The sequence below is a fragment of the Eubalaena glacialis genome, chromosome 8, assembly GCF_028564815.1.
Source record: "Eubalaena glacialis isolate mEubGla1 chromosome 8, mEubGla1.1.hap2.+ XY, whole genome shotgun sequence".
Classification (NCBI taxonomy): Eukaryota; Metazoa; Chordata; class Mammalia; order Artiodactyla; family Balaenidae; genus Eubalaena; species Eubalaena glacialis.
Window position 1 is genome coordinate 77,247,145 of NC_083723.1, and position 144,179 is coordinate 77,391,323.

The following is a 144,179-nucleotide window of genomic DNA, read 5'->3' on the forward strand; positions in this document are numbered from 1 at the left end:
GCAGCTGCATTTTCCCTCAGAGCAATTAACCATTCTGGGTGTGGGGCAAAAATCTAAGAAGCCAAGAGAAGGGCTTGGGCAGAGGGCCTCTACTAAAAGGCAGAGAAATTTCTCAGGGAGGAAGAAATGAAAAACAGAGGCTTGAAAGGTGAAGGTCTCAGTAAGAAGGAAGGGGTAAAGTATGTGCCCAACACCCAGCCCTCAAGACATTTGCCAAATTTTCAAACTGAACAAGGCAGGAAGCTAGGAAGCCAAGCAGAAGGGCTCTGAAGAACAGAATCAAGTTTGTGTCAGTCTTGTACTACTGAGGAGACAAGGGTAGAAATCAAGACTCACCTTGGGATGAGCCCAGTCAACTCCCAAGATTCTGCTGGAGCCCTGGAAGGCTATACTTTTGGATGTTAGGTTTGAGGTGCCTGTGTTAGTTTCCCAATGCCGTTGCGAATTACCATAAACTTTATTATCTTGCAGGTCTGGGGGTCAGAAGTCTGAAATGGGTCTCAGTGGGCTAAAATCAAGGTGCTGGAAGGGATAGTTCCTTCTGAGATTCAAAAGGGGAATCTATTCCTTGTCTCTTCTAGCTTCTAGAGGCTGCCAGCATCCTTGGTTGTGCCCACATCACTCCAGTCTCTGCTTCCATTGCTACATTGCCTTCTTCTCTGACTCATCAAGCCCACCTGAATAATCCAGGATAAACTCTCCATATCAACATCCTTAACTTCATCACAGTTGTAAAGTCACTTTTATGATAAGTTCCAGGGATTAAGGCATGGACCTATCTGGAGGAGGCCCTTATTCAGCCAACCACAATGTCTGGGTCGGGTGTTGGGGGGACCCAAATAAAGATGTCTAAAAGGCAGTTGAGTATAAGGCTTTTGAGCTCAAGGGTATTTGGACTACAGATATAGCTATGAAGTCACTGGCATGTGTGTGCTAAAGTCATGGGTGTGGATATTGCCAAGGGGACAAAATGTAAAGAAAGGCATAACTTTGGGGAACACTAATATTATATAAGTGAAACTGAGGGAGGTCATCAGATCCCTTAAATCATAACTTGCTTGATAAATAATATCTTGTAACCTGTCTTCAATCAAGCTTGCCTCAATTGTTCTTGCAGATTGCATACCTTTCAAGCTTCAAGTAGCTTAGACAATATATCACAAGACTCCTTAAATCACCTCCTACAGATAACACCTCTGATATATGAGTCACTATAGTAACAGTTGCTCAAATTGTTTTTCAGGAACACGGAGCTTGTCTTGCCCAGATCAAACCAGTCGAGACCATGGACTGGGTGACTGTCCAGTGGATAACCTTTTGACATCAGAAGGCCAAAAACTTCACCCTCAGATCATGTAAATGCCACCATTTTCTGAACATGCATCCCATGAAGAAGCACATAACTCAGATATGCCTGTACAGAACCCCAATTACTGTACATTTTTCTTACCTTTAATCATCTTTCCCCACACCTCAGACCACCCTGCTTCCTTATCCTGTAAGTAGCCTGTGCCCCTCACCTTCATGAAAGTGGATTTAAGACTTGTTCTCCTGTCTCCTCGCTTGGCTGCGTTGTGTATAAATCATTTCTCTGCTGCAAACCTTGACGTCTCAGCATTTGGCTTGCTGCAAGTCGGGCAAATGAACCTGGTTTGATAACATAAGGAGTGGGTGTATCAGCTAGGATTAGAATCAGCTGCATGAAACAGAAACAAACAACAATGGCTTAAATAAGAAAGACGTTTATTAAATTGTTAAAGAAGTCTGGACTAGGATGGCAGCTTCACCAGATCACCTATACACCAGTTCCACCTATCTTTCTGCTCTGCCATTCTCAGGTGCATAGCTCCATCCTCAATGGTGCAAGCCAAGATGACTGCCAGAGGAGTTCTGCAATCCCATCCAGGTTCTAGGCAGGAAGAAAAGGGACAAAAGGGCAGTTCTCCTAGCTGAGTCAGCTCTTCCCAGAAGTCCCACATGACTCACTTTCACTTGACTCACTGACCACACCTAGGGAAGCTGGACAGTGTAGTCTTTTATAGGTCCATTACCACCCTAAAAAAAAATAAATAAATAACCAAGGTTCTGTTACTAGAAGTGAAGAGGAAAGTGGATATCAAGGAGGCAAAAAGCAGTCTCTTCCAGAGTGGACAAAAAGAAACCTACAAATGAGGTTAAGAAGGAATGTTCAGTGAAATAGGAGAGGAACCAAAAGTAGGGAGCTTATGGCTGTGTCCTGAAGGGCAGTTCCCCATCTTCCAATGAATTAAAAAAGAAGGTGGATTTAGATATGGCACCTGCTGTGAAGAAGGCCAAAGAAAAGCATTACCTCTCCACTTTCAAGGTATTCTGCTGGAGAACAGGCTTGGGTAGAGGGGGCAACTGCTCCCCCTGAGAGGATCCATTAGAAAATCACATACTGGGCTTCCCTGGTGGCGCAGTGGTTGATAATCTGCCTGCCAGTGCAGGGGGCGCGGGTTCGAGCCCTGATCCGGGAAGAGCCCACATGCCGCGGAGCAGCTAAGCCCGTGCACCACAACTACTGAGCCTGCGCTCTAGAGCCCCATGAGCCACAACTACTGAAGCCTGCGTGCCACAACTACTGAAGCCCGCAAGCCACAACTACTGAGCCCACGTGCCTAGAGCCCGTGCTCCGAAACAAGAGAAGCCACTGCAATGAGAAGCCCGCGCACCACAACAAAGAGTAGCCCCCACTCGCCACAACTAGAGAAAGCCCGCGTGCGGCAACAAAGACTCAACACAGCCAAAAATAAAATAAATAATTTTTTAAAAAATCACATACCTTTCCTGAATTTTTTGTATTTACTAATATAGGGCTTGGTTGTGACCTGCCTGATTAACTTTAGGGTGGAAAATAGAAGAAAGCTATCAAAATCTTCAGGCATGATAGCTACAAAAAGAATCTGGCATATATTACAGCCTACATTTTGTTTTATTATGCTAAAAAAAGAGTACTCAAGACCTTGATTTATGATACAAAAGGCCCTTCTTCATTACCTATCTTGAGAGATAGTAGGTTGAGAAGGGGTGAAAACGGCAGGCCCTTCCTGTCTTTTCCCACTAAGCATTGATTCTTCTTTTTTTGGAAAGCAAATATTTTTATTCCATATTCTGGAGTTAAGAAACAGCTTTTGGTGTTGTTTTTCTCTAACATTCCACTACTTATCCTTAATAGAGTCTCTGTAGTCCCACTCCCATTGAAAAACCAGTTAGCTCATCATCTCTCTGTGGTGATAAGGAAAAGAGGAGTATGGACAGCAAAATCTATTAGTAATTCTTAAATCTTACTTTATGCAGATTTTTTTCTTTTTTTGAAGTATAATTGACCTACAACACTGTGTTAGTTCCAGGTGTACAACATAGTGATTTGATTATTTCTATACATTACTAAATGATCACCATGATAAGTCTAGTTACCATCTGCCACCATACAAAGATATTACATTATACTGACTATATCCCCATGCCGTTCACTTCATCCCTATGGCTCATTTATTTTGTAACTGGAAGTCTGTACCTCTTAATCTTCCTCACTTATTTCACTCATCCCCCACCCCACTTCTGACAACCACCTGTTTGTTCTCTGTATTTATGATCTGTTTCTGTTTTAGTATGTTTGTCCATTTGTTTTGTTTTTTAGATTTCACATATAAGTCAAATCATATGGTATGCATCTTTCTCTGACATTTCACTTAGCATAATACCCTCTAGGCCTATTCATATTGTCACAAATAGCAAGATTTCACTCTTTTTTTATGGCTGAGTAATATTCCATTGTGTAGCTATAGCACATCTTCTCTATCCATTCATCTACTTATGGACACTTAGGTTGCTTCCATATGTTGGCTATTGTAAATAATGCTTCAGTGAATATAGGGGGGCATATATTTTTTCAAATTAGCGTTTCTGTTTTCTTCAGAAAAATACCCAGAAGTGTGGAATTGTTGGGTCATATGGTAGTTCCATTTTATAATTTTTTGAGGAAACTCCATACTGTTTTCCATAGTGGCTGCACCAACTTACACTCCCACTAACAACACACACGTTCCCTTTTCTGCACATCCTTCCCCAACACTTGCTATTTCTTGTCTTTTTGATAATATCCATTCTGACAGGTGTGAGGTGTTAGCTCATTGTGGTTTTGATTTGCATTTACTTGATGATTAGTGATGTTGAGCATCTTTTTATGCACCTGTTGGCCATCTGTAAGTCTTCTTTGGAAACATGCCTATTCAAGTCCTTTGCCCATTTTTCAATCAAGTTGGGTTTTTGTGTTTTTTTTATGTTGAGTTGTATAAGTTATTTGTATATTTTGGATATTAACATCTTATCAGATATATCCTTTGCAAATACCTTCTCCCATTCAGTAGGTAACCTTTTCGTTAACAGTCTCCTTTGCTGTGCAAAAGCTTTTTAGTTTGATGTTGTCACACTTGCTTACTTTTGTTTTTGTTGCCTTTGCCTTAGGAGACATTTCCAAAAGAATATTAAGACTGATGTCAAAGAGCATACTGCTTACGTTTTCTTCTAGGAATTTTATGGTTTCAGGTCTTACATTTAAGTCTTTAATCCATTTTGAGTTTATTTTTGTGTATAGTGTGAGAAAGTAATCCAATTTGGTTCTTTTACATGTAGTTGTCCAGTTTTCCCAATATCACTTATTGAAGAGGCTGTCTTTTCCCCATTGCGTATTCTTGCCTCCTTTGTTATAGATTAATTGCCCATGTAAGTGTGGGTTCATTTCTGGACTCTCTATTCTGTTTCATTGATCAATGGGTCTGTTTTTGTGCCAGTACCATACTGTTTCAATGACTGTAGCTTTGCAATATTGAAATCAGGGAGTGTGATACCTCCAGCTTTGTTCTTTCTCAAGGTTGTTTTGAGAAAGACAAAACAAGTTGGGGTCTTTTAGGTTTTCATACAAATTTTAGAATTTGGTCTAGTTCTGTGAAAAATGCCACTGGTATTTTGATAGGGATTGTATTGACTCTCTAGATTGCCTTGGATAGTATGGTCATGTTAACAATATTAATTCTTCCAATCCATGAGCACAGTATATATTTGTGTTGTCTTCAATTTCTTTCATCAATGTCTTACAGTTTTCCAAGTACAGGTCTTTTACCTCCTTGCTCAGATTTATTCCTAGGTATTTTATTCTTTTTGACGCAATTGTAAGTAGGACTGTTTTCTTATTTTTTCCTTCTACCAGTTCATTGTTAGTGTATAGCAATGCAACAGATTTCTGTATATTAATTTTGTATCCTGCAACTTAATTCATTTATTAGTTCTAACAGTTTTTTGGTGACATCTTTAGGATTTTCTAGATATAGTATCATCATCTGCAAATAGTGAGTTTTACTTCTTTCCTTACAATTTGGATGCCTTGTATTTCTTTTACTTATCTGATTGCTGTGGATGGGACTTCCAATACTGTTAAATAGAAATGGTGAAAGCGGGCATCCTTGTCTTGTTCCTGAATTTAGAGGAAAGGCTTTTAGCTTTTCACTATTGAGTGTGATGTTACGTGTGGGTTTGTCATAAATGGCCTTTATTTTGTTATGTTCCCTCTATACCCACTTAGATGAGTTTTTATCATGAATGGATGTTTAATTTTGACATCTATTGAGAGGATCATGTGATTTTTATTCTCCATTTTGTTAATGTGGTGTATCCCATTGATTTATTTGCATATATTGAACCAACCTTGCATCCCTGTAATAAATCCCACTTGATCATCGTATATGATCCTTTTAGTGTATTGTTGAATTCAGTTTGCTAATATTTTGCTGAGGAGTTTTGCATCTATGTTCATCCATGATATTAACCTGTAATTTTTTTTTTTTTTTTTTTTTTTTTTTTTTTACAGCTTTGTCTGGTTTTGGTATCAGGGTGATTCTGGTCTCATTGAATGAGTTTGGAAGCATTTCTTCCTCTTCAATTTTCCAAAATAGTTTGAGAAGGATGAATTAACTCTTCTTTAAGTGTTTGGTAGAAGTCACCTGTAAAGCCATCTGGTCCTGGACTTCTGCTCATTAGGAGTTTTTTTGTTTGTTTTTCTTTTTTTAATTACTGATTCAATTTCATTACTGGTAATTGGTCTGTTTGTATTTTCTACTTCCTCCTGACTTGGTCTTGGGAGTTTGTATATTTCTAGGAACTTATCCATTTCTTCTCAGTTGTCCATTTTATTGGTGTATAGTTGTTCATAGTAATCTCTTATGATCCTTTATATTTCTGTGGTGTCAGTTGAAAGAGGCTTCTCGTTCATTCTTGATTTTACTTGGGCCCTCTCTCTTTTTTATTGGATAAGTCTGGCTAAAGGTTTATCAATTTTGTTTATCTTTTCAAAGAACCAACTCTTAGTTTCTTTCTTTCTTTCTTCCTCTCTTTCTGTCTCTATTTCATTATATCTGCTCTGATCTTTATTACTTCCTTCCTTCTACTAACTTTGGGTTTTGTTTGTTCTCCTTTTTCTGGTTCCTTTAGGTGTAAATTTAGGTTATTTATTTGTAAGCATTGGTTCTTTAAGTATCTTTTTTCCCCTTAATATTATTACGTGCATACCAAAAAATTAAGTCTCCTAACCTAGTCTGATTCAGGAGGCTCATAAGTTAAAAATCTTTCTCATAGATCTCTTCCCAGTCTCTAACCTGTGTACACAGCATACAGTGTTTGTTTGGTTAGCATAGTGATATTTTCTTATATCACACACACCACATCCAAGAATTATATGAGGTGCTGGTTTCCAGAACCAACATTCTTTAGCCCTATAACTACTGAATATCGCTCAAGACAAGTTAGCAACCATTGTGAGGTAAGAAGCTTACAGGTGGACCCTGCTATCACCTGGATTAAGCCTACAGATAAATCTTTCTGGGACAGGGAATAGTGGTGGGCTGGAGCCAGCCTCCTAAACATTTCCTAGTCTAAACTGCCTCTAATGCATGTATTTCCATATTGATTTGTCTCCTTTCTTGAGATTACCCTCAAAGGTTCAGGACAAGTTGGCTAGGGCTGGCATAATCCTAGTAAATACAGTATTAAAAACTATGTCTTTGTTAGGTTACTGGAAAAGTTAGACATATTTAGACGATGAGTCTATGAAAATTAGGTGCCCATTTAACCTTGTGACCAAATGTCTCAGACCCCCTCAAAAAAGCTCTCAAAGTAAATGGCATTGGTGAAGGTTGTACTTCATTGATTCTTGGTCCTGGTTACTAATAGAGAATGAGACATCACCTAATGAGTGAGTTATTAGAATTATGGACCTGAGCCATGGAAATAAATCTCTAATTCCAGACACTTCTCTCCCACTAAATCACTTCAGTTAAAAAAGTCATCCCAGTAAGCGTCCTCTCCCTTCCATGCAATCTGCCCAACTGCTAATTTGACAAATTGCCCTGTCCAACCAGTTCAAAATTAGCTAACGTTTAAGGATTTACTGAGTGCAAGGCAACACGCCAAACACATTCACTTGTGTATGCCTCACAATAACCCTAAGGACTAATACAATTAAGGTCAGTTTGCAGATGAGGAAACTTAAGGCACAGAAGAGCTAATGTGTCTAAGATCCTATTAAGCAGCATCAGCAGAGAAATCAGACCCTTAGGCTGTCTTCTTCCAACATTAACCAGTAAAAAGAACAAGAAATTCTTGTCTTACAGACAATACCATATGCCCCAACTCATACCATAGGCAGGTGACTCAGAAATCTATAGATTTCCCCTATCATCCCAAACTGGAAAGATTTGTCATCTCTTGGTCCAGATGTATTACCCCTGCCTGATTCAGGTAGGTGTCCTGAATTTCATTAAACTTATAAACTGAATAAGAAAAGCCATAATTTCCAGAACTTAGGCAGTGAATTTGTTCTGTTGGAGTGTAGCTCTCAATGCAAAGTTCCTGCACTGAAATGAAAGCAAGCATTTATCTCTTTCATTTTCTATGGGAGAGGGAGGCAGAGGACAAGGGGGTTGGGAATGGGTGTTAGATTGACCATGCTGGGGCGTCCGTAACATATGGAGCTACGTTTCGATGTAACTGAACATTCTGAATCATAACTGAATTAAGAACAACATTGTTGAAGGTAGGGACAAAAGGTTTTATGATGCCTAGAACTTCACAGAAAGTTCTGTGAAGTTCAAAGGTTTTGACAAAAACCTTCCTTGTATTCAGGAAGTAGAGAATTCCTATCTGAAATGGGAGGCAAGGCCATCTGATGTGAGAGCAGGGGAGACCAGTGAGATAAGCTTGAGGAGCATGATGACCTTCTAAATTAACCACGAGGAAAACAGGGAGAGAATGAATATATAAAAGGACAACTGCACAGGGTTTCCGCCGATTCAGTTGAATCAAAGATAAGTTTACAGGGGTGCAATCAATAGAAGTGTGTGATTTTCTCAAACAGTACCCAGATCAGGTGTGGAAATGGAGAATGCAGATCCGGAAGATACCAAGACCACAAAGCCTCTGCTGTGGACAGTGTGAAGAACATGCAGACTCCACTTGTGAGGGCTGCATTAGTGCAGAGGCCTGGAGAAAGCCCTGTCTTTAGCAACAAAAGGAGGTGTGGGAGTTCTATAAAGAGGCTAATAGGGACTTCCCTGGTGGCGCAGTGGCTAAGAATCTGCCTGCCAATGCAGGGGACACAGGTTCGAGCCCTGGTCTGGGAAGATCCCACATGCCACGGAGCAACTAAGCCCGTGCGTCACAACTACTGAGCCTACGCTCTAGAGCCCGCGAGCCACAACTACTGAAGCCTGTGTGCCTAGAGCCCGTGCTCTGCAACAAGAGAAGCCACCGCAATGAAAAGCCCGCCTGCCACAATGAAGAGTAGCCACCGCGAGCCACAACTAGAGAAAGCCTGCAAGCAGCAAATGAAGACCCAATGCAGCCAAAAATAAATAATTAAAAAAAAAAAAAAAGACTAATAGAGATGACTCACTTAACATGAAGTTTCATAACCATGAAAAGGCAGTGTCAGTACGTGTGATACTACCAAGGTAACGTACCTGTGTCTGTGTGACCTTTGGCAGTAACAACCTGAGCCTATTTACTTAGCTATAAAATAGGGACAATTCTTGTTCCATATACCTTATGAGTTAGTGAGGATGAAATGAAATGTGAATATACCTTATAACTATAAAGCAATTTAGTGATGGGACTAGAATTTGGGTAAAATGTCATGCTGATTTGGATTACTAACAGACAGTTACAGCTATATGTGTATAAAGGTTTTATGATGCCTATGTATTTTATTCCATGAGTATGTGAAATTAATTTAAATGAGGGAGGTAAAAAAAATAAGAGCAGTCTAGGGTGTCAAATGTCCTAGAGTCATCAGAGCCATTTGAGAGTAGAAAAGAAAGCCAGACACGACAATTAGGTAACTGCTAACCTAATTTTCCACTATGTGACTTTCAAGGAATTTGATGAGGATATAAAATAAATTATTTCAGTGCTTACCAGTTAAGAGCTTTCAGAGGCCACTCAGTGAACACTCAACAGCAATCTTATGAGGTACAGGTTATTCCTATTCTCCAGATGGCAGAAAAAAAAGTAACTGCAAAGCTCTAAACCAGGGGCCGAGAACTTCTTTCTGTGAGCGCCAGTCACTATTTTAGGCTTTGTGGGCCATACAGTCTCTGTTGCAACTACTCAATTCTGATGTTGTAGCACAAAAGCAGCCCTAGATAAGACATAAATGAATAAATGTGGCCATGTTCCAATAAAGTTTTATTTACAAAAACTTTGGGACAATGGGCTGCTTACTAACCCCTACTCTAAACACATATTTTCCAATCCCAAACCCAGCATTCTTTGTTACACCACAAATAAAATTAACTAGTCCAATGGTCGTTTTTCAAAGGACACTGTTCCAGCTATAGACACATATTTAATGGCACCAATGTGAACACAGGCACATTTCTAATGAATAAAGAAAGAGCAAAAAGGAAGCAGCCCATTAATATGTCTGGTAAAACTGGGTTTGACTATGACCAAACTGTGGTCAAAGTATCTTGGTGGTGGTTTCAGCTATGTCACTCAGCTAGTTTTTTCCAGTGTGGACAATCTGTTTTTTGGTTTTTTTTTTTAATTCTTTAATCTTTCTTAGTATACATTTTTTTAACATCTTTATTGGAGTATAATTGCTTTACATTGTTGTGTTAGCTTCTGCTGTATAACAAAGTGAGTCAGCTATACGTATACATATATCCCCATATCCCTTCCCTCTTGCATCTCCCTTCCACCCTCCCTATCCCACCTCTCTAGGTGGTCACAAAGCACCGAGCTGGTCTCCCTGTGCTATGCAGCTGCTTCCCATTAGCTATCTATTTTACAGTGTAGACAATCTTCATTGGCAGGTGTTGAGTGCAAGAAAAATGGTAACAAATCCAGAGGGATGGAAAAGGAGGCAGTGCATGCTCCCCTCCCCTGAGGACTTTATAACCGGGTCACTGGAGCAAGAGCACCTGACTATGGCCACTTTGGGTCCAGAACCCCTCAAGTGAGCTCCCAGGCAGGAGGGCTCCTCACATGTGGGAAGGGAGCAACACTCTGGAAAGGGTATGGGCTATGTCCCACCCCAGGCTACTTGCCTCCTGCCCACAGCATACCTCAGCCCCTCAAGAGGAAAGCGTCACAGCTCACTGTAGGGGTGTTTCAGGACTGAGTTACTAATAGGTGTTAACTAACCCTATCCCTCTCCAAACCCAGGTATCTGCCATATGCCTCAGTTCCCCTGCTCTGTGATTTGCTAGGCTGGACTACCAGGTCCTGTTAGTGGTCCAGCTCAACTGAGTAGTTCCCATAGTTCCCTGGGCCTAAATAAGGTTAATTTCACCTCTCATCTGTATAATAGTGCAGTTGGATTCTAAGAATCTCTAAGATCTCTTCCAGTTCCAATACTGAGACCTCTAATGTGACTAAAATAGCCAACTTTAGTTCATATAGGCATCAGCCTTGCCTGTATGAACTGTACCTTAATAGCCACTCTTATTCTGTGCTCAGCAATCTTACTTGGTATCTCAAGGTACTCTAATATGAAGAGCCAAAAGACCTCATCACTAGAAATGAAGCTAAGTTGTAGTTAAGTTGGTTTTGGTTTACTCTTGTGTGATCTTGACTGATATGAAACAGCTTTAGCCTAGTCAACTGGGGAGGGTGAACCACTGGTAAGGCCTCTTCATAGACAGCATGTGAATTTCATCACACCCTTTTCAATTTACAACAATCTTTAGGGGTTAAAGCGAAAATGTACAATATAATGTCTATAAAGAAACTGAAGAAAAGTTTCAGGAAAAGGATGACAAAAAGGTGTATCACTGGCTTCCCTGGTGGCGCAGTGGTTGAGAATCTACCTGCCAATGCAGGGGACACGGGTTCGAGCCCTGGTCTGAAGATCCCACATGCCGCGGAGCAACTAGGCCCGTGAGCCACAACTTCTGAGCCTGCGCCTCTGGAGCCTGTGCTCCACAACAAGAGAGGCCGCGATAGTGAGAGGCCCGCGCACCGTGATGAAGAGTGGCCCCCGCTTGCCGCAACTAGAGAAAGCCCTCGCACAGAAACGAAGACCCAACACAGCCAAAAATAAATTAATTTAAAAAATATATATATATATTAAAAAAAGTGTATCGCTACATACCATGAGAGTAACACCTAACTAAAATAAATTGCCAACTTATGAATGGAATATGTAGAATGTATGGTAAAATTATAAAGGTGAGCATATCAGATTTAGAGACAGGAATTGGAATCAGTGTTCAAGGGCACTTAGTGTACTTGTAAGAATCCTAGATTAGGAAAACAAAGAGTTTAGAGGAAGCACTTTTGTTATAGACCACGCATGGTTCTAGTTCTAGACCTGTGCTGTTAACACTCTCGTCATCTGTGGCTATGCAAACCTAAACTGATTAAAGTTGAATAAAATCAAAAATTCAGTTCTGTAGCCACACTACCCAAATTCCATAACTACACCTGGTTGGTGGCTAACTGGACAGCACATATTCAGTCTGTCATCACAGAAAGCTGTACTGGATAGTGCTATTCTAGACAAAATCCAGAATATAGGGGGCACCTGGAAGAAACACTTCTTAAATACACCTGGCTCTCACTTTTGATACTACTCACCAAGCCACCTATGAAGAGACACTAGGAATGAAGACACGTGGGTTATACAGTGCTAGCTTTTTGGCTTTCTTTATTTCTAAGAGAGCACACACCCCTTACAGCTAGGAATGCCCCTTCTTTTGAATTAACTATAGGAACTTATAAATCACTAGAGGCACTTATTGAGTACAACTGGCCTAGAAAGCAGCAGGGACTCATCAATCCTCTGCCAGCATAGGCCTTAGTTGACTTGGGAAACACAGAAATAAATCAGTTCCCTGGTCTCCATGTCTTCCCATATTGGTCCAGAACTCTCTCAGAAGCTAACTGCTACACTGTCTCTGGATATCGCCTGAATTACAGCAGGCTTCCTTTGGCTTCCCCAAACTGTTTCTGCACATGTTTCCAGACTGACTGCTTTCTCACATTTCTCCAATGACTGAAAATAAGAGTCACAAGTTACAAAGTGCTTTGTCAGGCCTTACAGGCCTACCTACTCATCCCCATCACTTTTGATAAGGCTTCTTCCTGGTTTCCTGTTACACAAAGAGATGGCTCTCACCTCCGGCACAGACTTACTTCCCCCACCGAGAATTTCTCTCAGCACCCTTCATGGCTTAGTTCAAGCTCACCATTCCATAAAATTTCTAGGGACTACTCTAAACATGTACAGCACAAACTGTGTATGAAATAATTTAGTACATATAGTACAACCATGTACTGTACATACCACAAAACTATGGCCAGAAACACATTCTTCTTTCTACCTTTGGCATAAATGCTGCAGTGCTCATTCTGGCCAAAGAAACTGGGTGGATTACTGAAGTGTTCTAGTGCAGGCTGTCCTAGAAGACCAAATAAACACAATCTAGTACTATGACTAGTAACAATGCTGCGTATTTTGAGGTATTATATTTTTCAACCATTTTGGTATGTCAGTAAATCAAGCACATTAGAAAAATCATGATCTGTGACTTTGTTTTCAATTCTCAAGCCTTATGATCAGATAATTTACAAATCTGTGCTAATGATACAGCTCCTCTACCTTAACCCTTCTGAGTTGGCAAAAGCACCATTACCAATCACACATCTACAGTAGTTCTAGTTGTGTTTCTGAATACCTGTTTAAAAGACAATCCTGAATTTTAACTTAGTCTGACTTTGTAAAGAATTCACAAGCAAGTTTCCCAACCTATCATGTCACAGTGAATTTTAAAAGCATCTGATCTTAAAGATCATCTATAAAATGTGAGAAGTACTAAATATTCTTTATCTGATGCTATACATAAACCACACTAAAATGCCCTTCATTAAGTAAAACGCAATATTTTAGATGGAGAATTTTAATTAAATTGGCATAGTTAAGACCAAAAAGATAAAGTGGACATTGTCAGCGTATCTTCAGCCCTTGCCTTAACAGGTGAATGAACACAACTTGAAACACAGGTGAATCTTGCTGGTCTATGAGACAGTGAAGGGAGCTTCTCAATATTTAAATATATTAATATAACCAGTTATAGAAATCTAAATATAAAACCAATCTCCTATAGGGTTTGAGAAGGCATTCACCATATCCCTGAAAAGTTTAACATTCCTTATTCAAGTTTAATCATCTCTTTAGAAGGGGAAAACAGTGATAGTACTTGCTGAACCAGAATTACTATCAAAATTCAAAAAGCTGACCATATTCATTTAGCCACAAGCCAATCTTATTTAAATCAGGACAGAAATATTACATCAGCTATTCATGATCTGAATTCTAGTGTATGAGATCAATTTAAATATGGTACACATAACAAGTCATGAGACATTTGTTTCATAATAAATAAGGCAGTGGCCAACTATTACTCATTAGTAGCTTTTTTGAGATAAGCTATCAAGTCTGCCCTTTCTCCCTTCTTCTTAATGCCAGCGAAGATCATTTTTGTTCCAGGGATGTACTTCTTGGGATTCTCCAAATACTCCATCAGCGTCTCCTCTCCCCAGGTGATGCCTAAACAAGGAGGGATGTATTGTTAAGTATGTCACACTCCTGAAAAAGTGTTTACCAAAGGTTACACTCATGCAATTTGTGCTTGTGTTAGTTAACAATGGTCCCCCTCTTACCTTTGTTCTTGTTGGCATCTGTGTAAGAGAATCCGACAGCCTGACCTGTCTTTCGCCCAAACAGACCATGGAGATTTGGCCCAGTCTTGTGCTTGCCTCCTTTTTCCACAGTATGGCACTGGGCACACTTCTGAACAAAAATCTTCTTGCCCTTCTCAACATCACACATTTTTAAATCTAAAAATGAAAGACTCAATTAATTAATTTTTTTCTCCAAGTAAAAAAAGTGTAAACTAATGATCAACTCCAGCCACTAACTCACTGCAAACTTATGACATTATATACCAGGTTGAATTTTGTTTTACTTAGTTCACTTGCAAAAGATTCTTTAATACAAAAAACACTATCTGGAAGAACTTCCTTAAAAACACGTCTGTGTGTGTGTGTCAACTAAAAATTGGAACTTGACATCTGCCTCTACAAGCATTAAGGCACAAGCCACTGCAGCTGCTGACCTTCAACACATCCTGAAGAGTTCAGGGTAGAGATCAGGAATGAGGCACTCTGTGGTCTGGGAAAAACTGGCAAAACAGGCCTTTAGATAAATAACCCCTGGTTGGGGAACCAAGATCCCACAAGTGCATGCTGGGGCCAAGAAAAAAAAAAAAAAAAGAAATGCTGTCTCCCAGTCTCTTGTCCTCATTTTGCCCCAAATAGAACTTACAACTCTTACGTTGTGCACTTTTTTCCAGTTGACATAAGTGATGAAAGCAAATTAGGAACTTACTTCAAAACCATTTCAAAAGATGACATCAAGGTCACAAAAAGTCACGAATCTGAATAAGCTGAACTGTGAATATATTAAACCCAAACCACCAAAATTCCAACTTTTAAGGCGGTCTAATTATTCATACTACAATTTAAAGCCACCTCTCTCTGAAGATAAGGCAAAATACATTTTTACAAAAAGGGAAATAATGGTTGATTCAGCCTGCTCAGGTCTCTCTAAATTGCCTTGCTGTGGGTGGGAGGCCAGCAGCAGGCTTTTGAGGTCTCCCCGGGAATGCCCATTCTCCAGCTCTGGGATCCCCGGGGGAGACCACGAGGTCATCCATCCAAGCCAGTTTCAAGGAGACTGTGATGAAACCTACCTCTCCGAGGTGCCTGAGCGGGTTAAGGGGGGAAGCGACAGGTGGCCAGGAAAAGTAATGACTTATTGGAAGAGCAGCAGCTTTTGCTCTCTTGGAAAGAGGACGTGAAGCACTGCGCACCGTCCCCCGACTCCCGCCCTCACTCCGGAGGAAATCTTGTCTATCATTGCCATAGCCCCGCAGTCCCGACAACGGAGGGCCCGAGTCTCGGAAAGAACCGCGAACAAGCCGCCTCCGAGCTTTCAGGACCTTGACCGAGACCACGCCACGACCAAGTTAGGGTCCCGCCCCACCTCACGCCGTAGCCCGCCGGGCTGGGCGCAGTCCGGGGTCCCCCACTCCCTGTCCCCCACCCGGCCCCCGCCCACGGGCCTCAGTCCACCCGCGCGCCCCCCACGCAGGCGCGCGCCCTCATGGCTCGGTTTCTCGCCCGCCGTGGCCTCCGCGCCCCGCGCCCACCGTTCTTTCTCCGTGTACGACTAAGCCGTTCCCGCTCGCAAGCCAAACGTCCCGCTCTCTAATCCCAAGGACACGCCGGTCCGCGCCTATGTATGGGTGAAAATGCAACCAAACTGGCTCCGCCCCCTGCCCTCCTGACGTGCGGCCCGGCGAACTGATACGTAGTGACGTCGCCGCCCCCCATTGGCTCGGGTCTGCGGGGCTGAGTCAGGACCCTGCGCGCGCGCTGCCGGCTAGCACTGTGAGGGGAACAGCGTGAATGCCCCTCCTCTCCCGGCCTTTCCTTCCCGGCATTTACGACAGGCCATTAGAGGTACGACACCGAGGTTGTGCCGGGAGGGGCTGACATCAACCTCGGGCCTCAGGGTGCATGCGCGTGCCGACTGGGAGGGTGGAGCGGCGTCGAGGGGTGGATCAAGGGCATTAGCCTGTAAGGTAACGGGTCTCCTGCTGGTTGACGTAATGCTGTTTGAGCCGCACGTTTTGCCTGCTTAGAGGGAGACGGTCAACTCTGACAAACCTAGAGGTCTCCTGGCTATCATCCCTTCACCTGGCAACCTTTACCCAGACTCGGTCGTATTTCCGCGGCTGGCGCCAGCTGCACCCCAGAGAAATAATTCGGAACCGGGAGTTAAAGAGTTGGACACGAGCTCCTTGTTCTTGTTTTGCTTCCACCCTGTGACTTTAAGTCACCTTCTTCCAAATCTCCCCTCGATGGAGCCCAGAAGACTGGGGCAGGTGCGGCAGTTGAGGCAGAGACTGGATTATAGCTCTGGTCCTTCAGCTGCCGGCGTCTTTTCTGCCAATACCTGCTTCTCGCGTTTGTGTGTAGAAAGCGAGGAGTGTGTGCGAACAGCTTCCAGGAAGAAACATTTTTACGTGGTTAGAGAATTTTTGGAAATCTAGAGAGAATTTGCATCCCAGCTAACCTAGGCGAAGGTCATGTTCAAGTAAGCTAGTGTGGTTGGCCTTTAGATAAATAATCCCTGGTTGGGTAACTAATATTAGAAATTCTAATTCTAATATTAGAAATGGCAGTTTTGATCACTACAACTTCCAGTAATCATACTTTTCCTCCAGAACTAGCTCCCCTTCCTGACATGCTCCGTTTTGTCAGTGGGAAATTTCTCGACTCCCTTCTCCCTCAAATTAAGCCCCCGAGTTCGAATGCATTTTTCCTCCTTTCCCATATTCTGTCTAACGCTGCCATATTCATTCAGTCAAGTGTTTATTGAATGCATATTATGTGCCAGGCACTGTCTAGAAACGTGGAGTAAATCAGTGGGGACTTCTTCTCTGGTGGAGCTAACATTCTACCATCTTCCTCTCGCCTCCAGATTAAGCAATAGATACCAGGAGGTTAACCTAGATTGCCTCAGATCCCTCTTAAATCACAGTTCCTATAATTTTTGCTCCAGACCATTTATTTCCCCATATGACTAGATTATTTTTATTGTTTTCTGTGTCCCGATTTCCCATTTCCCTCTCTCTAATCTCACACACTGCTGCCACAGAAGTGTGCTATAAAACAGAGCAGAAATCACAACTTGAATATTCAAGACATTTTGTGCCTTTTGGAGGGGACCAAGATAGTGTTTAAGTATACTACTGAAGTAGGCTCATTTGGCTAGGTACCCAAGTTTTTGAAAGACCAAGCTTAGCAACACTTTGCAAATTCAGCCTATACTTCTGAAGCCAAGTCCTGATATTGCGGCCCATATCCCTTCAAGGAATACTTGGTCCTTAAATAGGTAACTGTCCTATTAAAATCTTCTGTGTTTGTGGTATCCGAAGTTACTAGTCTTTGTTCAGTGGACTGATGGGGAGTAACAGCATAGTGCTGGTACTGCAGGTCATGTAGAAGTAGCAATAAATCAACTGGCCTAGTGAATTGATTGACATTTCAAGTTTATTCCTATGAGGGGGAGAATAGAAAACCAGAAGTTCTTAACACTTTTAACTAAGGGAATTGTGGATGAAGAGTCTTGTTATTGAAAGTAATGGGAAAATGAGGAGAAAGAGAACAAGAGCAAAAATGAACACTTGGCACGTTCCTGTAGTAAAGCAGATACCATAACATTTGTGCTTAGTAGCCGTGTATTCAGGTTCTAAAGAGATTCATAGTGCCTACAGTGTATTCAAGATACCTGAGATAATTAGTTGAGGAGAACAGTAATATTCTGCAAGTTGCTCTGTTTCATATTCATATATCTGTTCTCTCTACCTCCATCTTTTCCTAGAGTAGTGGCTGGTAAGAGGTATAACCATTATAAAACAAATGCCTTAGATTTCTCCTTCCAGCAACACAATGGGTGACATATTTTTAAAAACCTTCATGATGAAAAAAATCAAGTAAAATACCACCCCCTCAAATCAAAATATAATGAGGTTGCAGGAAAGTGAGGGAAATCTGGTTGGGGGCCAGGGGTGAGGCAGGGAATAAGAACTGAAAACTGTGATAAGCATAAGCTGATTTCTAGAGCCACCTTATGGACATTTGCTGAAGTGAAAGAGCCTTAGGCTTTAAGAGCAGCTCTGTGGAAGTAAAGCTTATACAAGGGAGGAGTGGGGGAGAGGGGAGGGGAAGGTTGGCTGAGACCCCTGCATAACGCTGGAACACTTGAATCTAAAGGATAAAATATAGTCTGCTTACTGGCAAAGGGAAGAACCAAGTTAGTCTTGTCTGGCTTGGCCTTAGGCACTGGGTGGGAAGAAAAAGTATCCCCTGATAATTCATAACCACAGGTCTGCCCTCATGCAGGTTTAGGGTTTGATTTTATTTTACCTGCATGGTCTGAGGAACCTCTAGCAGAAAAATGAGCAAAGTAATTGTGTATGGGCAGTGTATTCTGGTGTCTGGCAAAAACAAACTCAAATTTCCACAGGAATGTCTCAACCCAGGCCCCTTGAATTCCCACACTCTTAAGAAATGCCAAGCATGAGATGATGATGAGAAAGAACAAAGAGAAAAATTACAGTCCATAGGTGTTGGAATTATTAGATATCGTTGGGGAAGTAAAAACCTTACCAACAAAGAGAGACCTCTTTACATCACTGTGGAAAGAAAGCAAACACATTTATTGTTGAATAAGCACATTATAAAATAGCTGTATATAGGTAATCCACAAGAAACTACCAAATCAGAATAAGACCTCACACAATTTATACAGCTAAGCTAATTATAATCCTTTTCTCTCACGCTATTTTTAGCTAGCATATAACATGAGGCTTTGGGATCAGTAGCACCCTATTTTCCATTTGGCAGCACGACTATCACTTATTATTTGGATTAATGGTAACCTGTTTTCCATAGGAGGATTTGACATCACAGTTTGTGGCCAGATCCTTCTTAGTTAAGTTTTTATTTTTTCACATTCCTTCACCCTAAGTTCACTTGGGATTTGTGGTAGCCATTTGTTTAATTAGTTGTCCTCATCCAAAAGAAAAATAAAACTTTTACTTTCCTGAGAAACAAATGGTTACACCTACATTAAGCTCCCAAGGTGAAGCTGTATCTTCCTAGGTGTTTACATTTCAAAACAGTTGAAGCCCAGGCCTTCAGAGAGACTTATTTACATTCCAAAAGGTTAGAGTGAGAATTTAGGCTCTTTAGATTTTCCTAGGAAACACTCTTAGAAGGAGGGAGAGAGCGGAAATGGTTTCTTTTTCCTGTATAGACAGAAAAAATAATTTTTATTTATCTTTACAATGTATAGTATGAAATGACATTGAAAACATTTAGATAAACAAAAGAAGGAAACAAAAACATGTGCAACAAACAAGGGACTATCAAAAATAATGTGGCAGATTTTAAAAAGAGCCAAAGATAATTTCGATAAATGAAAGTTATAATCATTGAAATAAACTTAATATAGTATGATAAGCTTTATAGAAAATTCAAGGACAAGCAAATCTAAGCCATAGCTACAACTAAAGGAAATGATAAACACAAATACATACTGTAATTCTGAGAGAGCAGGCCAGGGAGTGGAATGAGGAGGAGCATATAGGTAGATAGAGGGTTTTAGATAATATTTGAGTGATTGGATTATAGATTAATTGGTTTTTAAAAACTATAAAATAAATAAATATGGCCAGCCATCCCACATTAAAAACTCAAAAGAATGGGCCACAAAGCACATTTTAAAAACAGGTTAAAAAAAGACACAAATGAAAGAAATAATGAACTGGAAGGTAGATACAAAGAAATTACTAAAGGTAATATAGAAAACAAATGGTAGACTATAGAAAAGAGAAATTAGAGAAGTTAAGACATAGGAAAGATAGAACAAGGAGGTCTATTTAGAGTTCCAGAACAATAAAATGGAGAAAACTGGGGAGAGACCTATGTTTGACAGTATAGTGTCTGAGAATTTTCCAAAACTGATGTAAGACATGAGTCTCAGATTCAGGAAGCACATGAATGCAAGCAGGATAAACAAAATCAACGTTGAGACACATGTTGGTGGAACATCAGAACCCTCAAGACAAAGAGGAGTGTTCAAAATAATCAGGTATAGAGACTTCCCCTGGAGGTCCAGTGGTTAAGACTCTTTGCTTCCACTGCAGGGGGCACAGGTTTGATCCCTGGTCAGGGAATTAAGATCCCACATGCGGTGCGGCCAAAAAATTAAAAAAAAAAAAAAATCAGATGTAAAATATTATCTACTTAAAAAATCGCAAATAGATGTATAACAGGTTTCTCAATAGCAACAATGAAAACCAGAAGTCAGTAGAGTAGCTGAACAGTAAAGTAAAACAGTAGAGTAAAAAATAGAAGTCCTTAACATCTCAACTGATTGAAAAAATAGGTGTAAAGCCAGAATTATGTATCTAGCTAAACTTTTATTTAAGAATGAAGGCAAAAAATATTTACAGAAAAGCAAAGTGAGAGTTTATCACCAACAGATTCTTACTAGAAAAACCTCTAAAGAATGTACTTCAAAAAAGGTGGAAAATTATCCCAAAGGAAGCCTGAAATTCAAGAAGGAAGGGTGAAAAAAGTAAATATGTGTATAAATCTAATGAAAACATTAACTGTATAAAAAATAAAAATGTCTAATTTGGAAAGTGAAAGCCAAAGTAGTTAAAATATTCACTATAACATTTAAGATGGGAGAGTATGATCAGAGTTTAGTTTTAAGTTCAGTATATTGTTCTTGAAGTAGTCATGTTAAAACTTTAAGCATAACCACTAAATGGATAGGAATAGAGTGTATAACTTCTGAAACACTTAAAAGTAAAATGGAATTTAAAAATTTACCCAATCCTGAAGATGTTAGGGAAGGAGAAAAATAAACAGAATGTCAGAAGTTCTGCTTCCAGGAACAACAGAATAGTTAATGCAGACGAACTCTTTGCTGAAGACAATTTGAAAAGCTGGGTGTTTTAGTTATCTACTGCATAACAAGTCACCCTAAAACTCAGCAGCTTAAAACACAAACATATTTATCATCTTACAATTTCTGTGTGTCAGGAATCTGGAAGCAGCTCAGCTGTGTTCTGATTCTGGCTCAGGGTCTCAGGAGTTTGTACTCACAAACTGTTGGACAGAGAGCTCAAATAGGACTGGAGAATCCAATTCCAAGCTCATTTGTATGGTTGTCAGGCCTCAGTTCCTTGTCAGCTCTTGGCTGAAGGCCTCTGGATGGGACTGCTTACACTGTAGAAGCTTGCTTCCCCCAGACTGAGAGATAGAGAACCCAAGACAGAGGCCAGTCTTTTTTTTTTAAATTAATTAATTTATTTATTTTTGGCTGCGTTGGGTCTTCATTTCTGTGCGAGGGCTTTCTCTAGTTGAGGCAAGTGGGGGCCACTCTTCATCGCGGTGCGCGGGCCTCTCACTATCGTGGCCTCTCTTGTTGCGGAGCACAGGCTCCAGACGCGCAGGCTCAGTAATTGTGGCTCACGGGCCCAGTTGCTCCGCGGCATGTGGGATCTTCCCAGACCAGGGCTCGAACCCGTGTCCCCTGCATTAGCAGGCAGACTCTCAACCACTGCGCCACCAGGGAAGCCCGAGGCCAGTCTTTTATAACCTTTTATAATCTTATGATATACCATCACTTCTACCATTGGTCACAGAGACTAACCCTGGTACAATGTAGGAGGGGCCTTCCCAAGTGTGTAAATACTATGATGCAGAGATCACTGGGCACACTGGGTGATATAGCCATATGCTTATTTATCTATAGATATCTAGATATCTACCTATATCTCTATAATATCAATTCAGCTCTTGCAGAGGTTGTGGAACCTGGTACCTGGTAAACAACTGTTGCATTAGGTCAGCATTTCAAAGGGCTACACCCTGGGTGTGAGGGTGAACTGGAAGGAAAACCGTTCTTACGAGGTCTGTAGCCTGACTTCTTTTCTGGTTGGCCAAGGGAAACCTAAAATTTTGAATTTGGAATAAGGAATTCTGTTGCCTTCAGCCACCTGGCAGAACCAAATGAAAATTCTCTCTGGAAGAAGATAAAATCAGACTAGATCTCAAATTATTTCTACAATAAAGTTTTAAAATAAAGTGCTCAGCAAAGAAAGAAAGATAACTAGATACACAATTTGAGTGAGAACCAGCAGAAGCAAGGAAGAGATCATAGGGACTCCAGATTTTGGAATTATCAGACAGAGTATAAGACATCTGTTTATTATGTTCTAGAGATAAAAGCCAGGCTTGAAAATTTTAGAAGGGAACTGGAAAGTATATTTTCAAAAAATATGACATAACAAATGTGAAAAAAATCAAATAGAAATTTTGGAACTGATAAAAAACAAAAGAGAATACAAGATTAAAAAAATAATACAAAAAAAAGAAAAAAGAAAAAATTTTAAGAGGATACAGTGATAATGTATAATGTACTTTTCGTGGGGTCCCAGAAGGAGAGAAGAGAGAATGGGGTAGAAGCAATATTTGAAAGATATAAGTCCAGAGATTCAAGAAACCCTGTGATTCCCAAATCTGTAAAAAACCAAAGACAAAGATAATAACTTAGAGCAAAATGAGAAAAACACATTCGAAGACCTTTTAGACAGTTAAGTTTTCTACAGCAACAATAGAAGCCAGAAGACAGTATATGGATAGCTTCAACGTACTGAAAGAAAATAACTGTCAAGTTAAATTCTTTATCTGGCAAACATATCTCTTAAGAATGAAAGAAAAATAAAGACATTTCAAACAAAAACTGAGCTTGCTACCAGCATATCCACACTGAAGGAAATTCTGAAAGGTGTTCTTTAGACACAAGGAGAATGATTCCAGATTGAGAGATCAGAGACGAAGTTAGAGATTAACTCATTTTTTAAAAATACATGATCGTATTGACATTTTATTTTATTTATGTATTTATTTTAATAAATTTATTTATTTATTTATTGGCTGTGTTGGGTCTTTGTTGCTGAGCGGGGGCTACTCTTTGTTGTGGTGCCCGGGTTTCTCATTGCGGTGGCTTCTCGTTTTGGAGCACAAGCTCTAAGTGTGCGGGCTTCAGTAGTTGTGGCATGCGGGCTCAGTAGTTGTGGCTTGCGGGCTCTAGAGCGCAGGCTCAGTAGTTGTGACGCACGGGCTTAGTTGCTCCGCGGCATGTGGGATCTTCCCAGACCAGGGCTCGAATCCATGTCCCCTGTATTGGCAGGTGGATTCTTAACCACTGCACCACCAGGAAAGTCCCGAGATTAACTCATTACTGACCAGGGGGTTTTTGCAGAAACTAATGCCCATGACCGGTGTTTTTTATTTTGGCTGGCCAAAAATTAATTCTGTTATTTCACTATCACTTTGCAGGTTATTTACATTCAATAGTTACACCTGACGCACCTGTAAAGCCTTCAAATTTTCATGAAATGTTGTCTTCAGTCCACTCTTCTGTAGAAGCAAAGGAGCATTCTCTAGCACCGTGAGTTTCATTTTCACTTTCCACATCAGAATCAATCACTAAGGTTTTTTGTCTTTTTCTTGGCCTAATATTCACATCGTCGGAATCAGAGCCATATTCTGAAGAACTATCATCTTCTGAGACATTAGTATATATGTTGCTGAGACAATCAGAGAAAGTATCTGCATAAAATTCACTGAAAAATTCTTCTTCACTCAAAATTTTGTGATATATCATTTTTGAAAAATTTACTTTTATAATATACACAAGGTTGGAACAAAAACCTAATGGAGCAAAATGTGAATGATAATGACAATCACAAGTTGTATAATGAACCCTTGATAAATGTTAAGCTCTAACAACTTCGCATGGTGATGTTAATTGTATCACTCTCTAAAAATGTATTAATATGTCTCCAGTCAATAATGTGTTTAAGAGCAATAAAATAGGTAAGTACGTGGTTGAATCCAAATGAACACTGGTCAAATAGTAATGTCCTTTGTAGTTGAAATATATACATGACAGCAATAGCATATAAGTCAATAGAAAAGTAAATAAAATTGAAATATTCTAAGATCCTTGCATTATCCAGGAAGAGGGTATATTTTCTTTCTTTCTTTTTTTTTTGGCCGTGAAGCTTGTGGGATCTCAGTTCCCTGACCAGGGATCAAACCCGGGCCCCTGGCAGTGAGAGCGATGAGTCCTAACCACTGGACTGCCAGGGAATTCCCTATTTTCTAGGGAAACTAATAAGGTAATATATCATAATAAAATAGTATATTTTCAAAGTAATGGGAAAAATAAAATGGTGTTTAATTTTTTAAACAAAGACAAGAAAAAAGAGAAAAATAAACAGGCAGGAAAAAAAAAACACCACATTGTGGGATGGTAGAGTAAAACCCAATTAGATCAGTTGTTAAATGAACTTAATTCTGTAGTTTTTTGTTGTTGTTGTTTTGTTTTGTTTTGCTTGTTTTTTTAAATCTTGGCCAGGCCACACAGCTTGCAGGATCTCAGTTCCCTGACCAGGGATTGAACCCGGGCTGTGGCAGTGAAAGCGCCAAATCCTAACCACTAGACCACCAGGGAACTCCCTAAATTCTGTAGTTTTATTTTTTTTTTAAGCATTTATTTATTTATTGATGGCTGCATTGGGTCTTTGTTGATGCTCACGGGCTTTCTCTAGTTGTGTCGGGTGGGGGCTACTCTTTGTTGCGGTGCGCGGGCTTCTCATTGTGGTGGCTTCTCTTGTTGTGGAGCACGGGCTCTAGGCGCACGGGCTTCAGTAGTTGTGGCACGTGGGCTCAGTAGTTGTGGCTCATGGGCTCCAGAGCGCAGGCTTGGTAGTTGTGGTGCACAGGTTTAGTTGCTCCGCGGCATGTGGGATCTTCCCAGACCAGGGATCGAACCCGTGTCCCCTGCATCGGCAGGTGGATTCTTAACCACTGTGCCACCAGGGAAGTCTAATTCTATAGTTTTAAGACAAACGATTTCAAAAACATTTTTTTTTTCCAAAAACAAATATTTGCTCTTTACAAAAGTGTATCTAAAGCATAAGAATGTTTGAAAGTAAAAGAATGGACTAATATAACAGATAAATGTCTGGTAAGAAAGATGAAGAAAAAAGGCACTAAAAATTCATGTGAAAAATGACAAATCATGTAGACACTGAAAAAAATAAGCATTATTTTATTGAAGATTTAGATCAAATGAAAATTCCTTGAAAAGTAGAATTTATCAAAACAGACATAGGAATAAAGAGCAAACAAATAATACTATTTAAAAAAATAAAAGAGGGGACTTCGCTGGTGGTGCAGTGGGTAAGACTCCGCACTCCCAATGCAGGGGGCCTGGGTTCGATCCCTGGTCAGAGAACTAGATCCCACATGCATGCCGCAACTAAGAGTTCTCATACCACAACTAAGGAGCCCACATGTTGCAACTGAGGAGCCAGTGAGCCACAGCTAAGGAGCCCGCCTGCTGCAACTAAGACCTGGTGCAACCAAATAAATAAATATTTTAAGAAAAGAATAGAAAAGAAAAAATTCTTTAAAATTAAAGAAATTGAATCCATAATTTAAAGTCTTCCCACAAGGAAAACTCTAGGCCCAGATGGCCCCAGTGGTAAATGTACCAAACATTTAAGGAAGAAGTAATCCCAGTAACTAATAAATTCTTTTGGAGGACAGAAAAAGAGTATACTTACGTATGTATATGGAACTGCAGCTTCAATTAGCATTATAGCCTTATTAAATTTAAAATAATATATTCTCATTCTCCTAAATCCATCTGTCTTGTGAATATGCCACATAGGTGATTTAAATGGGATGTGACAGGAATAATTACCCCTGCATTTTTCAAGTCTTGGATGGTGGCACTGATACTAGTGTGCCTTCCTCAACCCCTTCTGCAAGATTTGACATTAACTTTATTTTGGGGAGAGAGGGTGCTCAATATGTTACTGAGTCCAAGTTCATACTGCTCACTGCATGATAGGCCAATAAATCATGAGACGAGTCGCTGGGGCAAGAAATAGCGACTTTATTCGGAAAGCCAGCAGACAGAGAAAATGGTGGACTAGTATCTCAAAGAACCATCTTCCCTGAGTTAGAATTCAGGCTTCTTTTATACTAAAAGGGGAGGGAGTAAAGTCCTGGTTCTGGTCAGACTCCGGAGGGGATGTGTTAATTTCTTCCTGCCTGCAGCCATTCACAGATAGGCCTGGTCAGGATGTTTCCTGTGAGCAAAACAATTTGTTGTTATACTAAAAAATTTTAGCTTAACGCTCATTACATGGTAGGCAGGATTCTCAGATGTATGCCATCATGTATAATTTAAGCTTATAGGCAACATCCCTTTTGTGATTAACTTGTAGCAATGGCAATAGAATTCAAAGCTTAAAGTAAAAGAAACAGATCCAATATGGAGTCAGATTTGTTCTTCCTTATTACAATGATACTTCCACTGACCTTTTCTTTCTTTATGGGTTAGGGAGCCAAAGAAGGGATTCTGCCAGTTGCTGAGTTTATCTGTTCCAAAGACACACTCAAGAACTGGGGAAATAATTACAATTTGGTTCTTATCAGCTCCATCAAGAAGTAAACTTGGCCTCCCTCCTCTGACTGGTGGCTCACAATGGTCTTCTGGGTCTAAAGGGATTATGAAGAGCCATTGCTTAATAATCTTGAAATGAATAGGTGTTTCCTTTTTTGCAGTGCACAGTTACCCCTTGGATCTCTTTGTGAAAGGTTAGGTAGAAGATTTATAATAGATACTTGTTATTTGCTGGGTCTTTCCTCACCTCATTAATCAGTTTCACCCTCATTAATCATGCTCAGGAATTGTGAACTAATTCTGACCTGAGTTTTGGCAAGGGATTATGAATCTGTTTTGGTGACTCAAGTTGGATCCTTTTTAGTTTTAATGTTTTTTTGTTATACACAGCACATAGACCTTACTGTGCTGCTTGTCTGTTTCAATCCTGAGTAACCCAAGAGCAATTGACCAGTGCCCAACATCCTTCTGTATCAAACTGCTCTGATTACCCTCCCATCCTGCTGCCTATTACAGTAGCCATTCCCATTTTGCCTCTGAAAGTTAGTGGTAAGCTTGGCTTTTGCTAACCAGGGATTCTATTATCCCCTTTAAAATCAGGGAACCCATTTCAATTCAGTATTCTCCCTTCAGTTAACAGATACTTCATTGTGTTTCAAAGAAGTTTGTAATCCCTTCACAAATTTATTTTTTAACCTTGTAATTTACTGAGCTGTAATTCACATTCCATACAATTTAAATTATATAATTCAGTGATTTTTAATATAGTCAGAGATATGAGTAATCACCACAACAGTCAATTTCAGAACATTTTTATCACATCAAGGAGAAAACCCCATATATTTAATTATTACTCCTCTGCCCCTCTATCCCCCCATTCATATCACCCCAATCCCCCAGCCCTAAGCAACCATTAATCTATTTTCTGTCTCTATAGCTTACTAAATCCTGGATTTTTGTATCAATGGAATCATGTAGTATGTGGTCTTTTGTGGCTTCTTTCACTTAGTATAATGTTTTCAAGGTTCCTTCATGTGGTAGCATATATTAGAACTTCATTCCTTTTTATGGCCAAATAATATTCCATTGTATTGATATACCACAATTTGTTTATCCATTCATGCATTAAATGATATCTGGGTTGTTTCCAATTGGGACTATTACAAATAAAGCTACCATGAATATTCATGTACAGGGTTTGGTGTGAACATAGTCTTCATTTCTTTGGGATAAATGTCCATTAGTACAATTTATGGATCATATGGAAGTTGCATGTTTAGTCTTTAGGAAATTGGCAAACAATTTTCCAGCACTTGCTAGCAATGTTTGAATGATTCAGTTTCTCCATATCCTCACCAGCCCTTGGTGTTTTCACTATTTATTTTAGCCATTCTCATAGATGTGTCATGATATCTCATTGTGGTTTTAATTTGCATTTCTCTAATGGTTAATGAATGATGTTGAATGTCTTCTCTTGTGATTATTTGCCATTTGTATCCTCTTTGGTGAAATGATTCTTTATGTCTTTTGCCCATTTTCTAACGGGATTGTTTGTTATTTTACTGTTGAATGTTTAGAGTTCTTTATAAATTGCAGATATTAGTCCTTTGTTATATATATGGCTTGCAAAATATTTTCTCCCAGTCTATAGCATATCTTTTCATCCTTTCACCCGCCAAAGTTTTAAATTTTGATGAAGTTCAATTTGTCAGTTTTTTCTTTTATCGATCGTGTGTTTTGTGTCAAGTCTAAGAACTCAAGCCTGAATGAAGCACAGACATATTTTCTCAGTAAGGTACATCACAGACTTCCTGCACTTAGAAACAGTGCACATGCACTATCTTGGGCCATTTTACACAGCAAAATCACCAACAAAGGGCACAAAATGTAAAAAACGTGGCATGAAGTAGACTGCAAAAAGGACACATGTTTACAATATGAGAGCTGAGACAAGAAGGGAGAGCATTGCCTTGTTCAACCTTAGCTGGGAACTCTTTCTCCTGGAGAGTTTATGTCTGTCAGTTTTCTGGTAGCCTAGCAGGGAAGGGAGCTGCACCTCTCAGCCCTCAGGAGTCACTGTGCTGGTTTTCCTCTTTTTGCCTCTCTAGATCCATTTCCCCCTTCTTTGCCTTAGGACATTGTAATCTAAGGACTGCATCACCTGGGTCCCCTTGCTCTCTGACTTCTGGTTGTATTTGGCTAGTGGGAGGCACTGTAACAGTGGGCCCTTCCCTTTTCCTGAAGGGATGGGAGTGGTCTTGCAATCGCTAGTTCTGGGAACCTCATTGGAGTCTCCCTTAACCCTGCCCACATCTTGTAAAGAGTCCTTTCGCTAAACTCCCCTCAGTGAAATCCTTTGAGGGTCTGCTTCCTGCTGGGATACTGATTGATACAAATACTTACTCCCCTGTTTTCAGAACAGTATCCAGTCCTCAGCTATGCCTGGTGTTCTCCACACCAGGAATACTCTTTTTTAGCTTTCTCTGGAAAATAATCCCTCCAGACTTCTATCAGGGTGGGCAGTTGTCTAGCACTGGGGAGTGGGGTAGGGTGGGGCAGGGAGAGATTCTAAGAATCAATTGTGTCTTAGCTTTCACCCAATCTTCCTTAATTTAGCAACCCTCCATCCCTGCCCTACCCCCTGCCTTTACTCCCAGACATGGGCACTCCTGGTACTGAGCTCCAGAGCCTTTTGAGGATTCTGCTGTATAAACCGGGCTGTTTTGCCCACTGCCAGTATAGGGTTCTAGTGTCTTTAGCCAGCAAGGATCTATCTTTCATCATCTCCCTTCTAAAATGTTCCTAGTGTCCCAGCTCTGCTCCCCCAACTGACCTGGCTAGTTTATGCTTTGGATAAAACAAAAACAAAATACAGTAAAAACAAACAACAAAAAACAAACAAACAAAAAACAAAGCCAAAAAACTTTCCTGTAGTTTTAATGTGCTCTTTGGAGTGAGTGAAATTAGACGCATGGAGTCAATCTATCTTAATCTGGAAGCCTCCATAAAGATTTTTCAAAATTGAGTTTATGATGAGCAAGACTTGGAGTGTAGATATTCTCTGCCACCAAATGAGGCCAGATCTATTAGCTTTAACAACCAGCAGAGTTAGGAGGAGAGCTGACAACCTCTTATGAGAGTTGAGGAGGATGTCTAAGACAGATGTCTGAAGAGAAGGTTGCATCACTTCTGCATAGAGGCGGATGGAGTGAATACCCATAGTCAGAATGCAGTTCTGCAACCCTGTGCCCCAGTGCAATCCAGGGAAAAATGTTCAGTTAAAATTCCAAATTCCTATACTGCAGAGCTGCATCTTCCAAAGTTTTTTCTTTGGGAGTCTAGTCTGATGATATGCTCTGTGATAAAAGGATCAGATTAGTTTGAGAAACATGTGCACTCTATCCCCCTCACTTTAGACATTTGCAAATATGTTTACATGTTAAAGGCTATGGAGAATCCTGTGATTAAGTCATGTGATTGGCTTTCTTGCCCCCAGTTTTCCCCAATGTTATTTTATCATGTAACTTTTTACTTCCCACAATACCTAATATAATATAACTAGTGCTATAGAATAAAATTTGGAAAAAATTCCATAATTTTAGCCCAGAATAGTTGTAAAGAGGGTGTAACCAAACGACATGTTGGTCATGAAACAAAAACAAAAATTTAGAAAAAATCTCAACAAAACACTCATAGAAATTACTCATGAACTTTCCATGGTAAACTGTGTCTAAAAATGTACCTCTTGGCATAGTAAATGAGTTGACTCACATTTAGGGGTTAACTAAACTCTTGGTGGACACTTTCTAAAAATCATGATATTTAGGGACTTCCCTGGCAATCCAGTGGTTAAGACTCCACGCTTCCACTGCAGGGGGCGCAGGTTCCATCCCTGGTCAGGGAACTAAGATCCCGCATGCTGCGCAGTGTGGCCAAAAATTAAAAAAAAAAATCATGATATTTGGCTTTAGAATAATTGATATCAAGCCATCTGCTATGGTCTGAATGTTTGTGTCCCCCCCTAATTTATATATTGAAATCCTAACCCCCAAGATTATTAGGAGGTAGGGGTCTTTGGGAGGTGATTAGTTCATGGAGGCCGAGCCCTCATGAATGGGATTAGTGGCATTATAAAAGAGGCCCAGAGAGATCCCTTGCCCCTTCTACCATGTGAGGTTGTGGTGAGAATACACCTGTCAATGAGGAAGTAGACCCTCACCAGACACCAAATTTGCCAGTGCTATGACCTGGACTTCCCCACCTCCAGAACTGTGAGAATAATGTTTGTTGTTTATAAGCCACCTGGTTTATGGTATTTCATCATAGCAGCCCAAACAGACTAAGACACCATCCTTTCTTGCCACAGAGTTCATCAGTTACTAATTAAAGCCATTGCTACGTCTTCACAATGAAATCATTTTTTCTTCATAAAAGAAATGGTTATGTTTCTCTATCAGAAGGTTAAAGGAAAAGAAACATCCAACTTAGAATGCGTGCATGCAGAGCATTTTGGGTTTCGTCTTTTCTACTAACTTATTTTGTCCACATGTTTACATAAAGGAATAGGGCCCACACATTTACTTTATTAAGGTAATGTAGTTTGTAGAGCGGTCTGTCCCTCAATTAACTAGGTTTTGTCTTTGTACCTAATGTTATTTTGTACAAACATTTACATATAGGGACAGTGTTCATGTATTTATTTTATTAAGGCACTACAGTTTGTATAGACATTTGTCAATTATTGGGAATTTGAGTTTTTTTCAAATATTTTTTGTAAAACTTTGTCATACACATTGTTTATCATGATTTTAGAAAAATTCCTTGGTGTATAATTTGAAATGAGATTAAAGACTATAAATTTTTCTGGTTCTAATATTTTATTGCCAAATGGTTAAACTTTTGAAGAAGTCAGAACATCACCTTTTCTGGGTTCTTCTGACCAGATCTTAACTTAAGTTCCTGAAAACATAAACCTCATTAACAAGCTCATTATGGCTTCTCCAGAAAACAGAATCCAGCAATGAGGAAGAAATTATTATATTTTTTTCTTTCCTTGCAAGAAGCTGGGTTTTGAAGGGAAGGATGAATATCTCAATCATAGAAATAATAGGAATTATGGCCATAGAATTGGTGTTTCTTCCCTGAATGCTCTTTATCCCTGAGGTCTTTATAGTCTTCTAGAATTGATTTATGGAAACATTTTTGTGCACCAGTTTTTGAAAAAGTGTTCCTAAGCTCCAGCAGGTCGGTCTGAGGCTTGGCCACTCCAGCTCTAGGAATCCAACACAGAATAGGTCTTGTTTCTTCACCGTTTTCCATATTCAAGGTCAACCGTTCTGGCTTACTTAAAAAATGTTCTAAATCGGAAGCTTCTGAGTCTGGTTTATTTTGTAAAATGCTAGGCTTACTAAGGCTAACGGGGTTTTGGCACATATTATACTGATTTAAATGTTGATAGGGAATGTAATGGTCTGGGTTGCAGTAAGGTATAGGTTGGGGTTTTAATGACAGCTGTCTCCAGTACAAATCTTCTGTCTTTTCAGTATCTGTGATTTTTGGAAATGGTTTTATGTCATAAGTATTAGCCAGATCTTTTGTTGGATAACAAGATGGGAGTGCATAGGTAGATAGCAAGCTTTGTTCTTCCTTAATCTTGTCTTCAATTTCCTGGTTTTTATGAGTCACATCCGCAGGTATGTTATCACTCAGAGCCATCATTTCTGTAGAACTGGATACAAAGGTATGAAAAGCACACAGAACTCTAGGAGTACAATCTGGACAGGAAGGTGGTCTTTGCTGGACAATAGCCTCCAGAGGACGTCGGTTCTGAATCAGTCGGGCAATTCGTCCTTCCAAGGGTCTCGTGGGCTTTAAGGCAGGATGGAATTTTTCTTGCTGTGGTGGCGGGATAAAAGAGAAAATCAATTAATTAATAGATCTAGCATAGTCAGGATACTGCCACAAATGGCAGGTCAAAAGTCATACCCATTTTCACTGTCTGAGTAAACATATGATGGGTACGAGCATACATTGCAATGTTCTTTGATGTTTATTTAAAGACATTGAAATTTGGATCCTAATAAACACACGTTTTTATAAGGAAAGGGCACATTTTTACTTGGCTATAGAGAAATTCCTCCACGTAGGAACTCTTTGCTTTCAAACTTTCCAAGATATAAAAGAACTACTGGAATAAACCAGATGATGTTTTATGATGATCATGCCCATCACCAACAGATGATGTTAAAAGTTACGTGCAGTTATTTAAATCTCAGCCAAAGCCTTCTTTATTAGGCCAAGGCAAGGGTTCTTAAACCTCGGTTGAATCAGAATCAGCTTTGGAGCTGGCAGAAAATGAGATTCCTAAGCTTGGTCCTCTGAGATTGTGATTCAGAGGGTCTGCAGTAGGGCTCAGGAATCTGCTTTCTTAACAAGCATCTTGGGTGATGCTAAGGCCAGTGATGTGTTATGCTTGGAGAAACACTGGTCTGAGGGGGGTTTGTCCTATCTGGGCTTCTTTTTGAGATGTTTTATAAATATTTTGAACTCAGTCATGTCTGGTAACTGCAAAAGCAGTGAGTGTATTTAAAGGGCTATTAATAGATATATGTCTGTGGGCGGGGGGAGGAGGAAGAGGGAAGCGTTGACTTGGAAGGGGCATGAGGGAACTTTCTGGGATGATGGTAACGTTCAATATATTGATAGGGGTTCGGGTTACAAAAGTGTATGCATTTGTCAAAACTCATTGAATGTTAAGATTTGTACAGTTGTATTGAATGTATATTTCACCTTAAAAGAAAAAACTAATTGAACTCTGATTAATGATTTGCATACTGAATGTTTAGGGTTCAAGTATACGAATGTCTGCCATTTACACTGAAAGGCAGAAAAAATAATAAAGTGTTTTTATGGGTCTTTGGCGTGATGGAGAGATGGATAGGTATGTGATAAAATAAGTATAGTAAAATGCTAATGGTAGAATCTAGATGATGGGTATATAGGTCTTAACTGTAAAATTATTTAGACTTTTCTGTATGTTTGAACATTTTTATAATATGTTTAAGAAAAAAAAAAGAATGGATGTATGACAGTGATGGAATCGATAGCAAAGATAATAAAAATAAGAACGGTGAGAAAATAATAACTCTAGTTTGGACTTAGAAAATAAAATGGATTTAGGAACATCCTTTTGGAACCTAATCTGTTCATAGTTGGAGGAGTTTCCATACAGTTATCAACAAATTTTTTATATCTTTTAGCTAATCAGGTTTGAGTAGATATTTTGAAAAAAAGAAAAAAATTCTAGCTCTTTGAAATGCATTGTTAAATTTGTCACAAACAAAAAAGTATATAGTATATCATATCCTACTTTGATAGTATCCCTGTATGCAAGAAGCAGTCTTTAGTACCTTTATGGTATTCTACTACAATAAAATATTTCATACACATATTTATTACCATGAAAACATGCCTTCCCAGGGTCCATTATTTATGTTTGAATTAGAAACCAGCAAGATTCACTGAAACTTTCTTTTAAACGTGCAACTATTTTAGGCATATTTTATCTTGTTATTGATAAAAATTTAGGTGTTGATTTACTTGCATGGTAATTTTGCATATAACATACTTGACAAGCATCCTTTGTATAACTGTACATGTATTTCCTTGTAAAAATGACAAAGCTGCTTCCTGAGGGGTGGACTCTACAGGGTCAAATTTGTGGAAATCTGGACAGTTGCTGAACACACCTGACAATGTTAGAGCATACGTATAGTCTTTTCTAGCCTTAGAGCCTGCTTGTTGCAAGTGAAAAATAAAGAAAATTAAAAACCCTTTAGTGAATGATAAAGCACAGTCTGTGGAACTACTTTTGGTGTTACGATTTATATCGCCTTGGGAAATACTGAAGCTAATGTAAAATAAATGTGTTCAGTTCAGTCTAAAAAGAGTTCATATTGAAATACCTTATAGTTGTTTTTTAGGTATCTTTCCACAATCTACATCTTTGAAAATATTAATCTTGTTTAAAAAACTGAGTTTTAGAGGATAATATTTAGGTCCCAAATAAAACAACATAAATGTATACTATTAGGTCATTTTATTTCATTTACATAATTAAGCCAAGAGATTATAACTTCTATCACTAAAGGGCTTGATCATTTCTTTCAGGCCATTTCACATAATCTATTAAGAAATCTCTTGATATTTGCAGAGAATTTATTGGCTTTTGATTGTAATTCAGCCAACTGTCAATTATTGTGGATATCAGGAAGAAGCCTTTATCTCTTCAAAAGCAGTGATAATGTGCAAGATATAAAATGTGCAAAGATTCACAGAATTTATTAAGAATCACATTATATTACTAGGTAAAGTTTCATAAACCAATTCCTTTGTAAATTTTAGCAACAGTTGCATAGTAGAAAATCTGTAAAAAAACAAAACAAACAAAAAACAAAACCAGCTCTGTGATGAAGAAAAGAAACCTTGCTTGTCCTTCAAAATAGTGAAGTTTGAATCAATTCAGAATTAACTTCTGAATTGAGTTAAATTTTCCCTTTGCTGGCTTGGTCACCAATACTCAGGAAGCAAATAAGAAGTGGGCAAAGCAAGAAGGACCTCAATACCTGGATACTTTCCCCCTAAATAACTGAGAGTTGACTGCAATTACTTACAGGCTCTGGGTCAAATCCTATCTGTCCAGTTAACTCTGCTACCTCCTTTTCATGGTAATCATCCAGTTCAAGGGGATTCATGGGCCCCAGACCTTAATGGAAACATCACATCTTATTATTTTGTTAGAGTAAATGAAGAATGGTACTTAAATTTAGACCTCTTATAGAAAAACTCACCTGTTCCCCTTTATAATTAGAACCGATAAAATGAAAACCAACTTAACCTTCCAATTACCCGCTACGAGGAACTTACCACCCACCTTCTTTCTATTAGTACTTAGATTAAGAAACAGGGGAAAATAGTAGAAGATAAAAGCTGTAACAGCTCTAGTCAAAATTCCAATTTTGTTCTTTTTACTCATATTAAAGTGAACTCATACCTGTAAAATCATGATTGTACGAAGTGATCCAGTGTGACCTCTCAAGATTTCTTTGTATGTTGGCTTCTTTTAGAGAGTTAATAGGGTCCCACGAATTTAAAGAAGTGGTAGGAGCGAAGGTTTTAGGTGGTTTTGGGTAGAATACTGGCTTGTTTTTCTCAACACATTTAGGAAGCTAGAATATGAATATAAAAGATCATTGCTGTTGATGTCATCTAGTAAAATGAGGGCTAATTCACCATCTCAGCAGGAAAGAGGGCAAAGGAAATTCCAGGCTGAAGTCAGATACTACTTTTTCCTTCATTAATTACTAATATTCTGCAACTGTAACCGTATTTAGAGTTAAACACAATATTTTATCAAAGGAGGTCTTTTCTAAAAGTCTTTTGCTTTAGCAGGGAGTCTGAAAATATACTTTGGAGAAATGTCCCTGGAAATCCTCTACCTCCAGTGAAATTTTATTAGAGATATAAAGGTCTCTGAGGTACTCCTTCGGCTCAGCTTAGCCAAAATTGTGTGCCTCCCACTTCTCCTTCCCTGCCTGAAATGACACCATATGATATCTTTTATGGATTTCTGACGAAGGTTAAGTCACTCAAATTCAAATAAAATATTTCATTCTGTAGACATAACTGCCTTACAAATAGAGTTTGTTTTGTATTTTCAAAAGGATGTATGAGCATAAAAGTGAATGAATGAGTTTCATTGTAGTCTTTCTTTTTGGTTACTTAGAAATTCACTTTTTCTCAGATTGATGATTCTCAATAAATATTTACTGAGCACCTACATGTGTAAGGTAGTGGCAGAAACAAGGATGGATCAGAAACAAATCTTGCCATCTAGGAGTGTATTGGCTAGAAGAGGAGATGAGGTGTGAACGCAAATGACTATAAGATGAAAAGTAACTCTTTGCTATAAGAGAGGTTAAGACAAAATAATCTGGAAGATCAGAGGAGGGAGAGATTGATTCCAACGGAACAGGGAAGTGGAGCTGGGCGCACAGAGGGTGGGAGGAGAGAAGAGGCCATGTTAGGTTATACCACAGAAAGTAGGCCTTGAATGGCATGCAGAAATGGGGAGACCAAAGGAACAGTAAGAGCAGAGGTATGGATGGTGGTAGAAAGTATGGAATGAATATTTCTTGAACCTTCTGAACTTGTTGTCCTCACAGTCAGGCCTACCCTTAACATTTGCAGGTCCTGGGGCTTTAGTACAATGAGAGCCCATATTCCATTAGTCTAAATAGTTCAATTTATAAATCAAGCAGATAAACTGTTAAGTAAATATGTTTCATTCTCCTACCTTGACAAAATACCTTCATAACAACCTGGAAGACCAGGTTCAAATTTAGTCTTCTTAGACTATCCTGAGTTCTGCACTGGGACATGGTGGTTCAGAAAGAGCCAACCGCGGGCTTCCCTGGTGGCGCAGTGGTTAAGAATCCGCCTGCCAATGCAGGGGACACGGGTTTGAGCCCTGGTCCAGGAAGATCCCACATGCCATGGAACAACTAAGCCCGTGTGCCACAACTACTGAAGCCCGCGTGCCTAGAGCCCATGCTCCGCAACAAGAGAAGCCACTACAACGAGAAGCCCGCGCACCGCAACAAAGAGTAGCCCCCGCTTGCTGCAACTAGAGAAAGCCCACGTGCAAGCAACGAAGACCCAATGCAGTCAAAAAAAAGAAAAAGAAAGAGCCAACCACTGGCCCCTGGCCTCAGCACTCCTTACTGCTTTCTTCCTACCCCCAGTTCCATCCCAAACTATGAGGTGCCTTGTACATGAGGGTACCCTACCCCTCAAGTTCAAGCTCCATATACCTATTACCTCTGCTTCCAGAAAACAGCCATCTCTTGGCCACCCATTTGGCCTGGAGGTATATACTAGCTTGGCAGCATTGTCAACGAGAATGGACCTGAGGAAGAGACCCCGTGAAGGCCCTGAAACTGGGTTCAAAGCCCTTTGTCAGGGAATCTGCAGTCCAACATCAGTCCGGGGCAGGAGACTGGGGAGCATGGGCTCCATATGGACATATCCTCTTGTCCCCATAAACTTCCTGCGCAATAGGGAGGGCACAGAGGAAGGCCAGAGCTGTGACTTATAAAGCATGGGGCCTTCTTAAGTTCCTGGGCCTAAGGATGCTGCTGCTTATAGCAACCCTGTGAGGTTGGAGGGAACCCCATTTTACATACATAGAGTAGTCATGATAAAAGGCACTTGGTAAAAAACTGTCTCAAAAAGTATTAAATAACCACCTCTATAAACCCTTCATAAATATGTGGCCTGCTTACTCAGGGGTAAAGAAAGCCCCCTTTATTTTCCTTATCTTTATCATGATTTGCAAAGCCAGCTTACTTAGAAATAAAAAGGACTTTTTTCAAATATTGTTCTGAGGGGCTGGATTAATTTTGTGTCTTAATCTGGTCTAACTAACAGCGGTGATCTACTGATACGCAGTCAAAGGCACAGAGGAAGAAAATAGGGAATGTGAAATTTTATCGTAGCCTAAGGTGTCTTGGGAAGAGCCAGGAAATATTTGAGAGTGGAGAGCTGGTCAATTTTCAGTATGTTAAGGTAATGTTATACTGAGAGGACAGTGAGAAGAGGGGCTGCTGTTGATCATCCACTCAATAGGTATTCATTGGTTAAATATACTATTCACAGGGTAAGGTTAGTATCTGATATGCAAGGTAAGTACAAAGCAGGAAGGAATTCCAATTCTTGAGATGTTAGTATCTCAGCAGACACTCTAGTCTACAAAGGAGTGATGTTAGTTGTTTTGAATTTGGAATACATTCTCAGAGGAGTAGTGCTATATAAATGGTTGTTACATTCCTAGCATAGCCCATAAAATCTGTGTAACTAATAAATTATTTAATAAACATTTACTGAATACCTAATACATGCAAAACTATGTGCAAGCTTTTGAGGGCCCTGGGCTAGGCACCAAAACTTCATAAATTGCCATAAAATAACATAACTTAATACAGCTATAATGTGTTAAATAAAACAAAAAATTAAATGTAGTGTTTTGTTTTAGTCTTGAGTGATGGGGCTTAATAAGGTTTAATGGGGAGCAAGAAAAGGTTTATTGTGGAGACCACTTTGCCCTTTGGAGAGATGTTAGCATTGGGGACACTTATTGAATCTTTATTGGATCATATTTCACTTAATTGTATTGTATCAGCACCATTTTCACATTAAGAAGTCATGATTAGGAACTTTGTCATTTGCATATGAAATGAGTAGAGGAGGGAGAGCAAATAAGAGACTGGCAGAGATATGTTTCTTTGGTATCTAGTTAGGACTTTGGAAGAGAGAGAGTTAAAGGCATTAGAGGATGTACAGTGGGAGGAAGGCTGCCTGGGACAGAATGGAGGAAAAGCAAAGGTGGTAAGACAGTGGATAGGGAGCATGCATGGCAGGGAAGAGTGTGCTCATTTGTTTCCTATTCCGGATACGCTGGTTGTTGCTGGGGGCAAGCAGGTGGGAGGGTGGCGATGGAGAGGTGTACTGTGGGCAACCAGTTATTTGACAAGATGACATGTTCCTAAAGGAGGTGCCTGTGTGCTTGCCCAATTCATTATCGGTATTTGAGCATGAGTGTGGATTATGGGCGCTATTGTGGAGAGACAGAATCGTCCTAGGAGTGAGGAATGTATCTCTATGAGTAGGAAAGACACTTTAGATTGGAAGATGGCAGCTGGTTCAAGAAGGAAAACCACACTCCTTTGTAAGGGTGACACAAGTGAATGCTCTTTCCAAGGGAAGCCAAAGATCTTTCCAAATACTTAGAGTTAAGGAAAATTGGTAGTAGACTCAATTAGACTTAGAAAATGGTTAAAATATTTCAAATAGTCCAAGATTAGGGAGATTTATGGCACTTGCCCTCTGAGATTATATCTCATCTTACTCAAAAAATGATTACAAGGTAGATTTCATCCTAAAGAATATTTTCATATTGCAAAACTAAGACCAGATGCTTAATTTCTTGAGAAATAGAGAGGACGGGAGTCTTTGGCCACTTGAGCAAGTAATGACCAAAAACAGCACAGAAGAGTCAAATATTATCACCTATTTGTTTGCCAATTATAAAAGGAAAAGGAATGTTCTGATTGGCTTCGTAATGGCTGGAAATGGCCAATGGGAAGAGATGGCCAAGGGAAGAGAGTGGTAGCAGGAGAGGCGCAGGTTAGCGCGGTGATCAGTGATGACTGGTGGGGAAAACTGGGCCAGGCCAACGAGAAGCACAGGCTTCACATACATGTAATGTAAAAGGATGAGGGCAAAATGACATTTAAAATACTCTGTCAAAATGAAGCCCCAGCACTTAATTTTTAAAAGGTTAAACCCTTTTATTTAGAATATTCTCTTTTCCAAGACTACCCATTTCTTAATGTCATAGGTCAACAAAGTGTTACAATCATTGGAATAAAAATACTTAGAGCTGCTAACATTTAGTATGTGCCTACTATGTGCTAATATGGTACTGAGTGCTTTTACATGCATTTCATTTTCAAGACAGCCCTATCAGTAGATTTTATTATTATTCTTGTTTTATCTGTGAGGAAACTGAGGTATGGAAGGGTTAAGTATATTATCCAGGGTTATACAGCTGATAAGTTTTAGAGCCATGATGAGTTAATAGGTACTCCCTTCAAGCTCAGTATCAATTTTATTTTTATTTATTTTTCCAGGGAAGTACAAAACTTGATTAGGATTAGGGATGAGCCAGAGGAATGACTGAAAGTTTGAAAATTAAGATCAATTAGAATAGATTTAAAAAGTGGGATTAATCATTAGAAGAAGGGTCAAATAAATCAGTCAAAAATATTTACATACAAAGTATTGTGGGGAATATGCATATTATATTCTGTTTTCAAAGAGCTTGTAATTTAGGTCAGGAGATATAAAATACACGTGAAAAGTTACTGGTTATAAGTGTTGTAGAGGCGGAAGAGAGAAATCACTTCTGTTGGAGCAACAATGCTTTATAAATGATAGCACTCTCTGTTTTCCAGGGTGCTTTCCTATCTTTCCTATGATCCTCTTATCCTGTGAAGTTTGTAGGACAGATCTTACTGAAATGATACAGATACATTTTATTAAAGCTCAGAGAAGAGAAACAATATGCCTAATACCACTTAGAGAACAAATGGCAGATATAGCGGGAACTAGAACACAGGCCTCCTAATTTGGTTCACTTTCTGCTGTGCAACAGAAACAATGAGGGTTGAGCTGAGTCTTGAAGAAAGAGCAAGTCTGAGATAGGCAGATGGGCCCGAGAAGACAGCATTCTAGGAACAGGAAGTGGCCATGAACCTGGTCAGGGACCAGCGCGCAGAGCCAGGCTGTAGGAAGGAAAGGAGGAGGGAAAGCCAGAACCGAAGCCAGTAAAAGCACTGGGATTCACAGTGAGGTAAAGGGGAGCTAATCAGAATTGCCAAAGGGGGTGACATGAGGACAGCAGCATTCTAATAATCAGGTAGAAATGAGGGGAATTGAAAGAATAACTTCTCTTGTTTCTGGGTTGCTTGGATATAGATTTTGCTTGAAAGAATGAAAGAGATCCCGTCGAATAGATGATTTTTAAAGGATTTTTCTTGACATATAACTTTATAAAAAACAAACAGGAAATTGCTTACTTCATAGATGACTGAGTGACATTGAAATGACCACCATACTGTGACTTGCCACAGTGGTCTGTCCAAGAAAAATTCAAGTGTTTCCAGCCTTCCATCATTATTTCTTGCCTACCTCATAGATTGTTAGATGCAAGGAAATAATATATGGAAAACACTTGGCACTGCCTCTCACAAACTAACTGGCCAGTGAATGTTAGCTACTGTTATTTTCAAATGTATAGATATTTTCCTTCATAATTTAAAAATGTTCTCTTTTTACTATGTAGATTCATGGTACAGAGGTTAAGAACAGAGACTGGAGTCTCATGAGCCTGAGTTCTGTGATTGTGAGATAGTCACAAACTCCCTAAGCCTCATCTATAAAATGGGAATGATGATATTAACCTTTTGAGGGTATTGTAAGTACTGAATGATACCCTATATATAAAGGAGTTAGTGTGTAGCAATTTCTTAATAAATGGTGGCTATTGTTTTATTTTTGATTCTGCACAAATGTAATAGTTGGGACAGTAAACTGCAGATCTTTCTGTAAACCTCCCGTTTACTCTGTTCATATTTGGAGTTAGATATATTATGAATCATAAGAATAGAGTTGGGGGAAACAGTGAGTGATCTACAGTCCTCCTCTACCTTCTTTTGGAGGGAACTTTTTGTACCTATGGAAATGTAACATAAAGCCAAAAGTATATGAGATCAGCTAAGAAAACAAAAAAATGTGATTCATGGTCAAAAATCTCAAATTTTCCATCCGGATAGAAAATAAAAGCAATCTATCTTTTGGATTTTTATAAACATATAAAGTAAAAACATTTTACCTTACATTTTAAACACACATTTTAAAAGATACTTACATCATAATATACACCCTGACCTGGCCAAACCAAGGCTTTCTTCTTTGAATCCATGGGAAAATCAAGCAGTTCGTATCTGTAAGGATTACCTGAAATTTTCCAGAAAAGCAGTCTTCTAATTAATGGGATTTATGAGTGCAATAAATAAAAACAAGACAATAGGAGGTAAAGAGGAATTTGGGTACACACTTTAGCTATAAAGTTATAGCTTTGTTTGAATTCTTCCCCTTAATGAGCAGCGTGTGGGCCGCACAGAGTGAGAATGAGTCTCTAACCCTAGTGCCTTCAGCAGACCTAGGGGGCACCAGTACTGCACCTTTCTTGTTAATGAAAGGAATTCTTAGGTAAGTTATAAATGTTCCTAGATCCTCTTTCTGGTCTCTGAAGGCTCAGCCAATATATTTCTATACTACTACCTGTTTTGGGTTTTCCCTGTTTAAATATCAAGATATAGAGTTAGTACTTGCTTACCAAAAAGGTATTGAAAAAGAACATTTAAAGAATATAGCTTTTTAGGTATTGGTGGTAGTTGGATAAACTTTACCAAACACAGCCTGGCTTCCTTTGGTGCTATGATAAGTTCCACATTAAAGTATGCTCTGAACACCCATCCCCATAAGTAATAAGAACAAAGGCTGGCATTTATTGAACATTTACTATGAGCCAGTATTGTACTAAGTGCTTTATATATATCATCACATGCATTTTTTGTAACATTACTATGAGGAAGGTACATTATTTCCATTTAACAAATGAGGAAACTGAGGCACAAAGAAAATAAGCAATTTTCCCAAGGTCACACAACTAATAAGTGGAATAATTCAAACTCAGGCAGTCTGGTTCTAGAGCCTGCACTGTTAACCTGTATGCTACTTATTTCTAATAAAGAGTTAAAAGAAGTGGAAGAGTAGAAAACTCAATGTTGTACTAGTTCCTGGAAAGCTCCTTTATAAGGCTTATTAGAATATACTCATCTTTTTAAAATCCCCTAAAGGTGACTAACTGGTCAAGGACAGGTAGTTGCCTGAAACAGAAGATTAAGGTGGTAACTTACTTCTTCAGTCCCTGGTCTACAACTGCACTGAAAAGTGTTTTTATAAACTCAACACACATTTCTGTGATTTCTTCCTAACTGTATGCACTTCATGTAATTTCAGAAATTATCTAATTTAGGGCTTGAAAAATATTAGTTTACTTTGATGATTTACCTAATAAGATGATAAAAATTTCAACTGCTTAGATATCCTATCTTGTATACATCCTATGCATATATACATACATGTATATATATGTATGTAACATTTAGTGTCATACCTATATATGTATGTATCTATATATACATATATTTGATACAGCTTTCACCACCTTTTATCAATGGAAAGGTTCACACATACAGAATCATTATATGGTAACAGAGTATATAATAAAAATAGTAGCTGCTAACACTTAATCTCTGTTATCTGTGAAGTAGGTACAAATATTCCCATTTTACAGATTGGGAAGTAGAGGCGGAGAAGTTAAGGAACTTTCCCATGGTCCATGGTGAGTAAGTGGCAGAGCCAGAATGCTACCCATACAGTTGGACTCCCTAGTCCATGCTCTTAAACACTCCACCATAATATCTCTCAAAAGTTATTGCCTCCTAATAGGATGCTGATGTTGATATTGATGATGGCATTATTGTGTTCCTATATTTGGGTCCAAATATTCATGTACAGAGGAGCTGCATTATATAGCACAGTTCTTGTGTCTAACCTACCTCACAGCCTAAATTCATTCAACAAATATTTATCTCTGTCTACCATGTACCTCTTCTGTCACCTTCAGTTATCTTCCCTCTAGTATCTTGTCTTTCTCCATCGGTTTCTTCTCTGTTTTGAGGTGTCTAGTGTGGGATGGAATTGATGGCTAGTGTATGAGCTTACCATCCTCTCTAATGAAACATACCTGGGAAGACCCCAAGGTTCGCATCCACGAAAAGACACTCCAAGGTGTTAAGAGGAATTGATCAAATTGTTCTCATTACTTCCTGAGTCTTATTTCAATGATGATCTTTTCAGTTTTATCACAACAGCTACACCCATGTCTAGACTCTGATGCTCTGAACCAAACATTGACCTTTGTGCTGATCACTTGAGCTAGGATGGAATTTTTAAAAGCTAAACCATAGAGAGAATGGTAAGGAAATAAAAATTGAAAATACCAGTAGAATAAAAACAACTAATTCTACAACATTTGGTTTCTGGTTCTATCGTGGGAAGCTCTGTCTAAAGAAGAAAAGGGCATCTGCAGAGAATCTGATTTCATTGGTCTGTGATGGGGTCCTTTCTTTAATTTTATTATTGAATAAACTCCAAATATAAAAAGAATTAATGCTGTTCTGATTTCAAATCACATTTTACCTCTTGTCTTCAAAACTGCTGCACCGTAAGGCCTTGCTGGCACAGTGGGAGGAAGTGGCTGTTGGCTTTGGGCTTTAACGCCAGTGTAGAGACCCTCAGGTGATGGAGACATCGGGAACGTGGCTCCGCTAGAGCTATGTGTGTGGTAGAGGTGTTCAGGCGGGTACGGGCAGCAGATTTCTCTGAGATTTAGTTGAGCCAACAAAACAAAACAGAATACAAAGAAGTACAGTTGAAACAACTTAATCATCAAATATTTATTGGGACCCTTTCTTTGTGGCAGGTACTGTTCTAATCCCTGGGATATGACAGTGAGTCAAAGTCCCTATACTCATGGAATTAGCATTCTGGTGGAATATATACCATAAAACATATGAAATTTTCTTAATTTTTCTAGATAAGTAAAAAATAAGTTTTATTTTTAAAATAAATCATACTGAATTCTTTATCAGTGCATAACTTTTGCAACTGATATAAAAATATGAAGTGGAAGATATATGAATTTTGTAGTTTTTGGAACATTACAGGAAGAATTTCTAGTTGCTTTCCATTCCTGCCCCTTGTTTTTAGAGGATCCCAGTACTTTATTTTATGGAATCCTTTTAGGCATTCAATTTCAATGTGCAAAATGATCCCTTACCATCTTGGACTGAACTTTCAACCAGGCCATCTGTTTCTTTAAGCACTCAATCAACAAAATATGCCACCTGTTTATGTACACAGTGTACACAGTAAGTACTGTTTAGAAATCAAAAAGCCAAAAATAGCTCGTATACTGAAAGGAAAAAAACCCCAACAATTTAAAAAGGCCATGGGGATACAATTTTCCTATCATTTGAAGAACTAGCAGAGTTCTTAAAAAGAACTAGGAGAGGTTTAAAAAAAAACTGTGTGAGAGCTGTCTAAATTAGAAGAGAATCAAGATTAGGAAGTCCATGGAATAGAGAAATGTTATATATAATTAGAAAATAAAGTAAAAAATCAAAGACCAGTGTTAGTGGGTGAATTATGTCCCTCCACCAAAAAAATGTGTATGTTGAAGTTGTAACATACAGTACCTCAAAATGTGACCTTATGTGGAAAGAGGGTGATTGCAGATGTAATTAGTTAGTATGAGGTCATACTGGAATAAGGTGAACCCCTAATCCAATATGACTGGTATCCTTATAAGAAAGAGAAATTTGGACACAGACATGCACACAGGGAGAATGCCATGTGAAGATGAAGGTAGATCAGGGTGATGCATCTGTGAGCCAAGGAACACCCAAGATTACCAGCAAACTGCTAGAAGTCAGGGGAGAGGCATGAAACAGGGTGTCTCATAGCTCTCAGAACGAACCAACTTGGCTGAAACCTTCATCTTGAATTTCTAGTCTCCAGAACTGTGAGACAGTAAATTTCTGGGTTTTTTTTTTCCCCCCAGCAAATACAACCAGAGAGAATTCAGACTTCCAACAGAGCACATGCAAGCAGTGAACAGGAAACACACAACAGGAGTACAGGTGCTCTGGGCTCTTAAAGGAGAAGAGCTAGAGAAAGGGTTTCAAAGATGAACTGCATTCCTAGTGCTCACAATGAGAGCCCACAGAAGCTATGGGAAAGCTGTGTAATGTCTGTATTTACCAGGCCAAAATAAATGTACAGGTTATGCCGTAAATGTTCATGTTAGGGTCTTGTTACAGAAATTCTTCTTTCACTATTACCCATCTAAGTATTGGCAGAGTTTATATAATAGCTTCTGCAAGTCACTATGGATGGTGTGACTATGAAATAATGAGAATAATTTCTATAAGAAACATATTTTTAAATGTCTCATTGCTTTTCCATCATATGATATTTTTCAATCCCAGTCATTTTTGGTTGGTTTGGCCATGTGTTCTCATGATGCTGATGCAAATCTGTACTGAATTTAGCAGCCTTGGCATCTTGGTGGGCTCTCTGAAATACCTCGCAGTTCAAGATTCTTAGCAGTTCCTGGTCTCTTACAGACGCCACAAGAAGTTAAGATTGATTTGTAAGAGAAAAAGCCTGGACTCCAGGCAAAAGTCATTTTTGAGGCCAGTCAGCTCTTTCTGTTTTTGTGTAAAGTGATTCGGTTTTCTTGCTCTTGTCACTTGAACACATTTTTGAATTGGCTATAGCATTATTTTACCACTAGTCACTAAACACTTTTCCAGTTTATTTACTTTGCTTAGAAAGTGCCACATCAAGTACTAGACAGCTTGGTACAAGGTATTGAGTATAAGGTTGTCAATTCTGTGATGACAGGAGAAACAGAATCAGGGCATTCCTGAATTCCAACTGACTGATGTCCCTGGGAGTCATGAAAACACTGGTGTGGTGACTGCTCTTTCATTGAAGCAATACTGGCTGTACTTCATTTTATATGCTACACAATAATTTTCATTTGTTCTAAATAAATATTTCCAGTGTCCAATTCAATGGATTCTATGGTGAACTAACCCCCCTTTGTGAGAGGAAATTATTTCCTCTTAACAATCTGTTTGAAAATAAGTGAGCATTTTTATAGTTTGAGCAAACTGTTTGTGTGAATAAAGCAGGAACGAACATGTCTGTGCTCATGGAGAGTGTCCAGTCTACTTGAGTCAGGAAAGGATGGAGCTTCCTGTGGTCTAGTAAAACCCATGTTCTAAGGGAGGTCTTACATGTGCAAAGCCTTGGAGGCTTGCCTCATTCACCTTCAGGTAGAGCAGTCAGGAAGCAGGGAAGAAAGAAACCCTAGGGATGGTGAGGAATGAATGAGAAAGGCTGGGCTTCCAATATTGTCCAATAGCCAGGAGACACTGAGTCATAAAACACACTAGAAAGAATGGCTAATGGAGTAAATCGAATGCGAAGATTGTCTCAGTGCTAATTAACTTTTTCTGGGCAGAAAATTCATTTTGATTCTCTTGGGTTCTTCCCAGTATGTGCCAGGTTGAGCTAAGGTGTAAGAATCAGTAGTTATGTGGAATCAGTGGGATTAAATTTTGAACTTCTGATACCTTTTCCCATGGGCTTGATGTGGTTTAAGGAAATGTGGTATGAGTACTTCACAAAACGGTCATGTCTGCCCACTGTCCCTAGAAAATATCTCAGTAGGTAATCTGGGAAGGTCCTCAGACATTGTAACTGCTGCATGGGCAGGAATTATACTCAGAGGACATTGCCTTTAAATGTTAACTACAACAGTAACTATGATGCTAATAAAGCACTTATGTGCCAGGCCCTGTGCTAACTGCTTTATCTACAGAGAATAACCTGCTGATATGCATTTAGCCCCAGGCCAGAGTCCAGGGCAAGGTGACCCTATGTTTTACTAATTTGATGTTGGTAAGAACTTCCTGAACAAAAGCCATTACATTTGTTTTCATTATATCTTGTTTTTGTTACAGAGACACCAAAAAGTAGAGATTAACTTGTTAATTTAGAAAATAAGTTCTAAAGGCCAAGAGCATGTTAAATCACAAAAAAAGAACCATGAGGATTCGATAAGCTATTTCTTTCTGGGGATTGGTCCCCTTGATAGGAAGTAAATCTGCAAAATGTATATCGGTAGTTCTTGGGATCTTCTGGTTTTGTCTGTGTCCTGGATTTTCACTTTGTGTAGAAGGGGTAAAGGTGGGAGTTAGGAAGGTAGGGAGAGGCCCCAATTAATTCTTATCACTTGGGATTGAGGCCAAAATATTTTTCCCCTCAGATTCTAGAAATGTATATTTCCTAGCAAATAGCATTAAGTTATAGCTGGTAATGATTTAGGAAAATGTTTTTTACTTTTAAGACCTGAAAGCTATGGACTCCGCGTGTCTTGTGTCTATTACATTATGAAATTTAATTTAATATCCTGTATATATTGCAAAGGTTATTTTTGTTTGTTAAAAAAATTGCAAATTATACCTTCAACTAAATTTTCAAGTTGTAACCCATTCACGTTTTGAGTACAATGACCAGAATGTATATTTATTCCTTTAAATTAAGACTGTGTAGAAAATAATTATATTATATTCCTGTTATATTAAATGATTTATAAATATTACTTTTCATTTTGAGTCCCTAAATAGAGAAGAAATAATAAGGAAAAGGCAGAATATCAAACACTCACTTAACTACATACACATTTAAAAGGAATTCAGTTTCTCTTTGAATCATTCAGTTAGAGGCATGGGCTGTCTCTGAACTCAATCTTCCCTGTTGAGCAGGTCTACCAAGATTTTTATCAAAATCTTACACAGCTCTTCCAACGGGATGTTTGAGGAGTTGAGGTCAAAGGAAGAGACTTTGGAACTTATCAGGCTACAAGCAGAAATGTGACCCGAGAAAAAAAAAAGAAACAACAAAAAGGGCTTTACTTTTCATGTCTCTACAAAGAGAATTTGAAAAGTCCAAAACAAAGGTCTTCACATAGTTGCTTTTTAAAAAAGAACCCCAAACAACCTAGACTTTAATTTTAATAGCCTTTTGAGCAGATTTTTGCTTTAATTGAAACACAGTTTTTAAATGCCAGCTTAGTATTTCTGGTTAAGATTGACAGGGACTCCAGTAGTATCAGGCACACCTAGTACTCAGATTGTGGATTCTCATACCATTCTCCAGTGGAAGGAGCTGCGCTCCTTGGAGAAATGGCTGGTTCTAGGGCTGGGGCAGGACATATATAAGATGAGCCTGGAGCATCTTGTAGTGCCAGAAAGTAAGGAAGTGCTAAAAGGAAAAAGAAAGAAAGAAAGAAAAAAACCCCACAGTGATAAGTGATGAAGTACTCAAAAACAAACAAACAAAAAACCAAAAAAAATCCCTTATACACAAAACCCCACAATGATAGGGGTGTGGATATAGGAGCCAACTGAAAGAGCCCTCAATGGCCAATTTGAGTGACAAAATTAACAAAGTAGTACAGGACTACTACTAAAGTATCAAAGTACGAAATAAAATCCATGAGTCCATACTGATATAAATAAGTGATTAAATAAATAAATTAGGGAGAACACACACATTTCCCTTACAAAAGAATACCAAATAATTTATGTTGGTACTCTGCCCTCAATATGGTGGAGTATAATTCCAGACTTTTAAGTGTGGGCTGCACACAGTGACTTTCTTCTAAAGAGTACAGGATGGAAAAAGGAGAAAAAAAGGTTAACTGCACACTGGGGGAAACTGGTAAACACTACCTCGGCTAGGTAATCAAGGTTAGTGTCTACAGTGATGTTATGTTGATACATGTATACTTTTGATAGGATGTGATGAAAATGGTAGTTGACCTCTGTGGTCTTCATCCCCAAAACACACTACTCCAGTCTAATCATGAGAAAAACACCAGACAAATCCTAATTGGGGGACATTCTACAAAATATCTGACAGATAATCCTCAGACTATTGAGGTCATTAAAAAAAAAAAAAAGGAAAGGAAAGTCTGATAAACTGTCACAGCCAAAAGGAGCCTAAGGAGACATGACTACTAAATGTAATGGGGTGTCCTGGATGGGATCCCAGAACAGAAAAAGGATATTAGGGAAAACCTGAGGAAATCTGAATAATACTAATGCATGAGTATTGGCTCATTAATGTGACAAAGGTACCATACTAATGTAAGATGTTAATAATAGGGGAAACTGGATATGAGGTAAATAGGAACTCTGTACTATTTTCCCAGTAATTTTGTAAATCGAAAATAGTACTAAATTTAAAAGTTTATTAAAAAAAGATTAGCAGGGAATATAATTGGGGGAAATCAGTAACACTGTTACTTTGGACTTGTACCAGCCTCTTCTCCTGCTTGTTTAAAAAAAAAAAAAAAACTTCTGTGAAAAGTCTCACTTGTCCTCACACTGTCTGAGATATACAGATGGCCAATATTTTTTTCTTGATTATAACAGGGAAGGAAAATATAGTTGTCTACTGACCCTACTGTTGAATTAGATGGTGTGGGCATTCTAGAATAAAAACAGGAAACAAACCCTAATTTATATTAAGGACTTTTTAAAGCTTACATTCCTGTTAGAAACTTGCTTAAGAATAAAGATGTATCCCATTTGCAAACTACAGTGTCTTTAAGATAATGATTTTGCATTTCTAACTTCTTCTAATGATAATAGAGCTCTGGTTCTTACTGACGTTCACTCTCATAGGCAGAGCACCATAAGTGTTCTGAGGTAACCTGACACCATGCATGGGGTACAATTACACGACCTAAAGTGATCTGAGTGTGGCCTGGTTGGAGAAAATATATAAGTACGGTGTGTGCTTTGTCCCTTTGCCCAGGATTGCTCATCTCTCATGATAGTAAATGTTGCCCAGTTGCAGAGAGGCTAGAACAAAACTGAACAAGTTCCCAGAGGCATGCCTTTTCTGAATCACTTCATTCAAAGGTTGTGTACTTACTAATTACTCTGAGCCCTACATGCCAAGAAATAACAATGCAGCCCAGGGACAAAGTCCACACTAGAGAAGGATTGTCATCTGCTTTCATTGGATTTCAGCAATTAGTTTCAGCCTATGCAAATATTTCTGAAATATTTCAGTTATGAAAAATGAACTGTTATCAGTTAATAGTAAAGGCAGTAAAATTGAATATACTGTTTGCTTTTTTATATGTTTCTCTATTTAGAAAGTGGTACATAAGCCATGTAATTTTATTAATCCATAATGTATTATAAACAGACAATTCATGTGAACCTTAAAAGGTTTATATCTTTCTTTATTTGGACTCTAAGTTTGTTGGAACTAAAAAAAAAAAAAAAAAAAGCATGTTTTCCAGTTATATTTTTGGTTGAGTAGGGGAATGGGAAGCAATGACTATAAGAATCTATGAGATCTAGAGTTACCAGATTGGCTATTATATATGAAACATTAAATCAGTATCTAAATTTTTTCTCATGTGACAAATTTAGCTGATATTGACAAGTACATGCCTAAAATTGACTTGATTCAACATGGATAAAATTATACATATATACACATATATACGTATAACTGAGTCACTTTGCTGTACACTTGAAACTAATACAACATTGTAAATGAACTATAATTTTAAAAAATGGAAAAATAAGACTAAAAATTAAAAAAGAAAAGCTTTCTTAAAAATTCAAAGTTTGAAAGGATAAAATGAAAATAAAAAATGCTCAGAGACAGCAATTCCTTGACCTGAACCTATCCATGATTTTACTGCCGCTCTATCTAATACTTTTCAGTTTACTAATCCCAAAGGGATATACAAGGCCCAGCAACCACAAATTTCATGTCTTTTTGGCTCCCTCTTGTGGCTGAACTCTATATTAACTTCTTACCTACAAACAGATTCCTAACAATTCTAACAAAGGTAAAAACTAATGTTTTCATTTTTACTTTAGTGCTGTTGGTGTTTTATTTTTATCTGAAAATTTAAAAGTATGCCTTTGTAATATATACAACAAACTATTTCAAAGAGCAAAAAACAATATAGTAGAAAATAATTCCTCTAAACAAAGGGTAAATTAAGTATTCCTTATCCAAGAAAGAGACTTAGGGAGTAATTTTATTAAGAGTTATTTGTAGATTGTCATAACAAACCTCTCTCATAAAATTCTGATTAAAAATTTTGTTGAGGGCACCGGGGCTTTTTCTATGAACCTTGTAAGAAACGTAAGAGATTCTTATTAGATTGAATAACTAAGTCAAAGGCAGGGAAATGGGCCAAGATGATCTGTATGAATCTTTTCAAACATTACTATTCCATATTTCCTACTTTTTTCTTTGTTTAAATGCAACAAACTGTTAGTGGATTTTAGTCTATTTGTTTTATTTTTGTTGTTTTGGTCTTGGTTTCTATAATCAATTATCTCTATTGAAAAAAAAGGAACACTTGTTTTTCTATAAGTTCCCACTTTGGAGCTTTTTTATTTTGCATATAACTCATTTCCACTTGAAAATGTTATTTGATCTCATATAAGGAAAAGAAACCTCAAACTTACAAAGAATCATTTCCATAGACATCACTTTTTTTGTTCTGTGACAAATAATAAAATTGTTCAAGAGGAAGCTTTCTGAAAAGAAAGAAAAGATTAAATTGAACATCTTTTTAATAACACAGTGTAATGGTGAGATAGTAAAAGATAAAAATAGACTAATACAACCATGTATATATGGTAATTCAGTATATGAAAAGGTGGCATTTTAAATCAGTGGAAAGAGTTTACTTTTCAATAAACAATGCAGGGGCTTCCCTGGTGGTGCAGTGGTTGAGAATCTGCCTGCCAATGCAGGGGACACGGGTTCGAGCCCTGGTCTGGGAAGATCCCACATGCCGTGGAGCAACTGGGCCCGTGAGCCACAACGACTGAGCCTGCGCGTCTGGAGCCTGTGCTCCGCAACAAGAGAGGCCGCGACAGTGAGAGGCCCGCGCACCCCGATGAAGAGTGGCCCCTGCTCGCCACAATTAGAGAAAGCCCTCGCACAGAAACGAAGACCCAACACAGCCAAAAATAAATAAATTAATTAATTAATCAAAATAAGAAATCTCTTTATTAAAAAAATAAATAAACAATGCAGGAAAAATTCACTAGCCATTTGGAAAAAAAGATTTTTATTTCATATTACTCACAGAGATAATTTCAGATGGATTAAAAATCTAAAGAATTAGGGAAAAGCATACAAATATTAAAAGAAAATATACAAGAATATGTTTTTTTCTTGGTGGTAGGGAAAACATTTTAAATAAGATTTAAAACAAGTCAAAAATCAAAAGGAAGTTTGATAACATCAAGTGAAAAACTTCTGAAGACAAGACAGCATAAAAAAGCTCAAATAAAACAAAGATTGGAAGAAATGTTTACAATAAAGATACATAAGGGATTAATATCCAGAACATAAAGAACCAATACGAGGGCTTCCCTGGTGGCGCAGTGGTTGAGAATCTGCCTGCCAATGCAGGGGACACGGGTTCGAGCCCTGGTCTGGGAAGATCCCACATGCCGCGGAGCAACTGGGCCCGTGAGCCACAACGACTGAGCCTGCGCGTCTGGAGCCTGTGCTCCGCAACAAGAGAGGCCGCGACAGTGAGAGGCCCACGCACCGCGATGAAGAGTGGCCCCCACTTGCCGTAACTAGAGAAAGCCCTCGCACAGAAACGAAGACCCAACACAGCCAAAAATAAATAAATAAATTTAAAAAAAAGAACCAATAAGAATCTATAACTAAAAGACAAGCAATAAAAATGGGCAAAGAATAAGAACAGAAAAGGAAATATAAACGGTCATACATAAGAAAACATAAACGTAAGAAAAAAAGTACTTAACCTAATCAGAGAAATGCATTCTGATAACCATGATAACATTTTTATTCATTAGATAGGCAAAAATTATACAGTTTGATAATATAATACAATTGGCCAATAGTATGGTGAAATGGATACTTTTAGACACTACCATGAGAATATAAAGTATTTGGGCTATATCTACTAAAATTAAAAATATTCATATATTGTGACCCATAACTTCGACTTAGGATTTTCCCTAGAGAAACATTCATTTGTGTATTGAACTCAAGGAGGCCTGTACAAAGATATTTATTACATTCAGTTAATACAAAAGAAAAAAAGAAAAAAAATACAAGAATGGCTAAATAATCTGATGCATCCATATTGTGGAACACTGTGAGAAATTAAAAAGAATGAGATAGATTGTATTTACAATCTTTAGATTGCAGTTTTAGGTTCACAACAAAGTTGAGAGGAAGGTAGAGAGATTCCCAAACACCCTTTACCCTGCACATGCTTAGCCTCCCCCATTATCAACATCTCCCACCAGAGTGGCACCTTTGCTAGGACTGATGAACCTCCACTGACACATCATTATCACCTGAAGTCCATAGTTTACATTAGCCATCACTCTTGGCGCTTGTGATGTTTTAATATATATTGTAGTGCTGAACTGTTCCTTGCTGCTCAATATCTTTTGAACGCCCACCCTGCATCTCATCTACCCAATGTAGATTCCAAAAAACTTGCTTTCTCAGCCTTTTGAGATTGGCCCTAAAGTATGAGGGTTATTCATACCCCACGAGAATGCTCAGCAACAGAACCCCACATTGAGGATGTTCGTAATTAGGTGGATAATATGATCAAGTCTGTGGGCATCAGCCAGGCTTTCTCCAGTCACCCTGGTGCTTGCTCAGTGGCTTCATAAACTAAATTATCATGGGGGCAGGGGCAGAAGTTCTTATTTATGGACTCAGCAACATGACCTCATCAAAACTGACCTGGCCACATGTGAGTTTACCAGCAGAAGTTACCAACCCTAAGTAATTCATAGAGAAAAATCTCTCTGGGTGTACTGGTCAGCCAGCTGGTGGGAGGCTGATTACATTGAACCCCTTCCATCTTGAAAGATGATTTATCCTCACAGGACACTTCTAATTATGGATTTCCCTTTCCTCCTCACTTCACTTCTGCCAGTTACATCATCAGTGGAATGTAACTGAATGCCTTATTCACTTCATGCCATCTTAAACAATATTACTCTTGACTAAGGAACTCAATTTATCACAAAAAAAATAAGGCAGTGGTTGAATTTAAGGGTTCACTGGCCTTGTCATATTTACAGAATGGTAGCATAGCTTATTGACAATTCAGCTATGGCTGAATGTTATCCTGGAGTGTGGCACATGCTGTGAAGCGGTGACCAATAAATAGTTTCCCCCATAGCCAGAATGCATGGTCTAAAAAGCAATGGGGGGAAGTGGGAGTGATGCCTCTCACTCTTATTATTACACTCGAGGAAATCTTTACTTCCTCCCCAGCCACCTTGGGCTTTGCTGGTTTAGAGGTTAAGGGAGAAATGCTTCCATCAGACGGCACAACAATGGTCCCATTGAACTGGAAGCTGAACTGATGAGGTCGTAATCTGGGGCTCCTTATGATTCTGGAGAAAACAGCCAAGAAAGAATTATTCCAAGTAGGCTAGGATGATTGATCCTAAATATCAAGGGTAAGAGGATTGCTGCTATACCATGCTGGGAGAAAGGAGTATTTCTAGAACCTAAAGCATCTTTTGGACACCTCCTAGCATAGCTTCCAGTGGCATAAAATTAATAGAATACTGTAGTATTCTATTACTGCACACAGGCAGAACCACTAAGAGCTTAGATCTCTCAGGAACAAATTTGGGGCTGCCCCGCAAGGTAATGAATTCCTACCAGCTAAGGACAAGGGAACTTGAAATGGGTAGTGGAGGAAGGAAATTATAACACCAATAATAGCCTCATGACCAGCTGTAGACTGCAGTCACTTCCCATATTTCCTTCCTTGCTATGTCCTGTATACATACATATATATATGTATATACATATATATATAAAACTTTTCTTTATTTCCTCTCTCTTTTCCTTATTATTTCATATAGGGTGTGTTGGCGATGGTTTACTTTATTTAATGCCTTAATGTGGACTGACTATCAGGACAATATTATGACTGAAATAGAGAGGAGTGACCATCACCAAGTGATCCTGGACTTGGAGCTGGATGCAGGAACTGATGAGACTTTGGATCTCCCCTTTTGGGGAGGTGAGTGCATTTTCATTTGTATGAAAAATGTTGCATTTTCTTACACTGGAGCAGCAATTCTCAAACTTTGCTGCACGTTAGAATTACCTGAGGGATTTTATTAAAATGCATATTCTGTTTCAGTAAATCTGGGGTGGGGTCCTAGATTTTGCATTCACCATTTCCTAGGTGATGCTAATGCTGCTGGTCCATGGACCACTTGTTCAATAGAAAAGCACGTTACTGTTGTTGCTGCTATTGTTTAAAGTGACAGTCAGCTGGCACTGATGGCTATCTAACATCTTTACCATATCCTCTGTACATTTTGCTAGTTTCCCACATTTTGAACACCCCACTTCCCTAGGTAGCATCCAGAAAATCCACTTCCCAGCCTTCCTAGCAACCAGGGTGCAAATGTGTACCCTAAGTTCTGCTGTCATCCACATCTGCACTAGACTTTGATTTGAATGTGAGTAGCCTCAGAACACAGGCTTCAAGTGGGGCATCCATATTGCTCATAAGGTAGAATCAGAGGTGTCCACTTTTAGCAGAGGCACTTCCCTGGATGAGGCCAGTCCTGGGAATGAGTCTGGCTATTATTTCTGGAAGCTTAGCAATTAGCCTATTTCTCTAGCCCTCCTACAGTTTTGTGAGTTAACCTATTATCCTCTAATAACCTCTTCTTAAATGAGCCAGAATGGATTCTGTTATTTGCAACTAAATATCCTAATGCATACAAATGAATAAGTTGTACAATTAAAATTTAATTAAAAAAGGGGACTTCCCTGGTGGTGCAGTGGTTAAGAATCTGCCTGCCAATGCAGGGGACACAGGTTCGAGCCCTGGTCTGGGAAGATCCCACAAGCCGCGGAGCAACTAAGCCTGTGCGCCACAACTACTGAGCCTGCACTCTAGAGCTCACGAGCCACAACTACTGAGCCCGCGTGCCACAACTACTGAAGCCCACACGCCTAGAGCTCGTGCTCTGCAACAAGAGAAGTCACCAAAATGAGAAGCCCGCGCACCGCAACAAAGAGTAGCCCCTGCTTGCCGCTAAAGAAAGCCCGCAAGCAGCAACGAACACCCAACGCAGCCAAAAATAAATAAATAAATAAATAAATTTTTAAAATTCATTAAAAAAAAAAGAGGAGTGAGAGAAAGGGGCAGAAAAAAATATTAAAAAAAAAAGAACAAAAGTAGTTTTATTAGAAACATGAACTTTAAAAAAAGCAAATGTAATTTGGTCTAAATGAGAGAATGTCTATAAGACACTTGGCACAATGTGTGGTATATAAAAGTTCTTGATTAATGCTGCTGTTTAAAAAAGATATTTTCTTATTTTTATGGAAATGGCACATCCTTATTATAAACATTTCAGTAAGTACAAAAAAAAGCACAAGTAACCTCATGTAGAACATGATTCTAGATATCTCTCTAAAAAATAGATGTAAAGAAGTAAAGAACGGAGAGATGGACAGCTCTAGTCAGAACTAAAGTTTCAAGAATTGGATCAAAGTTCCTGCAATTTCTAAAAGAAAATTAAATTTTTTGTTTTGTTTTCTGGCCGTGCCATGTGGATTACGGGATATTAGTTCCCTAACAGGGATTGAACCTGGGCCCTCAGCAGTGACAGCATGGAGTCCTAACCACTGGACCACCAGGGAATTTCCTAAAAATTTTTAATTTTATTAGCATCTAACAGATGAAAAGGTAAACCTGAAGGAATTCCCGAACTATAGATAAATATCTCTTTATTACATAGATATAATTTTATACAGATATTTTAGAAATTTAAGAAAAAGTTTTTGAAACATTTAGGATATTGGAATCATTGTCATTTTTTAGATAATATTGACTCTCAGGCATGAAAGATAAGATGATAAACCCAGTTTCACTTGCTTCTGTTTCCTTTCCCTGATCTCCCCATTTTGGTTGTTTATATAAACTGTACTTTGCCAGGGTTTATAACATTATTGTAGAACACTGGTTCTACAATAATAATTTTCCCTCTATGGGGGAAAATCCCCACTCCTTCCAGTCAGGGAAGTGCCCATACCCAGGGGCTTCTCTGCTCATTCCCTGAAGTCATCACTGCATTCCGGAGGAGCACACATTCTGCAGAACTTCATCTCTCTTGAAATCTTGCTGTTTTAAAATAGGGGCTTCTACTCTTGAGGCTTTTTGTCTTTCCTAATAGGATTATCTACTCAATCTTTAAATCTCTTCAAATTGGAGAATTAGCATATTTTGTAGACTTACCTTGCCTCAATATGCATTTGGAATGTAGGGGTGGGGTTAGGTATAATGCCTCTCAGCCAATAGTGTGGCTTCCCCCTGTACTCCCAGCACTTACAGGGAGAGTTTGAAAATATGTGTGGGTGGTTTCATTTTGGTTGTCACAATGAATGCAAGATGCTACCGGTATTTATAGGTAAAGGGCCAAAGATGCTAAATATCTTGCAAGGTATGCGACAAAGAACTGCCCTGCCCAAAATGCCGTCTTGAGAAACACTTAGGAACTGGAATAAACTACACAGAATTATCTTTCCTTGGCACATTAAAATTAATGGCATAATTTTATGGCATCCTTTTATTGTTTGGGGGCTGCTGGTAAATTTTGTATTTGTTTCATTTTTGAGGCGATAGGAGTGGGATATTCTGTGATCCTATTCCCCACGGGTAGTGGGGTGAGTTGTATCACAACACCCACCAAAAATCTCCTCCGGGGAAGGTGACAGGGTGTGGTTATGAGAACAAGCTTTTACATGGGCCAGATGAGGCTTGACCCATCAGAGAACTGAAAAATACTCTGTTTGTTTAAAAGGCTCTTCTTGGGGAAAAAGAAAAATATTGTGATAGAAGTTATTCCCTGTTAGGAAATAAGATAAAACCTATTCTGTGGTTGTTTGCCAAGTGATTTACATTGTATCAGATGATATTTATACTTTGTCTTAAATATATTTTTAAGAGATAAATATGCCAAAATGATAACATTTAACATAAAAGGGTGTGAAGAGAATCCGAATACATTAACCTGCATTTCTGAATCACGGATGGCTGACATTTTAATTGGAACAAATATTTCCTCTCCCAGTATCCTAGGGCTGCATTCAATAAGACACTAAACACAAACCTCTGATTTCAAGCTGGGTTTCCCTTAAGAAGCTAGTCTTTTGCTTTCTTTTTACACACTGGAATTCTGTGAGTATACTTCTAATTCTTTTAGAATATTGTGCATTTTTTTAGTATACAAATTTTGGGGACCAGGGCTGTCCTCATACCCTTAGGGGGTATAAGGAGCTATACCCCTAATCTCTAGACCAATGCTTGCTATACTCAAATTACTGAATAAATGTATAGCTGGAATAAGCGAATGAATGAATAGATGAAAAGAATGTGGGATTTGGAGTTAAATAAATCTGGACTCAAATCCCTGTTCTGAAACTTCATAGTTGTCTGACCCAAGGAGAGGTAATGAATCTCTTGGGTCTCTATTTCTTGTAAAACCAGGATAACAATATCTACTTTACAAAGATACCATAAATCTGTATTATATTAGAAAGTAAGTTCCATGAGAGTGGGGGCTTAAACAAATCTGTTGGATGAATTAATGAACTTGAAGTCCTATCTATAATGTGTCAATATTTGCATCTTTCCAATTGGACTTTTCATTTGTCTACTTTTTATTGCTTTATTGAGGCTTTCATAAGGCTGCCACATGTCCCTATTGTTACTGTTTTTCTCTCTAGCTGCGGCTTGTCTTTCCTGATTTATTTCTTTTAATCTAGTTAGCTAGATTGTTAGTACACTGGGTAACCAGGATTGGATAAAGCAGGAATAACCAGGCTGTGTGGAGAAGGTTGGATGGATTTTGCTTTGAGTAAATTTCATACTTCTTAGTAGTAAATGTGACATCTAATTTACTGCTCAAATTTTTTTTGTGCTTTCTCTTCAGTTTTAACCTGTACTTTGAATAAAGTTGCTGAAAGGGTAACTTTAAGACTTATAAATGATGACTGAAATATTTTAATACTTGAAAACAATGCCCAGTAGATTCTAATTGATAAACAAATTAGAAATCAAAAGTTAAGAACACCTGGGTGACTTCCCTGGTGGTCCAGTGGTTAAGAATCTGCCTTCTAATGCAGGGGACCTGGGTTCCATCCCTGGTCGGGGAACTAAGATCCCACATGCTGCGGGCCAACTACTGAGCCCGCGAGCCACAACTAAGACCCGATGCAGCCAAATACATAAATTAATTAATAAAAAATATTTTAAAAAAAAGGAAGTCAAGAACATCTGTAAAATTAGGCCAGCTATTTGCTCAAGCCAAAAAAAAAAAATTAATTTAATCTCTCTCAGGAGCCTTCCTATTTAGTTTTAGATAAAATGTGATTAGCAAGGGAATTAAATTAATCAAAATTTCTGATCACATACTTAAACATCTCTAAGGAAAGCAAAGACGTTTATAACAGATATTTTTTACTGACTTCACAATTAGAAATTTTATAATTAGTGTTCCCATCTGTGTCTTTTCATAAATAGTAAAAGTTTGGAAGTAGATTTAAGTTAACAAAGGACTCACAATAGAAATATAGATAATCAAATAATAATGACCTCTGTGTGAGGGACTGAAAGTTTATTTACCTTGGCCAGGTTTCTCCACCAAATCCATAACGCTGGTGTCCTTTGCCCATGACATGAGGAGGTTCACATTTTGGCCTGTGTTCCTCAGGGAGTGAAACGGGTATTATGCCACCATATTCCCTTTCAGCGCCCCACGGAAGCCTACATTGTTGGAGTGACTCCCTTAATTCCTGATACCTGGGAAAAAAGAGAGACTTTTGAAATAGCTGCAGCGTGGAATGCTATGGTCTGAATGTTTGTGTCCCCCCAAATTTATATGTTTAAATCCTAATGCCCAGTGTGATGGTATAAGAAGGTAGGACCTTCAGGAAGTGCCTAGGTCATGAGGAGCCCTCATGAATGGGACTAGTGCTCTTGTAAGAGAGACTCCCAAGGGCTTGCTAGGCCCTTCTGCCATGTGAGGATACAGCGAGAAGGAGCTGGTCAGAAATACATATTCTCAGGCTCCATCCCAGACCTAGGAATCAGAATTTGGGGGTGGGGGCGTGGAGCCCTGTAATCTGTTTTAAACAAGCCCTCCAGATGATTCTTTTGCATGCTAAAGTTTTAGATGCACTGCTCTGTTCAACAGTTACCTTCCATAGAAAACAGGTCTCCAATAGTCCCACCCTTTACAACTGTACCATTCAGTAGGTTGGAGACATAGAAGTTTCCTAAATTTGGCTGGTAGGGCTAGTCTGATGTTGAAAACTGGTAGTTCAGATGACTTTCTCTGTTCTTTCTTAACAAGGGAGTAAACGGCAAGGATACTTACTCACTGTTGTAACCATGTTTTACAGGAAGTACTCAGTGGATGTCTGTTAAATGAATGCATGCCTGAGTGAATGAGCAAGGCCAAAGAGACTGATTTGTCTCCTGGACTGCAACTTATGACACAGAATGAAAGCTTCAGGCTAGGGAGAAGGCCTCACAAAACTCTTAAGAATATCTGGCTAAAGATCTGCATCCTAATTAGGAAGGATTTAATGTCTTCCAGTTTCCACTAATGGCAGTCTGAAATATTTGGACTAACCTTCCCACTGAAAATAACTAAAAATGCTGAAAAAGCAGCTTTGGGGTTGGTGAACATGTGGAGATGGGGGGGCAGTGGAGCCCTCAGACCTCATGTAAGTTCTGTGCCCCTTCCCACATACCTTGCCCTATGCATCTCTTCCATCTGGCTGTTCTTAAGTTATATCCTTTTATAATAAACCAGCAATCTATCACCAAAAGATGAACAGTACAGTGTTCTAGAGAACAAAGAACATTGATTCATCACAGTTTCCACAGCACAGCAAAAAGAGGACAGGTCATTGTAGACAAGGACTCTGGCACACTCACCACGGAATCCCCAGGATATAGTATAGTACCTTGCAAATATATGGCGCTCAACAAATATTCATTGACTAGGTGGTTTTCCTTGAGAGCAGACAATGACATGATAATCTTAGAAAGGGAACCAATTGTACTTTGGGTTAAATTTTCTTGGAGAAGTTGAATTCTTTTTTTATTTGACTGTTTTGATTTGTTGGGAGAAGACAAAACAAAACAAAATGCTGAAAAGAAAAAAAGAAAAGCATCTTCTTAAAAACAACTCATTGTTAATAAGACAGAAAGGGATACCAGGGCTCCATAAGAGGAAAAACAGGAATCCAGAGAGGTAAACAAGCACAGAAGCCACTTTTGCCCTTAGGGCAGTGCCGATTCTGGCGAATTTTTGTTTTAAGGATTTTGCAGGGTGAGGAGCACAGAAATCAGCCAGGTGAGGAACTGAAAGGACACCATCTCCGCAATAAGCTGGGACCTTAAAAGGCTTCCCTCTCATGTTAAAAGTGAGTCAGGAATAAACCAGCTCTCTCATCTTCTGCCCAAGTTTGCACCTGTCCATGACTCGAACTTAGATTTAAGTGGTCTGGGATACCTCCTGTACATATATATGCAAGACCAACAGGATTCCCTTCTGGAGGAAGGATTCTTGTAGGAATCATTGTCTAGGATGAGTTCTAAAGGATGAGTAGGACTTATCTAGGTGCAAGAGAGGGAATACCCTAGGCAGGGGGGAATAACATGTAAAAAGGCCTAGAGGTTAGAAAGGTTATAGAATTGAAAATTCCTGACAGTGTTGGCTCCAGAATCCTTCTTGGGGAAGGACTTGCTTGTTTTATAAAATTAAAAAAAAAAAAAAAAAAAAAATTTGTTAGGTCGCTTGGTAAAGAGACAGAGACTCTGCAAGTACGGGTGTTGCTGAGGACTCAAGCAACCCAAGATTTGTTAAGCTGCTCTGCAGTGGAAGGGATTTGGTTTTTTGCTCTCGAGAGAGGAAGATGAGAGGAAAGGGAAGTAAAGGGAGAGGAAGAAAAGAAGCCAGCAGGATGGTAAGGGATTGCACTGGGTGAAAAACCAGTGAGAGAACTCTGGTGACAGCTGGGCTAAAGAAATTTTAAAAATACAGAAGCTATGGCTAATAAGGGGCTTTTAGTTACGTATTGTATGGTGTGATATGATTCTTCCTTTTGACCCCTAACTGATTAGTAAAATTTACCAGGCTCACAAGTGCTCTGTGTTTGGGGTCTTTGGAGGAACCTAAAAAATGACTGAGTTTCACACCTGGGTCAAAACGTTGTTGAACAGAATCAGTATAGGTGGAACCAGGAACCCAAAGTCAGTAATGACCAACCCCCCACCCCCCATCCTGGGAATTTGGATAAATTTTGAGGAAGGCTTTGGATTTCCAGAAGGCACGGAATAAAGATTTGAGTGGAACTTATCTGGATCTTAAGGGCTGAGAAGACAGAGTTGAATTTTGGGTTATATCAGTAGAGCTGTGTGAGAGGGGAAGCAAGAGAAGAAGACAAGGACAATATCCTGCACAGCCTTATGGGCCCTTTGGACTATACCGTCTGAGCAATGGGGAGCCAGTTAGAAACATGGGAAGGGAGCTCAGAGAGAGAGGTGTGGACTGTAGAGCTGCTTTCTTCTTTGTACCAGGATAGCGCTTGGCTTAATGTAATCCCCCTGTACATATTTGCTGAATGAAATGAAGGAGTAACACTTGGGACTGTCTTATACGTGGAATGCATTAGCTCATAAAGTCACTAGACAGGGGTTGCACTAGATAGGCATTGGCAAATTATGGCCCACAGGCCAAATCCAACCTACTGCCATTTTTGTAAGTAAAATTTTATTGGAATGCAGCCATGACCATTCATTTATATACTGGCTATTGTCTATGGCTGTTTTCACCCTACAACAGCAGAGTTGAGTAGTTTGACAGAGACTATAGCGCCTGAAATATTTACTATCTGGTCCTTTACAGAAGAAGTCTGTCAACTGCTGCATTAGCTAGTGAAGGAGAATCTGGTGACCACTGATTTGGGGTGCTGTAGGAGGGATGCAGGTATTCAGTTCTCAGACCTCTGAGGTATGATCTATGACTGTGATCAACAGCCACAGTTTGGGGGGCATGACAAGTGAAAAATATTTAAACACATTTGATTAATGACAACCTAAGCTTTAATATCTAAGTTTTTTAAAGTTACATTTAAATTAGATGAGTTAATTTCTCAGCATCTGACCCTCATATGTTACACTAGCCTAGGAAGATGAGCCAGTAGCATATGTTAATCAGTCATTTGGGTTGGCATTCATCTAAAGCCAGTAAGTTGCAGGAAACCATTTAAAATAAAAGGCAAAGCAAAAATAAGTCATATTTCTCTTTCATTTTAGGGTCTTACATTCCCCGCCCCGCCCTAGCTTTAATATTAACAGAATTTATAGAAGGAACTAATTAAATTAAATATTGACGTTTTAGGATTAAATAACTTCATAGCTTAAATAATACATGTCTCCAAAGCAAATAACAATAAATTATTAGTGCTGCAATCTTTAGCCACATAAAATTAATGTTTACTTGTTTTTGAGAAACATACATTCCCTATGGATGAACCAATATCTTGCTTTGGAGTCACTGTACAGAATTTTGACTCAGGGGGGCTGAATTTGGCCAGTAATTATCGGAAGGCATGATTAAAGGAAAGCCTAGAACAAACATTTTTAGACAGGAAGCTAACAGTCAAAAAAAAAATTCAGGAATCAGAAAGCAATGGGATGAAGCCAGAAACAAAAATGGGAACTTATATTTAAATCTTAAGCAATTCTCAAGACACTTCCTTAATTGATGTTTATTTTCCTAATGGACTAGGGAACTTGCTAGAGGTAAGGAGATGTCAACTGAATGGAAAAAGGAGATAGGTGTCTGTGATTTTGAGTTTCTGTACCTGCCATTCTTAAATTTTCAATGGAAGAAATATAAAAGAATACCACCTGCTTATTAATATTTTTAAAGGAGAGCAAGTAATTATACATAATAGTGACTAATATAATTGTTCCAAAATATACCAGTGAAGAAAGTAACTGAAGTACAAAGATTAATTTGCCCTCGGTCACTGGGTAAGCCAGAACTGCAATCCTGGTTTTCTTCTTGTTTACAGTGCTTTCTGCTAGCCCAGTGGTTCTCAAAATAAGCTGAAAAACTTCTAAAAATGTAGATTCCCTAGACCCAACTCAGACCCAGGGAATCATAATATCTACAGATAGAGCTTGGGAATCTGTATTTTCAGAACACTCCTCATGTGATTTTGATGTGCCCAGTTGTCAGACCAATGCTGGGTAACAATGGAGGTAGACTGTGTTGCCTATTCTGGAAAGAAAAAAAAATAGGTGGATGTGAGGAAATAATTCTGCATCTCTGTAAAATTGCCAAGTTAGTTCAAAATACATTATAATATTTTAAAAAATCATCCTTTTAAGTACATCCATGTTTAGAAAATAAAGCTGCTGAGAGCTAACACATTCTAGGACTCACGTTCATCCTTACCATTATGAAGGTAATCCCTAAAAGCCAGGAGATTTTGTTTTTCATTGTTTTGTTTTGTTTTTGAGATACCTTGAGGTTTGAGCTGGGAGCTACAGACCCTGAACCTGGTCTGTAAGAAGTAAGCCTCAGCATTGATAGGGCAGAGTTGCCAATATTACCCTGATGACATTTTCCAGAGCAGTTCAGAGGAATACCACTGAGAGAAAAGAGAACTTCTATTTCTGTAAACTGCCCAGCTGCTTTTTAAAAGGAAGTTAAATGGAGGGGTTCTGAGAATACATGATCATCCTGGCTTTCCCATTTGGGGACTATGAAAGGAAAAAGTTCACATGGAATAAAATGGAAAGCAAATTTTATTTATTAGGAGCTAGGAACATGGTTGTACCTAGATATTGCTTCGAATAATACCTTATTATAGTTTATAGGTAATTCAATATATGCTGTGTTTAATTTTGTAGTCAGTTAGTGAAAAGCAATATTTTCTCAAAGATGTTTCTCTTAGATTTCATGCCAGTTAAAGGGTTTTGGAGCCAATTACTAACCAACCATAGGACCACTTAGGTAGAGGGGATCAAAATTTCAGTGAAACGCCTATACGAGTGCTTTTGAGGGCATAGTGAGTTCAATCAGACATGGCAGCGCTAAATTCCTACTCAGATCCCTTTTGGCCAAATATAAAACCTCACATTGCTGCTTTTGATCCAGGGACAACTGCCCATCCCCAGATCACACACGATCTGCTAAGGGTTTCCTCTGACTCCAGGGAAGCCCTGTCTAATCTGATGGTCCTCGGAGCTGAGTAGGAATTTAGGGCTCACAGCCCCTTTTGGGAATCAGGTAACAGCAGGTGCAGCAGGGACTGAGTCAGTAGAAGTGAGCTGAGCCCTCTTTCCCACAAATATGAAAATATTTCTTTTCATTAAGTGAAAATAGCAGTTTACAAAAAATATGTTGAATATGATCTTTAAATTTAAAAACTGGAGAGGACACATATTGAGAGATTAACAACGGTTATTGTTTCTGGATAAAGGAAGTACAGAGGTTTTCTTCCTTGTGCTTTAATTTCATAATTTTTCCTTTGGTTGGAAAAATGGAAAATTTGTTTTCTTTGTGGATTTCCATGATTTCTATATTATTTATATGGAAATGTGTTAGTTTTTGATTAGGGGGAAAAGCTATCTTTTTATTTTTGCATATAAAGAGTATGTTTACAAATTGGAATAGATCCATGGAAGTTTGATCAAGACAGTGAAAGCCTCGATGCAAGAAGAAAGAGTAAAGTCTGTTGAGAACCAGTGTTCGTCTGGCAGAGAGAACTTAGAGACAGCCAAAAGAATCTGTAAACTCTTGAGGGCTGCTATCCTGAAGATAACAGATTATTCTTATTTTGCATGGCTTTAGAGGGAAGAACAGGGTCAGCAGATGGAAGGAGGAAATATTCTTAGTAGAAAGAAAATGATCTAACAATCAGGTGCATTAATATGGTAGTGATGTTCCATTTTGGAAGTGTTTAAGCTGAAGCCAGGTGACTTGTCTGATTTGTTAAGAAACGAATTCTTTTTTTAAAAAAAATTGAAATATAATTGATGTATAACATTATATTAATTTCAGGTGTACAACATAATGATCCAATCTTTGTATATATTGCAAAATGATCACCACAATAAGTCCATCCATCACTATACATAGTTACAGAGTTTTTTCTAATGATGAGAACTTTTAAGATCTTTTCTCTTAGCAACTCTCAAATATACAATGCAGTATTATTAACTACAGTCACCATGCTGTACGTTACCTCCCCATAACTTATTTATTTCATAACTGGGTGTTCGTACCTTTTGACCACTTTCTTAAGTGAGAAAGACTTCTTAGATGAGAGATTAGACCAAGTGAAATTATAAAACAGACAAACAAGCAAAAGCAAGAAAACAATTACACAGGCCAATTTTCACCAAGGGTTTTGAGATTTTTTTTTTTTTTTCTTAAAATGATTCAAATAAATACAAGACAAAAAAGCTGGCACTAAGATCTTGGAAAATTACTTGTTTGTACCTGTTCCTCCATATGTAAAATGGGGGTAAGAATAGTACTTATAGGGCTGTTGTGAGGATTAAAAGAATTACTACATACAGAGCATTTGGTACAGTGCCAACACACAGCAATCACTCAGTATATGTTAGATGCAATTTTAAACATAATCTGCAATTAATGTGTTACAGGAAATTTGGTATAGCAGAAGTTTAGATAGCAACTCTGAATAACATTCTAGGAGTATTTCTGAGCAGATGATATTAGCAGATGATAAGAACCCACTCTACTACTCTTTATAAAGTAAAAAAAGTTTGATTAAAACATTAATTTACAAATGAAGGAACTGATCATTCTAGAGTTCTAGAACGTGGTAGATGAATTTGATGTTTGCCTTTTAAAAATACACACTAACTTTTTACGTCTTGCCAAGTTCCTAACAGATGTGGACACTTCAAGGTTTTTAGTTGTCAGGTTATGCCTTCCCTATGATGTGATAAACAGAAGAGGCCCATAACCTTAAATGCTTTTTCTCACATAACAAAAATACACTAATATATTAAAACCCTTCTTAGTTGTTTGCTTTCTCTGGTTTTTGTTTTACCTGTCCTCTGAGGCAGTTGGGCGAGCAGCTGTTTGTAATGGGGTGTGCAATTCATTAGAGTAAAAGGTGTCTGACGGTATGTCAGCTCCTTTAAGCTCCCTGCAGCAGTAGAGCCTGCCATGAATTACCTCCATGCTTCTTGGCTAAAAAGGCACAATCTGGAAAAAGAATAGGAGGGCACACTTGGTTAGGGAGTCAACTGACTTGGTTGCTATCACACTGACCCTCCCTCAGGGCAGGCAGGAAACGAGCTTTGTACTGCTAAATTGTTCAACCCAACGCTGCATAGAAATCATGGGCTTCCTTCCTCAGGGAGGGCCCTATCTGTGGACCTTCGGGTGTCATGGCAGTAATAAATAGCAACTTAAGTTCTATGGAAATGAGTTTCAACTGAAACAAATCCACAAAGTGGGAGATGTTCTAAAGTAGAGTCTCAACACTAGGTGGATGACATGTGGGCCCATATAAGGCCTCTACCTCGCAGACACTGACTGACATTCCAGTCTTGCCTCAAGTTTACGCATAACTATTCAAGAAAATTCAGCTGATCCCCGCTCCCCCCCCCCCCCCCCCCGCCCAGGTCTTTTTAAAAAGCAGGGAGACTCATCATCCAACGGAATCAACAGCTGTGCTTCTAAAGCCTTCAGGGATTCTGAACGAGAAGTTCTTTGCAGAGAGGTGGAGAATCAGTGGTGCAGTACGAGCGGGACCCCAAAGTGAGAATCCCACCCCTTCCTGGGACTTGGACGGGGAAAGCCAAAGATGCACCTTGGCTAGGACCGCCGAGGCCTAGCCTCCAGGGCCGATCATCAGCGCCCCGCCCAGCGGTGCCTCGGGGGTTCGGATGCACCTGGGACATCAGCCTGGGAACCGCAGGCGACCGCGCCTCCTCTTCCCCTCCCCAGAGTTGGCGGGCCTCTGCGGGGCGTGGAATTACGCCGTCGTCCGCACCTGCGGCCCGGGGGAGCTTGCGTGCAGGTGCGGGTGAAGGAGAGAGGGGGACCGCAGGCAGGCCAGGGGTGGGGTTGAGGGTGCCTGTGACGGCGACCGTGACCGTGGCATTAGGTAATGCATTCTTGCGGGGAGGCGGGCAGGGGCGGCGGTTGGCTCTTAGAGGTTTCGGAAGAAGCCAGCCCACGAGCTCTGGGACCCGTAGGAACTGGAAGCCGGACGGAAGGTGGGGAAAGAGGACTAGACTCCCAGTCCAGGGCGAAACGGGCTCTTCGGCTGCCCCAGGCCCTGGGCCCCGCCCCCCGGCGCCCTCTGCAGGCCGCGTCCAGCGCTCCTTCGAGGGCTGATTGTCCCAGCGCTGCTCCCGGCCAGGGCGTTCTCTCCTGTGCACTGGGTGGTGGACAAGTGCAGGGCCCGGGAGACTCTGGTGAGGTGGGAGCCTCTGACTCATCCGTGTTCCTTACCCACAGCCCCCCGGTGGGGAACAGTGCGGCCTAATCAAGGGTGGCTTCCGCAGGACTGAGCACGTGCAGCCCCTGGATTGCGCCAGGCAGAGCCATCGCTCTTCCTCCCCTGGTTGGGTGCGGACAGGGCAAACGGGCAGTTGGCCTGCGGTTGCCCTACCCAATCCCCAAAGACCTTGCCCATTACCTCAGTTACCCCCATCCCCGTGCCAAATCCTCTCCAACGAAACGAATGCGCACTACCTTCCGGCACCTGCAGGACCCTGAGATTCTGTGATGGCCGAGAACAGGGCCCTTGAGGAGGACCCGGATGTGGGAAGGTTACCTTTTGGTGAGAGGCTGGCACTGATCCTGAGGGAACGCAGGAAAAGCTGGGGGCAAGAGTGACCCCCTCTGAGAAGAGAGGTGTAACAGAGCCGTTCTCTGCCTATTTTAAATCAGCCCACCAGTGAGTATCGATTTTGTGCTGTGCCTTCTAGGTGAGTGTTAGCTGACGTGAGAGAAAGAGAGGTATGTTAGAGTACGCAAAGTGGTAATTTTGTATTTCTGGTCTGTTTCTTAGTCCCTGCACCTCTCCCCGACTCCTGTAGTTATCAGCCACTAAGCCTGGAAGAGTAGATTTTTCTGGAGGTAGACTTGTGAATTAGGCGAAGTTTGACTTTCTCTTTGACCCCTTTAACATATTTTTTTTGGTTTTCAAAAATTTCTCCTAGAAGTTCACCCTAACCTTTTTGCTGCTTTGTGTTTTCAGGGTCTCCCATGAAATTATCTTGCCAGCCCAGCCCATTTTATATACCTAGCCTCCCAGTACTTTCCATACTCCATCTTTTCCCATGCTTGACCTTCGTCCAGTTTCCTCATGGCTTGATTCTTCCTGGAAGGTAATAACTCAGTGTAATAGATTCAATCGGGGATATCTGATGAAGCTGCGTTACTAGCCACGTGTTAGTGTGAATGTGGATGGTTGTGATACTGGGGAAGTTGAAGCAACTTCAGGTTGACTGACCAGGATATGTGGTGATAGCCTCCAGGTTGTAGTGCATTTGAAATTTTATTTTCAGTCAAGTGAGTGTAAAGGGCAGGAAAATGTAGTTATTTTTACCTCTGTTATTTTCAAATAAAATTTACAGGCAAGAAAATATTTGTTGCCAGATCTTTGTAAAACAATTGTTTTCTTTGGAAATGCTTCTACATCTGGAAGATGCTTAGGGATGTCGGGATTGGTTCTATTTGACCAGCACTCCTTAATGTAGGCTTTTATGATTCAATTCACACTGCCTCAGCCATCAGGTGATGTGTATGTGACCCCCCAGCAACACATAGTGGCCTCCTATCCAGGTGTGCTCAAAATGTTTGACTTCTTATATGTGTCGTAGCCACCAGTGGGGTCAGTAGGCTCAAATCCCCTTTCTATTGATACTTCTCCTGCCATGTTGACCTCTCTTTCACTACCTCATTTACCTTAATGTATTTCTTGTTTGCTTTTTTGCATCACTAGTAATCCTTACAGCACAGAAGATGAAATTTGGAAATGAAAAAAAATGTATGCATAGAATATTGTGTTTGAGTTGACAGAAATCCCAAACTACTAAAGCCAGACCTTTAACCTTTAAGAAAAGAATATGCAGGAAATATATAATAACATAAAGCATGAATTATAGTCTATAACCTTTTTAAAAGTTAACCAAGTGGAATTTGATAATGAATAAAATAAGGTTTTGAGGGACTTAGTACCTATTGGCAGATATGAATTTTTTTTTTTTTAATGTGGACCATTTGTAAAGTCTTTATTGAATTTGTTACAATATTGCTTCTGTTTTATGTTTTGGTTTTTTGGCCACGAGGTACGTGGGATCTTAGCTCCCTGATCAGGGATCAAACCTGCACCCCCTGCATTGGAAGGCACAGTCTTAACCACAGGACCACCAGGGAAGTCCCAGATATGAATATTTTTATTTTGATCTTTTTTCCAGTTTTATTGATATAATTGACATATAGTACTGTATAAGTTTAAGGTGTACAGCATAATGACTTGATATATATATATTTTGAAAATGAATAAAGGAAAACCTCATTCAAAATGGAGTTGGGAAGCCGTAAGGGGGAGCTTTCACACACATACCTCTCATCACAGCTTAGTTTACACATCCCAGCCAGAAGAAGCTTAATTTACAGCAGGAAGAAGGAAGATTTTCTTCTTGCCTAGAAATAACCTAGCCGATGAGAAACTGCTACAACCCTGAAATCTCTCTCCTCCAGTGAGCTTTTAAACAAACAACCCCTCCCAACTTCCTATTTTCCTCTATAAAAGAGCACTCCTTCCTTTGTTCTCCAAACTGATTTGCCATGGTTTCCATGGCCCAAATTGCAATCACGTGCTGTTCCCAAATAAACTTGATTTTGCTGGCTAAACCGTTACCTTTTTATTTTAAAGGTTAACATTACTTGGTGTCAGAAGGGGGATCCGAAGGAGATGAACCCCTGAAGAACTAATGATCCCTGGAATCATGCACGGTACCCACTTGATCCTCTTGTGCTCCCCACTTCCTTTTGGTTCGGTAAGTCTCCTCTCAGATTCAAACTCCCTCCTTTTGATCGAGCTCTCCAACTTTATTTGGGATCTGTTTTTGTTTTTGTGAAGGCATTGCCCTTTTGGTGAGTACTCATTTGTTTTCTGGACCTCTGGTTTTGAAGTATGGGATCCCAATTCTCTAAATTCTCTCAAGAGTCCTCCTTCTGGGACCACGGCTGATTGTATGTTCAAAAACTATGGTCCTTTCTTTTGCATATTTTTAACTAAGTGGACCAGCTTAACCAAAAATAGGTTATAACTCCAGGGGTCACTTTTGGAAACTTTCGACCTCTTCAAACTTGTTTTTCTCAGAACTAAATAGAAGACCATGGCTCTAAAATTAAACAAACCGAATGTGTAGGATGTGTATTTTAATTGGTACCTGGAGGCTTCCAAATGCATTCAATACTCTAAAATTGCCTCTTTACAAAATATCATTTCTAAATTAACTAAGGCAAACAAACAATTGCAAAAAAATGAAAAAGTCTTCTGAGGCCTCTTTTACTCCTCCTCTTCGTCTTCAGCACCATATTCTTCTTTTCCTTCTGCACCATCCCCCTCCTCTATACCTTTGTTTCCTCATTCTAATTCTCTCACTGAACTTCCCTTTTTCTCTGAACCTCTCCCTCTCTCCCCCTCTCCTGAACCTATTAAAACCTGCCCCTTTAAAATCAGACCCTCCGAGGATCCAAATGTGAAACCCTTAATTTCTTATGTTCCCTGGACTAAAGCTGAACTATGTGCCATAGTCAAAGATTTTTCTCAGAGTAAGTGAGGATCCCCACAGGATTGCTGAGGAATGTAATATAATCATTCAAACTTACTTTTGGTTTCTGGTTTCTCTGACTTACATCTGCTAGTTCAGATGCTTGTTGGCGAAGGCCAGGCCCAACACTGGATGAAACTACTAATTGGGATGGTCCCGAAACCTGGAGACAAACCCTTTCTGTTGCTGTTTTATCATATGATCAGGCTCAGGGAATCACCAGGTGACTCCATTTGGCAATTCCTAGGGCTTTCCTAAAGCCAGTCGATTGGAATAAAGTTTAGGCTTGTACCCAGAAGCCCAGTGAGCCTGTGTATGACTATCATACCTGGCTCTAAATTGTCTTTAAAGAAAATTCTGGTCTTCCTCTGAATGTTGAACCCACTTGGGTAACCTTTAACTCTGTGTTCAGTAACGGGCTGAACCAGGATCTTTCTCTTCTAGTTGAAAGGACCAGGATGGAATGAGAAACTATGTCCATTCTAGATTTAGTTAATTTAGCAAACTAGCTTGCCCACACCCTAGATGATTCAACTAAAAGGAAGACCACTAAAATCCTCAATTTTCAACTCCAGCAAATGGAGGCTTGTAAACAAAAACAAAACCTTCCCAGTCTTTGCCATTATTGCAAAAAGCCAGGACATTGGAAGAAAGACTTAGAAGCTTAAGCACTCCAGGTACCTTCAACCCTCTAACCAGCCTTTCCCGTGCTCTCTTAACTCCTAGTGATGGGACTGCGAGGAATTACAGGTTTTTCCTCTCAATTTTCCCCCTTAATTGACTTGGAGAAACTACTCTCCAGATTAGGAATGAATCTCTCTCTGTCCTTATTGACACTGGAGCTACACCCTTGGTGCTCAACCCCACTGTTATTAAACAGCCCCTACCTTGGAATACTAAAATGATTCAAATAGTGGGGATCTCAAATAAATCTCAACAGATTTCTGTTACTAAACCCATCCCCTTTTGTTTAAGCCCTCTAAGAGATAATCACCCCTTTCTCCTTAGTTCCTCTGCCCCTATTCATTTATTGGGCCAAGATTTCTTAGAAAAATATCATCCTGGAATTTCTTTCTCCTAAAAGAAGGAAATAATTCTAGAATTTAATAACAGCCAAAATAGCTGACTGGGTGAATCAGTTGACCCTTTAACATCTTTTATTTGCTCTGTCTCTGGCAGCACTAGAGCTAATTCTAAGGACACTAATCATTTGTCCCTAATGGATCAGCTACCACCCTCCTTATGGGCAAAATCTTCAACTGATATTTTCAGAATCCCCAGTGCCCCTCCCATTAGGATACAAATAGATTCCTCAAAGCCTCTCCCCAGAATCAGTCAATACTCTGTAAATAAAGAGACCCTCCAGGGCATTAAGTTGATAATAGAAGATTAAAAGACCCAGGGCCTCGTTATTTTCTGTACTAGGCCCTTCAACATCCCTATTTTACCTGCAGAGACATCCAGTGGTGGAGGGTGGAGATTGGTCCAAAACTTCTGAGTCATAAACAGTGTTGTCTTCCCTTGTCACCCTATTGTTCCTAATCCCCATATTTTATTAGCCTCCATACCCATCGAAAGCAAATTTTTTTTTTTTACCATGATTGATTTATGTAGCATCTTCTTTAGCATCCCTGTGGATAAAGCTAGTCAATATCTATTTGCCTTTATTTGGGAAGAACAACAATACACCTGGACAGTAATGCACTAGGGTTTTACTGAGAGTTGTTCTTACTTCTCACAAACCTTAAAAACAGATTTAGATAATATAAAATTTCCTAGAGACTATTTTATTGCAATATGTAGACTTGCTTCTCTGCTCCCCTTCTCAGGTCTCCTCACAGGAAGACAGCATCCACCTGTTAAAGCTTTTAGCCTCAAAGCGGCATAACCTTTCTAAGGAGAAACTACAGTTTGTTCCAACCCACGTTATTTCAGGCACCTGATCTCAGAACAAGGGCTGCACCTTGATCCAGATAGGCTTCATGGCATCTGGAACTTACCAAAACCCCAAATTGGATGTCAACTACAAGGTTTTCTTGGGTTGGCTGGCTATTATGGGAACTGGTTTCTGAGCTTTTCTCTCATGACCCAGCCTTTTTATGCCTTACTAAGGAACACCAAACCTGACCCGATTACTTGGGAAAATCAGGATGACCTAGCTTTTAATACCTTAAGGGAAAGCTTGATAATCCTTCTTTCCTTGGAATCATCAACTTCACTATTTCCTCTTCATATATGAGGAGGGAAACACTCTTGGAGTACTTACCCCCAAACATGAGTATCACCATTGCCCCATAGGGTACTACAGTCAGCAGGTAGACTCTGTGGCATGTGGATACCCCGGCCTCAGAGCCATTCCAGCCCCATGCTTTTAGTTAAGGCCACTGAAGGATAGTCATGGGATCCCCTCTAACGATCTTGATCTTTGTACTCCATACAGTAGAAACCCTCCTGAATTCTCATCACACTTAACACCTTTCAGCCAGTTATCTCACCTCCTACAAAAATCCATTTGCTAACTGTACCCCACATAACTCTTTCTTGCTGTAATAGCTTTAACTCTGCCACCCTTCTTCCCTCCTCTGCAGACGATACACCTCATGACTGTTTGACTTTGATAGATAACATTTTGACGCCTCTTGATGATTTACAGGAAACTCCCTTAAGGCTGAGTTTTCATGGTTTACTGATGGTTCTTATTTAAAGGATGAAAATGGTAAATTTTGTGCTGGATATGCAATCGCAACTCCTTTTGAAGTTATTGAGGCAGCACCTTTGCCTTTGGCTACCTTGGCCCAATAGGCTGAATTATATGCTCTTACTCGGGTTTGCACTTTAGCTAAGGGCAAAACTGCAAACATTTATACTGATAGTATGCCTTTGGGCTTGCCCATGACTTTGGAATGCTATGGAAACAGCAAGGTTTTCTTACTTCTAATGAGGATAAAATTTAAAATGGCTCTTGTGTCCAAAATTTATTAGATGCCATACTCCTACCAGCTGCTTTGGCTATTATTAAGGTCCCTGGGCATTCCAAACTCAACTCCCTGGAGGCAAAAGGAAACCATGCCACTGATATTTCTGCCAAGAATGCTGCTCTCAAAAGACCAACAATCAAACCTCTGACATGGTCCAAAGTGGTGTTTCCCCCAAATAATAATCTAGAAGAATTGACTAGAGGTGCCCAACAATTGGCCTCAGAAAAGGAAAAAACAATACTGGAAATCTAATAACTTGGTTCTATAAAAAGAGAGAACTCTGGTTTGGGCCAAATAATCTGGTCTTACCAGAGATTCTAAAATTCCCATTACTGATAACTTTACATGCATTAAACCATTGGTCTGTGGATAAAATAATAATGTTTATGAATCAGTACTGGTGAGGAAATATTAATAAGGCTGCACAAAGTATCTACTTTTCTTGTCCCATCTGTCCAAAATACATTCCTGGGAAACTCTGCACTGCCCCCAAACACTTTATTTATTTATTTTTTTAAAGATGAAAGTTACTTTAATTTATGTTTATTTATTTATTTATTTTTGGCTGTGTTGGGTCTTTGTTTCTCTGTGAGGGCTTTCTCTAGTTGCGGCAAGCGGGGGCCACTCTTCATCGCGGTGCGCGGGCCTCTCACTGTCGCGGCCTTTCTTGCTGCGGAGCACAAGCTCCAGACACGCAGGCTCAGCAGTTGTGGCTCATTGGCCCAGTTGCTCTGCGGCATGTGGGATCTTCCCAGACCAGGGCTCGAACCCGTGTCCCCTGCATTGGCAGGCAGATTCCCAACCACTGCGCCACAAGGGAATCCCCCCCAAACATTTTAAATTGCCCGATAGACCATTCGAGTTTTGGCAGATGGATTTTATACAACTTACCCTGTCTCATGGGTATAAATATGTTTTAGTCATGGTTTATTTGTTTTCCCGCTGGGTCAAAGCCTTTCCATATAGATAAGCTACTGCCTCTTAGTGGCTAAAATACTATTAGAGAAGTTTACCTATACCTGGGGAACCCCTCCTGAACTCCATAGCAACTGGGGAACCTATTTTACTAGTTAAATATTACAGCAAGTCTGTGCTCTTTAGCCAGTCCTATAGCATTTTCCCAGTGCATATCATCCTCAGTCTTCAGGACCAGTCGAAGGAACAAATGGCACCATCAATACTCAATTGGCAAAATTTGTGGGAACCCTCCAACTACCTCAGGCAAAAGTATTGCTGTTGGTCCTTCTAAATCTCAGATCCACCCCGACTGGAACTCATAAACTCTCACCATGGGTGAGATAATTGCTGGGTGCCTCATGCATCTAGCTCCTGCTTCCTTTGATCCACAACTAATAAAAGGAGGTATACTTCAGTGTTACAAAGTATATACTGCAGTATTTCGTCCATTGAAAATTACCATGGTTTAGTAGAGCAGTCTTTCCACGGTGTGCTCCCAGGAGATGAAGACCTCAAAACACCATACTTTGTGGCCTGGAGATTTTGTTTATTGGAAAAGACATATCCATTAAGACTCTCTTCAATATACTCCAATAAAGATGTTAAAAAAAAAAATTAAAAAAAAAAAAAAGACTCTTTTCAGCCACAATGGAAAGGGTCTTATCAAGTGTTACTGATCAATTCTTGTGCTGCCAAACTTCAAGGAGTTGACTCCTGGATCCATGTGTCTCATCCAAAGAAAGCTGACCCCCCGCCCCCCTGCCCACCACCACCCAAAAGAAAGCCCTAAACCCTGACTGGACCTGCACACCAACTGATGAGCTAAAACTGAAGGTTTCCAAGAATCAAAGCAGACAAGAGCTGAAGGAAACAGCTTTCACAAGATGACTGGACCAGGCCTGTACATCCTTTTCTCACCATTGCTTCATACCTTATTTTCTCCCTCTCTTTCTTAGAGAAAGATAATGCTCTTATTCCAATGCATTTCCCAATCTATTGCAAAAAGGAGAAAGCTTTCTGACTGTTGGATCTGTCACCAGAAACTCTGATCTGTTCATGAGGTTGAACATCCCTTGGTCTTATCTGTAACCAATTTCTCTTTAATCGCAAGTGTTATTGCTTACTATACCCATAAGCCTATGTTTGTTACCTATCAGGCTATTATGGCCAAGTGTTCCCATACTTTATTTCAATCTTTCCCCAGTCATACTAAACACCTCTACCTTGGTCAATTGTACAGCCTTCACTCCCCCACATTCTTTTCTAAATACGATCTGTCCCCATGCACTCAAGGGAAATACAAACGGGCTGACTCCTCTTTGCAAGGCTTTTAGAAAAGACCCTTTTAGGATGGGATGGACCTTCACAGAATGTTATCCCAATTCCTTGTATCCCTGGCTTGAAAAGTTAAATCAGGAAATTCCAGCAAATGGATTTATCAATAACCAGACCTTAGCTGGAGTCCTCTGTGCTATAGCTGTAGGTACTAGAGGCTTCAAATTCCTCTAGTGTCCTTGATTTTGTCTCCCCTATTGACTTTGGGTTTCCCCAAGAACTCCTTCTTAAATAGAATCTACACCTTGCAGCTCTTTCAGATGTTATCTGCTATTATTATACTAGAACTTGTTGATGTGGTGGTAAGGTGTGGAGGAGGGGAAGTGTTCTATAATATTATGATAAAATCTCAGTCTTATAGTGGGCTTGTGTTCCTGGACTGTGGCCTTTACAAGTCTCCCCCCCACCCCCAGGTGGGATAAGGCTCTGGTAAATTCTTTCCTCCTAAGGAGTAGTAAGCATTTGTTACGGAGAACACCCTGGGCATATTTTTAAATGACTACTTTTCCCCTACCCTGGTCAGAGCCAGGAGGGAATCTTTCTTGACTCTTTATCATGAAAACCTGGTGGGGTTCCTAGAGACAAAATTCACAAAAGATAAAACCCTCTAAGACTGCAGCCTTAAGGAGTTTTTCACTCTCTTGCTAATCCACACTCAGCTTCCAGAAACTCATCAAAATTATTGTTTAAGTATTACCACCAGTTTATGGCACCAATAGCTTCTGCTCCAGGTAAGCAGAACTCAGCTATAGTTTTTTGTATTTGTCTGTGTCTTCAGGTTTTAGGATGATGGTTTGCCCTGTGACCTCAATTCTCTGATGGGTCCAAGGAAAGTCATTCGTTTTTAGTTCAGACTTTTTTTTGTAAGGACAGGAGTAGGAACTTCTAAGGTCTTTACATGTCAGAGTTGAAACTAGAAGTCTAGTTTATTTTAAAACATCTTGACCACAGTTTATTTTATACCCATTGGCTCTAATTTATGAGTCATTTCCGCATCTGCTTTATTAAATTACCAGCATATTACCTTAAGTTTTTTGAGGCTTGGTTTTAGACTTTGTTAGGGTGAGCCTTTTCCAGTTTTGTCCCCACTCCTAGAGTGTGGCCTTTTAAAAAAGGGTCTCAACTGAATGGCCAGAATGTTTACCAGAATCTGTCCACTCTAGCTGGGCCTGAACGCCAGTGTCTCGCCAGCACAGTTCAATGTCCAGAATCTTTCTTCAGCTCTCATGCTTCTAGCAGCTGTCCTCTTCTAGGCCTCCTAGAGTCTTGCTATGTGGCTGAGATCCCCCCCACACCCACAACCCCCGCCTGCTAGTGTTCTGAGTCCAAGATCTGTGGGTTTCCTATGAGCTTCCAGTATTTGATACTCCTACTTTTTTCCTCTGTTTCCCCAGCCCTAGGGGTGTAACTGCTCACTGTCATTGGTTTTTATTTGTTGTTTTTTTTTTCTAGTCTCCTTTAGCTCATTCATGCCTCTAACATCTGTGTAATCAATTTCCTATATTAAATTCCCTCTGCTGAAATGCCTAGTTTGGTTTCTACTTTCCTAACTATACATATCATACCATGCATAGTTAGAAAAGAAAAAAAATGTTGAAAAGTAAGAAACAGAATGAGATCTAAAGCACCATATCATTTACTTAAATTAAACACAGGCAGAAAGACTGTTATAATCAAGATAGTGACATTGGTCATTCCCAACATCAATTCCCTTCACAAGAAGCCCAACTAGTACAACTCTCCATAGATAAGACACTGTTGTGAAGATACCCAGAACCTGGGGGTGAGGCTGAAGCACCCCTGTGTCCACAGAGACTGAGAAGAATCATATTAGAAGGGTAAGAGGAGCAACTACACTCTGACCACGTTGCCCCTCCCTGTCTGGCACAGTGCCACACTGAGAGGACCCCCCACAACAGAGCCCAGCCTACAGCGCAAAGCTCCTTGACATTGATCTTGGAAACAATTTTGGATAACACCAAAAGCACAAGCAACAAAAGCAAAAATAAGTGGAACTATATCAAACTAAAAAGCTTCTGCACAGCAAAAGAAATGATCAACAAAATGAAAAGGCAACCTATGGAATGGGAGAAAATATAATATTTGCAAACAATATATCTGATAAGGGGTAAATATCCAGTGTATATATAAAGAACTCATACAACTCAATAGCAAAGAACCCCAAATAATCTGATTTAAAAACTTGCAAGGCACCTGAATAGACATTTTTTCCAAAAAAGATGTTCAAGGTGCATGAAACGGTGCTCAACATCACAAATTGTCAAGAAAATGCAAATTAAAACCAAAATGAGATATCACCTTATACCAGTTAGAATGGTTATTATCAAAAATACAAGAGATAACAAGTGTTGGTGAGGATGTGGGGAAAAGGCAACCCTTGTGCACTGCTGGTGGGAATGTAAATTGGTGCAGCCACTATGGAAAACAGTATGGAGGTTCTTCAAAAATTAAAAACAGCTACCATATGATACAGCGTTTTCACTTCTGAGTATATATGTGTCCAGAGCAACTGAAGTCACTATCTTGAAGAGATCTTTGTACCCCATGTTCCTTGGAGCAGTATTTACAATTGCCAAGAGATGGAAACAACCTAAGTGTCCATTGATTGATGAATGGTTAAAGAAAATGTGGTACATATATATAAAATGGAATTAGTAAAAGGAATTTAAGCATCAACTCTTGTGTGTGTATTTTAGTTACACACATATCACTTTATCAATATATATCATAAATATGTACACAACTCCTACATATATTGTTGTTAAAATATGCACATTAAAATGAGACATTTTACAAACTTATGGTTACCAAAGGGGAAAGAGGAGGAGGGATAAGTTAGGAGATTGGGATTGACATATACACACTACTCTATATAAAAGAGATAACTAATAAGGACCTACTGTATAACACAGGGAACTCAACTCGATATTCTGTAATAACCCATATGGGAAAAGAATCTAAAAGAGAATGGATATATGCATAAGTATAACTGATTGACCTTGCTGTGCACCTAAAACTAACACAACATTGTAAATCAACTATACTCCAATAAAAAATTTAAAAAGAGACATTTTATATGTTTATATATGCTACTAACCAATATTTATTCCATAAATATTAATTGAACAACTACTGTGTGTCCAACACAGGGGATGGAAAGTTGAAAATGTCTGCTCCCTGATTTCAGAAAAATTCTCCTGTTTAGTAAACCATTGCCTTCCGAAGTGGGGTGAACCATCACCAAGATGACACAAGATGATTCAATAGAGCATAGAAAAAATTTTAGAACTTCTATACATTTTTAGCCCAACATTTATAATGTCTGTTTTTGTTATATTTTATACTGGACTCTATTAATTCAGTGATACAATAAAGGAAGAGTATGAGGACATAGGCGCTCATATATTTTTCAAGGGAGTATAAATTGGTACAATATAAAAAGAAGGCAGTTCACCAACATCTATCAAAATTATGACTAGAGCATTTTGGCCTAGGAATCCCTCTTCTAGGAATTTTTCCTACATGCATGCACACATAGGGCTTGAAAATATGCACAACTGGGCTCTAATGCACATACAGATTATTCAGTGTAACACTGTATGTAATAGGAAAAGATTTGACATAACTTAAATGTTCACCAAATAAATTGTTATTTCTATGCAATGGGATACCAGGCAGCCATTAAAAAGAATGATGATACATTTTATATATTGTCTTGTAACAACCTCTGAGTTATATTTTAAGGTAAAAAAAAAGTACTGGGGCTTCCCTGGTGGCGCAGTGGTTGAGAGTCTGCCTGCCGGTGCAGGGGACACGGGTTCGAGCCGTGGTCTGGGGGGATCCCGCATGCCGCGGAGCAGCTAGGCCCGTGAGCCACAATTACTGAGCCTGCGCGTCTGGAGCCTGTGCTCCACAACAAGAGAGGCCGCGATGATGAGAGGCCTGCGCGCCGTGATGAAGAGTGGCCCCCACTTGCCGCAACTGGAGAAGGCCCTCGCACAGAAACGAAGACCCAACACAGCCATAAATAAATAAATTAAAAAAAAAAAAAAAAGTACTGAACAGTTGTGGAGTATGCTACCATTTGTGTAGCAAATGAAAGAAATATGTTTCCTTATAAATTATGTGTGTATATATATATATATCACATTTCTTTTATATGCATACTATTTCTAGAAATATGCACAAGAACCTGGCCACATTGGTTGACTTTGAGAAGGGGAACTGATAACTGGATCTCAGTGGAGGGAGGGAGGTGTTTCACCATATTCCTTTTTTGCACCTTTTGAATTTTGAACCATAGTACCTATTTGTTGCAGATTGGGTTTTCTGGAAGCAGATGCTGAGATGGAGTTTGGGGTACAAGCTGTTTATTAAAGATCAACACCTGTGGAAAGAAGGAAAGGAAGCAGGATTGGGCAGAGGGACAAGTCCATCTGTTATATAAGCCTGACAAAACCTTGGCTAACCTCTGGGGAGCTCTGGAGCACTGACGGCCTCTCAGAGCAGTCCTAGGTTGGGTGGAAAGGGTTTTTTACCCCTGCCTCAGTCAGGCATTGGATTACCTCTGATCTGGGAAAGGCGTTATGGTGGGGTCAGGTAGCTCTCTGCAGCTGAGGCAGTCCCTGACAGAGCTGACAGCTTGGGTAGCAAATCTTATTTTGAAGGGAGATCGAGGTAGTGTGTCTCAGCAATGTCATTACTTTTGCTACCCGTACACTTTGTGAGAATTTGGATGGATGTAAAATCCCAACAATGTATGAAGGAGGAAAAGTCATTTTCAGATGAATAAATCTTCAAACAATGTACCTTCCAGGCACCTCTTTCTACCTGTTTAAGTCAATGATTTTACCCCCGGTCTTTGAATTCTAATGCAGTTTAAACTGATGCAAGTAGTATAATCATGTTTTTTGTTTTTTCTTAGAAATTTGAACCCATACAGAAAAAAATCCTTAACGTATTAAAAGTAATTGCTTCTGGGAAATAGAAATTGGGGGTAATGTGGTTGGGACTTGAGACAGTGGTTTTTCATCCAACTGGAACACTTTTGAGAGTGAAAGAGGGGGCACTATTAATAATTACACTGGGATAATAGGCATAAATCAGAACTGTCCCTGGAAAACTGGGATGCAGTCACCCTAACTATAAGCCTTGCAGAATTCTTTTGACTTTTTAAACTTGCACATGTATTTCTTTGCTAAACATAAAATTAATCTTAAAAGAACATTGATAAGGTTTTGGTAGTCAATTAGTACAGCATCACACTTGCAGAAATGACATCTGTGATAACTCATTTTTGATATTCCTATCTGTTGTATAACTATCCAGTCTCTGCTCAAACGCCTTTCCATTGCATGTGTGGGTCAGATCTATTCCTGGGCAACTATAATTGTTAGGAGCTTATTTCAAAACTGCTAGTTTATAACTTTTGCCAATAGGTCATAATACAGAAGGCTTTCTGACTAGCTCTGGTTTTAGATGTGCATCACTTTCATTAGTCCAAAAGAAGTGACACCTCCTCAGCTTTTCTGTACCACTGTGCTGTATTTATTAGTATTAGAGTGAACAGTGCACACAGACCTGAAAAGTGGGGAGAGCAGGTTTGCTTAGGCTAAGAAACAAGACTTCAGAAATGATTTAGTGTCTTGGGTAAGGTCAGGAATAACTCTACAAGGTAAAAGCCTTATCAGGTTTGATTGGCAAGTGAAAGGCTCATGCATCAGAGAAATCGCTGACTTCGTTGTTGTGTAACCCCTGGCTCCATGCCTGCTCCATTCTTCTATCAGGCTGCCACCATTGCCCTCCTGCTGTCCTCTATGATGTAGGACATGGCCAAGATTGACACAGAGAGAAGGTTGAAGGGACAGTTGTTAAAATGTCACCCACACAGACTGAAATCCAAATGGCTTAATTCACCGTGTTACGTTTTAACCAATGAGAGTGAAAAAGTAAAGAGGTTGTGGTTTCTAATCAAAGGAAGTAATGCTTTAGTTACTGAAATGCAAATGGCTTAATTGGGAGGAACAAAAATTAAGAAAAATAATTAACAAAAATTAATCAGGTCAAAAAGTTATATTAAGAGGAAACTTAAAGCATCTCTGTCACAGTTAGATCTGCAGTTGGTTTGTGGTAAAAGAAAGTATATATAGAAATTCAAGAGTCAAATGTAAATATTTTAGCATTTGATCAATTTGTGACTTCAGTTAATATTTCAATTTTGTGATAAATACGACCTTTGCATTCCATTGTAGATATTTTAATGTAGAAAGAACCTTGCTGATTCTTAATGGGTACTGTCTGTTTTGTTTGTTTAAGTATTCTGCCTTTCCTTAAGGATGTGCTGATTCCCTAATGCTAATAATCCTTAACTCATAGGTAGGCTCAGGCTGCAAAAATGTTTACTTTTGCCTACTATAAGCTGTTGAATTGAGATGATTGTGCATTGGTTTAAAATTTTAAAGTTGTTAACTGAGCCTTTAGTGTGCAGTATATTGTACAGTATAAAACAGGATCTTAAAGACTTTTTGTTGTTGTGGTGGTGGTGTGGTTATTATTGTTTTGGTCTAAGAATTTAAAATTAGTTACGTACAAATGTGGAGCATTTTCTTCCCTCTAGTGGTTAAAAATAACTTTGCAATATCGGTTACAATTCAGTGCTTTAAATTACAAGGGAAAAGCTATGTGATATTTTAAAAGCAGTTTGAAAATTATGTAGGTGCATTGCCGTAGCTAATTTGTATTGCTGCATATTTTAAAAAAGTGAAACAATAGTTTTATGTTTTATTAACCACAATATACCAATGCCTGGAAATCTGCCAAGAGGTAAATAAATTTTGAGATAGTTTTTCTTCATGATTAAAATAATATTTCTCTATCTCTACAAAGAGAGTATTAATTCCACATTAATCTCATTATAATATTATGCCACTCCTCATTCTAATAGTGATTTTCCTGTTTGACTCCTATAATACATTAGTTCCTATATTTAGGAAGAGAATAATGGGTGATAATACTTCCCATTTCCTAAGCTACAAATATGATGATATGTATTACCTTTGTGTTATATTGTGAGAGGAAAACTTCATGATATATGAAAAACAAAAATGGGCTATTAGGAATAATGTGATAGAGTCCCGAAGTTCAAAGAGAAGTGCTATAACATAGTAGGTGAATGGCTGTTGTCCATCCTCCATTCCTCAGGGAAATTAAACTAATCAAATGCTTCATTTTCATTACTGTTCTAAAATAAATGTGTTCTCATATCTGACTGGTAACAGAACCTTTGCTGTCCCAGGTATTTCTAAAGAAGCACTAGCTTCTGCCCCAGGTGAATACAAAATAGTATGAACTAGTGAGATGATAAAATACTTCAGGAGAAAAACAAATTAGCAACAATTACTTCCTTTCAAAATAAGCTTCAAGGGAATTTAAGAAAAATTTAATGTTCTGGTGAAAAAATCTAATATTCCTAAGTAAGTCTGTCAGAATCAGAGCATCTCTAAAAAGCATCAACCTTATTGTTGTCAGAGGCATTTCCTGGCAGGCAAAATAATGTTAGAGCTTTGGGTATGGTTACTTAAATATTAATAGTGTGAGTATAATTAGAGAATAGTGCCCGACTATGTAAAAAGTAAGTGAAATGGACTTAATACCACTGAATTGTACACTTAAAAATGGTTAAAATGGTAAATTTTATGTTACGTATATTTTACCATAGCAAACAGCGAATAAAATGTGCAACGTCTAATAAACATTTTAGGAACTCAAGGCCACTTAATAAGTGGTAAGTTAAAATAAACATTGGGTATAATGTTCACCAAACAATATTTTCCTAATTCAGTCTGACTCCAAACAGCAAAGTGGTTATATTTTCCACAGGGCTTTCAGTAACAAACATCAATCTTTGAGAAGCAGGGAAAGGCTGCAGCACCCGAGTACTCCCACAATTCATGTCGTCGGGCTGGGACAGGCTTACTTCGGATTTATTTTAATTCCCGTATTGCTTTGTCCCACTTCATTAATGGGATTGGTAAGAAACGGCAGACAACCCAGGGAGTGAGAGACCTAACCCAGCAGGAGCGTACTTACTGATGCCTTTTTCCCACTCCACTTGCCAGTGACTGTGTAATTCAGTGGCTCTCTTGACCTGTACGGTTCTCCCACTGAAGCAGAAACTGATATTTGAGATTCATCAACAACAATAGCACTTTGTTTGCGGTAAGGAAAAAAAATCATTAGTTGCTTCTTTAGAGTCTAAGTTAAAAATGGTACAGCGTTTCTTCTGTGATGTTTTTACCCTTTATGGTCATTCATTCTGATAAGGTAGGCACCTCCCTACCTGCTCTTATGGTAGATACCTTAAGGAGTGGCTAGGTTAAAGCTGTCTAGGAATCTAAGGTCTTTTTTTCTCTCTCTCTTCCTTTCTTCCTCCCTCCCTCCTTCCCTCCTTCCCTTCTTCCCTTCCTTCCTTCCTTCCTTCTTTCTAAAATCTGTATATAATGTTTAAAACAGTGAGACTTTCTTCCTGGGCTCCAGTGCACTCATATTTTCTATTTAAAGCTTCATTCAACAAATGTCTCCTGAATGCTTACAGTATTTGAGGGCTGGATGGGAGGTGGTTGACGGGGTGGTGGATAGGATAGTGGATGGAGGAGGAAGAGTGTAAACTTTGACGTGAAACAGACCTCGGTGGAGCCCATTTGTTAGCTCCCGTTTTTTAGAATGTTCTCTGTGAGCTCAGTTCTCATGTGTAAAAATGAGCATAACAGGAGTGGTTAAAACAGCATTAAATGTTAAAACAGAGTTATCATAGCAATCAACAGTCATTATTATTTAGCTGGGGATGGGATACAAAGAAGATTAGGACAGTCTAGTGCAGGGGCTCCTAATTAGGGATGATTTTGCCCCCGCAGGGAACATTTGGCAATGTCTGGAGGCATTTTTAGTTGTCCCATTTGCAGGGTGGCATCTAGTGGGTAGAGACTACAGGTGCTGATAACCATCCTATGATGCATGGGGCAGCCCCACAACAAAGAATTGTCCAGCCCAAAATGTCAGTAGCATTGACCTTGGTCTAGTGAAGGAAAAAAAATTAAAATATGCTATATATTTTATACAACAAGGAAGTGAGCTTGAGGAGAGGCTGGGCAGACCCTTCTGGTTGCCTATCTGATATCCATGCTCTATTTTTCTATCATCATCGTGGTTGAGGCAATGTGCCCAAAGGAGAAACTACATTTCCCAGCTTCCCTTGCAGATTGGGGCAGCCAGTGACATGAAAGAGGAAGTTGTTGGATGGGCCCTTTGGAAAAAGAGCACGCCTGTGCTTTGCCCCTTTGTTTTTGCTGCGAGATGGCTTGGTGGGAACCTTGTGCTTAGGATGATGGAGCAGAAAGATGGGAGGAGTCTAGATCCTTGATGACTGTGGAATTCCCACACCAGCCCAGAACTGCTTCCTTCCAGGCATTTTTATGTGTAGGGAAAGAAAAGCCTCTCCTGGTTAAAACAATTTTATTTAGGTTTTCTGTTAAATGCAGCTGCATCCAAATTTGACCAGGGTCTTGAAGGATTTTTGATAAGTATAAAAGGGGCCTTTGAGCCGAAGGAATTAGCATGAACAAAGGCACAGAAATGTGAAAGTGCATGTTTCTAGGGAATAATATGTAGTTTGGTATGCTTATTAAATAAAATGATAAGTTGCATAGGAAGAGTGTCACGTAATGTTTGCAGGAAGATCTTTAGGGAAAAAAATGAAAAAGAAAAAACACACATGAAGTAAGTAGAGGCCAACGCTTTCCCCTTTCTTGACTATTTCATTTTGTTGGACCTTTCATTTTTCTCACTGAGAAATTGGTCCCAGAGCCAGTACTTTTTTTTTTCCTTTTTGTATTTCTCGAGGTCATTGTCACAGTATGATGTATGAAATGTGGACTTGAGAGCACATGGAAGTTCCCTTCCCTGAAAATCATTGACGTATAGCGTGTGTCATCCCCAACTTTCCCCTGAAGCTCCACACTTTGCTCACCTTTACAGACTGGCCGAGGTTTAGGTTAGGCCCAATCCAAATGGAATTTCCTTGAGGAAGTGAAGTGTTGGAAGAGAGGAGGAGGGGTGGATAATGAAGTATTTGGGAGGAGGTGCCTGGGAAAGCACACTAAGGAAAAGAGCACAATTACCACCTCACTTCTATTTTCTGCTACTATAAAAAGCCAGTATTTGGAGGAAGGTCAGGCTAAATCACTTGAGTGATTCTGATCATTTTGGCACGTTATGTTCTCAGCACTTAAATGGCCAGTCAGATAACAATATTCATTTATAAATTGAATTAGATGTTAATTTAAAATAATTCTAGAAATAAAAATCTTCTGTGGCAGTAATTCTTAAACTTTATGGGTTACAAACTCCACTGAGAATTTACCCTAGAACTCTGAACTCTTCCCCCAGAAAAATGCACATATATGTGTAATGACGCAGAGACAATGTCATTTTTAGCAGCTGTAAGCATTCTTTACAAGTAGAGATCCATCTTTGTTGCAAAGAATATCAAAAGTGAAGTTTTAATCAAAACACCAAAATCTGACAGATGTAAAATTCCAAAGCCAGATCACTGTGTGCAGACTTTTTAAAGGAAATGGTTGGAAAGTGATTCCACTAAGTCCTCAATTTTCTCACCCACGTGGAGACCATGAAAGGATAAGATTTGGGTTTATGAAGAGATTTATTTGGAGAGCATTGTTACCCTACTGCGAATGCCCCCCACCCATGCCCACGTGCTGGGGATTACTGAGTCCATTACTCTTCAGGGAGGGGCTTCTATACGATGAGGAAACGTGTTCCATGTGGTTGAGAGAAACAAAAAATTGGTGCTCAACTCCAGGTCAAAAAGCTAGAGAGTCTGGGGGCAATAAGATAGAAGAGGCATGTTGGGATCACACCCAATGTGGAGGGCGATCTGTGGATAACCAGGTATGAGCTACAGGGAAGAGAGATTTGCAGAAGCTGTTTCGAGTCCTACTCGAGAGGACCACTAGAAGACCGTGTCCCAGGGCGAGGGCTGAGACCAGCCATGATGGGTGGTACCATCCTCTGGGTCCTGAGAGTGAATCCATACACCCTGGCAAGAACTGTTCTATAACTCCTTGCCTCTCATCTCAAATTCTCTTCCATCCCAGAAGAGTCCAACAGAGCCAGAGAGTGAGGAAGCAGTTGAGGTTGGAAAAGAGAGCAGAAGTCGATCTCATTCCTGTCCCCCAACTCAGACCTCACATGGGAAGTGTTGAAGATGACTGAAAGAATGTAGATTGAAATGTTGATTACAATGGAATTGAGACTGTGCATTTTGACTTAGGCCAAAGAACAGCTAAGAGCATCAGGGAATTTCTTGGCATCTGGCCAAGTTTCCATCCAGGGCCAGGGGAAGATTTCTGCACATCTCCTTCCCCACCCTTTACATTTTAAAGGGGGTAGTGAGACACACACAAAAAATTGCATTTTGACTACATTTCATGAATTGTGCAGTTATATTTTTTACCCACTGTGGGATGTAAGTAGACCTCTCAGGCCTGTGTGACAGCCTGGCCCTTGTGTTTCATGTAGAAAATGAAAGCTGCTCTGATTAATAAATCGGTGGGGGGGGGGCACTGGATTTTGGGAGAGTAGGCAGAGGAGCCAGCAGAGCTGAGATGGGGGGGAGCAGGACAGACTACGTAATTTGTGGGGCCCGATGGAAAATAAAAAATGCAGCACTCGTTCAAAATTATTAAGAATTTTAGGGCAGTGACAATAAAGCATTTAACCAAATGTGGGGCCCTGTGCACCTGCATGGGTCACATGCCCATAAAGCCACCCCGGTGAGCATCAGAGGTTAGAAGAGGAGGAGACCCTGCTAGGGGTCCAGGTAAAGAGAGACTTCGGAGAAGAGGCTTGTCTAGTCAAGACTTTTTCAGTGTAATGATGTGCAGTGTGATCGCCTCCTTGAGATCCCGCACATCTGCAGAGAGATCGCAAACTTCCTTATGCGAATGGATTTCTTGTAGAAGCTGGTGAAGGGGGTGGCAAGTGGCTAAAACAGAGTAAGCTACCTGGTTAAGGGGACAGCTGACACCTGGTTATTCACCTAACGTTTTCCATAAATTTCAAAGGTTTAGGTAAAGAACCCATGTTCTACGACAAGAAATTTCCTTGTGTCATGTAGTATCAAGGGATCGAATGGCCTTTTTGTTTATTTATTAGTGCAGCAGGATGTTGCATACTTTCACTTTGCTCAGGATGGGCAACTGGGGACCAAATCTGGAAGTACAGAGGCTCTAAATACTTGACATTGTAATGGAAACCATGGATGGCGGGGGCCGGACACCCCTTCTGGGTTTACGAAGAGATGGCAGAGCCACATCAGCCCCTGCCGTGGCCCATCCCCCTCCCAGCGATGTATGAGAGGTTGACTGGGAGGGGGCTGCTGCAGCTGCCCCTCACCCAAAAACCAAGCAAGAGAGGTTCCTAGAAAATCACTCGTACAGAGTGGGATCATGAAGCAGATACTGGCGGTTCATTTCCGATGGGTAGTTTGTATAGGCAGTAGGCTTGCTGATCTGCCCCTGCCCCTCCTAAGCAGGGCAAAGGGGGCTGGAGACAAATGGGGGCAGTGGTGGGGCAGCCGAGGAGCAGCTTCAGTCCTGCCTTGGCATGACAAGGCCATCTGCCTTTTCTGTAGATGAAGTGGATGCTGAGAAGGTAGCTGTCTTGAACCTTTCTTTCTGGCAATAAGAAGCCATGGAGAGTACAGGTGGGATGAGGGTGGTTGGAAGAGATCAAGGAGCATCCAGGTCTCTTAGGTCACTGACCTAGGCAGTGTGAAGTTCCTTCAGTGCTTCCTGAAGAACTCCCTTATAGAAGAAGCAACATTGTATAGAGAGGATGAGACAGGGACCCTTGATTCCCCATCCCCATCCTGCCCATCCCCCTCCCTTGCCCACCCAACACCCTGGAGAAGATAGGAGAGGAGATTTTTTTCCAGAGGCCTACCGTTTTCCCTCCCACCACCCTACCTCGGGGGTGAGAAAGGGGCGGAAGAGAAAAAGAGCAGCCTTGCTCCTTTCCCACTTCACATCCTTCCAGCCCCCAGCCCTGCCAGCAATGGGGGAGGAGAAACTTTGCTTTGGATATGAGGCTGCCATCTTCAGCTGGACTTGACTGAGTTTTTTAATATCAAGAAGTGACGAGGAAGTTTTAGAGTCTGTCCAGGGTATCATTAAGGCGGTCTCTACCCAGCAGGAAAAGGAGATTCAACACAGCCCAGCTGGGGGCAGGATGGGAGAGAATTAATACCATTTCTGGCTTGCACCCTAAGGAATTGAGGTTGCTCAATAAACTGATTAATATCTGACTAAGGACTTCTCATTCTATGACAGAAGTTGAATCACTGTGCATTCGCGTGGTGGTGTACTGTGTTTATAAATTGTTAGTTTTAAGAGTGTGATTAGATTTTCTCTGCAAATCAAAAACTTGAAATATTAAGTGAGGAGAAAAGAGACACACCAGAAGGCAAACTTCCAGATATAGACAGAAGAGACACTTAGAGAGGTATCTAATAACTGCCTTTTTCTTTTATCTTTCTTTTAAAAAATTTTTTCAATCTATCACGGATTCACTAACAGTTGATGCAATGGCAGAAATAGGTGTATAAAAATATTTGTAAATAATTTATTATTCATGTTCATTTATTTGTCAAACGTTTTTCTGTTAAATTATTTAATATTCATCATAAAATTTGCCAGGCTACTCCTCTATTTAATTTTTTACTTAAGTGTGACTGTGTTCATACGATAGTGATGTGGCAATCAGTCTCTCTCTCCTCTTCTCCCCATTACTAGAGGCTTCTTAAGTATATTCAATGCTCTTTTTATTTAGACAAAATTATTTCATCTTTCATTTCATCTTTACATTTTAATATTCTTTACATTTTTTTAAAACTTTCAATATATTAGCTGTACTGAGAGGGAAAAATTGCTGTGAATGATAATCTATTAAGAGAGGGCAATGACTTCATTCCTTGTTGTCTTCACCTCAGAGTTGTTACAGCTTTATGTCGTCTTTAGGAACAGGCTCCAGATTTCTTATTTTTCTTGTTTCAATTCTGCATCATCTATTTTCTTCAATCCCAGTCTCCTAAAATGTAAGCAGTACAAAATATTCTCATCCATCACAACAATAGCATGTAAAAGAAAGCATATGCAAATACAGGTCATGATCCTAATTGCCTAATTATACCTGAATTGAATTGTGTTGCACTTGAAATGAGTGAGATGTTGACGGGATCCTGAATTTGTCATGGGCACTTAGAATGACAATGTTACGGTTGACTCATCTCTCTCCCTCATCGCCACCCCACTCCCAACATCTGATGAGTTGCCAACCTCTACCTGTACAATATCTCAGGACCTCAGCAGAAACATCAGTGCTTCTCCTTTTCCTGATAAACAACATTCAGAATATTTTATGTGGCTCTGAATATCTGCACCCTCTGCTCTTACCCCACCCTTCTTGTCTTCTTTCCTCTTCTCACCAGACTGAGCCCCAGCTCTTCTTGGCTCACCTTGCTTTAGTGCCTTTGCTCATACTCCTCTCTTTGCCTGAAAATACCCTCTCTCTTCCCTCTAGTCTCTGAATGTTCAAAATAGAGTCACCACTCAAAGTCCAACTCATGAAACATCCCTGGATTCCCACATGAAGAAACATTCTTTTTTTTTTGAATCTCTGTAAGACCTTATTAGTGTCTCTCATATCATTTCATTTATCCTATCAAATATTGAGGGCTTACTACCTGCCAGACAGTTCTAGGCGTTGGGAATATGACAATGGACAAAAATTATGGGATTTATAGAACTGAAGTTCTAGTAAAAGGGATGGACCCTAAATATATAATATGTCAGATGAGGATAAGTACCATGGTAAAAATAAATCAGGCGTGCTCTGAGAAGCTCTCACTGATAAGATGTCACAACCTGCCTCCTTATTTCCTTCAGGTCTTAACTAAAGGGTCAGGTTCAATTTTATATAAAAATTTTTTTTAACATATGCTCTGTACTAGAACATAATAGGTAGGTAGCTTATTAAATTTTTGAACCTCTTGTGGTAGCTTGTGCTCTGATTTGTACTAGTAGATAATTCAATAAATACATATCAATATAAAGAATGATTATAATAACAGGAATTACTTATAAAATGAGATCCTGGAAAAAGAAATTTTGATTTAAAGTTGAGGAAAAAGATCTTCTGAATTTGAGACCTGGGTTATTGAGATGGTGTCCTTTGTACCTGCAGGCAACTCCCTCATGCGGGACCTTTTATGCTAGAGAGGTCAAATGTTGGACAATACGTCATAGGCATGAATTCCCAATTCTGTCATCGCCTGTTACTACTTAGTGAGTGGCTGTGGAGTAATGAGAGGGATGCCCATATGTGGCTTAGGGGAAGCTATCTCATTATTTCATACCTGTAGTCATGTTTATAACTGACCTTCTATAGCTCTCAATTTACAGGTGTTTATTTCCCTGTGCCTTTTCCTTTTTCCTTCCAAGAAACTTAACTTTCTTAGAAACTTCTTTTGAAAACATGTAAGCCTTTTTAAACTTTCTGGATTAGCTCTACATAACTGCCTATGCATTTTAATTGGTATTCAAGTATTTACCTTAGGTTCTTTTGATCAGGATTCTGGATTTCTTGGGGCTGGCAGGTCACAGAGTAAAGTAACCCATTGGCAGATGGTGAATGCATGGATTGTTGGAGCAAATCACTCAGTGTCTTGGTGACACTTTTGGCTATTGTTGTTCTCCCAAACCTTTGGGGCAGGTTAGGAACACGTCTCGAGATGCTGTCCTCTGTATTGCTTCCAAATCTCAGAGGCGGGTTGGCCATTGCCCCAGTGCTTCTTTCTTCTTCTACGGTCCTCCCAAATCTCAGTGGCAAGTTGGCTACTGAGGGTGGCATTTTGTTGACTGCAGGTGTACTCATCTTAATGACGTTTTTTGGACCCCAATCTTTTAATTCTTCAAAACTGAGACTTCTTTCTTTTTCCCAGCGTAGATCTCCTCTAGGCTATAATTAGAAATAACCATTAAAGTAACATTATTATTATAAGCAATAGATTTAAACCCCAAATTAAGTTAAATCCAGACTTTAATCTGTAGAATTGTTAAAGCTATGAACAAAGTTTGTGCTTTCATGTGCAGAATTTTTAAAATAAATGATTTGTATTAAGCTTCTTAAAGCAATCTAGTTTCACTGTCCCTGGACTATTGTAAGACAACTATAAAATATTAATAAAATATATACAGTGCATGCAGCAATGTGTTCGAGCAGCAAGAACATAATGAAGTATTGAAATGAGGCAAAAGTTTATTTTACTGCAGTTATTCTCCTTCAGTTTTGATTCATGTTGTTTATGAAATATTTCATAGATTTTTATATTTTGCTTTTAGAGACACCTCCCACTGCCTCTCCATGTCTCTTGTTTCCCTCCTCTTTAAAAGCCAAAGTGGTGGGCTCATGAAAGCAGAGATGCTAGCCACGTTTTGGGGTACAGCTGGAGGAGACTTCTTTTTTACCTGCCCATATTCAGAGTTCCACTCTAAAAGCATTTCTCAAGAAATTGATTGTATTTTTGTCAGTATGTAAATTATATTAGTAAAACACTGATTGGTTTGTGGGTTACTACACCACTACTATACCAACTTTAAAGCAACCACTTAAAATACAGCAAATATTTAATTGGATTTAGTTTTACCATGAAAGTTTGTCCATATGAAGATTTTTAAATAACTGTTTTCTGATTGTAAAAAGTAATACCTACTCATTTCAACAAATTTGGGAAATTATATAAAGGCATAGAGAAGAAAATAAAAATAACGTGGAATTCTGTCATCTAGGGATAAATATTTTGCTTTGATATAGAAAGACAATTCAAACGTCCAGCTGAAATGTATCCAGTACTTATTTCTGCAACTACTTATTACAACTGTGCACTTCTGAGTCAATCGAAAATTAATGTGCCTTATGCTTGCAAAGTATCAAACTCTGCACTAAATGGTCATGAGAGGCCAGGCTGTGTGCTGTTGTGCTACCAAATACAAGTTAGAGCCATACACTGCCATGGGAAGGCTGAAGTGTGACAAAAAACAAAGCACAAACTTCTTCCTTACTCTTTACAAAAGCACTGGACTCAGGACAAATGTTCAGTAGTTAATGCTAGTCATGTTAGATAGAGTTAAAAAACTTACCTCAGAATATTTGTCATAATTCTTTTTGCTGTGAAGATTGGGCATCCTTGATTCATCTGAACAGAAGATGTTTGATGTTAATAAGATTGAAGTGGCTAAAGTCAGTAAAATGAATTGTTTTGATGAAATAATTTCCATTTTGTCCAAAATCTAGAATTAAGTTTATATGTGCAGCCCGATGTCTACATGAAGGGAAATTGTGGTCTTTTTATCCTGTCCAAAAACAAAGGAAAGTTCACTTTCACAGCGAACTCAATCCCACGTGTTTTAAGCACCAACATTAATTAGTGTTTAACTGAAATATGTATGTAAGGAATGTGGGTAATTCATTCTAGGAAGACAGCAATGTTTCTGCTTGCAAATTCATTAACTTTGAAAATAATTTTCGTCATTATGAAGGAGCATTTAATTAGATAAGTTTGGGGCCATCGTCATTAAGATTCCAAACAGAATGCTTCATTTCTCTGAGCTCAAACAAGAAGTATTTTCTTTTTGGTGTTACGTCAATTCTTGGGAGAAGGAAAAAAAAGTATTCAATACATGCTAGCTCTGTTAAAAAAAAGTGGTTTTCTTCACACAAAAGAGTTAGGCGTAGTATTTTCAAAATGTCAGACAAAATTACAAGTGTGAAAAGAATTCCAAATCACATAAGACCCAAATAAAATGCCATTAATTAACTTTTTGTAAAATGCTGTTTGGTTATTAAAAAGCTTCAGGAGTAAATGTCAACTGTAACGTGAAGGGTGTGCATAAGACCCAGCGATTGGCATTTTGACAAACTGGCTGTCTCAGGAGAAGCTGGAGGCAGCTCAAGGCTTTTTGTATTTGCCCTGTGGGCCTTATTTGGCAAAACTGTATAAATCACAGGGATTTTATTTCTATGACGATGACGCATCCTACCTTCCACCTCAAACCCCTTAAGAACCCTGGCAGAGGATTGGTAAATGCTAATTTTGTTGCTCCCCTGGCCCATATTATTTAGGTAATGTTGTGGTCCGTGCACGGGTTGGAAGAAGAATTTCCAGACACGAAGTATTTTAGAAAAGAGTGAGTTTATTGAGAACGAAGAGCAGAGTTAGTGACGGGCACTGCAGATACAGCCAGTCGGCTCTCCCTGGTCTGGCAGGAAGTCGGCCCGCTGTATTGGCAGCGGCCCTCACTAACTCTGCTCTCTGTTCTCAATAAACTCACTCTTTTCTAAAACACTTCGTGTCTGGAAATTCTTCTTCCAACCCGCACATGGACCACAACATTTTGGTGGCCCGTACGGGGATATCTCTTGGGGAGATCTCCTCCCCAATCTCCTCTCCTCATGCCTTGGGACCCTCTGTGAACAGGCAAGTTGCCATGGAAGCAACAGAGGACTCTGGCCAGGGCTACACCCTGGTGTGTTCCGAAGTCTCCATGGCTCACTTGGCCCCAGTAACTGCCGCCCAGAACAGGTGAGGGTCCCTCTGTCTTCCTTCTGACTGAGGGCTAGGCCGATTGATATTGTGCGGGCACGGGTCAGGCATTTAAAAGCCATTAGGGCACCGGCCGCTTGAAGACTCCCGTGAAAGGATAAGGGGGTCACGGAACAGACCAGGCTGTTAGAGCGTCTGCCCCCAGCAAGACAACTTCCATGTACCGTGAGGCACATATTGGTTCAAGCAAAACACTGAGCCCCCTCCCCTTGGCCGCTGCCTTCCCGGGAGGACTACGAGGCGGATTCCTCAGCCTGTCTTCTCTGTTACTTTCACCTTTTTCTCAGTCCGGATTGACTTACAGGAGCCTAGGTGTTGCCTCTGAGCCATCCCAAGAGTGCCTTTTCATGTTTCAGGGGATTGCCAAATGGTTAGTCACCCGGTGGGTCCCAGGAATCTCTCCTTTCGTTCTTTCCCTGCCCAAGTCGCATGGTGCCTTAGTCGCACGGTTTGTACCTCAGTTGCATGGTTTGTGCCTTAGCCGCACGCTCAGGGGTCACCTTTCATGGTCAGACGTGATTGTTGGGATGGTCGGCCCATTTTGTGCCTTAGTCGTACGGAGAGATCACTGGGACAAAGGGAATGCCTTTCTGTCAGCCGGTGACTCTCAGTACCCCCATTCTACGGCATACAGGCTAAGAATGGGTTCTGGTACGTCTCGGGAGCCTCCCTCAGACTCACCCCTCAGCTGTATTCTTAGCAACTGGAAGAATTTGACCCTGAAAATCTCAAAAAGAAGAGGCTCATTTTCTTTTGTAACATGACTTGGCCCCAGTATAAACTGGGGGACCAAGAACAATGGCCTCTTAATGGCACACTAAATTATAACACGATCCTCCAACTTGATCTCCTTTGCCAGAAACAAGGAAAGGACTCAGAGGTTCCTTATGTCCAGACCTTTATGGCCCTTAGTCAGAATCCAGATCTGAGGGACTCATGCCACATGTGTCTTTCTGTTGCTGCGTCATCCCCCCGACCCCCTCTGTCTCCCTCTCCATCAGATCTCCTAGACGACCCTCTACTAGACCTTTCCTGTCCCCCACCCCATCAATCCCCTTTGCTTCAGCCCCCGCCCCCACCTCAACCCACAGCTCCCCAGCAGCCACCTCCTTATCGGGGTGAAAGCCGCCTCTCCCCACACAAGATCAAGAACTGCCCAATGCCAGGAAACAGATTCTAATATGCTTCCCCTAAAGGAAGTAGCAAATGGAGACACGGGCATTATTAGAGTCCATGTTCCCTTTCCCATGTCTGACATTTTCCCAAATTCAAAACAAGTTAGGTTCCTTCAGTCAGGATCCCACCACTTTTATTAAGGCATTTCAGGCCCTCACTATAGCCTTTGACCTGACCTGGCAAGCCATTCACGTAGTCCTGACCACTTGTTGTACTCATGAAGAGAAAAACAGGATATGGGCACTAGCCCAAGCTTGGGCAGACGAGGCACAGCTCTGTTTCCAAAACCTGGATGGATGGGGACCCATTTGGGCTGGCTAAATGACTCTCTTTGTAACTACACCCTCAATTTTAATCAGACTAGCCTGGAGTGGAATCCCTGGTCAGAGGAAAATAAATATGATGTACATGAGGGTAATTTCACTTTGTATTGGGGAAATTCAAGGAAAAATGAGACTAAGAAATATATTAATGAAGACCATATACCCATAAATTGCTTGGCCCTGGGAACTAAATATGTGGGGATCGGTGTGACCACCTGACACTTACTTAGTTTAACCTCCCAACAAGACTTTCCTCCAAAATATAACATAATTCAACTAATATTTAGAAATTTGTTATGCCAATCCCCCCATCACACTCATAATCAGTCAGAGCCTGGCTTCTCCCCTTTATGTATAGATGATTATTTCCTCGGTGTTTGGCCTTCCCAACGTAATCCTAGGCCATGGGACCCCAGTCTATTTCCAGAGGAAAACTCCCAAAATGTCAGGGCCTGGCTCTGGGAACCCACAACAGGGGTATCCTTGAGCGGCACCAGATTTTCACTTCTATGCAGTAACAGGGTCTGTATGGATCTTCCCACACTTTGGAGGGGCTCCTGCACAATTACTGTGGTGGTCCCAGAGGCGACCATTATGACTACAAAGGATTTAGCTTCCTTAGGAGGCATTCCCAACCGTGGGTCCTTCCTCGAGGAGGCCTTAAGACCTGTCTGGGAGAGACAAAAACGAACCACTGATTGGGGGGACATGCTTATGATAACCCAATTCTTGATCTGCCCGAAATAATACACAGCGTCTTTAGAGGGCCTTTCTGGTTTGTAGGCGTACCCCTCTTAGAGAGGAGCGTTCTCCATCTCACCATCGGTGGTCCAGGAACCTTGGAAGGCTACGGTAGCAGCCACTGAGGAACAGCAGTCAGCCCTAGGCTCTCTGGCCGAGGTGGTTTTACAAAATAGGAGGGCCCTGAATGTTATAACAGCTGAGGCGGGGGTGTCTGTGCCCTACTAAATGAGACACACTGCTTCTATTTTAATACTTCTGGCCAGGTTGAAGAAGACCTTCAGATTCTAAAGAAAAAGATCAAATTAACAGAAGATTTAAAAGAGAGAGCAGAACAGGGCCCCAGCTGGCTTTTCAGCCTCCTCTCCTCTATGGGGATCTAGATATGGACATGGCTATTTCCCTTGTTGGGACCATTAATCCTGATAGCCTTTGTTTTGTTGTTTGGCTCCTGCATATTAACACATTATCTAAGTTCATCTCCCAACAGGTTCAAAAGATTCAATTCCAGATGGTGCTACAACAAGGATACCAGCCAGTTGGCACACGGACTACGTTGGAGCAAGCCGCCTTATCATTCCGTGGGCTCTCATCTCCCTCTGTAAATACACCCTGACAGAGAGCGGGCATTGGGAACCCAGGACCCCTATGACGCCCCTGTCCAGCAGGAAGAAGCTAGGAACAGTCATCGCCCCTTTCCCCAATAACCTGGGTTCCTCTGGCCGGAGATGGGGATAGATAGATAGTCAGTCATGAGCGGGGTGTTAAGGGGCCAAAGATTTGGCCCATAAATAAAAAGAGGGGAGAATGTGGAGCCCTGCATCAAGGACACCCTACATCAAGGACACAGGACAAAAACTCTGGAATTAACCAAGCCCCCATAACAACTGTTGCCATGGGCTCTCCTGATCTAAACTAGACAGCCCCCCGACTCCATATTAGGTAAAATATTCACCATGTAGCAACCTTATAGCATCCTGACCAATCACCTAATGCCATCCTGCCAGCAGGAATTTTCCTTGTCTTGAGGCTATAAAAGTTGGCTACTAGCCCACAAAGGGGGTCAACTTTCCCTGGCTACCAGGAAGTCGGCCCGCTGTTCTTGCAGTGACCCTTCTCTTTAATAAACTCTGTCTTCCTTACATTCTGCCTTGTGTCTGGAAATTCTTTTCCAACCTGCGCTTGGACCACAACAGGTAATCTCGCATTGCCACAGGCGCACGGACATCATGGCATAAGAAAAGAATTTACAGAAATAAATGCTTATTTACTGAAATGCCAAAGCAGGTTTCTTTTGGAACAGCTGACTGGTATTCTATTTATTTATTTGCTTATTTATTTATTTATTTGGCTGCCTTGCGTCTTTGTTGCTACACCCGGTCTTTCTCTAGTTGTGGCGAGCGGGGGCTACTCTTGGTTTGCGGTGCGTGGGCTTCTCATTGCGGTGGCTTCTCCTGTCGTGGAGCACAGGCTCTAGGCGTGCCAGCTCAGTAGTTGTGGCTCACGGGCTCTAGAGCGCAGCCTCAGTAGTTGGGCACACAGGCTTTGTTGCTCCGCAGCATGTAGGATCTTCCCGGACCAGGGCTCGAACCCATGTCCCCTGCATTGGCAGGCGGATTCTTAACCACTGCACCACCAGGGAAGTCCCTGACTGGTATTCTTAAAGACCTCCTTTATCACTAGACTGCCTAGGTTCTAGAGAAATCATTACTTGTTCCCACCTCTCCATTCAACCCTCTCAGGAGAAAAAGACCTTGCACTGATCGATTTCTAACACTCCAGCTACTTCTAGATATAGGCACTTAGAGGTGAATTCACAAAAGAGCAAGTCATAAAATTGCACCTTTTATGTCAAGAATTGTACCACCTCTAGCTTCTCTCACCAACCTACCATAATTTGAGGTATGAGATGGGCAGAAGTGAAGACATTTCTCTCTATTAAAGATCTACAGAATAAATCAGAAAGTTGAAGAACAATTGTGGGTAAACTCTTGGGTACCCCAAGGTCACACTTGCCTGTGGCCTCTCTTAAGGCAGTTGACATCATTGGTCTCATTTATTTTGGACTCTGGTAGCCAAGAATCCCCACAGTAGGAGGCAATTAATTCAATTCATAGTCTAATGTTAATTTTGTAATGTTGTTATTCGATTATTTGGGTTTAATTTCCCTGAGGATTTAATACATTTCTCTTCCAAATTGTTCCTTTGCAAACTGCTGATGGAACTTCCTGTTTATTGTGGTCAGTAGATCCAAACTTTTGAGAAATGGGTGAAGCAAAGAGCAAGTTATTTTGGCTGAGTTCAGACTCTGGAAAATGTGGAATGGATCAGCCTGGGTCTCTTTCAAAACATGCTTGTATGTAGTTGTTTCAAACTTTAGCAGTTCACCAGTTTTCAGTGCTGCTGCTTGGGGTTTTGGCGCATCAATTAATTTTTCTGACTGCAGTCAGTATCCAGAGTAGCTGATGTGACTAATTACTCCCTTGCCTCGACTGGGTTTAAACTTGCAAGTTTAGAGTGTAATTAGAGTTCTAATCTTATTAATATAGGGCTTGGCTCTTATCAACTACATCTTCCGTTAGCTTTGAAAATGTTAACAGGTATAAGAGAACATTACCTAACATACACAATACGAAATCACCATAAATCTTTTGATGAAATGTGCTGCCATATACATAGCACATTTAGAGATTCTTGATGAGACATATGAGCATACAAAAATAAAATCTATCTCCCTGACGTGTGGCATTTACACACATGCTTCGTTTACTAAGACTTTAGAGAACTGAAGGCTACTCCCTTCTAAGCTTTCCTCTCCATCCTGGACACTTCTGAGCTTTGGAAACCCCAGATACTTAGCTTCCTACCAGACAGTGCCGTTGGGATGTCCCACAAGCATCTCAAGTCCAGTATGTCCAAAATGGAATTTATCCGTTCAATACCTGTCTCTCCTCCTGTTTTCCATTTCAATGAGTAGTTACTGTATTGGTCAGCGTCCAATCAGAAGACAGAAAACACGCAGTAATTTGAATAGGAAATGGTTAATATAGGGAATTACTAGTTATAACAGGAGATTAGCTATAAAGGGGTAAAGAATACTTGAGGGCCAAGGGAGAGTATCCAAGGGAAGGACAAACTGACTGGAATTCAGCCTGTATTGGAGAAGGTGTGGATAGTAGAGAAGTCTGCTGGGTCACCCCAGGCCAGAGCCTTGTCCATAATCACAGGTGTGAGACATGCTTCTGCGGTGCAGATGGGCCAGTGCTGGGGAGGCAACTTCTGGGATATTCCTGAGACTTACTGAGAATCTGCCACTGAAACTCGATGGGGGTGAGTGCTAATGGATGTCCCCTATATGGATTGCTGGCAGCCACGTGTAGGAGCGCAAAGAAGCAAACCTGAACCAGGAAGAGAAGTCCCTTCCTCCTGCAGTATCCCTCTAGTGCCTTCTACTGACAAAGCTTAAAATTGTGCCAGCTGCAAAGGGGAAACGCTTACTGGGTCCATCTCCATTATCAGTGAAGGAATAAAGGGTGGATTTGGTGCTGAGAGGCAGTAGATAACTGGCACAGTTACAATCATCCACCCATTTATCCAAGCTAAAATCCTTTGTGAGATCCTTGACTATTTCCTCTCCTTGTCTTCCGCATCATGGTCTACAGTTAATTGTGTTGTTTCTAGTTTTGAGCTATTGCACTCAATAATAATGGCCTATATTTCTTGACCACTTGTCATGTGCCAGGAACTTCTTTCTGTTCTTCCAAATGGATGAGGTTTCTCTTGCCTCCAGGACTTTGCCCATGATTTTCCTTTGCATGGGGTATGTATCCTCTCCCCTCTGTCCTTCTTACACCGATTCATTGTTTGGGTCTCAGCTGAGGCATCCTACGTTGGGAGAAGACTCTGCTGACTTCGTGTTCCGTCAATGGCTCCTTTCACTGACTTGCTCTGTTTCTTGTCTCCTCTTCTGCTGCTCTGTAAATTGTGTGAGGGCGGGACCTTGCTTGTGCAGATCATAGGAGTATTTCTATTGTCTATCTCACAGATGCTCAGAAAATTTTATTTCTAAATAAATGAATAAATTTTTCATTAGTATTGGGAATAGGAGTTAAAACAGAAGTTGCTTGTTAATTATTTTTCCAGGTTTTGGCCACCGACCAGAGTTTTCTCTTTACTGAGACATATGTTTTTAGACCTTAAGTTTGTGGCTTATTCTGAAATCATAACATCTTAACATTCTCTTGCTGAGGATTCGCATCGAGGGCTTTCCCAGACTGAGCCCTCTACATGGACAGTCAAGAATAGGTAGGTTGAATGTGAATTTAGGTTTATTCTGTTGTAGTGGAGCATGCAGCTTGATAAGTTCAATATGTCCTGATGGATCCTGCTGTGTTGATGGGCCAAAACACCAGGAAGGGTGTGAAAGGGGACTTCACAGCCCCAAGGAGGGCTTCCTGATGATGCTTCAGGGTCTCTCACTAGGCAGACTTCTTAGGCCCACTGGCTGAGCACAGAAAAGGGTTCTCTGTTTGTTTATTATTTGTCCACACCCACTAGCTGCACCCTAACCCTGGCAGGCAGTTAGAGTTGGGGACAAATCATTTCCATCAATCAGGAAGTGAGCTGACGTGTTTTGGGTTTAGGACTTTGTAAGGCTCTGGTTTATCTGAACTCCTAGTAAAACATTTCAAATAAGAGACTGTTTTTGTGCCATGGGCTGTATGTTTTTATTTAAATCTTTATATAGAAGGGCCAGCTCACTCCACACATTGATCCAGGCCCCCTGAGGCCATGGCAAGATCTACCAAAGAGGTGATGAATTTTAATATCCAGAGGAACCTCATTATAGAGCCCTTCTTCTTACCCTCAACCCAGCCATTTACTTTCCAGGCACTTGCCTTTTTACACTGTTTATTTCTTCCTTTCTCTCTAAGCATAATCCAATTGTTATGCTATGCAGAAGAATTGATGGCCATTATAGTCTTATTTTGCATTTCATGTTTGCAAAGTATTTTGCAACCATTTGTTAACTAATATCTGGCCCTCTTTAGAGGTGGGTGGTGGTATTACTGTATAATTTATTTCAGTATTATGTGTGCAAAGAGAAAGAAATACCTACCTTGGTTCCAAACAAAAATATCCCTATGCAAATTGTGTAAAATTATTATTTTTAAAAAGTGTGGTGGTGCCTTTGTTTCAAGATTTATGAGTGGCTTGTTATAATGAGCTTGTCATATTTTGGTAGCAGGGTTGTATTTACTTCCCTGTTTATGATGACAGATTACAATGCCAGGGCCTTGGAAGGTGCCGATGTGAATGTGAGACAAAGATTACTCCTTTATGTAGTAAAAGCAGTTGAAATTCAATTCTGGTTGAAATAACTTAAAGAGTCAAATTGTAGAATACAAGAATAAACATTAAATATTTATAAAAATTAATTCACATGATTTATTCTAGAAGGTTGATTAGATGGCAAGGTCGCTATATCTAAAGGACGTATTTTAGAACAATACATTGAACAAACTTGCAGTATCAGTATTAGATCTTTCAAACAATATGGTGTGGTACTGTTTAAAAAAAATTTAAAGCAATTGTACAAGGCTGATTAGGAAGCAGACTCTCCTCAGCAAGGCCTTCCAACTCGAGCTTTTATGTTTTTTAATGTTTCATTTTTATTGACATTTTTTCCCTTGCAGGAAAAATGTGTGATTTTTACTAGCCTGGCAGGGGGTTGTGGTACCTCTTGGCAAAGTGTCAAGAAAACTACGAATTCTCTACATGAGGGACAAAGGCCAGATGTTTAGTTAAAACAACACATAGCGTTTATACAAATATAGGTGATGGAAACCAAGACCTTTACTGGGATTTCTTTTTTTCTCTGTTTTTGGCCAATCTTGTCTTTTGATATTTTTAAAATAAGCAAGCAGCCATCTTGTTTTTCTAACCTGAGCAGAAGAATTTAGTTTCTTACAAAGTGTGTGCTTTTTCAATATCTTGGGTTTTTTTGTTTTATCTTTGTTTTGAAGGATTCTACTCCAAAATGTGGAATGTGTTCTTCAAATAATAATTTGCTTTAATAAAAAGAAAGTGTGAGACTTTGAATAGTTTAGGAAGGACCTAGCCTAATCCTTAGGCTTTTTCCACTATCCTGGCCACACCTTCACTGGGGAGGAAATCTGTTGCTTAAACCTACCCGATGTGGGTTTTGGAGGGTATTTAAAAAGACAACTGTTTCTCATCTCAAACAGAGGAATAAGGACAGATGGGTGGCCAATAAAAATTAGCATCATCATTCAAATGGACCCTCCTAGATGCTCTTTCATCTCTGATGGAAAAAAATGAAAAGGGGGCAAATTGAAATATGCATATGAATGGGCTGTTGTTCGTTTATTTTTTTCTTCCTGATTGGGGGTCACGTGGTTTCTGTGCTCCTGTGGGCTCTTGGTGAGAGCTCCCACAAGGTCTGCAGGAGCCACGCGATTTCCTTGGTTCTGAGCAGAAGCTGGCCTGGCTCTGACTACACTTGCACTAACACACGGGCATTTGGACTTTATTCTTTTCTGTTACCAGTCCTTTGGCTTTGGCCATACTTCCTGCCTCTTTGCTCTAGGTCTGAGCTCATGTGAGTACCTCATACCAGTGGGCCCATGGATTACACTGGCTGGACTTCATCACTGAGAAGGGGGTTACACTTCTCTTCAACACTGGTTTTATTGGACCCCCAAAGGGATGTGTCCATGACATAGCCAGGAATTACAGCATGGCAGTTTTGCTGGCTAAACTCAGTCAGGTCCATGACATATAAAATGCAACCAATTCTGAGCAAGCAAATAGAAAAACCCTCGGCCAAATAGTTGTATTTGGAGGGGCACTTAAAAACATACTTTTAAACCTACAGCGACTTTGGGTATAAATTTAATTAAAGGAGAAGATTTTCTGGTAATCTTCTCATTGTAAAAGGTGAGATCTAGACAGAAAATTCTGTACTTATGGAGGTTAAATGAACTAAATAAGTGTTAACATAATCCTATTAAATATCAACTGGATTTAATTCTATACTGGGTTTTGTACCAGGTGAATTTAAGAAATCAGATATTTCCTTTTTGAGTACCTATAGTAAAATAGACAAAGCTAGTAAAGGTTTCAGAATATATTTAGATGCACAAGCAGGCATACCATCTCTAGGGACAATAGCCGACTATAAACACAGGCTTGAATGACCCAGAGCGGTTTAAGAATAGTGGGCTTTGGCTGATGGGCCCTGGTGGAGCCCCTTCTGATTTAATGATAGCAGTAGCCAATGATCCATGGTCTAGAAGCATCAATGTGGATCTTCCAGTAAATACCCCCTCTGTCTGTGCCCCATTCCCCAACCTCTACGTCAAGAGCAGTAGAATAGCCCTTCCTATGTTTTCATATACTTTAGGCTGAAGTTTACTTAAATTCATCTCTTTAAAACTTTCCTTAATGAATATCTTGACCTGATCTCATTTGGATTAAAATATCCAGGGGGGAAGGAGTCCTATAATCCTAGGCAGTCCCTGATACACAGGCTAAGCAGGGCGTGGTGAGAGATGGAGTAGAAGAATACTCACTGTGGGCTCACTTTGGACCTCCCTGACTCTTGAGTGGTTTCCTGTTTGTGTAAATGTTTTGTAGTTGAGGCTTTCATTATTGAGGACAGCTGCAAAACTAGGCTCTCCTTTACCTGAGATTACTCAAATCCTTTGTTGCATATTACTAAAATTTCTAATGTGTTTAAACAAAGTGGGGAATTTATTATAAGGATACTGGGATGTCTTATGAATGAGACTGGGGCCTATAGAACATCTGGAGCCTAGGACTCAAATCACCATCAGGACTTTCTCCTGCATCCTCATTTCTTCTCTCTGTGCATCAGCTTCATCATTCCCTCCTACCGCTGTCTTGATCTTTCTGCTTCTCTATCTGTTTGCCAATAACTTCTGAGTTTACATATCCTTAGTTTCAGCCACCCTATGAGAAACTGCCTTGTCTGAGTTCCAGATTCAACATGCCAGGGAAAGATTATGATTGGCCCGGTCTAGATAAGGTACCCCTTCCTGAACCAGTCGTGTGTGGCCAGGGTGGGTCACACTGCACTAACATAGAAGATCCAACTGCAAACCTGTGGAAGAGCTGGGGGTGGGTGGTGCTACTGGGAAGACAGTACAGTAGGTGTTCAAAAGAGCAGGAAAGACAGAGTATAAGGGAGAATCTGGACTCTTCTCTCCCTAAATCCAATTCACTTTGCAGAGGAAAACTACTTCGCAAGCTGACGAAAAACTAGTTCTGACATGCAGTCAAAGGGCATCTTAACCATCCTGTGATGGTGTGGCTATTTCCGTTTCTCTCTAAAGGTGCTGAGGAGGTCTCTGTCCTAGCCCAGTGATACCAGCAGACAGTGCTTGCATCGGTGCCATCTGGATCTTTGTTTTTGCAAGCAGGTGTTCTTGTGTGATATTTCTGTGGCTCGTGTGGGGCTTTGATGATAAAAACAAAACAAAACAAAATAAATTCTAGATCTTCCTTCCCCAGGGGCAGCCGAGGGCACAATTCCCAGCTATTTCTCCATATATCCATGAAAAGCGGTGCCAACTTCGAGAGCCTGTAAGATTCCCTTTCTCCCCTGGCAGGTGAGAGCCCTGGCTCAAGTGTTCCTCTTTGGCATTTGGAGGCACTCCTGATTCCAGCATTATGCTCAGCACCAGATATGAAGTACTGTCCTGAGAATTTCAGGACCAGGTGGTTTGGTCCCTAAATGGTTCTCTTTCCTAAATGTTTCACGCCCTTTATGCTGCTGTGTGATACTGGCTTGCTTCATTTCTTTGCACTGAGTTTACTAAGGTCAGGTGAGTTCTGTGACCCAGAGTAGAATGGTTCATTGCCCTCTGAGCAAGAAAGTTTATTTTTCTATTAAGTTAGGCAGATTTACCATTCTTTGCCTGATCCTTGGGTAGTCTTCCTTGGAAACACTCCAAAATTTCCTCTCCTTATATAATGAACTACGTAGAGATCAGCAAGGAGTGTTTATTTTGGAGATAGTAAAAATAAGACTCGTGTATAATTCCAAATATAGGCATATATCCTTTTGGTAATTAGCTTCATTGTTCTCGGTCATTTTTTTTTTGACAGTATTTACACTAAATTAGAAGTAGTAATAATGGGATATCCTAGTTCAATCCTACAACCATATCTGTCTACAATAAAATATTTGCTTTTAGTGACAGAAAGTATTTCAGAAGTGTTCATTAAAACAATTTGATAACTGTGTATCCATTATTAATAACCCAAGACGGGGATTACATGTTACGTGACTCGTAACCAATAAGGAAGCTGCCATTTCCATAATTATAAAGAATTCATATCACATCCATTTTACTATTCTGTATCATTTGACCCATTTATGGCTCATTCTGAAAGAGTAAGATTTAAAAATTTATAAAGTTTTTCAAATGAAAAATCTGCCAGGTAATTTCTCCCTTCCATTGCTGGCAGTAGACGCTCTCCATGTAAGAGGCTGAGTGTTTGGTTCCACAGCCCTCTCCTCTAACTACATAACAGTAAAGAGAGTTCAGGATCCTCTGAGTTATGCTGACCCCTCTCCCTCGGGAGAGAGCCTGGGCAGAGGGCATACACCCTCCTCCGGGAAGCATTCTGAGGTGTAAATTGTGAAAAGGGAGTTGGGGAGGGTGATGTCGGTTGGCTACGTCTGGAACAAAATTAAGCTGTGGGGTGAAGGGTAGCCACTCAGTGTCCACGTGCTCTCTGTTCAGTGGTCCAGTCAAAGGTTCTGACTAGCCCATTTGGAGAAAAAGCTGAACAAATGCTCTGCAGGGCTGGCTGAGTCATCAGCCCAGAAAGTTCCCCCAAAGGGTTGGGTACTAGTTGCTGCTACCGCTGCTGCTATTATTCTTACTATCTTCTAGAGTTCACTGCGGGCTGGAGGAAGAGAAGGTGGGGTGCAGCCTGGGAGAGAGGAGAGCATAACTGGAAGGTTGGTAGAAGATGGACTTTTATCTTCTAGGTTTTCTTTCTGGCACAGAAGAAGGAATCAGGCCTAGTGAATGATTCTTGGCCTGTTATTCTTCTCCTTCACCCCCACTCCAAATCTCAAATGCAGTTCAATTTGGAGCGTCTTGTAATTAGGGTCAAGGAGATCCCAAGATTATTGTTACACCTGAGAACCTGGGGCAGCATTGTTCCTAATACACTGCAAATTAGTACCGAGAGACTAACTCCTTTCCCACGTGATCTGATTGCATCACCCTCTCTCTCTCTTTGGACAGGCATGTTGAACAGCAGTTGCTGAAGTGATTTTGATGAAATGTGACCTTTGAAGACTGTGGCCACTGACCAAAGAATCTGAACTACGGTATCCAACATTTTACAGGCTACAAAGCATAAGCTGGCCAGCATTTATTGCTTGTACTAACAGCTTGAGTCAAGTTTCCTAAGCCTACAGAGAAGACCTCTTACTGCTGCTAATTTTACTATCAGCAAAGAAAAGGGAAATAGGAAACTGTATGGAATGGCTGAATGAGAGCATTTGTGAGAGCAGTATGAACTCGGATTATCTGAAGAGAGGGCAACTTTTTTCTAAAACTAAAAAGGACTCAATTTGCATAGAAATAAAGTGGGAAAAAATGTAATGTAGAAAAAGTTATAAGCAGAGATTCTGCTCTGGCCTCTCAGGATGGCATTGATTTACATATTAAGGCAGTCACCAGGGAAATGTTAAAAACCCTCTAGGGAAATTTCCAATGTGATGGATAGAACTTTAATATTAATATAGGATTCATCATGATAATGTAAGTCATAGATCTAAGTCTCCCTTCATCAAATGAATAGTCCCTTTCCAGCCTATTATACAGGCAGCACATGCTTTAAATAGTGTCATGTGGGAGACTTGAAGTCTTTCTTTATCTGCAGTTTCTGAAGTTTTGTTCACAGGAATAGTGACCCACCGGGTCATCCATCTTTAATTACGTCATCTAGACCATTTGCATTTTCCCCTTTTTATTAATGTTTAGTGTTCCTTAAAATATACTTCCATCGTACTTTCTTTCACAAATAGAAAAAGCATAATTCAACACATACTATTTCATACATGCAGTGAGTATGAAGGGAAGATCTGATTCTTAATCTATTCGTTGATCATTATATAAGGAAAATAGTGATTTCTGGGTTGCTATTTGATTTAGTTATCTAGTACATAATTATCAACCATATGCATGTGTATTGTTCATCTTACTCTGGGTTTCCTAGTCTTCTAACACTGACACCACACAAAATGGTGGCTGAGTCTCTCTAGAATCCTATAAGACAATGACAATCTTTTTGGAATGAGAATGATTGCAGTGTTGATACCTATATAATAAATGCCAGTAATAATAAATGTTAAGATTCATCTGCTGCTTTTTTCAGCAGAAATTCAAATATTCATTAGTGGAGCATATAATCACCTTTTCTTACCTTAGCCCAAAACACGCATGAAAATAAATTCATAAGTACAGACTACGAATACAGACATAAATTGTGTACACAGACAAGTAGACCCTCAAGTTCTATAAGGAAGAGGGGGCTTTCCTTAAGCCTGGAATCACTGCACTATGTCTTTAAATTCATGATGTGCATTGGTTTCATTCTATTCCAGTTCTCCACTCGTGGAGTAACCAATGTCAACATTTGGGGTATCATTTCATGTATTTAGTTGGTATCCATTTTGGGGTGTAAAGGTTCTGAGAAGTCCTGCTGTAAAGAAAATTATTTAATGGGTAGACTCTAGCATTCCTAACTTTCTTTTGACCATGAAATCCCTTTTTTTCAAATAAGATCTATAAACACATTTGGAAATGCTGGCCTAGTGGAGGTGTTCATAAACTGGGCCTCCTCTATTTTTTTTTTTTTTTTTTTGGCTGCGTTGGGTCTTTGTTGCTGCACGCGGGCTTTCTCTAGTTGCATCCAGCGGGGGCTACTCTTCGTTGCGGTGCACGGGCTTCCCATTGCGGTGGTTTCTCTTGTTGTGGAGCACAGGCTCTAGGAGCTCGGGCTTCAGCAGTTGGTGGCTCGCAGGCTCTAGAGCGCAGGCTTAGTAGTGGTGCACGGGCTTAGTTGCTCCGTGGCATGTGGGATTTTCCTGGACCAGGGCTCAAACCCGTGTCCCCTGCATTGACAGGCGGATTCTTAACAACTGCGCCACCAGGGAAGCCCCCCCTCCTTGATTTTTAAGCTTTGGTTTTCACTGGGAACTTTGAGATGAACTCCAATTCATCCTTTAAGTTCTGACTCAGATGTTACTTCCTCCGTGAAGATTTCTCCACTTGCCCTAGAATGAATATGTAGTTCTTCCCTTCGCCCCCTACCCCCATAGCATTTTTTTCAAGTCCATATCAGTGTTTAGATCATGAGTTATTTATTTTTAATTTCCCCCTTCTAGTCTACAATTTCCTTTATTTGAAGGAGTGTGTTTTTACTCTCAGTGTCCTACAGAACACCTGGCTCATTGTTAAGAGTTCAACAAATAACTGCTGAAGGAATGAATGAGTAAGTAAAGCTTGGGAACTTAAGCAGAAAAATTATCTCTCTGGGGTGTTGATATGTGATTAATGAATGAACCCTTCTGAGTTAAGTACTTTTTCCATTATAGTGACTAATTCCCATACAGTTGATTAGATTGAGATTGACTCTGATGTGAAATGGTTAATCATTTAGTCTGCCAAAAATACAAGATTGACTGTTATTTAGCCTGTTTTTTCCCCTTGTATAGACATGATTCGTCTACTGTATATGAAAAATTCTAGTACCCATTCATAGCAGAGATATTTTTCTTATCTATACTCATTATCAGTCCATAACTCAGAATTTTCCTTTATTTAACTGCTAAAGGAAAAAAAATGACATTTATAGACCCTTTTACTTTTCCTCAAAAACCTAGCATTATAGATGAAAAGAATTGCAGATTAGGCTATATTATGCTTTTAGCCCTTTTATTTATAATATTTAAAACATTTTTCTGATATACTCTTAAGTTTTAAGCTTATAAATTTTATTGTGGTTTAGACATATTTTCCTCCCCTCCTTCCTTCCTTCCTTTGTTCTTCCTTCCTTTCTTTTTTTTTTTCCATCTTTGAAAAGATAAAGATGGACTAGAATAAAGATAATAATCTCCCTCCCTGACTCTACCCTGCTCTAGTTCAATGCCAATGTTAACCCTTTGGTGTATCACTTCGTATATTTGGTTGGCGTAAATTTTGGAGGGTGTAAGGACCCAGAAGGCTACACTTATAACAGTCTTTTCTACACTACCCTGTTCTCTTTTGAAGATGTTTCACAAAGCCCCAACCTACTAAGGACATTAAGAGGAATGAATATGCCCAGGAAACTTAATTATGTTTCTGTCATAGATACTAGGCTGGCAAATTAGCTGGGGTTAAGAAGCTCACTGTGAAGTGTTGTCAGAATGTAAATAAAGAGGCAGCACACCTGATTGGAAGAGGAGGAGGAAAAATAGAGTTAAGCCAGAAAGGTTGTTAGACTGGGGTCAGGAACACCTGCTCTCTCCCCACCTCCCCACTTAATGTTTTTAGCAATGAAGACTACCACTGCAGCTAAGTGACACTCATAGGTACTGTTGGCACCACGGGAGGCCTAAAACAAAAACAAAAGGGATGACTGTAGTTGGGGAGGGAAGGGAGGAGGAAGAAAGAGACAGAGGAAGAGGAGAGGGAGACCATGTGATGTAAGGGGAAAAGCACTCAATTTAGTAAACTCTGGTTTCCCAGCTTCCCTGTAACCTTGGCAAGTTAGCTAGCGCAGAGTTTCTTCAGCTGAAAAGTTTGTGGATTGCTGATGATCTCTAAGGGCTCTCTACCTCTGAAAGTTTACATTGGTGATGTGAGGTAAAGAATTTAAGAGAGCTGGAGAGAAGAAAAAGATATGTGTGCACAGGATTGTTAAAGCCACCCAACTCAGGTGCACCTGAATTTGCTCAGGAGCAATTCCTGCTTTCTCAAATCTGGGGAACACCTGATTAGACCTAGAAGTTTCTGTTCATTAGCTGGGGTGGAGATGAATATCTGGCTTACAAAGAAAGGAGCTGTTTTATATATAACCCCTGCCAGGAAGCCAAAAGATGGTGGGCAATAGATTGAGTCCTTGTTTATCAGTTAAGTCTGGCACCTGCTGCTTCATCCCAGGAAACCAAGCATGGAAATAGTGATTGGATCTTCAAAGCCTCATCTTTAGATGGGGTAATTTTGACAGAGCACAAACTCCTTGGCTAAGTACCAGGGGTTCCTGGGAACCAATCCTCTGTAGCAGGGTTTAGACTTGAGACTATTTGAAGGCCAAAACAAAGAGAATGAGTTTCACATTCTCACGCAACTGCTCTGATGTCTGAATTCCAAAGGCATTCCAGAAACAGAGCTCAGACTTGGTCCCTTGACCATCAGAGCTCTCCCTGTAGCCCATTTCAGGGTAAGCCTGGGGACAGTCAGCTGTGGAATGTTAGAAGGGTAGAATAAGTTTCCAGGTCTGTAGGCTGTTAGTTGATTCCCCAGAAAGCAGTCCTGTGAAGCCATTCTTATTTTTACACATGGCATATCTGAAAAAGGGATTATCTGGAAATTGCAACATTTTTTGTTTTATGTGCCTCTGAAGGCAAGATATGTTTTGTCCTCCATCAAGTCTTAAAAAATACTTACCCTGGCATCTTCCCATTTTTCTTTCCACATGGAAACTCTGATATTTTTAAGACTAGTTGTGAAATCATTCCTAGGTATGCACATTACATGGAGATCTTAGAAAAACTTTTAAAGAAAATGAATATAAAGTGATATTTCTTTTATGAAGCAGATGTTACCAACTATTCTTTTGTTGGGCTTTTCTTGATTAGCAAGATGTAATAAAATGACGTATATTCTCACCCTGTGGCAGGTACGCTTTGTCTAGTGGAACAGAATATTGAAAACAGCATGGAAGATAAGAAAAAAATGAGAATTTGAAAAAAATGTCCTCATGATAGCATCATGAAAGCAATGCTATCTTCTGGTTAAATAAGGCATGAACAATAATTTTGGGTTAGGTATGTTTTTCAATTATGCATTTGATTTTGGTAATAAAAGACTCATGTTTTTCAATAGTGTTTGGAATTTAAACTACTGTTCCTTTTTTCCAGTCTTCAGAAGAGCATTTACCAATGCAAAAGTTACCTCTTACCCATTCTTGTCCATTAAAAATTAAATGCTTTTACAGTAAATTATTAAAAGTGCTAGGTTGGCGGCAAATCATCAAAGGTACCATAAACCATTATGCAAGCAAGCAAGTGAGAAGTCTGATTAAATCTAAGGGATCAGAAGGCATATACATCCCTCGATATCCATCGCAAATTCTAAACTGCAAAAGCAACCATAAAATGCTACATTAAATTACTTTAAAAAACTCTTCCAGGATTTTCAACATTCAAGAGCAACTTGCTTTTTAATTAAGTATGAACTAAGAACTTCTACTGCAAAGCACAGATATACCACTTTTTAAAGGTTATTTCCTCTTTCTTTAAAACTACTGCAAAATTAGCCTCATTTTTCCAACTGGTATCACTCACTTAATGGAAATGAAGCATTCTAGCAGAGTTTGCCGAAAAGCTAGTTATTAATTAGGTGCTGTTTTCCCACCAAGTGTCTTTACTATCATTTAATTACATTGAAAAAGGAAATGATGGGCCCTGAATGTTGCAAAATCATGTTGAAAATGTTAGAAGTATTTAAATAAGATATGTTTAAAGAAAAAAACCCATAACTCATGGTTTTGGTTTAAATGAGGTAATATACATCAAATGTGAAATGCCTAGCATAGTGCCTGGCACCTAGGAGATACTCAATAAATGGAGGCTTTTCTTGTGGTTAACCCTATTTTTCATTTGAAAAACTCAGGCTTCACCAAGACTAACTTGTCCAGTGCCATCCAGATGGTGTGAACTGAGGGCTGTTTGATTCTGAGACCTGTGCTCTTTGTGTCCCACCAGGTGCTAAAATCTGCTGTGCAGGCAACCATCTAGCTACTCATGGAAGCACAAAATGTCTGTTGAACCAACTCCTTGACAAATAAAAAGATAGGAGGAAGAAAAATATAAACATGAAGGTAAAATTTTGTCAAATTGCAGTAATTGTGGACAAGAGCAAAAGCAGCCCAAAGTGTTTATAATTGGGTTTTAGAGCAGGGTCTACTCCCAAGTCTCCCACCCACTGTTCACATCTGCCAAGTGGGGTGAGGACAAATAATTCTGCAGCTTATCTGGTATTGGTTTGGGTGGCTAATAAATCTGAATGAATAAGTGAAAAGCAGACACTTGAAGGTCAAACAAGTGCCAACTGATTTCATCTCTGTCAGTGGTTCTCAAATTTTAATGTAAATCAGAATCACCTGGAAGGCTTTTTAACCAATGCAGCTGGGCAGCCCCAGAGTTTCTGCTTCAGTATGGGGTGGGGCCCAAGGATATGCATTTCTAAGCAGTTGGCAGGTGATGCTGGTGCCGCTGGTCCAGGGACCCCACTTTGAGAACCACTGATTTAGGTTATCTAATTTAACCGTCACCACAACTCTGTGATGTAGGTGTTATCGGCCCCACTTTATAGAAGAAATAATCGATGAGTTTGGGATACATGTCAGAAGAATGGTTTGAATCCTGGTTAAAGAGAAGTTGAGAAATTGCCTTCAAAGAATCTTCAGAATTTCTGAATCACTCCATTGGTGACAGTAAAGCAAGACTACAGCTGTTCATCTCTTCTCCCACCACCGTCCAGAGGCAAAGATATTATCAGAATGAGACGAAAACCCACTGATAACATACTCAGCACTGCATGGTCCCAGAGACAACAATGAAAACTGAAGCCATGCTTTCAGAGATCCTTGAGCATTCTAGATGGGGAAACTGAGGCACGGAAAGGTTTGATGACTTGTTTAATTTGACTTAGTGTATGAGTGGCAGCACTGAGATATCAGATATCCTGAAACCCAATCAAGGTTTAATTATAAAGGAAACACTTGGAGCTTCTATTTGGCATCTTGATTGCTATCTGCAGTGAGCACCATCCAAAAAAGTGACTGAATGTAGAGGCAGCCTAATGAGGTGGAATAGGTACTAGGATAGGAAGCAGAATTCATTTGCTGATTGTATATTTATTATCTTTCACACGCTAGGCACTATTCTAGGTGTGGGGATAAAGTGGTAAACAAGATGGACAAAATTCTTGTTTTTGCATTCTAAAGGCAGTAAGGTCATTAACAAAGTAAAAAAAAGGCAGGAAATTTAAGAGAGTAATAAATACTAGGAAGAAAATTAAAACCAGGTAATGTTGGAGAAAATGACCAGACTCAGAAATTTATAAACACGGGTTTGATGGTTTACTAAAGAAATGCAAGGGATTGACTACCAGCCAGAGGTTTGAACTTTCACACCCCACTTCTCAACATTTCAATTTTATGGGTTCTTTTTAATCTATGAGTATAACCCAATATTTCCCCCCTAGACTTCTCCAGAAATTATTTTAGGATCCTCAGAGGAGGGAGGCTCTTGTACTACATGTAAACAAACTATATGAAGTTGATAATATACACTTGAAAAGCTAAGCAGGAATACATTTCGAAAAAAGGGGAAATAATAGTATGTGAAATCATGTACAGAACTAATAAAAGATTCAGATATGTACTTCAAAGTCAAGGGCAATAATCACAGTAATAATTGATTCAAGTAAGAATTACCAATGGGAGGTTTAGCAAGTGGTGATTCATCTCTTCCCAACCCTGACTTGAATGATGTCACAGTGGTAGCTTGAAGTCAGCCATGGTGGGAGTATTTAAACCAGGAAATTGATAAATGAATGCTACAGTGCAGACCTTTTAAAATTATTACTTTTCTCCAGAGGGGTGGTTGTTGTTGGGAGAAACACCACCATAGGTCTCTCCTGCTTCTACGCATCTTGCTGAGTATGCCAAGAATGGAAGACTCTGACCTCTCTTAACCCAGGCTATTTCTTAGGGTTGTATCTGCAGTGAACAACTTTGAAGGACGAGGTAATGTGTCCCTCTGGGACAAAAAGCGAACTTGCTTACTACTTGCTATAAAATTGGTAGATTTTTGAAGGTAAGTGTTTCTCTCCCATAACGCAGCACACTTCATTATTTGGGCACTATTCGAAGCGGGGAAGGGTAGCTAAAGTGGCCTACTGGGTGGGACTCCTGGGTCAATTCAGTGTAGTGTTGTGGTTTCCACTGCTGAATGTCTAATTGGTAATGACGCTTTATATGCATGTATTGTGGCTTCATATGTGGGTACCTATCTGGGTCCTTCACATTGCTCTCATGGGATTTGGGGGCAAGGGGAACCCGGTAAGCGTGCTAACACTCATAATGCTTGCTGTGCTGTGAATAATCAAGTCTGTGGTCTCACTAGAGTTATCTAGCTCACTGATGGTTCAGCAAAGTTGAAAGTTGATTGTGTTCACTAGGTGGCAGCAGCCATCCAACCCCAATGACAATTCTGGAAGACCAAATGCAGCACAATGTGCTAAACCACCTTTGCCTTGGACAACACTCTTAAGGACCCCTAATGACTTTTGGGTTATTTACCAATGGGCTAGCCAGTTGGTCTGCCACTTGGAAAACTAAGACTGGTAGATTAAAGATATTCCTCTTTGTGTCATGAACTGGGTAAACACATCGTGTCTGCCCATCAGACATCACTTGGGTGATGGTAAAGGTCTGTTTTTTGCTCAGATGAACTAGAATTAGGCTATTGATCAAGATCGCCACCATTGCCATCTGGTTTCATCATTGTACTGGGCATGGTAACACATCCACCATCACAGACTGGGCACACTGTAAAGGATGTTTCTCATGGATGCAGAAGCTTCCACTGCATACCAGACTAGTGACTCCTGCAAAAATTTGGCCTATTTGTTCTGTGGTGATGGAGGCCACATTACATGGAATATTAGCTCTGTCTGTTCCTGGCAGATTGACTACATTGAATCTTTGACCCCGTTTTGGGACTGCTGATGTTGCTTCTCTGCTTTGACATTTTGTCAGGGTATGGTATTGTTATTCCAGTCCAATTAGCCAACTCTAGCCACATCATCGTGGCCTTTACAACTAAACTGTGTCATGTGTTGTTAGGCTTTCTGGATCATTTGCAAAGACCATCCAACAATGGGCTAATAGTCAAAGAATTTGATGGACATTCCATATTCTCTACCATCCGCAGTATTGTTGAGTGCTGGAATGGCAATCTTAAAAATCAACTAAAAAAGGTTTCTGATTTTTTATCCCTTATCTTTTCCTGGTCCACATACTTAAGTAAGGCAATTTGGTCACTTAACGTGGCTGTTTGAAGAAGGATTTATTCCTCTTGGCCACTCCTGGTCAGTGGTCATGACAAAAGGAGTAGAGAGTTATATATACCTATTTCGAAAATTTGGGATTCCACCCTGGATATTCCCGGGTTTGTTATGTGTTTGTTTTCTCTAACAGCAAACCCAGGTCAGCTTGGTTGGTGTGCTTTACAGGTAGGCGGCAGCCTGGGCAAAAGAGACCTTGGACATGATTGGTTCTGAACTATTCTGCAGTGTCTGATGCCATCGATGGTTACAGACACACAGCCTGGCACAACCTTGTTTCAATTTGACTGATAGAAATTTACATGCTTCTCGCTGAGCAGTCTTGGGTTATGCACTGTATGGAGGCTAAGGCTGAAAGTACTTGGTGATGCCGCCTATGTTTCTTTTCTGGTTTTTTCTTCTTTTATTTATTTATTTGTATCTTTGCTTGTTTATTTTTTATTGAGGTATAGTTGATGTACAATATTATATAAATTTCAGGTGTACAACATAGTGATTCACAATTTTTAAAAAAAATTTATTTATTTTATTTTTGGCTGCATTGGGTCTTCGTTGCAGTGCACGGTCTTCTCATTGCGGTGGATTCTCTTACTGCGGAGCACAGGTTCTAGGCTGGCAGGCTTCAGTAGTTGTGGCTCACGGGCTCTAGAGCGCAGGGTCAGTAGTTGTGGCGCACGGGCTTAGTTGCCCCATGGCATGTGGCAACCAGGGCTTCCCAGACCAGGGCTCGAACCCGTGTCCCCTGCATTGGCAGGCGTATTCTTAACCTCTGCGCCACCAGGGAAGCCCTGATTCACAATTTTTAAAGGTTATACTACATTTATAGTTACTATAAAATGTTGGTTATATTCCCTGTGCTGTACAATATATCCTTGTAGCTTATTTATTTGATACATAGTCATTTGTATCTCTTAACTCCCCTAACCCTAACCCTACTCATCTGCAAAAATGTGATACCTTTCAAGAAAAAGAAGGAATTACTCCAAGAGCAAAGCCTCAGGCCCAGAGGATTATTCCCATGCATTGAAACCTGTTAGAATTTGCCCTGCCAGATTTCAAAATTGCTTGGAAGTGGTGACTTCTTCCTTCTTTTCATTTTATTTCCACAAAATGCTTTTTATTACACAGGAAAAGAATAGTAACTACAGTGGCAAAATCTAGCCCCTTTAACCAAGTAATGAAAATTAACATCACCAGGAATGGGATAAATGGAAATTGTGTGCTACCTGAAAAGATGCACCGAGAAGAACATAGTATCTGTGAGATTCCTGTCAAAAAGATATAATCTGAATCTAATCTTGAGAAAATATAAGACCAACCCAAATCGAGAGACACACTACAAAATAATTGACCTATATTCTTCCAGATGTCAAGGTCATGAAAGACAAAGATATACTGAAGAATTCTTCCAGACTAAAGAAGACTAAGGAGATTTATGATCTTGGATTGGATCCTTGAGTAATACTGTACTGTGGTTATAAGAGAGCATGTTCTTGATTTTTTGAAAGAAATACATACTCACATATTTATATCTGTAACTTTCCCACAAGCTGTTCAGGGGGAAACACACACATAGTTACATATATACACACAGCATAATAAATACATGTTGAAAAGCATTAACATTTCCTGGAAAAAGTTTAAAAAGAAATGAGGAATCACAATAGACAAGGTAAAATATCCACATTCAGAGAAGATTTGGACACAATTTAAGATGAAAGGGGGTCACGGTCTTCCTAGTCTTCCTTCAGGGGAGTAGGACTTTGAGGGACTAAAATATTAAGGATATTTTTATTCACTGAGTTTTTAACTTTTAGAATATTCGACGTAGGGTTGTTTTAATTACGAATGGCCTGATTTTGTCATCAGCTGTGGAAAGGAAGATATAAAAGGCTTTAATTGGGACGATCAAGCAAAGTCTCTTTGACCAGAGCCCTGAAGGATGACCAGACAGCCCTGTAAAGATCTGGGGGCAGTGGGGAACTAAAAGAGCCAAAGGTCCCACTGAGCAAGATCTTGGTGTGCTCAAGACACTATAAGAAGACCACTGACGTTGGGAGACCTACGTGCTATTCCTAATTCTAATAGCTTGACTTTGAGCAAGTCATTTTACCCAGTTGTGATGTCACGTTCCACATCTCTTGTGCAGCCCAATCTGTCAGCACATTATAGTGCTGTCAGATAAATATATATTGACTGAATGAGTGGATGAAGAAATTAATCTGAAAGATGAGAGCAAGACTGGATAATCTCTAAAGACTTTTATAGCTCTAAAATTATATGACATTTAATATTTATTGAATGTTTGCAGAATGCATGCCATGGTGTGAAATGTTTTAAGTTGGAGGAAGTCGGCATGAACAATGCATGGTTTCTGCTTTTGCCACATTTATAATCCAGTGAAACGGACATCTATGAAAAAGTGATTCAAAATTTGGCATTAAAATAAATTTACCGAGGAGTCGACTCTCTTCTCCTCCGCTTTAAATAAATGTATTTGTCCTCTTGGTGTAAGTTAGTTTGGTCCATTATTCTAGATTTGAAGATGTGTACAGGAAGGTTCAAAGCAAAATATGCTTATACCTGCTTCTGTAGGTGAGGAGGTCAAATTCTACATTTCTTCAGCCCAGGCAAACTTTTTAGCTGAGCCAATAGCAGGCTTAGTGAGTGCAGGAAAGAATGATCTCTGCAGTGAGAGAGTATTTAGTTCTTTTCTCACAGGGCCTGCAAAATGCTAATGATAATAATCACCTATAGAAGGCTACTATGTTCCAGGCACTGGGCTTGCCTTTTATGTCTGTTATAATCCTCAATCATTCTGCAAGACAGATATTCATTTTCTCCTCCTCCTTCTTCTTATTATTTAGAAAATTTCTTTAAAAATTAAAGGCCTTAAGATGCTTGCCCAAGGTTCAGAGGTAGTGAGAAGCACATCCAGGATTCAAACCTGGATTTTTCTGATGCCACTACCCATACCCTTTCCACTACACAGTGCTTCCTAGGTAATTTCAAATGTTCCTTCTGGTTCTGGCCCCTTAATACTCAATGCACCCTTTGTTTTAAGAATAGTGCTTCCATAGTCAGCCTGCATAAGCAGATATAAGCATGTGCTAGGTGCTGGGGAAGTGGGTTGACCCAGTGTGATATAATCTCAGATGAATTGTTTACCCCTATTTCAGACAGTGCTTTGGTCCTACAAGTGTAGAGCACAGAGTTGTATTGGTTAGAATGAAAACTAAGCTGTCGTAAGAAAGACAGTGACTTAAGGAACAAAGATCTTTTTTTTTCTCATTCACAAAACAGTCCAGGATGGATAAGTGGGCCCATTTGCTTTGTGCAGTCTTCATGGTTCCTCCTTCTATCTTGTTTCTCCCCACCCCTTAGGGCACCGTTTTGTTCTGCATAGTTGAATCTAGTTTGCAGGCAAATCCACGTTCCAGCTCATAAGAAAGGGCAAGAAAGCATAGAACACACGTGCAATGTTTTAAGGCCTAGCTGTGGAAGTGGCAAATGACATTTCCAACTTGTATTCTTGATGGGGAGACCTTAGTCACATGACCATGCTTAGTTGCCCAGGAGGGAGTTCTGGGGGTGGGGAGCTGGCTCTACACTTGGCTAAAACTCTATTACTGGGGAAGAAGAGTGGAATCAATTTTGGTGGGCAGACATAAATCTTTGCTGTGAGTATCCTGTGTAAATCTCTATCATAATATTTGTAGAATAGTTTTATTTCTTTATCTTCCCCTACTAGCCTGTTGAGCTCCTTGAGGACCAAGGCCTGTGCTTTCACTTCTGAATCCCTAGTATCTAGCTCACTGCCCCTCCTATATGAAGCACTCAGTTATATTTCTGTTGAAGAATGAATGAAGCCAGTAAAGTGTATGAATGCGGGGGAGCAGGACAAGGGGAAGATGAGCGATATTTTCATTACCTAATTCAGAAAGCAAAGCTGGCTTACCTAGGGCCCCGCTCTCCAAGTTTACATAAGGCTTTTGATGAAAAGCTTTGCCGTGAAAAGAATGAACTAATTCAGCCAAAAAAAAGGCAAAATTCAAATGTGAGGTTCTACAGCTCAGCTCAAAAGAAACAGTTGCCTGATTGTCACCAGGTGACCTCACTTTTCTCCTCGGTCATCAGCAAGGGGAAGATATAAAACAGGTGAACCTGTGAGTTTACACAATTTTTGAACAGAGGTAGGTGATGTAAAAGTAGTTTTGAAGCATATGGGAGGAGCTGCGTATACAAAACCTGATTTCCCAGCCACAGGGTGAGATGAGAGCAGGGACCAGGGACCTCTGTTCGTTTGCAGACCCCCACCCCCCAATCCCTATAGAAGGAGAGTTTCCAGCTGGCCTAAGTCAGCAGAACCAAGCAGGGCTGCCCACCCTGGCCTCCTGGAGATAACAACAGATGGCGAATAGGCAAAGCAAATTAATCAAGCCACCAAATGTTCTCAGATTTGGTTTTCAAATTCACTAGGCTAGTTACATATGACCACTGTTGCTATTGTGCATCATATTTATTTGACAGCCTTGTCCAGCCCTTACATTTCTCCCTCTGGCTCAGGCTAAAGAACATGTGCATTGCATTTCAATTAGCACTTCTCAAAATTCAAGGCAGTTCTGAGGCTAAGAACACCAGTGTGCCAGCAATTTATGCACAGAGGCTATCCATGGGGCCCATTTTAGTGTTCTAATATAACCTAGAGGTCAAAGGCTTGAGCTCAGTTTTTTGAAATACAGGTTTAGAAAACTTCCTTGAACATGTCCAAGTTCAAGGAACTTCCTTGAATGACGCCCTGTTGGCCTATCTTGTCCATCTATCTGGAGGAGTCAGTCATGACTTTTGAGATCTCTTTCCATAGTCCATGTGAGATCCTAGCTTAGTATGGAGCAGACTCTATGACAGTCTAACAACCCATCCATCTCCCCATTTGTAGTACTTACCCCTGCACATGAAAGGCTTTTGGCAGTGAGTCGGCAGCCAAATGTCAACATGGCATCGAACTCCAGAGAAAGCCCTAGTCTACTCGGATAACGGCCAGCAAAACACAGGGCGTGGGTTCTGTTCCTACAGCATCTGGATGTATTATGTCACTCCTGCAGGATATTTTTACCATCGAAAGAAATGCCTTTTGGGAAGAGCTGTCTAGAGGGCAATTTTGTCCAAGGCACAGAATGAGGAGAAGGGGTGAAATCAAGGTATTGGGCCCGGTAACATGGGCTTATTACTGACCCTTTTGAGTTGGGCCCCAACAAGGGTCCTCCTGCCCATTTTTGTTCAAGCCAGTAGAAAGAGACGAAGTTTGGTTCAGAAGCAAAGGAAAGCTTTATTCTTTTGATCGGAGAATAGAGAGGTAAGCTCAGACTCTAGAGCACACATCCTCCCCGACAGGCCGCGGGCAGGGCTGCTTTATAGGGCGGGGCAGCGGGGGAGGGGGCGGAGCTCTCGAGGGGTGGGCGCGGCTGCACGGCTCAGGCTCCACATCATCGCGGTGCTGGGTGCAGCCTCTCTGCACACAGCCCGCCGCCGCCATCTTGAATCGTGTTGTCCAGTGCGCGGCGCTTCTGCACAGGGTCCCGAGCCGAGGTGTCGGCAGGACGGATCTGCGCCAGGGTCTCTGGGTTGAACGGCTGGTGTGAGGCCTCTGCCTGTGGCTCCCTGTGAGCAAGTGAAGCTAGACGAAGCGCCAAGGCGAAGAAAAAAGGTTAGACTTTGTTTTATTACCCAGATTCTATTTTTATTTCCCGGGAACTGTTAATGGGCTTTGCCAGTAACAGGCACATGCCTAAGGACTATGAATTTGTCCCAAAGCCATCTTCAGGTGCATTTGGAAACTGACCTTAAGGCAGTGTGAGGTACTGGGTTGAGAGAAGATCCAGTCTTAGCTCTGCTCGGACCTTTTGTCACTTCTGTGGAACAGTTTTCCCTTTTGTCAAGTAGGGGGGTACGACTCCCTGGGTGACCCCCAGTAGGCCACATCCACATGGTGTGACAGGTCTAATGTTGAGGAGAGAGAAGGACAAAGAGGATGAGCTGCAGGCAGGGCCAGCTCTGGGAGCTCCAGCCACCCTCACCAATCAAAGGACATGTTTGGCGTAGACTTGGCTGGAAGGACCTTAATCAGAATTTTTTGCTTGCTGCTGGGAGAGTGGAAATCAGGAAAACAATGGCCATGATATCTTTGAATCAGGGCTGGTCTCGAGATGAATCATAATAACAAATTCTTTTTATATACTATTCTGTTTCTGAAGTGCTTTGAAGTCCTACTTTGGGAATAAATAGGGATTATTAATTCATTTTAGAGAGAAAGTTGCAGAGAATTTCAGATCTGCTAGCAAATGGTTCAGTCTAGACCTAATGATGTGATTGAGAAGGCCAAAGCTTTCCTTGTCTGTCCCAGAATATGTCCTTTAAATCTGCCAAAGTGTAAGAAGTACCTACCCATTAACCCTCTACCATGGATTCCTCATCAGGTTAAATTGATGAATGTCATCTAATGAACAGCAAAAGCCTGGGAATATCAGGCACAGATGAAATACATTTTGTTGGACAGGAGAGTGGATGGAAAGGTCTAGATGCTCACAGAGTGCTCATATGGGCAGGAAAAGTCCAGGCTGGAACTTCAGGGGAGGCCCAGGAGCAGTGTGAGTGCACGGATACATCTTAAGGGCCGAGGGTTGCAGAAGGCATTTGGGACAGTAGGTTCAGGGGCATAAGTGGGTCCACAAAGCAGGGATTTGAACATATTTAGTAACTGCATGTTTCTGCCTGAGATAGGCCCTGTCTGAAATACAGTGAAGGAAAACAGAGCAAATACTTCGAAGAATGGACAAGAATGCCCTCAGTTGCTTATTACACATCCATATTCCAAGGCTCTATCTCCAGGATTCTGACTGTATAGGTCTGGGATGCTGCCTAGGAACCTGCATTTGCAAATGATCGTTCCTGGTGATTCTGATGCAGGGGGCTGATGGACTACACTTAGAGAAATAGCCAAAAGATGAACAATGAGCATTTGCTGTAATTCTTGAGTGGTATTTAGGTCTTCCCTCTCCTGTGAGTGTTTTGTGCACCATGCATTATTGCTCCTGGGAGTGATCAATGCTGGCCAGATCTGGAGGCAATGGATGGACATTTTACCGTATTTATATCTGCTATGAAAGAGAGGTTTTGCCGCCATAATCCTGTGCCGAGTCCTTGGATTGGGAGGGTTATGGGGACCTCCTTCTGCATTTCCTCAACAAAGATGCAACTTAAATAACTGTCACGCTTTTTGCCTCTGAGGCAGATCATGAAGTAGTTAGGGGGCTTCCTGGTGTGACTGGAAGGGAGTGGAAGCCAGAGAGTAAACAGGGAAAGTGTGCAGGGGCCCAATCCTCCAATACCTCCATTAGAGAATGGAAAGAGCTGGCAACTTTGAGTTATGGGGCCATAATTCCATCTCAGGATTCTGGCAGTATAAGCCACTTGAGTTCTTTCTTGTTAGCTTATGAACATTTCACCCTCCTCACCCCCGCCCTATGCCTGCCTTGGAAGATTAATAACTCCGTAAATTACAGTTGTATTACAATACACATATTTTTACCTCAATATGAGGCTTTCATATGGGTATGGAAATGCCCTCAACTTACATGTCCCAGGGTGACCTGTCCTGCTCTGTGCACTAATGCATTTTCAGTTTTGCAAAATAAAAAGGGACTTCTGCTGACATAAGCTTCACAAAAGGCTGTGGTCCTTGAGTCAGACCAATCTGGGTTGGAAAAGAGCAAATGAAAAAGCATGAAGGTAAGAAAATGATGGATGTGGGAGGAAACCCAGGAGAGAAGTGTGGCTAGAGTAGAGAACTTGAGTGTGTGGGGTGTGTGTGCGTGAGAAAGAGATCCTGAATGCACGAGGTATTCAGACGTTGAAGGCAATATACCTTTGAAGGTTCATACCTCTGAAGGTATCTTTGAAAATTTCTGTGTAGGGAGATGATACGATGAAAATGATACCCAAAATGGATTGGTTGCCCAGGATGGCCCTAAGGATGGCAGGCTGGTTGGAACAGGGCCACGAGGGGAACAAGGAGCTTTATCTTGAGGCTGCCTTTGCCTAATGAGCATTGTTTTTGATTATTTAGAGTGTGTGTGTGGGGTGGCTTACAAAGGAGCTGGCTAGGTGCCCTTCTGCTTTACTTTGCCGAGGGCAGAGGAACCCACTTTACCTTCCTGCCTCCTGCTTCTCTATGAAGTTGTGCTTATGTCCAGGTTTCTTGATTTTCATACAAACATGTTACATCCATATCATATTCCAGGAACAGAGCCAAGGCCAGAGAAATCCACATCTCCCAATTTCTTGTTCAGTGTCTGCTAGGATCTTGATGTCATGGTAGTACCCCTTAGGGTGATTAGTCTTTAATGATTTATTGAAACTGTATTGTCTGAATTCCTTAAACCAGAGTTCAGATCTTCTCCCCTGGCAGAGGGTCTGTACTGGTTTTAGCCCTCATGGCTGGGCTGCATAATAATAGTACTGTGGATAGCTCTGGAATGCAAGGGGAGGGGAGAAGAGGGGAAGAAAAAGAAAGAAGACAAAAGGAAGGAGAAAAAGAAGAAAAGGGGGATGGAGGACAGAGGGGAGAGAAGCAGTAAAAAGCAGCTCATGGATAGGACAATGGTGAAGGGACCAGATGCTCCAAATACCCTCCCACTGACCTAGAAAGAATGAGGAGGGCGTCCTGGAAAGTGAGAGCAGCCTCTCACTTTCACCACGTGGGGGCAGACTCGACTTACAAGAAAGAGCAACAAGGTGCGAAGGCTGCAGGGAAAACGCAATCGTCCTGGTGCAGAGAGGATTCAGCGTTGACCTCATCTTTCACTCCCTGTGGCCCGTCATGTCCCTCAACAACTAGAGCCCTATTTCTGGGCACAATGCCTGGGTGGATTAAAGACAAAAAAAGCCAGCTTTGCTCAAACTCAGATTCTCACATAATATGGCATATAGAATTACAGTTAAACAGATATCACCTACAAAAAAACGCTTTGACATCTCACCTGCTTATTTAAAGTGTAGAATCACCCAAGCTTTTATGCAGGGCTCTCTTTTCTGTTTGTCTTTTTTTTTTTACTGGAGGATTATTGCCTATACATTACATGTGCATTATTATTTCAGGCATTTCAAAAGGTTGCAAAGGGCTCTTCTGTATTTCTTCCAGCTCCTTTGCAGTCTTTGCTTCTCTTACACTTTCAGTGCAAGGTGATCAAGTGGATGGAATTGTGTCTGTCAGTTTCAAAAAAAAAAAAAAAAAGAAAGAAAAATTCATAAACTCTGAGCCTTTGTGTTAAAGGAATATCTTTATTTGGAGAATGGATGGAAACAACGAAATTACTGCAGCTAGTTCCTTGGTGCTTAAAAAGCAATTGTCGTATGCATGTGATTGTTTCTGAGCATAATGTGACTGACATAGTGATAACAAAAGGAAGTCTGAGCTGAGATATTAAAGAGGAACTACTTCCTCCACCTCCCCAAGTTGTTAAGTATTATTATCCCAGATAACTGCATTCCAATGTCCATGCTGTTTTCCTTCTGGTAGAATTTGCCCTTTTTTGAACTATATAGATTGAGTTAACTCCAGCGAGAATGTACATTTTTCCAAAATAGACTTTCTAAGTAGCCAATTAAAAACAGAATCTCTTAAAAATAAAAATCTTCTCTTTGAAATGGTGATTGGGCCTCTGAGATAAAGAATCCCATTTGCGAGTTTAAAAGGAATAATAAGAACTTTCTACTATCAACTGGTTGAGTAAGGACTGAGGAAAATGCAACTTTGCTCTTCTAAAAAAAATTTAAAAATAAAGGGATAGCAAATTGATCAAATAATTATGGGAAGTTTGGCTCCATTAGTCTCATGCTTTTCAGTATGCCCCAGTTAGCAATAAAAGTCAATTTATGTGAGTATGCGAGGCCACAGTTTTATTCATATTGTCTGTTAAATTTGGTGGCACGAGAAGAAGTGAAGCAAAGGTACTGTTCTGTAAAGGTCTTGGGTCTCACTATCTCCTCATCCCTAAGTATAATGAGAAGAGCATTACCTCCATTTAAGATTTACCTACTTTAGGACTTCCCTGGTGGCGCAGTGGTTAAGAATCCGCCTGCCAATGCAGGGGACACGGGTTCAAGCCCTGGTCTGGGAAGATCCCACGTGCCGCAGAGCAGCTAAGCCCGTGCGCCACAACTACTGAGCCTGCATGCTGCAACTATTGAAGCCTGCGCGCCTAGAGCCCGTGCTCCACAACAAGAGAAGCCACCGCAATGAGAAGCCCGTGCGCCACAACAGGAGTAGCCCCCACTTTCCACAACTAGAGAAAGTCTGCACGCAGCAATGAAGACCCAACGCAGCCAAAAATTAAAAAAAAAAAAAGTAAATAAATAAATAAATTTATTAAAAAAACAGATTTACCTGCTTTATGAAACACCATCACGCTAATTTAATTGACGGCCCCTTTAACATTTATAATCCGTTACAGTGACTGGGAGATGATTATTTCTGGGTGTGGTTTCGGTTTTCTCCTTCTAGTGTTGCAAGCTGCATCCCAATGTTATGAAGCCCTGGCAAGAAAAAAAAAAAGAAAGAAATGCCTGCTAAAATGAGTTGTTCTTAAAAAATAGGAGAACTAATGATAAAGAATGATTTACCATTGGTTTCTGTCTTTGCAGCAGTGGAAAATTGGGAGAGGATCAAACATCCTCTCCAGTTTGGCCACCACCTTCTTGGTTTAATAGTGTTTTTAAATGAAATCTCTGACGTGGTCTTTGTCAGGGCTGTTAATTTGTACCTTGCAGAAACATGATTCAAACTTTTCTGGAATACAGACTGAGGAGAAGTTTCAATAATGAAGAAATACAGGGACATCTGGAATTTCCTCTGAAAGTTGATGTGATCTCTTAACTGAAAATCAAAGGCTTTGCCTCAGACTTTGAGTTTCCCTCTCTTAGTTAATTAGTGTTAGGAGAGAAGGTCTGATAGATGCAGAAGGGCTGACAAACTCATGATGTCTGTTTTTTTCAACTAAGTGTAAGCGCCAAGGCTTTGGGTTTCTCTTATTTGGCTCCATCCCCTGAGAGCCTCGTTTGTTTTTAGTACATAATTTTAGTGTTCATTCTTACCAACCATCAAGTGTGATGCACTTTAGAAAAAAGTAAACCAAAAGTAATTACTTGGAGAACACAAAGGCCATATCTGTATATGAGATCAAACATTTCCACCTTTCCCTTGCTATTTACCTCTGAACAACTACTCTTCTTTTTAGAGCTTTCTACTTGTTTTCTTGACAAAGAGCAAGGAATATCTTCAGGCTAATTATACAGGACCATTATGGGATCCCGCAGGGACCAGGAAGAAGCAAAGCTCCATCTCCACTTTAATTTTAGGGGGAAACTAAACCTCAAGGGAGGTCATGCCTATGCTGACTTCTCAGATGGCAGGTAATCCTGGTCTAGGTGTCCTTCCCTCCCACTAAATAGAAGGACCCTAGGTATCCAGAGGATGGCTTCGAGCATCTCATGGATAGGTGGCTTCACGTGGTCTAGTGTTGTTACATGACCAACCCCTCCCTTCACCTCAACCGGAAGGTTGAGTGTGGGTGTGAAAAGATGAGAAACAAAAAGGAGTAGAAAAAATAACAGCAGTGACCAAAAATACAGACTTATCTTCTTTTTTGAAAAAAAAATCTCAACATAAAATCTGGCAGTCACATAAAGAATTGTGAGAAATTCTCAGAAGACCCGGTGTTCTGCCCATACTACAAACCCAGCCCCAGATTCTGCCAAGTCTTGCTTGCTCTCGGGAGCAGTCCATGTTGGCCTCTAAGAGGAAGGACTCCTTCAGCTGCAGGTGACAGACACCCAATTCAGACTTCTTTTAAAAGGAACTCCAGGGATGCCTCTTTCTTTAGGGGTCAAGTGATGTTACTGGACTTCTCTGCATTTTTCACTTGTACTTGTTCATTCTTTAGCCAAGTAGGCAGCATAGCTGCCAGATGCCTGAGACTTACAATCGACCCCCTTAGGGACCTCAGCAGACTGGGGAGGGAATGTGAAGTCAGGTCAGGGTCACGTGCCCACCCCTGGAGCCAGGGGTGGATGAGGTTAGCTCCACCCAAACTACAAGGAATGGGCTTTCCGCAGGAAAGGTAGCTTCCATTACTAAATCATATGGGGAAGTGATTCTGGGCACCCAACACCAAAAAATGTCCATTACATGTCTTTATCTATACACATCAAGAATGCTACTGCTCCAGGGAGTAATACTATCTTGCCATTGCCTTATAGTGTGAGATTGTCCCTTAAGGAAACTGTGATGCTGCTTTCTCTTTGTCTGTTGCCTTGGGTCTAGTTTGAAGCTGTACCTTTGGCTTCTGCCCCTGCCCTCACATGGGGCTTCCATGACAGGACATGATGCTCATTTTATCAATATTTCTTAATGCTTGTGGATTCCTTAAATGGTGGCCCAATACCCCCTTTGGCTTCATCTCGGACACCCCCAGAATCCAACACCTGTCTTCTAGAGTGCACGGGGTTCTCTGTCCTTGCTCTATTGACGACCCCTTGCCTGTTTGGAGCACTGTTCCTCATGTCTGGTTAGATTGGCCTGCTCTGTCTCACAGCTGGGCCTGACCAGGTACTGACAGGGAGATGGCTCGTTACACTGCAAAGAACCTGTGCACAGACTGCTGCCTGGCCAACATACTCATTTACTAGCCTTTGAACAGGGGCCTGGAGAATGGAGAGGACATGAGTTTCTAGATGACAACATCAGACATGAGCAGCAGGTACACTTTGCCCTTTCATGTGTGTGGAAAGTATTAGGAGGGAAATATTCCCCTCAGGACATATTTTACATCGGCAATCATGTTTTCCTGGAAATTGATTTAACTTTTAACACTTCAGGAAGGATCTGATGTAAAACACTTAATAGCCAGGGGAAGGACTATATTTCCTGTCTTTCAACACTACTATGGCTGTTAAATGCCTTTCCCCACTGACTGGTGTGTACTGTTCCATACATTGTGATCTCGCCACACTTGGTTCATTCACTCCCTCCTTCATTCATTCACAAGTGTCAGGCCTTGGAAAGCCACTTGGGGTGCAAAAATGAATAAGACCCTGTCCTTTCCCTCAAGGGTCTCTCAACCTAGTCAAAGTCCTGATGAATAAACACAGGATAGGAACGTGATGGAACAGATGTTCTTAGGTGCGTCTAGGACATCAGACAGGGGCTCAGAGGAGATAACGTTGTGGGGTGGTCCGGGGGGCAGGCAAGGCTTCAGTGGGGAGGCAGCCGTTGGGTTGAATCTTGTAGAATGAGCAAGACTTCATCAGATGGAAACAAGGAGGAAGTGTATTCCAGGAAAAGGAAGGTTCCAGGAAGTGTACTCCAGGAAGGATGATGTCGGATGATATAGGGCTTTGACTAGCATGGTAGGTTTGAGAGAGTAAGAGATACAGTAGACCATAGGGTATAGGGCAGGGAAGAGAGGGAAGCAACAGGACACAGGGTGGTAGGCAGAGGCCAAATCATGAAAGGTTTTTAAATTATAGTAAGGAGTTTATATTTTATCCATGGGGAGGAGGAAAAATTAAAAGGTTTAAATGAAATGGGAGTATACCATGATTAGGTTTGCATTTTTGGAAGATCACTTTGACACTCGTGGTAGTATTGCCTAGAGAAGGGGACAATGAGGCGGGAAGACCAGCTAAGAGGCTGTGGCAGTAGTTTGGGCCTGAGATGGTGAGGGCTTGAACTAGGGAAGTAAAGGTGGGCTTGGAGGGAAGGGAGCAGATTTAAAATACAACACATAAACGGTATCAGAAAGTGGCAGAGATGAAGGGTAAATGGCTGGTTTTAGCATTGGGTGATGGAGTATTTGGTAAAGCCATTGGAACAGTCTGGGGAATATAGACTTACTAATAGGTTTGGAGATTAAGGTATCAATTCAGTTTTAGATCTATCCATTTGGAACTGAAAGAGGGACATCCAGGTGCAGATGTCCAGGAGGTGGCTGATCTATGAACTTTGAGCTCAAAAGAGAAGTCTGGGCTAAAGATGCAGATCTGAGAGTTGTTCATCATAGAAAGAGTGGCTAAACCGTGTGTGTGTGTGTGTAAAGTCATTTAGAGCAAACATGCAGAGTGACAAGAAAAGAGGGCTAAGGACAAAGCCCTCGAGAATTCCAGCTCTCAGTGAAAAGCAGGAGTAACTGTCAGAGGCCAGACAGGGCAAGGGCAGATGAGGAGCATGAGTGGTCATAGAAATATGGGTAGAGCTCATTTTAATAAGAAAGGAATGGTGAACTGTGCCATGGAGAAGAAAGGTGAGATGAAGACTGATAGATGATCACTGGATTTGTCAATGAAAATTTCTCCAGTGATGTTGCCTAAATAATAGCAGGAGTATGGGGTGGCAGCTTGATTGCAGAGAGCTGAAAAGTGAATGGAGGGTGGGAAAGTAGGGATATTGAATGCAGATTATTTATGTTGCTTATTTAAATCTGAGTTCTTGCTCCCAGATTGTAAGCCCCGGGGGAGTAGGGACATCACTGATCTTGGTCAACATTATAACCTTAGTACTGAGCACAGTCCCCATCAACAGTAGCCATTTAATAAATATTTGGTGAATGAGAAAAGAGAGCACAGTGGTAGATAAAAGGCATAAAGTACAATGGAAGATTTTTATTTTCTTTACTAAATTTGAGGAAAAATGTAGAAGAGCTTGAAAAATGCACGTGAAGCAAGGTTTCAGAGAAAATATAAAGAGACAGACTTCTGCTGTGAATATTACAATATAAATTGGGCATTTCCTCTAGCTCTTTCTAGAAATCATCCCCCCAAAAATGAGCACAAGAAAACCCTGCAAACTCCTGAACAACAGTTTTGATGAAACTAAGGAACTGTAAATTCCCCAAGCAATGGTAATAGAGAAGGGGAGAATTTATGAGAATGTAGAGATTGCAGATCTCAAGGAGCCAGCAAAGGTAAAGTGGAAATTCCTTGAGGTACAAAACCTCAAACCCTCATTGCAACAGGATGCATATCTAGGAGACAGGGGTGTTTGGGGACTTTGTTTGCTTTTAAGAATCCGAGGAAGCAGGACCAAATAAGAAGTCACTCAGAAAGACTATATATAGAGGAAATAGATTCCCTGTCTCATGGCATCAGGGGAGAAGAGAAAGTTTCTTTTGTGAATCACTGCTGTCAATCACCACCAGTCACAAAAAACTAGGTAATGAGAAAATTCCACCTGGATTGGAACATGACACCAGCCCCTTCCCAACATACACTTGCAATTAGTTGTTCCAGAAAAACTCATCTCTTTCAATAATGAGGAACCAAAAAGTGAGACTCCATAAAAAAATAGACCATAGGGAAAGGGAAGAAGGAACAGGAAAAAATGTTAGAGAATACTCATGAGAAAAATGTTGCCTTGGAGCAGATGAGTATTGTGACAAAATATATTGCATGAATTAAAAAGAATCAATATAACAGTTGTTTTTATGAAATAAGAGCTTCAAACAGATGTAAGAGCCCAGGGAAGAGATGGTGAAATGTAGGAGAAGATAAGATGTAAACTAGAAGAGCTCAAGAAAGGAATATAAGAAAAGAGGTAAAATCATCATAGAAATGAAGGCAAAAGTGGAAGGAAAACAGTAAGAATAGATATTGCTAAAATATATTAAAGGACATAGAGGACCAACTAAGAAAAGAAGAAAAATAAGAAGAAATAAGGAAAAGGTCAAAAAGAATGAGGGAAAATGACAGATGGAAAAAACAGGCAAAGAAGATCCAATGTATATAAAAATATTTAAAAGATGCTCAACTTCCCTCATATTAAGAGAAATGCAAATCAAACAAACACTAAGATAAGGACTTCAATTCTAGCAATATCACTAAGACACAAGTAGATCCTACTCAGGGACAACGTGCATATTGCTTATGGTTTGAAGAGAAGGAACATCTTTTTCTATGAGACTGGAGGGAAGGAAATAGGATTGGTTCAGATGCAAGAACTTCAACTTCCTGCCTTCACAAACGTATTTTCTCTATATAGAGGGAGTCAAGCACATCTGCTAGGGAAAAGGGGGGTGGGGCGGAAAGGAAGGAAGAGGCATCAGAGAGGACTGGAGATGTGGAAAAACATCTGTGTGGAATGGAAGAACGTGTTAACTGGAAGATGCAAAAGAATTGGGTGCAGCGTGTCTCTGAGTTGCTGGTCTGACAATGTGGTCTCCTACAGCATGGTTCACTTGCCTATTTGGGGAGCGAGGAAGGCAAAGCTTGGGGGTTCCAGAGAAGATCAAGTGGAGAGACAAGGGGGCAAGAGTACTGGCAACAGATAGTTGAAGTGAAAATGGAGGGGTCAAAGGAGGTTGGTAATTTATTGGATTTTAAGATTTCAAAAGTTGAGTATTCCAAATCATGGGCCTCAAAGAATGGGGAGGCTCCCTATGCCTACGTTTCTTCCTTTACTCAAAGTAGAAGACGTGGTGACCTCCTTGGTCAGATCCAGGATATTGATTAGGCCACATTTACTCATGGAGAAGTCATTTTGAGAAAAGATGTCAGTTCATGGATATGACTTACTCTCTTTTCTCTTTCATCCATGTGGCCAAAGTGGTTAGCTGATCAGGGTTTATTCTGAGGACTACTGTCCATCTTTTCTTCCTCTGCCTTCCTTGTCCATGCAGCTTAAATACATAAGCACTGTGGGCTCATACCCTTGTCTTTTTCTTCCTTTTGGCTACCTGGTTTTTGGAGAAATCCAAGATGCAGTGAGGCCCTCATGTATTGCTTTAGTCTGAGACTTACTAGATTATGGGAAAAGGGTGCTCCCTATGGTCCAGCTCAACCCACTGTTTACTTTCCCTGGTTAGGGAGTCCTTTGGGGAAGGGTGGCTAAGACCAGAGACTCTTAGCAAATATCTTCTTTACAGCACAGGCAACTCCCTCCAACACATAGCAGCAAGAGGAAAGAGTCTAGGGTGTGGCCAGAGTCATGAGAATCTGCAGTGAAGAGGGGCTGAAGGCCACTGAAGGAGAAAATATAAAGCTCCGTGTCTTGTTTTAGGCTTAGAAAGGTCAGAAGTACTTCTAATTTAAGCTTGTAGTGAAATGTTTCAGCAGGGAGTTGACAGTTTTAAAACAGCCATCTTGAAAACCAGAAGTGTTGTGGTTTTTTTAGTATTAAAAAGGAAAGGGGCTTAGGACTAGGTGAGAAAATAATAATAATAATTAATAAACTAATAAGTTCACTAATACCTTAAATGAGTACTAAAAAGCAATTCCTGAGCTATCACTATTTACAGCAATAGACACACATCTTGATATGGATGTTCACATAAATACAGAGCTTTACATTTTAGATGGGTAAAGGTAAGTTCATGTGTCATTAGCAAATTTGTCATTAGGGAAATATGAATATTTTTACAGGAGATATAACAGAGAAGATCTGCCACATATGACAGAACAGAGTGTTTGTTAAATTTAATCTTACTTTTTCTTATTCCTATATCATAAATATGGCTTCCTTATTAATACAGATGATGGATTTACATCACTGTGTCTGAATAAGCAAAATACTTAATTTCATATCTAAATGACATTCTCCTTTCTGAAAAAGGAGTCTGTATTTCCATGGGGACAGGAATGGGGTTATTTTGATCAAATCCCAGACTGGAATGGGATTGACAGGATGCCAGCTCAGTGGATGGATCCTAAAGACTCCATAGTTGGTAAGTGGGGTGAAATGTTTGATATAGAGAGTGGAAATAAAGGTAGGTAAAAGAAGTCAGAAAATTTCTGCACAGTACCTGTCTCTTAACAAGTAGTCGAAAGATGTTTGTTAAAATAATTATTTTTATATCTTTTAAAAAAATTTAAATGATAGAACTAACTTTAGTGAAGGTGCCACTATAAACCACAAATTATAATTTATAATTATAAAATAATTATATATAATTATAAAATAATTATAATTATAATATATAATTATAATTTATAATTATAAAATTATAAATAATTTTATAATTATTAATTTTTATTAATTAACATTGCATAAAATGACACAATTTCATCTGAAACATATATTCTTTTTTTTTTTTTATAACTATATTTTTCTTCCCTCTCTTTGTTTGCTAAGTGCTATTTAAATTTATTTAGTTATTTTTATTTATGGCTGTGTTGGGTCTTCGTTTCTGTGCGAGGGCTTTCTCTAGTTGTGGCAAGAGGGGGCCACTCTTCATCGTGGTGCGCGGGCCTCTCACTATCGCGGCCTCTCTTGTTGCGGAGCACAGGCTCCAGATGCGCAGGCTCAGTAATTGTGGCTCACGGGCCCAGTTGCTCCGCGGCATGTGGGATCTTCCCAGACCAGGGCTCGAACCCGTGTTCCCTGCATTGGCAGGCAGATTCTCAACCACTGTGCCACCAGGGAAGCCCCCTGAAACATATATTCTTAACAGGGATGATATCACCCCTAAGGGGGAAAAATTGATTCTTTTTTTTTAAATTTAATTTTATTTATTTTTTTATACAGTAGGGTCTTATTAGTTATCTGTTTTATACATATTAGTGTATATATGTCAGTCCCAATCTCCCAATTCATCCCACCAAGGCACCAGTTATTTTTCATTGATTGAGTAATTTGTGAAGGTAGAAGAAGAGAAGACACCATTACCTAGCAGTGGCTTAGCCGTCCTCACTAGACCAATTTTGAAAGCCAGTCAGCTCTGGAAGTCAGCCTCAATAGCTCTGCCCTGGGTTGGTCGGTCCATCTACCTGTCTCTCTGCTGGCTACCTATCTACCTATCTATCTATCTACCTACCTACCTATCTATTTATCTTTCTAATTATCTATTATTTTTGTACTAGCTGTATTGAGATATAATTCACATACTATACAATTCACCCATTTTAAAGTGTCAGTGATTTTTAGTATATCACAGGCTTGTGCAACTGTTACCACAATCAATTTTAAAACATTTTCACTCCAAAAAGAAACGTGTGCCTTCAGCAGTCACCCCTATTTTCTCCCAGTCACCTTCTCCTCCAGCCCTAGGCAACAACTAATCTACATTCTGTCTCCGTAGATTAGCTTATCCCTGGACATTTTATATAAAAATGGAATCATACAATATGTGGTCTTTTGTGACTGGCTTCTTTCACTTAACATAATGTTTCCAAGATTCATCCATGTTGTAGCTTGTGTCAGTATTCATTTCTTTTTTATAACTTTCTGTTGTATGACCATATATTTCCATTCATCACTTGATGGATATTTGAGTTGCTTATACTTTTTGGGTATTGCTAGTAATGCTGTTATGGACAGTGTACAAATTTTTGTGTGGACTTATGTTTTCATCTCTCTTGGTATATGTGTAGGAGTGGAATTGCTGGATCATATGGTAATTCTATGTTTAACCTTTTGAGGAACTGCCAGACTATTTCCCAATTAGCTGTACCATTTTACATTCCAACTACCAGTATGTGAAGCTTCCAATTTCTATACATCCTTGCCAATATATTATTTTCCATGTATTTGATTATAGCCACTCTAGTGGGTATGAAGTGGTATCTCACTGTGACTTTAATTTGCATTTCCCTGATGACCAATGATATTGAGCATTTTTCATGTGCTTACTGGCCATTTGTATATCTTTTTTGGAGACATGTCTAGTCAGATCCTTTGCTTGTTTTAAAATTGGGTTATTTGTCTTTTTATTATTTATTTGTAAGTGTTCTATTGATATAAACATCCTAGATAGAAGTTTGTTATTGGATATATAATTTGTAAATATTTCCTCCCTCTGGGTTTATTTTTAGTTAGCAGATTTAGCCACTGCAGAAAGCCTTCTGAAAAGAATGAAAGAGAATTGCTGGGATACTATGAAATTCTATTCAGGGACTTCTTATATGTGGCTTTAGGTTTAGGGAGAATGTAAAATGTACTTGCTGTATGGGTTGTCAGTCACGAATTTCATTCTGTTTCCCATTTGGTGGTAATACAAGAGTGGGACGAAATTTGTTTGTACTATATATAAGCTCCTAATATTCTGCATTAGCCTTAGTGTATTTCCCCAAGTTTCAGAGCTGATTTAGAGTCACTGTGATGGAACAGCTAGACTTTGTGCTTTAGACTTGAGAGGCATTTGAAAGAATTCTAGTGCAGAATGTAAGCCCTTTCCAAAGTTCACCCTTACTTTACTGCCCTTTAAAGGAATTAAAAGTCTTGTTTACTCTGTTTTTTCAATCTATTCTTTTAGAGAAAACTTATTTATTTCCAGTTATTTAAAATCAAGGTCCCCCAAACAAGCTAACTCTTTATATGTTGCTCTTTTTGACAGCATCACAAGGTAAGTTTCAGCATTGCCAACTGAAATGACTTTCCATGACTTTCCATGATTCACCTCTAATTACATGGGCCATAGCCATTTTAATTCCTTATTTAAATTGCCATGGAGGTTTACATACTAAAAATGTTGCCTGATGCATGTAGGTTATTCAGCTGCTTTTTTAGGCTAACTCTGAGAGTACCAGGAACCATGGAATGTGGGAACTCACCTTAAAGATGGTTTACTGCAACTCCTCTTATGAGTTGTAGTAACACCCCAGTAAGTAAGTGCATGTTAATATATGTAATCTTTTTTATACTCTTCTGTATTTTCCAAATGTTCTAGAATTAACATGGATTATTTTATAATTCAATAAGCAATTATTTTAAAATTTGACCTTTTATTATTATACAAGGAGTACTTGCTTATTATAGAAAACATAGAAACTACATGTAAGCAAAAAAGAGCAAAATACATGTCGCTTGTAATTCTGCCACACAGAGATGACCATTATTAACATTTTGATGTGGTTTCTTCCAGAAAAATTAAAATGATAAGGTAACACTGATCTTTTACCTTTTTCTGCTAACAGTATATTGTGACTATCGTTCTATATAGTAAACACATTACACACATGGAGAAAATAACCTTCAAATCTTTGTCCATGTTTGACAAATTAACTTTATGAAATAGTCAGGGAAAGTATTATTTACTCTATTTTATGCATGAAGAAATAGAGATGGAGAGAACTTAATTAACCTGCTTAAGTGCTCAAACTAATAAGTAACAAAAATGGAAATAATATTTGCGTTTTGACTCAAAATCCAGTGTTCCTTTCATTCCTGTGCCAATAATAGGCTGGTGGCACTATAGACACTGAATCATCAAGGCAGGAAATGATAGCAAATGTTAATTAAGGACATTCCCGAGTCTGAGTAAACAAAAAAAATTGGATTGAATTATGAACAGCTGGTGAAAGGAATTTTGTGGGTTTTTTTTGTGCCTCATTAGTTACTAATTAATTGCTACACATAAATACCTTAATTATTCAAACAGCTTATGAATAAAGGAGAAAATAATGTATAAACAAAGGAAAGGATGGATGTGACTCTGCACATTAGATAATAAAATGATTACCCAAAAAGTACTCAACAGGTTAGCGAGGTGAGCTGAATCTATTAAGATGCTATGTAATGTAGATGAAGGCAAAGTTCTCCACTTGGGAGCTCCAGATCTGCTGTGTATCTGTGGAAAACTTGCATCATAAGGGAATCAGATTTTCTCTATGCCAAGAGTGCAATCACTCGACTCTGACACTGTAGTACAAACACAGCTATAAACAGTATGTCAAAGAATGGGCATGGCTGTGTAAAATATCTCTCTTACAAAAACAGGCCATGTTTGACCAATGGGTCACAATTTGCTGACCTCTGTTTTAGATGATATTCTACTAAAGAAAGATTCCCATTTTCAATGGCCATGCCCATTCTTTGACATACTATTTATAGCTGCGTTTGTACTACGGTGTCAGAGTCGAGTGATTGCACAGAGACTGTATGGTTAGTAAAGGTGAAGATATTTACTATCCGGCCCTTCATGGAAAATGTTTGCCCATCCATGATCTAGAACAAGGATTTGGGGTAGGGAGAAGAGTTCAGCTCCAGTCTCAACTCCAGGCATTACAATTTTTAGAGAGGTAAATGTCAATGGAAGCATGCTTGGAGGAAGTTCACCATCATGGTGCAGGAACTCAAAATTAAGTCCTATCTGAGATGATAGAGAGATTGAGACATTTAAACATGGAAAAGAGAAGCATTAAAGATGGGGGGGGGGGCGCTGAAGGAGGGTGGAGGATTCTTAGCTGAATTAAAGTGCTGGAAGAATACCGAATGGAAGGATGTTGTGCCCCAACTAGAACCATAGTGACTTGCAGTAAGATTATTTAGTGGACTTTCTAACAATGAAGAATTAAAAAATGGAACAGGCCAGCCTGAGAAGTCAGGTTTCCTTGTCAAAGTTTAAAGTGCTCATGGCTGGACTGGATGATTACACGTTGGGGATATTAGTGAGGAGATTCAGAATAAGAGTAGTCACCATTTTGGGGATGCCTACTGTCTACCATCACCTCTTTATATACATCACCTCTAATCCTCATAAATAACTTTGTATTATTATGAACCTCACTTTGTGAATGAGGAAATAATTCAGAGAGAGTAAAACATTTGCTCAAACTCACAATGCTGGTAAATGTCAGACCTGTAGTCAGATAGGTTGGTAGATAAGAGTTCTTTAAAAAGATTTCTTGGAGATATTTTTGAAAACAGAAAAGGAAAAAGAATAATATAACTAACAGATATTTCTGCCAACTAGAATTTACAATTATTAACAGTTGTCAGTTCTGGGTTGTGAAAATATCTGTGATAGTTATTTCTAAGCTAGTTATATTAATTATACAGTTATAATTATATCATTTTAAAGGATATTTAAAATGATATAATTATAATACATCATGAAATTTTATAATTTTAATAATATTTGAGGACACAATCTTTTAAACCACTAGGATCTCCATTTTCCTTGTACCTATTGTAGCTAATATTCTTAGGTTCTCCATGAGACTCTCTGATCACAAACTGATTTTGGAGGGTCTAAAATATGTATAAATTATTTATTTTCATCGACAAGTTAATTATCCATCTCATTGCTTCCCTTTGCATGTTCCTGGTACACTTTGCATAGCCCTGCTCTAATGGACTCAGTAAAAAAGAACAAGATTTTACATTATTAAACAAGGTCTTCTCTTGTTATACATTTTATTTAGGGTACCTAGAAAATTGGAAATGACCACTTCAACATTTTTGCATCATAATTTTGTTTTATGTTTTTCTCTCTTCCTTTCCTCATTTTACTTCCCATTTTTCATCCTGAAATAGTTGTATAAGTTGTACTTGACTGGTGGTCAACATACCTGACTGAAGTTGTTAATGTTTTTTCAAGCCATTTCCTTCCATCCTCTCTGCAATCTTGCCAAACTGCTGGGTTCTTCAGGCACAAAATGATTCTGGTTAACATCTCTACCTTAATGATATGGGAAGTGAGAGTTTTCTGCTTTTCCCAAGATGAACAGAGCAATCCCAGAAGAGAACTCAAAGTTATGAGTCATTTTCTTAACTAATATTCTGATCAGATTAAACTGGTTGTTTCAGTGACTTTTGCTCTTCTTGTTGGTGGGGGAATTGTACCTCCTGCTTGGTAATAGCCCCCAAGGTGTTCATGGGGGTCCCATGGGATGGGGGGATGGGGGGGTCCATGTTGCACATGCCTTCCCAGACAAGTGGCAACCTCAGCTTTTCCTCTTTCCTTCTACTCTGGGATTCTGCTGGGTCCCCCAAGCATCCCATCGTGCCAGCCAGTTCTGCTGGCTCCTTTGGTTACGACCCTGAGCACCACTGTTGATGAAAGGAAGCCTGTGAGATGCCAGAGCTTCATAAGGTTCGTGGCACAGTGGGGTGATACTGACTCCTCTTTGTGCCCTCTCTGTTGAAGTGGCACTAAAGCCACTTGTGCCCAATACCCCTCAGAGATTTTGGTGAAGCCATTTGTATTAGTTTGTTAGGGCTGATATAACAAGTCCCACAACCTGGGTGACTTCAAGAACAGAAACTTATTGTCTCAAAGTTCTGGAGGCTAGAAATCTGAAATCAAGGTGTTGTCAGGATTGTCTCTTCTGAGGATTATAAGGGAGAATCTGTTCTAGGCCTCTCTCCTAGCTTCTGGTAGTTTGCTGGCAATCTTGGGTGTTCCTTGGCTTATAGAAGTGTCACCCTCATCACTGCCTTCATGTTCACATGGTGTTCTCTCTGTGTGTGCATGTCTGTTTCCATATTCCCCCATTTTATAAGGACACTGTTCATATTGGATTAGAGTCCACCCTACTCCAGTATGACTTCATCTTAACTAAGTACATCTGCAACGAACTCGTTTCCAAGTTATGAGACACTGGGGGTTAAGACTTGAATGTCTGGTTTTTAAGAGGACACAATTAAACCCATAACACTGATCCTACAAAGTTTTTTGAGTTTTTTCTTAATAAGAATCGAAAGAGACCCTTTGGTCATAGGATTGTGTCCAAAGAAAGGTAAATAGGATAACACAGATGAATCACTTTGTAAATGGAAAAGTGCTATCCAGATGGTAGCTGTTACTAAGGGATAATGCTGATATGTTTGCATATAGGCTCCCATCAAGAGATCTGCATGGAGAAACACTAAAGGAAACTCCTCAAGCCCCTCGTTCTCTCATCATGGCTAGAAAGACAGGGATGGGTCATTGGATTTTCCTCTGTAGGAAGTTGTTGGTGTTATAAGGGAGCTGGTAACAAAGTAAGAGACACGCCTAGCACTTACCTCCCTTCCACTCAGAGAATTGATTACTACCTTTCCCCAAAGAAAATGAACTACAGCAGCCCCTGAATCCAACCTTTTTGAAATTCTTAGTATCTGACTTCAAGTTTGATTGTAATCTCCTTGTGGAGTGGGAGCAGAGAGTCACAGAATTTGGAAGGAGAATCAGAGATCCTGTATTTGGACTAGACTGGTTTCAGCGTTTTTGATGTTGTTGTTCCCTTGATGAGCACAGAGGCCTGAGATCCCACACCTCATTAAAGAACTTTTTGTTTAATTCCTTTTTTCATAATTCTTCACAGTGCAGTGCTTTAGAGTCAGTGGGCCTTCTCTGAATGCTACTGGTCAGCTTACTTTGCTTTTCTTCTATGTTTTTATTAGTCTGGATGTCGTTCATTATATATATATATTTTTTTTTTAAATTTATTATTTATATTTGGTTGCATTGGGTCTTTGTTGCTGCACGCGGGCTTTCTCTAGTTGAGGCGAGCGGGGGCTGCTCTTCGTTGCTGTGCACAGGCTTCTCATTGTGGTGGCTTCTCTTGTTGCGGAGCATGGGCTCTAGGTGCACGAGCTTCAGCAGTTGTGGCACGCGGGCTCAGTAGTTGTGGCTCACGGGCTCTAGAGCGCAGGCTCAGTAGTTGTGGCACACGGGCTTAGTTGCTCCGCGGCA

At 40.1% G+C, this 144,179-nt stretch overlaps 3 protein-coding genes and 1 long non-coding RNA gene across 5 annotated transcripts; 1 reads left to right on the forward strand and 3 right to left on the reverse strand.

The window, feature by feature from the left end:
- Positions 1–9,767: 9,767 nt before the first annotated feature.
- On the reverse strand, positions 9,768–15,910 carry LOC133096817 (cytochrome c). Of its 2 annotated transcripts, none has more exons than XM_061198603.1 (3): positions 15,327–15,579; positions 14,236–14,412; positions 9,768–14,122 (listed from the first exon to the last, which is right to left on the reverse strand). In XM_061198603.1, exons 2-3 carry the CDS (start codon positions 14,402–14,404, stop codon positions 13,974–13,976), a joined length of 318 nt encoding a protein of 105 aa, XP_061054586.1. In that variant the 5' UTR covers positions 14,405–14,412; positions 15,327–15,579; the 3' UTR covers positions 9,768–13,973. The 2 variants fall into 2 exon arrangements, with proteins under 2 accessions (XP_061054586.1, XP_061054585.1); XM_061198602.1 differs by lacking the exon at positions 15,327–15,579 and adding an exon at positions 15,786–15,910 and having other exon boundaries at positions 13,360–14,122.
- A 7,742-nt stretch (positions 15,911–23,652) lies between these two features.
- Positions 23,653–100,077, forward strand: LOC133096298 (uncharacterized). Its single transcript, XR_009701761.1, has 3 exons — positions 23,653–23,677; positions 72,155–72,278; positions 99,816–100,077. It is a non-coding gene; the product is annotated as an uncharacterized LOC133096298 (long non-coding RNA).
- SPMIP4 (sperm microtubule inner protein 4) lies at positions 31,802–68,439 on the reverse strand. The gene is made up of 9 exons (XM_061197844.1): positions 68,306–68,439; positions 60,819–60,995; positions 52,606–52,677; positions 50,560–50,589; positions 44,660–44,841; positions 42,258–42,346; positions 35,763–35,937; positions 35,383–35,474; positions 31,802–32,605 (listed from the first exon to the last, which is right to left on the reverse strand). The coding sequence occupies exons 1-9, from the start codon at positions 68,437–68,439 to the stop codon at positions 31,802–31,804; spliced, it is 1,755 nt and encodes a 584-aa protein (XP_061053827.1).
- On the reverse strand, positions 92,461–95,760 carry NPVF (neuropeptide VF precursor). The gene is made up of 3 exons (XM_061197845.1): positions 95,623–95,760; positions 94,035–94,441; positions 92,461–92,512 (listed from the first exon to the last, which is right to left on the reverse strand). Exons 1-3 carry the CDS (start codon positions 95,758–95,760, stop codon positions 92,461–92,463), a joined length of 597 nt encoding a protein of 198 aa, XP_061053828.1.
- Positions 100,078–144,179: the final 44,102 nt, after the last annotated feature.

Excerpts from the sequence above, each read along its gene's own strand:
- LOC133096817 (XM_061198603.1), bottom strand. The coding sequence starts at position 14,404 with ATGTGTGATGTTGAGAAGGGCAAGAAGATTTTTGTTCAGAAGTGTGCC. Across the intron at positions 14,123-14,235 it reads AGATGCCAACAAGAACAAAG|GCATCACCTGGGGAGAGGAG; the intron begins GTAAGAGGGGGA and ends CTCCTTGTTTAG.
- SPMIP4 (XM_061197844.1), bottom strand. The coding sequence starts at position 68,439 with ATGGAGGTAATTCATGGCAGGCTCTACTGCTGCAGGGAGCTTAAAGGA. Across the intron at positions 44,842-50,559 it reads CCATCTAATTCAACAGTAGG|AGAAATCTGCTGCCCGTACC; the intron begins GTCAGTAGACAA and ends ACTAAATCTCAG. Across the intron at positions 35,475-35,762 it reads GTACAATCATGATTTTACAG|GTCTGGGGCCCATGAATCCC; the intron begins GTATGAGTTCAC and ends GTTTCCATTAAG.
- NPVF (XM_061197845.1), bottom strand. The coding sequence starts at position 95,760 with ATGGAAATTATTTCATCAAAACAATTCATTTTACTGACTTTAGCCACT. Across the intron at positions 94,442-95,622 it reads ATTATGACAAATATTCTGAG|CCTAGAGGAGATCTACGCTG; the intron begins GTAAGTTTTTTA and ends TTCTAATTATAG. Across the intron at positions 92,513-94,034 it reads CCTGATCAAAAGAACCTAAG|GAGACTGGGATTGAAGAAAA; the intron begins GTAAATACTTGA and ends CTTACATTTTAG.